Source organism: Chlorocebus sabaeus, chromosome 19, assembly GCF_047675955.1.
Source record: "Chlorocebus sabaeus isolate Y175 chromosome 19, mChlSab1.0.hap1, whole genome shotgun sequence".
Taxonomy (NCBI): Eukaryota; Metazoa; Chordata; class Mammalia; order Primates; family Cercopithecidae; genus Chlorocebus; species Chlorocebus sabaeus.
Genome location: NC_132922.1, coordinates 5,234,540 through 5,339,312, shown reverse-complemented (window position 1 = coordinate 5,339,312; position 104,773 = coordinate 5,234,540). Strand labels below are relative to the sequence as shown.

General features: G+C 53.0%; 1 protein-coding gene and 1 long non-coding RNA gene across 3 annotated transcripts; one reads left to right on the top strand and one right to left on the bottom strand.

Moving 5' to 3' along the window:
- The first annotated feature begins 670 nt into the window (after positions 1-670).
- FBLN1 (fibulin 1) lies at positions 671-98,074 on the top strand. Of its 2 annotated transcripts, XM_007976078.3 has the most exons (17): positions 671-846; positions 16,545-16,650; positions 23,591-23,726; positions 26,202-26,364; positions 29,615-29,674; positions 31,330-31,431; positions 32,010-32,147; positions 33,448-33,585; positions 39,475-39,618; positions 40,373-40,501; positions 41,614-41,739; positions 45,464-45,583; positions 47,003-47,134; positions 48,883-49,006; positions 72,202-72,344; positions 74,337-74,468; positions 97,229-98,074. In XM_007976078.3, exons 1-17 carry the CDS (start codon positions 768-770, stop codon positions 97,366-97,368), a joined length of 2,112 nt encoding a protein of 703 aa, XP_007974269.3. In that variant the 5' UTR covers positions 671-767; the 3' UTR covers positions 97,369-98,074. The 2 variants fall into 2 exon arrangements, with proteins under 2 accessions (XP_007974269.3, XP_007974270.3); XM_007976079.3 differs by lacking the exons at positions 72,202-72,344; positions 74,337-74,468; positions 97,229-98,074 and adding an exon at positions 61,364-61,814.
- Positions 98,075-101,312: 3,238 nt separating this feature from the next.
- Positions 101,313-104,157, bottom strand: LOC140709192 (uncharacterized). The gene is made up of 2 exons (XR_012089596.1): positions 102,634-104,157; positions 101,313-101,639 (listed from the first exon to the last, which is right to left on the bottom strand). It is a non-coding gene; the product is annotated as an uncharacterized lncRNA (long non-coding RNA).
- Positions 104,158-104,773: the final 616 nt, after the last annotated feature.

Genomic DNA, 104,773 nt, shown 5'->3' with positions numbered 1-104,773 from the left:
GACTAATTCATCCTCAGTTACCCCATCAGCCATGAATTCCACAAGAAGCAGCTCCCGCAGGCCCAGCGCCAAAGCTGCCTCCCCTGCAGCCTCGGTGACTTCCCAGGTCTCTCCCTCAGGCTCTGGTGTCCCAGCACACGTTGGGATTTTGGTTGTCTGTTGGCCTGGCCCAACTGTCCCTGTCTCTGAGGGCAGAGCCGGGTCCCACCCCGGGACACGCCTGGGGTCACCGACCTGCAGCCTCCGGGCCGAGGGTGCGGGCTTGGCAATAGGGCCCACCTCTGTCCCCCCAGCAGCCGGGTCTCCGACTTCAGGCCCAGGTCCCCGCTCCTACGCGCGGAGTCGGGAGGGGCTAACCTTTGATCCTGAGCCCGCCCCTCGAGAGGGGGTGGGGGGAGGAGGGGATCGGGTTTCACGGAGAGTTGGGGGATAGGGCTGGGGGCATCCGGCCCGAATGCTCCCCCTCTGTGCCCCCTCCGGGGAAGTCTGGGGTCCAGGCCCTCGCCCCCAGTCGTGGGCGCGCGCCCCTCGCAGCCGGGGTGCGGGGAGGGAGGGTCCCGGAGGGCCGCGGCAGGGGGCGCCCGGGAGGGAGGACCAGGCGACCCGCGGCCCCGCCTCCGCCGCGCCCTCCTCCCGGGCGGGATAATTGAACGGCGCGGCCCTGGCCCAGCGTTGGCTGCCGAGGCTCGGCCGGAGCGTGGAGCCCGCGCCGCTGCCCCAGGACCGCGCCCGCGCCTTTGTCCGCCGCCGCCCGCCACCCGCCGCCCATGGAGCGCGCCGCGCCGTCGCGCCGGGTCCCGCTTCCGCTGCTGCTGCTCGGCGGCCTCGCGCTGCTGGCGGCCGGAGGTAGGGGCGTCCCGGGTCCGCCGACCCCACTTAGGGTCCCCAGCCCCTCGGCCTCGCGCTTCCTGCGAGTTTCGGAACCACGGGGACTCGGAATCCGTGCGCTGCCCTGCGTGGCGCCCCCGGACAGTCACCGCCGAGGCCCCGGCGACAACCTCCCCTCCCCCACGGCCAGCTCCGGTCCTCATCTCCTCCCCGGCCTGGGGACTTGTTTCAAAACCGGATTCCCCCACCTCTCAAACACACGCTCCTACCCCAATCCTGGCAAATCCAGCCGGCTCCGGGGGCCCCACCCTGGGCCCTGGAGGTTCAGGGGCTCTGGCTGGGCTGGGGGCCGCTGGCTGGGGGTTACCGAGCCCAGGGCGCCTTGACTTGGCGCTGGAAGCGCCCTCGGGTATCTTTCCTCACCGCTTCCCGCCTCCACCCCCAGGTAGGGGCTGTTGTACCCAGCTTGCGGATGTGAAAATTGAGCCTGTTGGGTGGGAAGCAGTCATTTCCCCCGGAGACACTGGCAGTCCTGGGATAGGGGCGGGAGAGGAAGACACAAGAAAGCCGGGGAGCAGCCTGGAGGTTTTGGGGGCCATAGCTGGGAGGATCGAGGGGATGCGGACCTGGCACTTCCTCGCTGCCTCCCTTCTGGGACAGAGGACCCAAGGCAGTGGTTCTGCCGGGCTCGGTGCTCAGCGGGGACTGAGGACTGGTCACTTCCGCCAGTGGCAAGGGGGATGGAGTTTCCAATAGCAGATCTGATCGATGGCCCAGACCTTAGGCCCCAACCCTGGGACTGACAGTTCCAGGACAGTGCCCACCCAGCCTGCGCTTTTCTCCCTGCTAACCCTCAAGGCCTGGTCCCTGGGGGGACCACCACGAGGTGCTCTGATCAGAGCAGCTGCTGGGTGGCAGAGCCATGACCTGTGACCTCTCTGCTGACCCATGGCTTCTCAGGGCCACTAGCCAGGCCCGGCACTCCTGGCGTCTTTGTTTCTCCGGGGGCCCAGGTCCAGGGGAGTGCCCCAGACCACCCTCGGAATCCAAGTCTTAATCCCTGGTTTAGTTGAGTTCCTTTTAACTTCTGGTGACCACCTTTGTTAGTCAAAAGGTCACTTGTCCTGATTAATGCTCACCGGGGGATTCCAGGAAGGGGGTTGAAAGGGGCTGGAGGGGGAGGGGAGGCGGGGAGCTGAGCTCTACTGAGCTTTCTGGGCTGGCTCGCTGCAGCAGAGCCCCGTGGAGCTCTGATTGTTCAGGCGGTGCTGGGCACGGCCTGGGCACCTCCTGGGGTTGGAGATGGTGTGGGGAGGCGCAGAGCTCAGTGTTGGCACCAGGAGCCTTCTCAGCCCCTGGGGTCTCCCTGGTGGCTCCTTAGAAGAGATGGAGCTTGATGCAAGGGGAGCGTGGGAAGAGGGCATTCCAGCAAGCAGCAGGCGGCCGGGTGGCTGCCAGCTGGAGGGAAAAGCCAGAGGGGCCCTGGGTGGTGGGCGGGTGGGACATCCGAGACTCCTGTTAGAAAAGGAAGGAGGCTCAGAGACCCCTGATTGTATAGATGAGGAAGCTGAGGGCCTGAGAGAAGGCGTGGTAAAACTCTCCCCGGCCTGGGAGTCTCTGCATTCTCTCTCACGGTTCTTTTCTGTCTACGGTTTGTGAACAATTTCTCCCTGTGCGTGTGTGACTGAATGAACACCCCAGGACTTGCGGGCCGGAGTGGCTCACTGTGCCGCTGATCCTTTTCCACAGAGAAGTTTGTAAGTGGAAGGGTTTCAAAAAGCCTCCTAATTGCACAGTTCGATAAAAACAGCTGGATGTCCTGTGGGCCTTTTGTTTCTTTTGGGAAGAAGTCTCTTTGAGTTTTAGCAGGTTTAATCTGGTACGGTTTGGGAAGGGGCTTTGGAAGACTGCCTGGCCCCTGTCTGCAGCTGTGAGGCCCCCAGAGCCCTGTGTGTAAGGCCACAAGTGGCACCGCCCCTGCTCTCCGAGAGCTGTGGGGCTGCAGACGGTGAGCCTGTTAGCTGATCTGCAGAAACTCCTTTGGTGACGGCCACTTAAATGGAGAAGGGCGCTGATCTTTCTTGCCAAAGGGCCGAGAGGAGCCGCCTGTCTGTCCTGTGTCTGTCCGTCCCGTTGGGCTTTACTGAGAGCTGGGTGGGAGGGAGAGGAGAGGAGGAGGTGTTAGGAAAAGACTCTTGTGTTTTCTCCAAAGCTTTCTTGGCCTCTGGCTGTGGCTGGGCAGCATTTCCAACTGATTAAAAGAAAGTTGGGAGGGAGAACAAAGACCAGGGAGGACTTGGCTTGAAAACATGTGGTCTGTGCCGCCACTCCTGGAAATTTCCCAGTCAGGAGGTGGGGTTCAGGGCACCCAATGCGTGAAGATGAGACTCTGTGCCCTGGGGGTCAGACCTGGGGCCTCTCCTGCCACACCCACAGCTCTGGCTCACACCCTGCTCCTGGGCCCTGCTCCTGGCCCTGCTGAGGGACCCCAACTCAGGGCTGCATTTGCCACCCCTGCAGGTGTGTGGGGCAGGAGGAGGGGCACGCGGCTGACTCACGTTCAGGTGCTGGAGGGCTCCACAGGCCTTGTGAGACTAGAAATCGGTTTGCATCAGAAAAAGCCACCATATGCTTTGGTGGTTTTCTCATTTGTAAAATGAAGAGAACAAAAACCTACTTCTTAGGTTGCCTTGAGGATTAAGAGAGAGAACCTAGGATGGTGTCTACCATGGCAGCTATATTATTATTATTTTATTTTATTTTTGAGATGGAGTTTTGTTCTTGTCATCCAGTCTGGAGTACAATGGCATGATCTTGACTCACTGCAACCTCTGCCTCCCGGGTTCAAGCAATTCTCCTGCCTCAGCCTCCCCAGCAACTGGGATTACAGGCGCCCGCTGCCACGCGCAGCTAATTTTTGTATTTTTGGTAGAGGTGGGGTTTCACCATGTTGGCCAGACTGGTCTCGAACTCCTGACCTCTGGTGATCCACCTGCCTTGGCCTCCCAAAGTGCTGGGATTACTGGTATGAGCCACCGTGCTGGCCAGCAGCTCTATTATTAATGTTAGCCATTATTCCTGTTGTCCCCTTCCCTAGGAAGTGTTGGCACCAGGTGCTTTCGCAGCCCTTGGGGGCTCCCTGGAAGCTCCTTGGAGGAGATGGGGCTAGATATGAGGGGAGCATGGGAAGAGCACTGTTCTGCCAACACCCCAGAATCATTCTCCCCAAGATGCCTCTGAATGTTCTACTACTGCTGAATTTCCCAGCCAGGCGCTGAGAAGAAGGCCCCATGGGGCTACAGGACTGGCAGCTGTCAGTGCCAAACCCGTGTCAGGAAAGGTGGTGTTCTTAGCCGTTCAGTCATTCATTCACAAAGGGAAAGCTCAGTGCCAGACACTGCTCTATGTCTTGTGGCTGTGGCAGGAAAGGAGAGATACCTGGTCCCGCCCCGCGTCCCCCCCCGCCCACTGCCCATGCAACTCACATTCCCTAGGAGATCCAGAAAAATGAACTGAGCCCTACTGGCAGAGTCAGGGAAGACATCCTGGAGGAAGCGGCATGCAAACTGGGAACCTGAGGAGGAAAAGGCAGTGGCTAAGTCTGTGGGTGGGGCTGGGAGGATGGGGGAAAGGGTGTTCCTGGCAGGGGAAATGGCAGGGCCAAAGACCTGGAGGGAACAGAACACATGAGACTTCCAGGGAAACCCCCTCCTTCTACCCCCTTCCAGTTCCTTCCAGTTCCACCAGTTCCTTCCACCTCCTTCCAGTTCCTTCCAGCTCCTTCCAGTTCCACCCCCTCCTCACCACTGGGGGGACTGTGCTGTCTAGCGACTTCTCCAGCAGCTTCCCCGACCTGGTGAGACTTTAAAGCTGGGCTCTGAGCACTGGGCACCTGGGCAGGGCCGCTTTTCAGGTGAAGTTTATTAGAACAGTTCTAAGAAGGCAAGTAGTTATTTTGCCAGCATATTTTATACAACAAGATTTTCCTTTTGCAGAATAGCAAATCATAACAATTTGATGAATGAATCCTTTTGTAGGCCCCATATGGTTCCAGTTTCCTTGTAATGATCTCACATGTGGCCCCATAACTAAACAGGGTAGGAAGGGGGAACCATTGTGTCAGCTTCCCTGGGATCGGAGACCCCCTCAGGCTGGAGGGGAGCTCAGGGCTGGCTAAGTCATCTGCCGCAAGTCACCCAAGTCACCCAGCGAGGAGCAGGGCTGGGGCTGGGCCTAAAGCTGGGCTGTGCCCCACCTCCTTTAACCCCACAGTGGTCCTAACTAGAGGCTGGGGTGGGAGGGAGCGGGGCGCCCGTCGCCCTAGCTGCTTACAGGCTATTTGCGGATTACTACACTGTGCAGAGCCAACATTAGAAGGGGGTTAGGAAGCTGTGTGTTGGTCCCAATTCTGAAAGTGCCTGGAGAGAGCTCGATGACACCCACAAACTCTGCCTCTGTTTCCTTCACTATGAGATGTGAAGGTCCTCTGGGTAATTATTATAGGTGAAATGCTTTACATTTAGTAATGAATGTCATCTTCTCAGCAGCCCTACGAAATAGGTGATCCAGTGTTGTTTTGAACCTGTTTTTATTTTTTTATTATTATTTTTGAGATGGGGTCTCACTCTGCTGGCCAGGCTGGAGGGCAGTGGTGTGATCTCGGCTCACTGCAACCTCCACCTCCTGGATTCAAACCATTCTCCTGCCTCAGCCTCCTGAGTAGCTGGGATTACAGGCACGCGCCACCACACCTGGCTAATTTTTGTATTTTTAGTAGAGATGGAGTTTCACCATGTTGGCCAGACTGGTCTCGAACTCCTGACCTCAAGTGATCTACCCGCCTCGGCCTCCCAAAGGGTTGGGATTACAGGCGTGAGCCACCGCGCCTGGCCCTATTTTTCCTTTTGGTTCCCGTCACCCACTGAGTGAAAAGGTCCTGTGAGTTTTGCTACCTAGGTATGAAGCCTGGCTTCTTGTTCTGGCCTAGAACTCCTCTGTGGACCCACACAGTGCCATTCCTGAGAGCCACTGATACGTGTGGTGGGTTGAGGATGGAGACCCAACGCCTGTACACCCAGCGTGGTCTCCCCACAGCACGAGGACTCACCCCTTCATGCCCCATCCCTGCCCCAGTTCACCTGTGTTACTTAGCTATACCCTCACCCTAGCCCTGCAAAGGAGGTGCTGTCATTGTCCCCCTCATCAATGGGGGGACATGGAGGCCCAGAGAGTCCAGGTAGCAAGCTCGTGGGCGCATAGCTGCTAAGTGGCAGCACCAGGATTCGAGCTTGGGCAGCTTGGCCCTGATGCCATACCCCTCACCAGCACACTGGACAGCCTCATGTATCTTTTTTTTTTTTTTTTTTTTTCTCTGAGATGGAATCTCGCACTGTCATGGGCACGATCTCGGCTCACTGCAACCTCTGCCTCCCAGGTTCAAGCAATCCTCCTGCCTCAGCCTCCTGAGTAGCTGGGATTACAGGCGCCTGCCATCATGCCCGGCTAATTTTTTGTATTTTTAGTAGAGACGGGGTTTCAGTATGTTGGCCAGAGTGGTCCTGACCTCGTGATCTGCCCACCTCGGCCTCCCAAAGTGCTAGGATTACAGGCGTGAGCCACCGCGCCTGGCCAGCCTCACGCACCTTTAGAAGACTTGAATCTTTAAGTCTAGTTCAGGGGGAAGCCTATTTCCTTTGGAGTGTGATGGTGGGGTGTGTGTGAGCTTTCGAGTCACAGCTGGATCTGAAGCCTGCCTTTGCAGAGGCTGCATGGCCTCGGGCAACTCAGTGATTCTCTCTTTGCCCCCTTTCATAGAATAGCTAGGATCACGTGAGCTCATTTGTGCATTCATTCATTCACAGACGTTTATTGAATGACTGCTGAGGGCAGGCATGGGGGCAGGATGCAGAATGAGACTGTCCGGCTTAGCCTCGTGGCACTAAGTACAGAGTTAATTATTTGTGCCAAGTGCTGGGCAGCTCAGGGTACAAAGAGACCATGCAAGAAAGAAAACATATATGTCCCATGTGCATGCGTGTGTATGTGCATATGTGTGTGCATTGGCGGTAGTTAGGGAGGACTTCCTGGAGGAAGGGACCTTTGAGCTGGTGTGGCATGAACAAGCCGGCCTGAGGACAGCAAGTGTCCTGAGACCCTCCAGCCTGTGACGCTCCAGGTTCCAAATGCCAGGTGCGTAGGATACATGACAGGTGGCCAGAGCGGCGAGAGGAACACCAGGGGAGATGCGTCTTGGAAGCCCAGGAGGCCCTTGGAGCAGGGTGGGATGTTGCAGAAGGATGAGGATGCCCCTCTGTGCACTGGGCTGATGTGGGAAGTTGCTGCCTGGGCCAGAGCTGCCTGGAGGGAGCTGTGGGGAGAATGCTTCTCACTTTCCCAGAGAGGTGCCTTCTGCTCCTCCTCTCTTGCTGCCTCCTTCCGGCTGGTTCACCACCCAAGACCCCTGTCATCTCTGTGACAGATGCTGGGAACAGGCTCAGCAATGGACACAGGCAGGTCTTGTGTTGGGTATGGGGCCAGGAGCCCTAAGAGCAGGCTCCAGTTTGTCCTGCTTGCTCCTTCAGAGGCCCGGTGGTCTTGAAGAGGGCACACAAGTCTGTCCTCGTCCTGGGCCTATAAGGGGTGCAGGGACATAGGCCAATCTGGCTGGATCCCTGCTGGCTTCCCAGGCTTGGAGGGGCAAGGCGCAGGTGGGGGTTGGGAGTAGTCGCCCAGTCCTGTTTGGTTGGAACTTTCCATCGGAGTCTCTGTGATTGACATCTCATTGCATTTCAGGGTTTTCGGTGCCTTGGTTCTGGACACCACGGAGTCCACTCCAACTCTTTGCTGTAGCTTTAGACAACGCTATGGGGCAGATGGGGCGGGGGCATGGTCCTTTTGGGTGGTGAGTCCAGGAGGCACAGGGAACAAAGCCTCAAGCTCCCATTCACTTTTCAAAACTCCTGACGCCCTCAGCTGCCTCTGAGTGTTTGAGCTTGAGCAGAGGAAATCAAGGAAATCGAGGCTGGCTTCTCATCACATGCCCTTTCTTTATCCCCAGCTATTCACGGAGCTTTGCAACTTTAAAAATATCCTCGTTTGCCCGATGAGGATATTAAAATAAAAAAATAGACACCTAATCAACCACCATCTTGTATCATCACCACTTCATGGAGGTAGGGAACGTTTTGATGCCCTGGATTTTGGAAGGACGTGGTCTCACAATAAAAGACAGCATTGTAGATGGAATCGGGCAGGCTTTGTAGAGGTCCCTGGGTCCTGCTTTGATTTCACCCTATTTTGTTGCAACCCAGTGGAAATTTTGTCAGAGCAATGCCTGTACCCGGGGTGGGATTTGGGAAGCCTGCTCTTAACTGCAGGCCAAATCCTCCATTCAGTTTGTAAATGAAAAAACTGAGGCCCGGACTTGCTCCAGGTGGGAAAACTCTCAGCTGTGAGATCAGAAGCAGATTCCAGGCCTCTGGGTTCCCAGCCCCCAGTCTCCCCTCTGTGACAATCTGCATGGTCAGCAACCTGGGTATTAAGATCCTAGTGGCTCACGGGCTGCTGGGAATGGGATCAGACATTGCCCAAAGCTTCTGCGATGTTTACAGCTAGCAGGCTGACATTCTGGAAGCTTCCATCCAAGGAGTGGTACAGAATCTCTCCGAGCATCTGTATTCTTAGAAAGAGCACGTGGCCATATCCTTCCCAGGCGTCCAGGGCATGGTCCCTGCAGGCCATGTGACCTGTGTTTGTCTGCATGCCTTGGAACCTGGGGCATGCCACTGATCTATACCATAATCTGTATGGACGCTTAACTCACCTGGAAAAAATGTAGTTTTAGCAGCTGTCCCAGGCAACAAACGGTATCTGAGGCCTGTGAACTGAGCCATCTCCATCCAGTTACTCTGGCAGGCATGTCTCTTTCCTGAAGAGAGGTGGTGGACGTGGTGGCGTGTTGGCCGCTGGGCACCGTGTCAGCCTGGAGGAGCGTGTGGTTCCTTTGAAAAAGAATGTTCTCCCAACCCTGGTGCGATAGCTTTTCCCTTTGTTTAATTGTGAAGCTTCTGTTTTTTCTTGTGGTCAGTGCGCTGATGTAAGCACTTTTCCTGGATTGTCTCATCAGTCTTCCCCTATGCTTTTTTTCGCTCTTGTTGCCCAGGCTGGAGTGCAATGGCACGATCTCAGCTCACTGCAACCTCAGCCTCCTGAGTAGCTGGGATTACAGGCATACGTCACCACGCCTGGCTCATTTTGTATTTTTAGTAGAGACGGGGTTTCTCCGTGTTGGTCAGGCTGGTCTCAAACTCCCAACCTCAGGTGATCCTCCTCCTCTGGATCTGGAGGTTGCAGCTCGCTGCAACCTCTGCCTCCCGGGTTCAAGTGATTCTCCTGCCTCAGCCTCCCGAGTAGCTGGGATTATAGGTAGGAGCCACCACGCCTGGCCTTTTTTTTTTTTTTTTTGACAGTCTCACTCTCACCCAGTATGGAGTGCAGTGGTTCAATCTCGGCTCACTGCAACCTCTGCCTCCCGGGCTCAAGCAATTCTCTCGCCTCAGCCTCCTGAGTAGCTGGGATTTCAGTCGTCCGCCACTATGCCCAGCTACTTTTTGTATTTTTAGTGGAGACAGCGTTTCACCATGTTGGCCAGGCTGGTCTCGAACTCCTGGCATGAAGTGATGACTGCCCACTTCGGCCTCCCAAAGCGCTGGGATTACACGTGTGAGCCAGCGCTCCCGGCTTCTTCCCCCATTTTTACAGATGAAGGAAATGAGGCGCCCTGAGTCTTAGTAAGGGAGGAAGCCAGATTCAAGGCTGAGCAGTTTTAACCTGCAGTGTTGCCTTCCCTGGGAACGTTCGAGTTGAAGGTTAACAAGATTTTGAGAGAGTTTGCTCTTGGTTTATATCTAATATTATGCTTTGGATCTAACTCACGTGGTCAGAGGCAGGGTCAGATTGAGACTGGTTGACTGAGACTCCTAAGAAACAATAGGAAATGGTCTGGGAGAGAAGATTCCAGGTCCCCTGAGGCCCTGCTTCTCTCTTGAGCCCCCACATCCCAGCGTGGAGTTTCCAGCGAGTGCCTGTTCGGCTTGGGTGGGTGTCCAGTGTGGGACTGGTCAGAGGTAATTTTTGGATCTCAGACCTGCTCACAGCTGTCGGTGGTCGGGGATAGAAGAAGCAGGCGTGGCTTCATTTGGCCAACATTACCCTCCTGACTCTCAGTGTTCTGGGGCTGCTCGGATGCCCTAGGGTTTGTGTACAAATGGCCTTGACTTTACACCCTTCTGAAGGTGGGGGGCTGGCTGATTAGGCAGTTGGTTGGATGCTGTCGACCCCTGCAGAACTCTTGGTACCCATGAGGCGTGGAGTTGGCGTGGGGGATCTTTTAGCCCCAGTCCCCTTTTTACCCCCGCCCCAGCCTGGCTGAGGGTCCTGGGCAGGCACTGAGAAGGCACCACATGGGGTAGCACTTGATGAGCAGGTGGGTAGGAGAGTGAGGTGGGAGGTGCCTCCGTGGGCCTCAGATGGTCCCCAGCCTGTGTGATGGGGCAGTGAAGCTCAGGACACCCAGTGTTTGGATATCCACAGGTGACCCGATCCCCAGGTAAATGAGCAACTGGAAGTGCCTACAGGGATGCTGGAGGCACAGCCAGGGTGGGGCTGGACCTCAGGCCCTTCCCCACCCCCATCTCCCCACCCTCACAAGACACACCAGGTAGCTAAGATCCTTGTTTTTAGGTTTTTTGTTTGTTTTGAGACGGGGTCTCCCCCTGTCCCCCAGGCTGGAGTGCAGTGGTGCAATCATGGCCCACTGCAACCTTGAACTCCTGGGCTCAAGCCATCCTCCCACCTCCGCCTTCCAAAGTGCTGGGATCACAGGCCTGAGCCGCCATGCCTGGCCTTTTGTTGTTGTTGTTCTTTTAAAGTTGTTAAGTCATCTTTATTTTGGTTGCAAAGTTGCAATCTGTTTTTTACTGAACATTTTAAGTCTCATTTGAAGTTTCATAGCTTGCCATGTAAACCATTGCATACATGGTCAAACTGCTGTACAGAACATTCTGACATACAATCTATTAAATTAATTCACTTGACACTGTTCAGATTACTGCATGAAAACAACATTGATTGAAGAAGGCAAGTAAATCAATGGACAAAACATCTGATTGCTTTCATAATGCAGGATGTTACAAGATGGCCAACAAACACTAAATTATTTTGCTTAAGAAATGTACTTTTTATTGTGGTAAAATATGCGTCACATAGGATGTGCCATTTTAACCATTTCCTTTTTTTTTTTTTTTTTTTGAGACAGAGTCTCACTCTGTCGCCCAGCCTGGAGTGCAGTGGCATAATCCCTGCTCACTGCAACCTTTACCTCCCAGGTTCCAGTGATTCTCCTGTCTCTCAGCCTCCTGAGTAGCTGGGATTGCAAGCGCACCCCACCAAACCCGGCTAATTGTAGCTGGGATTACAGGCGTAAACCACCGCGCCCAGCCCATTTTAACCATTTCTAAGTGTACGGTCCAATGGTATTAAACACAGTCACATTATTGTACAGTCATCACCACCCTCCATCTCCAGAACTTTTCATATTCCCAAACTGTTAAATACTAACTCCCCATCCTCCCTCCCCTAGCCTTTGGCACCCATCCTTCTACTTCCTGTCTTTGACAAATTCCGTACAGATTTAACTCCTCTAGGGACCTCATAGGTACTCTTGTCCTGGGTCACCGTACCTGCCTTACTGGCCTTTCTTGATTTTCATAACCAGAGTAAAGCTTGTTTATTTTATTTTGTGACGGAGTCTTGCTCTGTTACCCAGGTTGGAGTGCAGTGGTGTGATCTTGGCTCACTGCAGCCTCTGCTTCCCAGGTTCAAGTGATTCTTCTGCCTCAACTTCCTAAGTAGCTGGGACTATAGGCGTGCACCACCATGCCTGGCTAATTTTTGTATTTTTAGTAGACACGGGATTTCACCATGTTGGTCAGGCTGGTCTCGAACTCCTGACCTCATGATCCACCCACCTCAACCTGTTGGGATTACAGGCGTGAGCCACCGCACCCGGCCAAGCTTGTTTATTTAAAAGGGGACAGAGACAACTTTTTTTGCTTTCTAATCAGAATGTGTCTTGGAAAGGATATGTCTGAGGGATGGGAGTGGGGTTGATTTTGTGCTTGAGGGAACCTGTTCCCACCGTGTCCCAAGGTAAGCTTGTAAAGAGGTCGGTGCCCTTGTTTTGGAACACAAGTTAATGACACACCTTTTCTTGTGTGGGCTACATACATCTTTAACCTGCTGCTGATAGTACTTTTGTTGGCATCTGGAGCCATGATGCCAGGCCCCTCTTCCTGAAGCTCAGTTTTCCTCAAATGGGTGGGAGGTAACCAGTGCTGAGCCCATCAGGGAAATCGAGGCATATCTCCAAGGCTAAGAAAGGCAGTTCTGTAGCCTCAGTCACTCCCCGACCCCCAGCTCATCCCTGGCTTTTGCCGAAATTCTAACAAGCCCCGTATTTTGTGTGGGTGGGCTCTGACCCCTAAGGATTTTCCTGGGGGTCACTGCCTCCATCCCCTGGGATGATGGAGGAGGAGGAGGCTTGTTTGTGGGGGCAGAGGATCCTGCCCCAGCAGCCTTTGCATGTCAAGAGTGGTCTTGCTGATCGGGCCCCTTCCCCTGGCTCTGTTTAACCGGTGCTTACTGAGCCGTGATGTTTGTGCTGGGCATGGGCAGGTGCGACATGGACAGTGAGAGGAGGAAGACACCATCCCTGGCCCCCAAAGGAGGTTTTAATTCAGGAGGAGCAAGAAAGAACGGTGTTGGAGGCTGCCAGGACTGAGCCTGATGCCAGAACCCAGGGCCCAGGACCCGTGGGTGACAGCAGTGGGCAGGAGGGCGTGGAGGCCTCCAGTGTCCACTGAGCCCTGTGAGGAGCTGGCCGCACGCTAGTTTGTGGTGGGTGCAGCACAGCCTGGGTGGGAACAGGGCCACCTTAACATTTATGTTCATGTCACTGGTGACTTGACGCTTTTCACCTTCCTCTGTTCTTAATTCCATGTGGATCCCAGGCAGGATGATAGCAGAATGAATGGAAGGGGTTGAGGGGTGAGAGCCGGTGAATGAGAGGGGCCTTGTCTGTAGGCCCATGTGGGTCAGGGCCTGGCAGTTGATTGGTGAGTGTTACAGTGAGGATGATCGTCCACTTCTCAGGCCCCCTCCCCATGCCTCTGCCTCGTCACCATCCAGCTTGGCCATGGTGTCTGCTCGGCTCTTCATGGATGGGGCTGTGCAGGAGCTCTCCCTTGGCTAATGATGAGGTGAGCTCAGCTCCCCTTGGGCACAGCCCCCAGACGGCTCTGCTTTGCAGAGTTCCAGCTCTGGGGCTGCTCAGAACATGGGAGCTAACTTCCGAGTTTCCGGAAGACCGAAGGACTTCACATTTGATTTTCATCGTCCTGCTGAGATTAAGGTTCACAGTGCCCAGGCTCCCAGCAGGAAGCATTTCCAAACCGTTTCTGCAGCTCTGGGTGCAGAATTCCCAGGGCCATGGGAGCCTGCCCTCCCGTGTGTTTTCCTTTCTCAGAGTCCGAAGGAGGCTGTGGGGCCGCAGCTCACCCGCGGGGGATTCCGCACACCAGCACCCGGCTGTGTCTTCCCCATTTCTTATGAGTAGCGATAAGTCAATCCCCTTCGATGGTTTAATCCTCCAGCCAGTTTACAGAGAGCTTTCTGTGTGCTTGGAACTTTATAAAGTGCATCCCTCTTCTCAGCAACCCTGGGAAGATAGTGCAAGCCCCGTTCTCCCACTGGGGAAGCTGTGGTTCAGAGAGACGATGCCGCCTGCCCAGGGTTAGAGAGCAAGAGAGTGCTGGAGCCAAAGGCTCCAAAGCTTACACTCTTTCCACTCAGCTCTGTGGCTGCCACGTGCTGGCATGGATGCTGGGGGTATACAAGGACAGGAGACAGAGCCTGCCCTCAACACATTTGTGGCTATGAGTGTAGGGCGGGCAGGCAGGCGGGCGGGCAGGCAGGCGGGCGGGCGGGCGGGCGGGCAGGCGGGCAGGCGGGCAGGCAGGCAGGCAGGCAGGCAGGCAGGCAGGGCGCCGGAGGATGGAGAGACATGTGCCAGGCACAGGCTGATGTGGGAGCAGAGGGGCACCTGAGCCATGCAGGGGGGGCAGGCCAGGAGAAGGTGACAGGGCATGGGAGGTGGGCTAGGACAGGAGACAGGCTGCAGAAGACACAAGGGTGAAACAGCAGGCGGGGGCTGAGTGGGCCTGGCCAGAGAAGGGGTGAAGGGAGTGTGGGGACAGACATGGGAACCGGGCTTGGCTGCAGAAGGGATGAAGGGAGTGGGGACAGATGGGAACTGGGCTTGGCTGCACAGGGGAAAGCAGCCTCGCTGTCAGGACACATGGCTGGATCACATCATGTTCATCCAGGAGTGTACCATGGCCTGTCTCATCTGTAACAGATAAGATCATTGGCTTAGTGAGTGCTTTTGCTTTTCTTAATGAATTAGAGCAAGAATGAATGAATGAATGAATGGGAACATTCAAGGTTATCTCCATGATAACGTGGCTGTCACTCCTGATGACTTTTACTTTGGTGCTGGGAGGCCCGCAACTCCAGACAATTTGACGTTATCTCTGGCTCCTGGTGAATCTCAGGTTCCATCGTTGAAGAGGGGACACCTGAGGTGGGGGATGGGCTGAGTGATCAGGCTGCTGGACACTGTTGGGCTTTGCTGTGGGACAGACCTTCACCCTTACCCACACCACTGCAGGGCTCTTCCTGCCAGCCTGGGGGAGCCGGGTGAAAGTAAGAAGGGTGGGTCTACCTTGCGCTGCAGAAAGCAGCTCTGAGTTTCCTGGAAGCCCTGGGGAAAAGGGAAAGCCCAGAAGTTGTCACTGGGGGACATGGTTTTAGGTGAGACCCCCTCCTCGTGGCCGTGTGGAATGGCCTGGCCGAGCTCCAGCTCATTTGTGCACTGACCCTATCCATTCTGGAATGTTTCTGGAAGTTTCTCCTCCTCCGCTGCTGAGATCGGGATGGAGCATCTGAAGGCCGCATAGTCTAGAAGTGCTTACAGTGGTGATGACCGATAGGGTGGTTTAGCAAGGTGCTGCCTCGCCCAGCAGACAGCAGCCTCCCTCTGGGCCACCCCGAGGGCCCGGCCTGGAAGAAGAATGCGCTCAGGCAGAGCACCTACAGTTGTATGTGCGGAAACGGAAATGCTGCCAAGCCCAGTGGGATTTACCCTCTAGGGTCTGGAAAGCCATTAGGAAGGAAAAGTGGTGCTTCTTAAAGCCCAGTTTTGTAAAGTCCTGCCGAGAGGTGACCTTCTGCCCAGCAGCTGAGGCTGTCGGTGCTAATGCTTTCTGGCATTTGAGTCCTTTAGACTGAGGGCCAAGTATGTGGGCACCTGGCACCCAGCTGCTCCTCCCTCGGGGCACAATGGGGTCGTCTCCCTTCCGTGAGCTGAGGGGCTGGGAGGGTGCCCACTGGGGCTGTAGCCTGGGCTGGGGCATGGGGCACAAGGGCCTGTGCACCCAGCTCATTTGGGCTGTGGTCTGGCTCTGAGGGTGTGGGCCGGCTGCTTGGTGCGTGACCCTTTCATCTGCCCTTTTTGTGAGTGGGAGATAAGATGGCCAGACTGCTGTTCCTCCTGAACCTGTGCTCTCTCCTTTGCCAGTCCTGTCCTCACCAGTCTTCTCACAGGTCCCTGCTTCTGTAGGAGAGGGGGTCTTGTGGTAGGTCAAGGGCAGAAACCATCACCAGCCTTGGTTTCCTCATCTGTAGCTTGAGGCTTATGTCCCGGCTCCTGCCCCTTTGCTCCCAAGATGAAAGGAGAAAACACAGATGTGGGTCACAGAAGCTGGTTTAGAATTGGTGGTTTTTAGGTTGGGTGCGGTGGCTCACGCCTGTAATCGCAGCACTTTGGGAGGCCAAGGCGGGCGGATCACCCAAGGTCAGGAGTTCGAGACCAGCCTGGCCAACATGGTGAAACCCCATCTCTACTAAAAATACAAAAAATTAGCCAGGTGTGGTGGTGGGCGCCTGTCATCCCAGCTACTCAGGAGACGGAGGCAGGAGAATCACTTGAACCTAGGAGGTGGAGGTTGCAGTGAGCCGAGATCGCGCCACTACCCTCCAGCCTGGGCGAGAGGCTCTTACTTGACTCAGCTCGTTGCATTTTGAGCCCCCTTCCTGTTTGCAGTCTCTCCTCTGCAAAGAGTGGTGTCGGCTGTTCCCTGACCTGCTGGGCTGGGCGGGCCGGCAGCGTGGCCCTGCCTCTGTCACCAGGGCTTTCTTGCCCGCTGGACTGTGAAGGCAGGGACCCGGCTAGACAGGGGCGGCATCGGCATCTCCAGCGTGTGACTGGAGCGGTCTGCACAGGGGCGGCATCGGCATCTCCAGCGTGTGACTGGAGCGGGGATCACGTGTGCTTGGGTCTCAGGGCTGAGCCGCAGCCCTGTCCAAGTTGGGTTCAGACAGGGGAGGATTCGGGCCTTTCTTCTAGGAAGGAGTGGGCTGTGGGCTCCCAGCTGGGACCTGGTGGGGTTTTCAGTACTGGTTTGCAGAGTGACTAAGGGATGTGCCCCAGCCTGATGCTGTAGTTAGAAGGACATGCATGTCCTGGCGGTGCACCTGGGAGGGGCCCTCCGCCCGTTGAGTGGTGAGCCACCTCTCAGCTTGTTCTCTTCCCTGCACAGTGGATGCGGATGTCCTCCTGGAGGCCTGCTGTGCAGATGGACACCGAATGGCCACTAATCAGAAGGACTGCTCGCTGCCATATGCCACGGAATCCAAAGAATGCAGGTACGTTTGCCAGTGGCCACTGTTTGACTGGAACAGTCTTCCTGTAGAGGAAAGTGGGGGAGGAAAGGATGGTGTGTGCCAGGCCTCTCGGGAGAGGTTGGACACCCAGGCCCGGATCCATCCAGGCTGGATGGATTTAAAAAAAGGGGGGACAGTTGTGGGGGAGCAGAGGAGATGATGTGACTAAAGAGCCTTGCGAACGGAAACACGGACCACCTACAGACCCCCAAAATGCCGGGTAGCTGGCACAGAGTGAAGTGTTTCACCAGCCGGTTTTTCACCTTCTGCACTAACCAACATCTGGATCGACTGTTTTTATTCTTCTCTCCCTACATGGACTCCAGCTCTCTGAAAATTCTGAGGCCATGTAAGCTTAGAATAAATGATGAGAGGCCGGGCACGGTGGCTCACGCCTGTAATCCCAGCACTTTGGGAGGCCGAGGTGGGTGGGTCACCTGAGGTCGGGAGTTCGAGACCAGCCTGGCCAACACGGTGAAACCCCGTCTCTACTAAAAATACAAAAAAAATTAGACAGGCATGGGTGGTGGGTGCCTGTAATCCCAGCTACTTGGAAGGCTGAGGCCAGAGAATCGCCTGGGAGGCGGAGGTTGCAGTGAGCTAAGATTGCTCCACTGCACTTCAGTCTAAGCAACAAGAGTGAAACTCTATTTCAAAAAAAAAAAAAGAATAAATGATGAGATTAGGTCATTGCTGGTCATCATCATAAAAATAATAGTGAAAACCCCAGCAAGCGTCTGGAGCACCTACTTTATGTGGAGCCTTTGATGTACATTATCTCATTGAACTTTGTTATGAACGCCATTTGACAGAGCAGGAGACCAGGCTTTCCCCAGGTGTTCAGCTGGTAAGCAATGATGGGAGGATCTAAACTCGGGGTGCGCGCCTGGGAGGCGAGGCTGTGGAAGCAGCCAGCATTTGCCACCCATTTGTTCTCTCTGCCTCAATTCCGAGTCTAAGCAGCCGTGATGCTGGGAGCCAGGGGCGCGGGGTGGAGAGCTGTCGCGGAAAGAATGTACGGGAACGGCTCGCCGGCCTCATCCCGGAGATTTGCGTTTGTGCCGGGGTGTGCATGGGCTGCTGCCTTCCAGCGCGATGAAGAACGTAGATCCTGATGAAGGAAATTCTTGAAAAGTCGAAAGCATTATAGAGCAAACAAAGGAAAATAGGAAACTCGCGTGGCTTGAATTGACTGGGAGACCATGCAGTCAGGATTTATGGGACATCTGATGAGTGGGAGCCGTGATCCTGGCGTGCAGCGGGTGCAGGAAATGCTGGAAGTGTCATAGGGGCCGCCGGCCTTTCTGCAGTGAGGCTGGGTGATGAGCACTGAGCATTCTGTGTACCGTCTGCACGGACAGCAGCCAGCCTGGCCCTGGGAAGGACAAGGGCTGGGGAGGTGGACCAACCTGGGTGGGTTTCTGGCTGGGTGACCTGAGCCAGCTCAAAGGCACCATGATACCTCCTTTTCGGGGTTGTTATAATGATCAGAGATCACCTGGGCGCGGTGGCTCACCCCTGTAATCCCATCTCTTTGGGAGACCGAAGCGGGTGGATCACCTGATGTCAGGAATTGCGCACTAGCCTGACCAACATGGTGAAACCCCGTCTCTACTAAAAATACAAAAATTAGCTGGGCGTGGTGGCGGGCACCTGTAATCCCAGCTACTCGGGATGGTGAGGCAGGAGAATCACTTGAACCCGGGAGGCGGAGGTTGCAGTGAGCTGAGACCATTCATTGTACTCCAGCCTGGGTGACAAGAGTGAGATTCCGTGCTCCCACCACCAAAAGAAAAAAATCAAGAGATCACCTATGAAACCAGCACCACAAAGCCAGACCGTGGCAGTGTATTGGTTTTCCAGGACTGCCAGAGCAGAGTACAAGAGGCAGAGCGGCTCAACCGCTGGCTCCTCGTAGTTCCGGAGGCCAGAAGCCTGAGACCGAGGCGTCGGCAGGGTGGGTTCCTTCTGAGGCCCCTCTCCTGGGCCTGTAGATGCCCTCTTCTCCCTGTGTCCTCACACGGCCTTCCCTCTGTGTGTGTCTGTGTCCTATGCACCGCTTCCTCGAAGGACACCGGTCCTATTGGATTAGAGCCTGCCCTAACGACCTCATTTAACTGTATCACCTATTTAAAGTCCCTGTCTCCAAATAGAGTCACATTCTGAGATACTGGGGGTTAGGACTTCACCAGATGGATTTGGGAAGACACAGTTTAGCCCATAATAGGGAGCCACTGTTACTAATACTTACTGAAATAAAAGAAAATGAGGCATCAGCCCGTGTAACCCTTCTATGTGCAGACAGAGAAACTGAGGCCACACATTCAGCAACTCTCTGGGCCTTGCTTGTGAATGGGGATTTTAGTTACTATCAAATGTATTCTGACTTTTACTCACCAATGTCTTTGATACATTTTGGAGTTATCTTTTTTCTTTTTTTTGTGAAACAGAGTCTCTCTCTGTCACCCAGGCTGGAGTACAGTATGTCGATCTTGGCTCACTGCAACCTCCGCCTCCTGGGTTCAAGCGATTCTCCTCGAGTATCTGAGATTACAGGCATGCACTACCACACCAGGCTAATTTTTGTATTTTTAGTAGAAACAGAGTTTCACCATGTTGGCCAGGCTGGTCTCAAACTCCTGACCTCAGGTGATCCTCCTGCCTCAGCCTCCTAAAGTGCTGGGATTATGGGCGTGAGCCACCGCACCCGGCCAATTTTGGGGTTATCTTTAATCTCCTTTGGGTCCCAGAGGACAAACACATTGCCTTCTTGTAAATTTTAAACATACATTAGATTTCCTGAAATGTAGGAAATGCCATCAGAATAGCTGAGAGGGCAGTCCTTCTCTCTTTAAGTGCAGGTGCAAGTCCAGACTCCTGGGTATCGTGAGTTTCCATATGACAGTGTCCCTGAAATGTGGCTTAATGCCTAGGACACCACTCAAAGGTCACCGGATGCAAGTGACTGGCCCGTTGACTCATCCAGTGGACACACAGACCAGGGGCCACATACCTGTCCTAGGCTGCCCCTCCAGTGAGCCACTGAGCCACCCTACTCTGCCTGTGTCACTGCCCTGTGGCCCCAGGTGCTGTCTGCTGCCCTCCAGCCCTTCCTGCGTGCTTCGGCTTTACCCTGTTCTCATTGGGTTCCAAACCTCACGCAGCCTGTGCCAATCAGAGGCCAAGCCTGGACTCCAGCTCACAGTGAGACGGAGCCCACGTAAGGGTTCAGCAGGCAGGCACTGATGTGGCTGTGGGGGTTCCCAGGTGAGCAGGACCCTGCCCCAGCCTCCCCAACCTGGGGGGGTCAGAGCTCCCATCTGGGTGAGGCAAGGGCTGTGGGTGTGGGGCATGGCCAGCAGTGCAGTGATGCTAATGAAGGGATTTTCTAATGTGTTTTGTACAGATTATCATTTTTAGTGAAGGCAGGGAAGGGATAGGGCAGATCAGGAATCAAATCTGATTTACAAGAATCCTCTTAATAGTGATATTTAAAAGATGCAAGAAACAGGGGTCACTGACACCTGGTTTGCCTGTTGTGTTAGCCAGTTCCTTTTTTTTTTTTTTTTGAGATGGAGTCTGGCCGTGTCGCCCAGGCTGGAGTGCAGTGGCGCAATCTCAGCTTCCTGCAACCTCCGCCTCCTGGGTTCAAGCGATCCTCCTGCCTCAGCCTCCCGAGTAGCTGGGATTACAGGCGCCCGCCACCACACCCGGCTGATTTTGGTATTTTTAGTAGAGACGGGGTTTCACCATGTTGGCCAGGCTGGTCTCGAACTCCTGGCCTCAAGTGATCTGATGCCTCGGCCTCCCAAAGTGCTGAGATTACAGGTGTGAGCCACTGCGCCCAGCCGAGTTCTCTTCTTTTGAAGTGGCGTCCTGTGAGGCTCACCAGCTGAAGTAAAATCAGTTTTTGTTCATTCGACAAAGCTGTATCGGCTCTTGATGCTCACGAAGAGGCAGGATGAAAGCCAGGGGCAGGGGAGCCCAGGCCAGCCCTCCTGGGCAAGAGTCGAGGGTGTGAGGCCCTGAGGGTCCGCGGCGCCCAAAGGAGGGGGTGTCAGCTCCCCGAGTGGGTGAGAGGCTCAGAGAGGACAGCGGGGAGAGGCCGACCTCTCTGCAGCCATGGGCTCTGGCCAAGCAGGGGTTAAGCAGCCTGCAGCTTCAACAAGGACACGTTTGGGGTGGTCAGAAGATGGCAGCTTTGATGTTTTCCCATCATGTGTCATCTTGACTCTAGGTCTCCACCAAGGCCCGACATTCCTTGGGATCGAGATCTAAATCCACCTAAAACCTTGGATTAGGTTAAACCCACATGCCCTTCAGCGTCTTTTGGAGGAATTTGAACACACCCAATGAAACCTAAAGCAGGTCCCAAGCTGACATTTTCCAGCCCAGCATTTCTCTAACCCCTTCTTTATCTTGCAAATCTCACTGAGGGCCTGCTAGGTGCCAGGCTCCGTTCTGGTGAGTGGGGATAAATCGGTGAATGAAATATGCAAAGTCCCCTGACCTCGTGTAGGTGGCATTCTACAGGGGATGCAGAGTGCAAAGGAAGTCATAAGTCAGTCTGATGGTTTGCAGGAAGGCAGGGTGTGCCGTGAGGGAAACAGGGAGGGATAGGGGTTTCTGCATGGTGGGTTTACAATTTTAGAGCTGTGGGGTTGGCCTCACTGTGCCAGGACCTGAATGGGACAAGGGAGTGGGCAGTATGGAAAGTGGGAAGAGCATCCCAGGCTGAGGGAACGGCCCAGAGGAGAGGGTGTGCAGGTGCTGGGCAGCACAGCAAGGGGATCAGGGTGGCTGGAGTGGAGCCAGCAAGAGCCAGTCCCAAGGAGAAAGCACCAGATACAAGGGTAACCAGGTGACTGAGGGGGCCGTGAGATAGAGGTCAGGGGGATTGGGGCTGAGCCTGAGGCAGCTGGACACCCTGAGGTGCCTGGGACACTTGATTGCTTCCACCTTTTGGATGTTGTAAATAATATTGCTGTGAGGCCGGGCGCAGTGGCTCATGCCTATAATCCCAGCACTTTGGGAGGCTGGGGCGGGCAGATCACTTGAGGTCAGGAGTTTGAGACCATCCTGGCCAACATGGCAATATCTCATCTCTATTAAAAATATAAAAAGTTAGCTGGGCATGGTGGTGGGCGCCTGTAATCCCAGCTACTCGTGAGGCTGAGGCAGGAGAATCACTAGAACCCAGTAAGCGGAGGTTGCAGTGAGCCCAGATCGCAACATTGCCCTCCAGCCTGGGCGACAAAGCAAGATTCCATCTCAAAAACAAAACAAAACAAAACACAACAACAAACTGCTGTGAACATGGGTGTGCAAGTATCGGTTTGAAACCCTGCTTCAGTTCTTTGGATATATACCCAGAAATGGAATTGCTGGGTCCTATGATTATTCTATTTTTAATTTTGTGAGGAACTGTGCCTCACGGCATCTGCCCCTTTTCCATTCCCACCAGCAACGCGCATGGGTTCCAATGTCTCCACATCCTCACCAACACTTGTGATTTTCTGGCCAGCCAATATTTTTTGAATGGATGTATGCATGTCTGGTGGCTCGCTCTGGCAGTTTCGTGAAATGCCTGTTATTTGCAAATCCACTGAAAGCGTGAGTGAAACGTGGGCTAGCTCAGCTTGGTAATTCCATCCTGGGGCCTAAAGGCAGTTTTGGAGATGCACGGGCAGCCGGGTGCAGACCTCCAGTTCCCCGGGGAAGGTTAGGGGAAGGTGTGCTGGCGGCTGCTATTTTTGTGCAGAGGTGACCTGGCTGGCAGTGCAGGGAAGCTGGGGAGGCCCCGACCCTCTCTCCTGGAGGCACGGGTTGGGTGACTCTCCCGTGACACACTCCTCTCCTGCTCATTGCCTTTGGAGCCCGCCCACACCAGCCCCTAGCTGTCACAGCCTCCTGGTTGTGTCAGAGAAGCTGATTTTGGCGGGTCGAGGACCTCTCCCCAGAGCCCCGGCACGGCTGGGAGGCGTGGGCTGTGCAGCTAGGTGCCATTGCAACCCCCATCCCTCCCTCTGGGGCCTTGGGCAGGCTACCCCACAGGACTCTCAGAAGCTGTTTGCTCTGAGCCTGGAAGATGCGACGAGCACTGAGAAGAGTTCGACCTGATAAAGGGATGGAAGGTCAGGCCCAGAGTCAGCCCCCCGCCGCTTTTTGGTTTTCAAATCAGCAGGAACATTATGCGGGTGAAGCCTAGTGCTCAGAGGAGTGACATGGCCGCTCTGGTGACAAAACTGGGCCTCCTGACTCTGACTCCAGACACCATGCTGCATTCTCTTTCTTTTTTTTTTAAAAAAAGAGGCCAGGCACGGTGGCTTACGCCTGTAATCCCAACACTTTGGGAGGCTGAAGTGGGTGAATCACCTGAGGTCAGGAGTTCCAGACCAGCCTGGCCAACATAGTGAAACCCCATCTCTACAAAAATACAAAAATTAGCCAGGTGTGGTGGCACATGCCTGTAGGCCCCGCTACTGGGGAGGCTGAGGCAGGAGAATCGCTTGAACCCGAGAGGCAGAGGCTGCAGTGAGCCGAGATCACACTACTACACTCCAGCCTGGGCGACAGAGCGAGACTCCATCTCAAAAAAAAAGTGAGAAAGAAAGTAAAAAACAGGGTCTTACCGTGTTACCCAGACTGGTCCCAAACTCCTGGGCTCAAATGGTCCTCCCACCTCATCCTGTCAATGCGCTGGCATTACAGGTGTGAACCACTGTGCCCGGCCAAGCCTTTCTAACTAAAATGCTAATTGAGCTCCTTCTGTGTGACACCGGGGCGCTGTGTGTTTCTCTCTCTGTGTCTGTGGGAGCAGGGAAGGGGAGGCCCAGAGGTGAGAGCACCCCCACCCCCAAGGACTTCGTACCCCGGGCCCCCTGCCCACAGAGCCTTGGCCCAGCCCACCCCTCCCCCACAGGATGGTGCAGGAGCAGTGCTGCCACAGCCAGCTGGAGGAGTTGCACTGTGCCACGGGCATCAGCCTGGCCAACGAGCAGGACCACTGTGCCGCGCCCCGTGGTGACAACGCTAGCCTGGAGGCCACGTTTGTGAAGGTGAGAGCCAAAGACCATGTGGGGTCGCTGCCCGTCCCCACTAGTCAGCAGACCCGGGCCCTCCCAGCTGAGCGACACTGTCCGTCAGCGCTCCCTGCCTCAGGCCACCTTTCTTCTTGAGCAGCTGGGTGTAGGGGCAGGAGGGAGGTGGAAAACCCCAGTATTTCTCCCCCTCCCCTGTAGCCGTAAACCCCGGAGGATACCTGGGCTGAGCCTCCCACGAGGTGGTGGGGGTGAAGTGATCTGGCCTTGCCCTGAGAACTGCCTGTCTCCAGGCTTTGGGCAGACGCGGAAGTCAAAGCAGGGCTCCTCTTGGGCTTTCAGAATCTTCTTCTCAGTTCGGGGTAGGCACCCTCACCTACCCAGGAGGCTCTCAGGCTTCTCTACCCACAGACTAGTCAGGGTCCAGAGGTAAAAATGGGCCCTCCCTAAGACCTCTGATAAGATCTGACCTCTATAACCACCCTAGAAGAGGAAACTGAGGTTCAGAGAGGCCCATCCTCCAAAATGGCCTCTCTGCAGTCCTGTCAGGGACCCAGATGGGATCCTACCCTGAAGGTAAGCTGTGAATAAATGGCAGAGTCCTCTTCCCTGAGTGCTCCTAGGACCCTACGTGCTAGCAGGTCACTCAGGACCGCTATGGCCATGGAAGGGCTGCGTCTTTGCAAGAGGTGGAAAGGTGCGTGATCGCATTCCCGGTCTGAACACTAGCAGTAAACCCGAGGTGTCCAGGCCATCCCTCCCTTACCACCCAGCCAGCAAGGAAAACAAACCCCGCCAGGAGGAACTTGGGCCTGGAGGAGCTCGGGTTTGGAAGCTGGGCTCCTGTTGGAGGCGCCAGATGACGAAAATACATTCCCTGGAAGAAGCTTCCTGTTCCTACTTAGGAAGGTGTTGGAATAATTTTAAGAAGCAAGAATCTGAATGAAGTCTGGATTCCAGGAGGGGGTATGGGAGCTCCTTTGTGGGGATTCTCCACATAGACGGGGCTGTGGAGGGCCTCTGTGTGGAGGAATTGGGGGTCCCAAGCCCCCTGCCCACCTTGGCCTGTGTGGGCTTTCACAGGGCAGGGCTCTGGCCCAGGAGGGAGCTGGGTGGGGTGAGGGTGGGAGTGCCTGGGAACCAGGACTTTGGACGTTTAATGACTGCCCCCACCCCCGGCACCCAATGCAGGGCTGGGCCTTGCGGATGCCGTCCGTCCGGCGCACTGCTGTGCCCATGTCCCCAGACTTGAGAGGTGTGTAAAAAGCACAGAACATTCTAGCAGCAGTGGGAACAGATCGCTTTGACAGATGAGCGATTTGTGTTTCCGGGAAGGATTACTCACACCCCAAAAGATGGATGAGGTAACTGATGCTCCCTACGCTTTCTGGCAGCAGAGGGCGTAGGATACGCAGCCTGGAAGACCCATCAACGCCACATAACTGAGGCAAACACCTCCCGGCTCTTGCTGGGGACTGTTTGGAAAGTTCTGTGCTCCTTCTTAGGATAACCACTTAGTAAAGACTGAAGCAGGGCTTTTCATGTGTCAGGGCAAATGTTGCTTCTGGGACTCAGGTGTGAGGTCACAGGGACTTGGAAGTAACTATGGGGACCTGGGTCCGGGTGGCAGACAGCCACCCTGTCCTTTGACCTTGCTTGATGACTCGTCTTGAAGTTCCTGTGCTTTCAAATGCACGGTGCAATTCCTGCTGCCTGAACCCCCCTAACTCAAAAACGGAAAGGCAAGATGCACGCGTGTCATTCTTCCGGGCATGGTAGAGAAACCTCAGACCATGCAAAGGGAACAGAACTTTGGAGCTTGTGCACGGTGCTATAAGAAGCTCCCTCCTAGCCGGGCGCGGTGGCTCAAGCCTGTAATCCCAGCACTTTGGGAGGCCGAGACGGGTGGATCACGAGGTCAGGAGATCGAGACCATCCTGGCGAACACGGTGAAACCCCGTCTCTACTAAAAAATACAAAAAACTAGCCGGGCGAGGTGGCGGGCGTCTGTAGTCCCAGCTACTCGGGAGGCTGAGGCAGGAGAATGACGTGAACCCGGGAGGCGGAGCTTGCAGTGAGCTGAGATCCGGCCACTGCACTCCAGCCCGGGTGACATAGTGAGACTCCGTCTCAAAAAAAAAAAAAAAAAGAAGCTCCCTCCTCCTGGAGGTGTGTGAGCAGAGCCAGGTGGTCGCTGGGCAGGGCAGGGATGTTGAGGTGTGCAATTGCGTGTTGGGGTGGGGAGGAGAGGTAGATGCCAGGCCCTTTAAGGTTCCTTTCAAAACTGGGGCCTAGATGGTTTGGGGTAGGGGGATGGACTTTCTTTGCTATTTGTTGCTGACATTTAGAAGTGGTATCTAAGCCAGACTTGGGTCATCACTCTCCTGGTTGTGTGGACAAGGGGCTCAGAGAGGCATCCCCTGAGGCCTCTCATGGGCCCCGCTGGGCTGTCTGTCCCGCTCCTCCATCCGGGATCTCCACCTGTGTTTGCAGAGGTGCTGCCATTGCTGTCTGCTGGGGAGGGCGGCCCAGGCCCAGGGCCAGAGCTGTGAGTACAACCTCATGGTCGGCTACCAGTGTGGACAGGTCTTCCGGGCGTGCTGTGTCAAGAGCCAGGAGACCGGAGACTTGGATGTCAGGAGCCTCCAAGAAACAGGTAATTTTCCCCCTTCCTTCCCTTGTGGGCAGTGTATTAAGGTTCTTCAGGATATGTATATAGAACGAGATTAGAGAGAGAGAGATTTTAAGGACTTGGCTCACGTGATCGTGGGGGCTGGCAAGTCCAAAATCTGCAGGGCAGGCCTGTAGGCTGGAGCCCCAGGGAAGGAGGGGCATTGCAGCTGGAGTTCAAAGGCAGTGTGCTGGCAGAATGCTGCCTTCCCCGGGGGAGGCCAGTCTGAAGGCCTTCTGTTGATTGGGTGAGGCCCACCCACGGTATGAAGATGATCTGCTTTTCTCAGCATCAACAGACTTACATATTAATCTCTTCTGTTTTTTAGAGACAGAGTCTTGCTCTGTCACCCAGGCTGGAGTGCAGTGCCGTGGTGTGATCTCGGCTCGCTGCAACTTCCACCTCCTGGGTTCAAGTGATTCTTGTGCCTCAGCCTCCCGAGTAGCTGGGATTAAAGGTGTGCACCACCACGCCTGGCTAATTTTTGCATTTTTAGTAGAGGCGGGGTTTCACCATGTTGGCCAAGTTGATCTGGAACTCCTGACCTCAGGTGATCCACCTGCCTTGGCCTCGCAAAGTGCTAGGATTACAGGTGTGAGCCATTGTGCTGGGCCAATATTAATCTCTAAAAAATAGCTTCACAGCAGTGTCCAGGCTAGTGTTTGACTAAACATATGGGGACCATACCCCAGCCAAATTGACACTTAAAATGAACCATTACAGGTAACATGTGCATCCGTGTCACCATTGCCTTAACCCAGCATGGACTGACTCCAGTTGTCAGAGCCATTCGTGTTTGTGACCTTATCTGAGAGCCGCCGTCCTGGAGTGACGCTGCGTGCCTGGAGTCTGGGATCAGACAAATCCGTGCTCCTATCCCGGTCCTAATGTGCATCTTGGTCCCCTTATCTGGGAAGTGGGGATAGTTGCAGTCCTACTTCATCAGATACTGGGAGGATGGAGTGTGAGATTAGGTATCAAGGGTTGAGTGCAGCACCTGGCCCCATAAGCGTCTGCCCTCACTATCTCCCCTTGTCCCTTCAGCTGCCCGGGGCAGCGTGGGTGGCTGGCCTTGCTCTCACTTTTTGGGTAAGGGTCTGATGTTCAAGATCACACGGCCAGCATGTGGACGAGGGAGACCCAGGCCTTCCACCTCCCGGCCAGTGCCTTCTCCATCTGGAGCTGATGACGAATGAACGAGCAGATGGGGGCCATCGCTGGCTAATAGCTGGCTATGCTCTGTCAAATCATAACACTCAGCAAAGGGGCATGTGACCCCAAGAGCAGCTGCAAGATCACTCTCAGCTGTGTGACCCCAGTTCTGTGTCCTCACCCTGCATTTCTGTGTGATTCAGTTACAGGGTTCAGGAGACTTCGTAGCTGTCCAGTAGTCTCTCATGCCATGGTTTCGTGCTGTAACAGAATTAACCTGTAAGAAGGCAGGACTCCGCCTGGGCCAAGCTTGCTGTGTGGTTTTCAGCCCATTCCCTCTTCTCTCTGAGTTTTCCCCCGACTCTCTTACGAAATAAAGAGGCGCAAGACGGGCACAGTGGCTCATGCCTATAATCCCAGCACTTTGGGAGGCCGAGACGGGCGAATCACCTGAGGTCAGGAGTTTGAGACCAGCCTAGCCAACATGGATAAACCCTGTCTCTACTAAAAATACAAAAATTAGCTGGGCGTGGTGGCGGGCACCTGTAATCCCTGCTACTTGGAAGGCTGAGGCAGGGAGAATCGCTTGAACCCAGGAGGCGGAGGTTGCAGTGAGCCAAGATGGCACCATTGCATTCCAGCCTGAGTGACAGAGCGAGACTCAGTCTCAAAAAAATAAATAAATAAATACAATAAAATAAATAAAGCAGTGGGGCGGTGCCTGAAGGGGTGAAAGGGAAGAACTCTCAGACCTGTAGTCTCTAAGTCAAGCTGATGGCTGTAGGATCCCAGGTAACGCAGGGAAGCTTTCACTTCTCGTTCTTAGCTTTTCAAGTCTAGGCTGTAGGGTCCCGGGTCACAGGGGACCCAGGTCACCTGGGACTTATCTTTCACTTCTTGTTCTTAGCTTTTCAAGTCCAGGGCCCCATGGATGCCACTGAGATAATTTCAGATGTCACAGTCATCAAGTGGGATTGGGGCCACATTCTGCCTCCTTCCTTTCCTTGGGTTTTGAAATCAGAGATGACATTTTCACTTTAAACAAACCCAAACTTTTCGTGCTAGAGGAGGATTTCTCCTGCATCTCGGGGGCGGATTTTTACTGATTTATGTCTGCAGCGTGAGCAATCTCTGGGCTTTTCTGCAGCTCCAGATGTTTGCTTTATCTCTCCGTCTTTTATCTGCTTCAGTCCTTGCCCCAGACTTTCCTCGCATGCTCCCTCCTCTGGGAGGGCTTCCTGTCTTCACAGCCGCACCTTCCTCCCACTGCTACCTGTGCCGTGGACCCACTGTTTGCTTCCTCGGGGCCATGCAGAAGGTCCCCAGACCGGTGCTGGCCTGCGACAAATAAGTACAGAAATGGAGAGTAACCCTTTACAAACACATAATAGCATTTGATAGAATCAGTCAGGAGACACAAGTTTTTACTGCGTGCATCGCTTTAGACTTGGAGGGCGTGTGTTGATTGTTATAGCAAGGCTGTGACTGCATTTGCTGAGCTGGTTGAGTAATTTGGACATGGCAACAGCACCCAGCGTGAAGTCAATGATTACAGGCCCTTGTGTCTGTGCTCTTTCTGTTATAATTGATCCCTTTTTTTGAAACGAGTCTCGCTCTTGTCGGCCAGGCTGGAATGCAATGGTGTGATCTTGACTTGCTGCAACCTCCAAGTCCTGGGTTCAAGCGATTCTTCTGCCTGAGCCTACTGAGTACCTGAGATTACAGGCACATGGCACCATACTCGGCTAATTTTTGTATTTTTAGTAGAGACAGGGTTTCACCGGGTTGGCCATGATGGTCTTGAACTCCTGACCTCAGGTGATCCGCCCGCCTTGGCCTCCCAAAGTGCTGGGATTACAGGTGTGAGCCACCACGCCTGGCCTATAATGGATCAGAGATCAATTATACATTTACAAGTGTAATTCTATCTTAAAGAGGATAGAGTTAATACTTAGCTGTTTATGTAAGATGTTCAGATGGGCATTACTGCCTGATAGTGACAAGAAGAGAGAATGTTGGGAGTTTCTTTTAAGATAAGATGGGTGCTTGGATAAATGTTTGACTTGGTCTTTTTCCCCCTTAGATAAGATCACTGAGGTGGAGGAGGAACAAGAGGACCCATACCTGAATGACCGCTGCCGAGGTGAGACTCCGGCGTCTCCCATGAGTTGGTATTTAAACAAACCCCAAGGGGCCGGCCAGGTGGCTCAGGCCTGTAATCCTAGTACTTTGGGAAGCCAAGGCAGGAGGAGGATCCCTTGAGCCCAGGAGGTTGAGGCTGCAGTGAGGTATGACTGTGCCTTTGCACTCCAGCCGGGGCGACAGAGCTGGACCTTGTCTCAAAACAAACCAACAAACCAAAACAAAGCCAAGGAGTCTCAGTGCTGATCTCACTGGAGATTGGAACCCAGGTTTTGCTTCGGTTTACCCTGCAAAGTGCCCACTTCCGCCCTGAGGAGTCCTGGACTCCCAGCTCCTCCTTCCCTTCCCCCTTCCAGATCTGGGGCCGGCTGGGGAGGGGAAGCGTGGGCTTACCGAGGAGGGGCCCTGGTGAGGGCTGGTGTGGAAAGCCTGCACATTACTGAGTCCCCAGGCCTTGCGAAGGTGACGGGGGCCTCCCCCAGGCTCTCAGGGGAGAAGAGGGGGCTAAGTGTTCCTTGCCTTTGTGCCCCTGGAGCCCCAGCCACGGTTCTGTCACCATTGGTGATATTCATTTGCCTCACAAGGAGATGTTTGCACATTTAAGTAAGGGCCTTGCAGGTTTGTTTTTCATATGATAAAAGTGTTTTTCTTTCATGGAACATTCCGGCATGTCTAGACCTGCAGATCTGCCCCACAAGCTCTTTCAGTAGTTCGCCCTGTGGTGAGGGTGTTAATTAGGAGCCAGTTTAATCCCCAAATGATGCAGTCAGTGCACAGTGATAGTCGGTCCAGGGGCCTGGTGGAGGGAGGAGGGGAGTGACCGAGAGCCCCAGCAAGCCTCAGGGCTGTGGGAGGAGCTTTCTGGGGAGGAGAGAGCTGGTCTGCAAAGAGGAGGCAGGATTAACTGGGAAAATAACCCCGAAAGGGTCCTCAGGGAGACCTGAAACCGTGTAAAGGGCACAGACCCACTGTAGCCGGACTCTGGGTGGCAGTGGTCCGGGGAAGGAGGTGGGGTTAGAGGGCCAGAGGGAGGGGCCCGAGAAGCAGGCAGACTGGCAGCAGTTAGAATTGGGTCTGGTAGAATCTTTCCCTGGTCGAGGCTTATCCTGATGAGATTTGCACTCTGAGCATCACTCTGGTTGCCCTGTAGGAAGAACAGGTTGCGGGGTGCTACTGGGCTCTGCAGGTAGGAGGCTGTGGCCACAGCCAACTGGGCAGCTGCAGGAGTTCAGGCCATGGTAGTTGGCTTGGAGCAGCGAGACAGCTCGAGAGTTCAGTGAGGAGCAGGTACATGAGGCCTAGTTGAGGCCTGACCTTCCACGTGGAGCCCAACACCCCCATGTCCATGGCCAGCGGTGAGCTCTTCTCTGCCTCGCCCCTTCCAGGTCCACCCCAGCCTACAAAGGGCACCCTGCACACCACCTGAGTTTTCCACATGGGGAGGTTGGGACCTGAAGCAGCAGCCCCTGAGGGGTGTCCAGAGCCAGATCCTGGGGGTCTCCTAGGAGAGCTGCAGGTGGCCTCCAGCCAGGTCAGCCTGCCTTCCTGGGTTCGTGTGCCCAGAAGGCGTTTTCTGTGACCCAGCCTGAACGGAGCTAGAAACCACACAGTGCCTGGGGTGCGTCCAGCCCTGGCTCACACATGCTGTCCTTCCAGGAGGTGGGCCCTGCAAGCAGCAGTGCCGAGACACGGGTGATGAGGTGGTCTGCTCCTGCTTCGTGGGCTACCAGCTGCTCTCTGATGGTGTCTCCTGTGAAGGTAAATGTCTCTGTCTCAGGTGCCAGCAGGACTGGCAGGTCACTGTGCTTGGGAGCCTGTGCTGGAGGGCTGAACAGAACCTGCCTTGTACAGCCCAGACCCCATTCAGGGGTGGAGAGCAGCCCAGGACTCGCTTTCTTGTACCCTGGAGTTTGCAGTGCAGAGGCCCCTGCCAAGACTTCCCTCCGAGGCAATATAAGCACCGGGGTTGGGAAAGAGGACGGATTTGGGGTCTAACCAGGTTCCGGGTCCAGGATCTGCTGAGTGGCCTTGGGCACATCCCTCAGTCTGTGAGATGGGGGAGATGGAGAAGATGCCGCCCCCACTTACGGGGTTCTTGAGGACCACATAACTCCAGTCTCAGAAAAAGCAGTAGATAAGAAGGTTAGCCTGGGAGAGAAATCACTGCTTTCGGCTCCATGCAGTCCACAGCCTAGATGTGCACATGGTGGGCCTCAGCTCAGCTTGCGAGGGTGCGGGGAAGCACTTCCACCGTGGCTTTGGCACCTTCCTCCTGAGGATGTGTCAGGATGGGTCGTTCTTGCTGGTCACCCCTGCACTGCCTCGGTCTCTCCTAGATGTCAATGAATGCATCACGGGCAGCCACAGCTGCCGGCTTGGAGAATCCTGCATCAACACAGTGGGCTCTTTCCGCTGCCAGCGGGACAGCAGCTGCGGGACTGGCTATGAGCTCACCGAGGACAATAGCTGCAAAGGTACAGCACGCGCTCCGAGTCCGCAAACCTGGTCTCCCAGGTGTAGATACGGTGCGGTGGGAAGGGCAGCTCTGGGGTCTGGGCTCCCGCAGTCCTGCGCCCTGTGTGGCTGCCTGGGGGACTGCCTGCTCATCTGCGGGAGGGAGGTGGTTATACCCACCAGGGTGTCTGGACGGGTGGGATGGAAAGTGAAAGTGCTTGCCAGTAATGTTCAGAACACTGAAAAAGTTGACAGTAGTGCACCAGTACCGGTTAGTTCTGCTATTAGGAAAAGATTTACGTTCTTACGGTGTGGAGTCAATGATGGCAGATTTGGGTTTCTAAAAAGGCTCAGTGCCTGATTATTTAAAATCAAGACCAGAGATGAATTTCAGGTTCTTACATGTACTTTCTAAAAAAAAAAAAAAAGAAAAAAGCAAAAAACAAAAACAAAAAAACCCCCACAACTGTTTTTGCACAACAGCTGCCTTCCATCTGAATCCAGGCTTCCTTGAAGTTCAAAGCGTATCCCCTTCCACTGCGTAAACACATGGCATTTCTGGCTGCCAGCCCTTCCCCGCCAAGCCTTAGGTGTTATTTGGCAGATGGGGAGGCTCTGATGAGGATCGCTTAGAACACAGTTTTTGCAGAGCGTTTCAAGCCTTTCAGAAGGACAAATCCACTTGTGTAAAAGTGTCACTCACTGTGTCATGAGAGTAACTTCAAAGCACACATCCCTTCTGACATCTGGGGGCCACAGAGCAAGTTCTGTCCTCCCCACCCCCGCACACCAGCTGGGTGGTTTGGACCCCAAGAGCCCAGTGGCCAAGCCAGCTGAGTATACACATGTGACCATTTGACAGCCATGAACTTCAAGGGAAGGGCAGCCCATCACATCCTGTGATGACCGTAACCCTTGTTAATATTTGGAATATTGTGAAGGCTTCAGAATGAATATGTTTATAGAGACTGTGTTTGTTGCCACTAAGATAATTGCCTTATGATCTAAACTAAACATACACTTAGCTTGAATGAATACTCATATATATATACCTGCCAGGAAAATGCCAGGGTGATTGATTATAACAGACAGTTTGCCTCATAAGAGCCTTGGGAAAGAAGTCAGCTTTTTAAGTCTTTAGCAACTGGAGCACGATTTGGCTCAGTGAAGTCCTTTTTGTGTATGATTTCTCTATTAGAATGTTTTGGGTTATAGTCTGAGTAATGAGCATTAGAAAAATCTTTCTTGTGATTTTAAAGTGTTGTAAGATGCTTCTGGCAGGACTCTTGCTAACAATCTCCTTTTTTTATGATGTACCAGATATTGACGAGTGTGAGAGTGGTATTCATAACTGCCTCCCCGATTTTATCTGTCAGAATACTCTGGGATCCTTCCGCTGCCGACCCAAGCTACAGTGCAAGAGTGGCTTTATACAAGATGCTCTAGGCAACTGTATTGGTAAGACGTGTGCTGCCAGGACTAGTGGGTTATTCCAGGAGGGGCCAGCGATCTAGCCTTGGGGCAGGCCTCTGGAATCTGAGGGGCCGCATGGTGTACGGAACGGGGGTTGGCAAACTTTTTGTGTAAAGGGCTAGACAGCAAATAGAGCAAATACGTTAGCCGTTGTAGGCCATATGGTCTCCATCATGATACTCAACTCTGCTGTTATAGTCTAAAGCAGCCAAGGGCCGCCTGTAAACAAATGGGTGTAGCTGTGTTCCAATAAAACTTTATTTACAAAAATAGGCAGCAGGCTGGGTTTGGCCCAAGGGCCACAGTTGGCTGATCTGGGTTTAGATGAAAGAGCTTGGGTTTTGGAGTTAGAGACATCTGGTTTTAAACGGAGTAACGCAAGAAAATGACTTCTTCTGAGCTTTAATTTTTTCCTCTATAAAATGGGAGTAATCATAGTATCTGGCTTATAGACTTGAGGCCAGGATTAGGCGAGTCCTTGCGGTACACAGGAAGCACTCAGCGAGTGGTGATTCCTTGCCACAGGCATTTAGCCTATTAAAAAATTGTTTTAAAAAATACTTGGCTGGGCACAGTGGGTCACACCTGTAATCCTAGCACTTTAGGAGGCCGAGGCAGGAGGATTGCTTGAGCCCAGGTGTTTGAGGCCAGCCTGGGCAATATAGTGAGACCCCATCTCTACAAAAGATTAGCTGGGTGTGGTGGCGCACGCCTGTAGTCCCAGCTACTTGAGAGGCTGAGCTGGGAGGATTCCTTGAGCAGGGAGGTCGAGGCTGCAGCGAGCTGTGATCGTGCTACTGCACTCCAGTCTGGGCAACAGAGCAAGACCCTGTCTCAAAAATAAAATAAAATATACAAATAAAAAATAGTCTGTGTTAGTATTTGAATTCATAGAGACAGAAAGTAGAATGGCAGGTGCCAGGGGCTGGGCAGTGAGTGTTTCACGGGTGCAGTTTCAGTTTGAGAAAAATGAAAAAGTTCTGGAGACGGACGGGGGAGATGGTGGCACAACAGTGTGAATGCACTGATGCCCCTGAACCGTCTACTTAAAATGGTTACGATGGCACGTAAAATTTGTAGTTCACATGTAGTTCATTTGGTAAACATGTAGTTTACCACAATAAGAAAAGCAACTCTGGCCGGGCGCGGTGGCTCACACTTGCAATCCCAGCACTTTGGGAGGCTGAGGTGGGCGGATCACCTGAGGTCAAGAGTTCGAGACCAGCCTGACCAACATAGTGAAACCCCGTCTCTACTAAAAATACAAAAATTAGCTGGGCGTAGTGGTGGGCGCCTGTAATCCCAGCTGCTTAGGAGGCTGAGGCAGGAGAATTGCTTGAACCTGGGAGGCAGAGGTTACAGTGAGCTGAGATCGTGCCACTGCACTCCAGCCTGGGTGACAGGGCGAGACTCCACCTCAAAAAAAAAAAAAAAAAAAAAAAGAAACTCTGCTGATATCAGAGAAATACTAATATGAAAAGAGAGACTATCATGTGAACTCAGTATTAATGTAGGAGGCCTGGGAAAGACCGCTTACGCTAGAGGAGCGGCATGGGGTGCGAGCGGGGAGCCGGCTGGCCTGGGTTTCTAGTCCTGGAAAGACGGGAGGTGAGTCTTGCTTTCCCCTGCCGTTGTCAGGTTAACTGCCTGGCTAGGCCACCGCGGTCAGCGCCTAAGTCCCGATCCACCGGCTTTCCCTCGGCCTCTGCTTGGCAGATGCTCCTGGGTCCTGCCTTTGAGGTCAGAGAGACTTTTTAGGAGAAAAGATGAGGAATCGCAGCTACAGATCACACTAGTCAGAACCTCTCCATCTGGGGTGGCCACATCACCTCTCCCCTGCCCTGAGCAAGGGAGTGTAAATTTCTATCTTACTTCTATTTCAACTTTTTCTTAGAGAAATCTGTATTGATCGTTTATTTGAAATAGTGGTTTGGAGAGAGAGCTCTTCCCCCACTGCATTTTTTGAACCACCGAGATATTTAAAGACAAGTGGATGTGGCTGGGCGCGGTGACTCATGCGTATAATCCCGGCACTTTGGGAGGCCAAGGTGGGTGGATCACTTGAGGTCAGGAGTTTGATACCAGCCTGACCAATACAGTGAAACCCCGTCTCTACTAAAAATATAAAAATTAGCCGGACGTGGTGGTGCACGCCTGTAATCCCAGCTACTCAGGAGGCTGAGGCAGGAGAATCGCTTGAAGCCAGGAGGTGGAGGTTGCAGTGAGCCAGGATCGCGCCACTGCATTCCAGCCTGGACAACAGAGCAAGACTCTATTTCACCAAAAAAAAAAAAAAAAAAAAAAGACAAGTGGAATAGTGAGCCCTTAGGACAGGGGCCGTATCTGAAACCCGCCCCAGCCTTCCACTGTTACAGCTTCCCTGTCATTCCCTGGGAGAGACTTCTGAGCTGGGGGGCTGTGGCTCGGCTGCCAGTTGGCCCCTTGCCAGTCCCCTGCCAGCAGGGAAGGATGGTTGTTTCTCAGTGCAGGGGGTGGTGAGTAGGGAAGCCATGGGCTCTCCAGAGCCAGCGGGGAGGATAGTCCTGCTCAGACTTGCAGCCTGCCCAAAGGGGGGTCCGGAGGAGGCTGGCGTGGACTGCAGACGGAAACCCTGACTCATGGCAAAATCAGCCCCGAGGCAGCGTTTGCAAGTCTCAACCTAGCCCTGACTTTCCTCTCTACAGGGTGCAGCACTGTGTAGGGGCTAAGGCTCGGGAGCTGTCCCCTCACTGTCCTTCCAGGACCGGCAAGCAGGCTGTGGGCTGAAGGCCAGCCTGGCAGCCCTGAGCTGTTCCTTGCCATCTCCCTGGGTCCTCAGTGACAGCATCAAAAGCCAAATGTTCATCTCCCTCAGGGTCCCCTCAGCGTGGGATGCCAGGATAGGGGTGGGGTTCCCCTTTTCATGTGCTCTCAATCTTTGCAGTCAAGCTCAGGATTCGTTGTTTTAAAAGATCTCTATTTATTTCAAAAATTATGTGCGTCTTGATGTACAAATCAGCAAACAAAACCTAAGTGTAGGAAGTAAACGCTCCTCCCCCGCGACCCTGCCTGCTTCTTGGCAGGCTCCGTGAGCCCTTCTGGGCTCTGCTCCCTGGACACTTTTTTTTTTTTTTTTTTTTTATGAAAATGGGACCGGACTGTTCTGTCACTTGCTTTTTTCCCCTCTTGACAGGGTACTTAGAAATCATTTCATGTCAACACCTTTATATTAAAAAAACGACTCTTAAAAAATGTTTCTCTTAAAAAACGACTGCATCAGCAGAAATATTTCTTTCTAACGAGAAAATATGTCAAGATAGAAGATAGTTTCAGGCCGTCTGGGAGAGGGCTGAAAAGGTTCTATGTCAGGTTCTGATCCCCCAGCACGCACCCTGGGTCCTCTGCTCCCACACCTCTGCCCGTGGTACCTGCTCCCCCACCCAGGAATAGCACGGTCCATGGTTGGAAGCGCCGATTCCCTTGTGTAGCCAGAATCCATCTTCCTGGAGCTCCGAGAACCATCCTGGGATCCCAAGAGCCCCTCTGAGCCTCCTGCCTGTAGCAGAAGAGCTCTTCCTGCAGAGCTAGCACAAGGGGTGGGTCAGGGTTCCAGGAAGCGGAGGTCTCTGTCCCTATCATACATGGAGAATTTTCTAGGACCTTAAGGTTGGGTCACCGAGGGCTTTGCGACCAGCATGGCTTTGTTGGGTTTTCTTTGCTCTTTTTCTTCGAATCCTCTCCTGCTGCTGCTGTCTTCCTTTCTCCTCCTCCTCCTCCTGTCCCTCCTCCCCTCCGCTCCTTCCCTACCCCTCCTCCTCTTCCTTCTTTTCTTCTTTGTTTTTTTTTTTTTCTTTTTTTCTTTTTTTTTTTTTGAGACAGTCTCACTCTGTCACCCAGACTGGAGTGCAGTAGCACAATTTTGGCTCACTGCCACCTCCTCTCTTCTGGGTTCAAGCGATTCTCCTGCCTCAGGCTTCCAAGTAGCTGGGATTACAGGCGCCCACCAACATGCCTGGCTGAGTTTTGTATTTTTAGTAGTGATGGGGTTTTGCCATGTTGGCCAGGTTGGTCTCGAGCTCTTGACCTCAGGTGATCCTCCCGCCTCGGCCTCCCAAAGTGCTGGGATTACAGGCATGAGCCACCATCCCCGACCTCTTCCTTTCTTCTTGAGTGGAGAGGAGGGAATGGGCCAGGGCTTCCCACATGTCCCGGCTGACCTGTGTCTGGGATGTCGGCAGGTCCTGGGGCAGGAAGGGGTTCCGCTGAATCTAGGAAGCACGGAGGGAAGCAAGTGAACAGGGACCTTGGCAGCTTGGGCTTTTCCCATGTGAATCCCTGAGAGGGAAAGATTCAGCGCCATGTTCCCAAACTCAACCGATGTTTTACATTGATTTTCTCTCTGTTTATTCATTCCCATTCATTCATTCATTCATTCATTCATTCATTCATTGATAGCCAGGTCTTACCCCTGTGGAGCACATGATGTTCTGAGGGACACTGTTGTTCTGGGGAACAGAGTTTGGGGAATGCAGTCTGAGTGAGGAGCCTGCAGCACCTGGGGGAAGGCAGCCACCACTCTGCTAAACGCTGCATTTATTCATGTTACAGGGCAGGGGCCACCCAGCTGTTTCTCTAGAGGGGCTAGATGGTAAATAACAACTTCAGTCTCTATGGCAACCACTCGACTCTGCCAGTTGCAGTGTAAAAGCAGCCCTGAGCAATGTGTAAGAGTGGGCCTGGCTGCCCGCTAAGAAAACTTTATTTACAAAAGTAGGTGTAAGCCGGATTTGAACCAAGGGCCATCATTTGCTGGCCACTGATTTAAGGGAGCTGGGAAGCAGGAGATCCTGGTTCTAGACCTGGGTCCCGGTTGGCTCCTGACTCCATCCATTCCGTCTCTGGACCTTGGTTTCCTGTTTATAAAGCGCAGGCAGTAATGATAGTGATACCAGCATTACCTCACTTGCAGGCTGGCTGTGGTTCTCGAGAGCAGTAATGGATATAAAAGCTTTTGTAAACTGTAAATTGCTGCACGGTCAGTGCGAAGACGGACTCATTTGACTGGGGAGGGTGGACTTGGCTGGCAGGAAGAGGGGTACAGCTGTCCTCCTTTCTGACTTATGCTCAAGGGTCTTCCACCATCACTCCCTCTCTTTGTCCCCTGGCCCCAGATGCTTTGTAAGTGTCTTAGCAAGGTTCTCCAAGGTGATGCTTAGACACTGAGGTCCTTTTCCACTCCCTCTCTCAGGAAGTGCGATCTGTGCATTCTTCCTCCGAATTTGAGCAGAAGGAGGGAATCCATGTGTAGCGTGGTCCTCCCGGACCATTCACGGGTTCACACTTGCTCACTGTATGTCATCAAAGATAAATGCCCTATGGTCCTCATGTCAGAGGTATGTCCATTTAAGAAAGGGGATTGCCGTGCAGTGAGCACAGAGCCATGGCACCTCCCGGGTGGGCCTGGGTCAGCATAGGCCCTGTGAAGCCCAATCATTGGAGGGGCCTAGAGCCTCGCTGGGAGCCAGAGTTGCTGGCACCACGTGGACGGTCACCTGTCTCCTTAACACCTTGTCCAGTGTGTGGAGTAGATGAATGCAGGAAAAGCCAGGCAGGCAGGTCCTGATTTGGCACAGCGAACGGTGGAGGTGCTGGAGATTTAGGGACAGGAAGAAGGGCCAGAGAGGTGGTATTTGAGGCAGTATGCAGTGATAAAATTTGGGAGCCAGTTGGGAGACGTGTGGTCCTGGGCTGTGTGGTCCAGGGTGAGGGGGTTGAGCCCCTCCATTTGTGGTTTTGCAAAGAGGTGGAAAGGGGAATTTCTTTGGAGATCCAATTTTTGGGTTCTGGGACACCCTCCAGGTTTAACCACGTGGTCTCTGTCTTTTCCCACTGTAGATATCAATGAGTGTTTGAGTATCAGTGCCCCGTGCCCTACCGGGCATACATGCATCAATACGGAGGGCTCCTACACGTGCCAGAAGAACGTGCCCAACTGTGGCCGTGGCTACCATCTCAACGAGGAGGGAACTCGCTGTGTTGGTTAGTATTAAGAAAACATATCTGAAATCCACTTTCCTGTCTGCTTCCAGCACACACCCTCCCTTCTCTGGAAGCAGAAAGTTGATCCCCAAAGCAAAGCCGTTTCTATCAGCCCATCCATCCCGTTGTCAATTCCCAAGCATGGGGCTTCATTGTCTTGCCTGGACTGGTGCAGTAGAACACCAACCCGTCTGCTGCCTCAGCCTTGTCCAGCTTGTCCTGAGCCCAAAGCTCTCTCACCCCGTCCTGTTTACAACTCCATCAGCTCCCCACTGGTGACAAAGGATGGATGCCTCTGCTTACTGTCCAGTCCCCTAGAGCTGGGCCAATTCCACAAACTTTGTAATTCAGGCAGTGTGGGTCTTGCCACTCGCCACACAAGCACTGTCCTTTCCTCTCTGTGTGGGTGTTTGCTCTTACATCATTCCCTCTGCCCACTTGCTCCTGCGTTCCTTTGGATCCAGGGCACCCAGCCTGCCTAGATCCTGCCAGGGAAGGAGCCTTCCTCCCATAATCCCCAGGACACTTCTTCAGTGTCTCTCTGGGTTCCTGGCCTGCCAGCCAGGTAGGGCTGCCTCTGGATCAGCTGTCTCCACAGTCTGGGACTCGGCACACATTAGGTGCTCTGTGGAGTTGTGTTGAAATGGAATGCCCGTTTCCATGTGCTCATTTCTTGCTTTCCTTTCTGATCATCTTGGGGGGAAAAAGACCCAAACTAAAGTTTTTCATCATGGCTTTCTTTCTCCTTTGCAAGACGTGGACGAGTGCGCACCACCTGCCGAGCCCTGTGGGCGGGGGCACCGCTGTGTGAACTCTCCCGGAAGTTTCCGCTGCGAGTGCAAGACGGGTTACTATTTCGACGGCATCAGCAGGATGTGTGTGGGTGCGTGGGGGGCCCGCAGGCCTTGGGGGAACCCGGCCACGTGGTACCAGGGACACATTCTGTGGCATCTCGAGCGGTGTGGTCTGATCCTCATCTCAGATAATCCCAAGTGCAGACAGACCCCAAGAGAAGACCCTGGGTCAGGAGACCCCATTCTAGCCTCAGCTGTGCTGCTGCCCAGCTGGGCGGCCAGTGGCACAGCCCCCCTGTGTGTGAGCTTGCTCCCCACCTGTAGAAAGGGGTTTTGCTCGACCTAGGACCTCCAAGTGCTGTTGAGCCAGGTCTACACATGCGGGCAGCGTCAGTGATTTCCTGAAGGTTCACCGCTGAGCTGCAGAGCCACAGGAGCTGGAGTGTGCCTTTAGCCCAGGGCAGTGAGGGGAAAAGTTGACCAGGAGTGGGGTCAGGTCCTATCCAGCCAGTGCCTGCTGTCACCAAACCTAGGTGCCCAGGGAAGCCTGGCAGCTGCCACCCCACTCCCCCAAAGCAAGCACTTTGCTAGATCCTGACAGACCCTCCTGTGGGCCCTGGAGAGGAGGACTGGCAGGAGGGCACAAGATCAGCTGTGCTGCTGCGGAAGGAGCACGAGGCTCGCCCGGCGAGCAGGCACACCACGGCGGCCCCGGCTCTCCCACTGACTTCCTGCGTGCTTGGGACAAGTCACTTTACATTCCTTGTGTGAGAAATGAGGCTGGAGGCTGGGCTTGGTGACTCGTGCCTGTAATCCCAGCACTTTGGGAGACTAAGGTGGGCGGATCACTTGAGGTCAGGAGTTTGAGACCAGCCTGGCCAACATGGTGAAACCCCGTCTCTATAAAAAATACAAAAATTAGCTGGGCGTGGTAGCCTGCACTTGTAATCCCAGCTACTTGGGAGGCTGAGGCAGGAGAATCACTTGAACTGGGAGGCGGAGGTTGCAGTGAGCCGAGATCGTGCCACTGCTCTCCAGCCTGGGAGACAGAGCGAGACTCTGTCTCAAAGATGAAGAAAAAGAAAGAAAGGAGGCTGGAGGAGGTGGAGGACAAAGGACATGAGCTGGCCTTGTTAGGGGGGTGGAATGTGGCGCCACTGTGTTGGACATTGCCCTGAGCTGACCCACCCCTCACTTTCAGATGTGAACGAGTGCCAGCGCTACCCCGGGCGCCTTTGTGGCCACAAGTGCGAGAACACGCTGGGCTCCTACGTCTGCAGCTGTTCCGTGGGCTTCCGGCTCTCTGTAGACGGCAGGTCGTGTGAAGGTGAGGCTGGGGCCCCGTCCACTCACTTCCGCCACGTCAGCTTCCTCCTGGGGAAGCCACCGTTTTCCTGCAGCCCCATTTGGAGCAGGTCTGCCTTGGTTTCCCCAGCACGTGTTAAGTGACATGTTAGCAGGGGAAGTGCCTGTAAAATATTGTTCATCAGAGGGGACTGCCCGCCTGCCAGCCCTATGTCCCTGATGACATCCGCCCTCCGAGGCCGTGTCAGGGTTCACAGGCTGCGGCAGAGGCCCTGTGGGATGTGGCTAGGATCGTGGGGCTTGGAGCATGAGACCCACCAGTCACAGGGCCTTGGTTATGCCCGACCTCTCCCTGCCTCCATGTCCTCACGGGGGAGAGGGGTTGATGTTTGAAAGAGCAGCGAAAACTGGACACTTGTTTTGCACAAAGACCGTGTGCGGATTTTAATCAGATGCTGCCTAGGGGAGAGAGGCCTCTGTGTCCATTGATCTCAAGTCACGCAAACAAAAGGAGGGAGGCTTTGTAAATGAGCCGTGAGAAGGAAGTACTGAGGTCCTTAGGGCATGGGTCACTGATTAGGGCACCTGCCTCAAACTTTTTTTTTCGAGATGGAGTCTTGTTCTATCACCCAGGCTGGAGTGCAGTGGCACGATCTCGGCTCACTGCGACCTCTGCCTCCCGGGTTCAAGCAATTCTCCTGCCTCAGCCTCCCGAGTAGCTGGGATTACAGGTGCCTGCCATCACACCTGGCTAATTTTTGTATTTTTAGTAGAGACGGGGTTTTACCATGTTGGCCAGGCTAGTCTCGAACTCCTGACCTCACGTAATCCACCTGCCTCAGCCTCTCAGAGTGCTGGGATTACAGGCATGGGCCACCGCACCCAGCCTGCCTCTAACTTTTTTTTTTTTTTTTTTGAGATGGAGTCTTGCTCTGTTGCGCAGGCCGGAGTGCAGTGATGCAATCTCGGCTCACTGCAAGCTCCACCCCCCGGGTTCACACCATTCTCCTGCCTCAGCCTCCCGTGTAGCTGGGACTACAGGTGCCCGCCACCATGCCCGGCTAATTTTTTTTTTTTTTTTGTACTTTTAGTAGAGACGGGGTTTCACCGTGTTAGCCAGGATGGTCTCGATCTCCTGACCTCGTGATCCGCCCGTCTCGGCCTCCCAAAGTGCTGGGATTACAGGCGTGAGCCACCGCGCCCGGCCTGCAAGTTTTTCTAAAGTAGATGCTTCTAAGGAAAATGGAGGTCAGCGCCTGTAGTCAGGTTTGGGCTGGAACCAAGAGAAAATTCTTTTGGCAGCATTGATTTTTCTCAGGCAGGCATGCCACGGGGGCTAGGTCTGCATCCTGGGCACGTGGTCTTAGGCCAGTGGCAGCCATGCTGAAGTTGGGTCAAGTCTCTTGGTATGTGGGGGTTGGACAAAGTTGTTCTTGCCAACAGTCTTGTGGTTCTCAGATAACACCTCCTGGGCTGATGGGAAGGTCACATGAACAGCATGTCAGCCCAAGGCCTGGCACATACTAGGTGCTTGGCAGATGTCGTGTCTTATGCAGGGATTAGGTTCTGAGCTGAGCAGACACTGAGAGCTTTGGACGGCCCTCGACAATTGTCCACATTGCCCATGACACCCTGTTGAGTGCGGTGCACTGACCCAGAGGACGGCTTCTGTAGCCTGACTCAAACGTGGCAGGTCCTAAAATTCTGCCATGAGAATTTTCCTTCCTGATGAGATGGTCACAGGGGTTAGATATGCCAGGCTGAGTTGTGGCGTGCATAAGTCTTCAATCGGAGGATGGACGGTGTGGAGGGGTCCTGGGATTAGTTCACAAGAACGTGTATGGACAAGGAACAAGATTCACGAGCTGAGTCTCTCAGGCTTGTGTTCAAACCTCACTTCTGCCATTTCTATGGCCTTGAAGAAGTAACTCAGTCTTTCTGGGCCTTGGTGTGCTCATCTGTGAAATGGGCATAGTAGGACCAACCCCATAGGGGGTTGTGAGGATGAAACGAGATTACGCATGTGAAGAGCTTATCACAGGGCTGAGCGCAGGATGAAGAGCTGGCAATGTGGAGGCTGCTGGCTTTATTATTATTTAGTAGCAGTAGTGGGATTCCTGGCTTGTGCTTCCTCTAGTCACTCGTAAATTACTGAAAAGTCGGCATTCATATCCACATTAGTGGACAATATTGTGGACACAGAACCAGGGCCTGGCCAGCCTTGCCACGTTACCTTACTAACCATGTGTTAAGCACCTGCCCCGGGTGTGTAGCGAGAACTCGGTCCTGCCCTGGGAAGTGTCTCTAGTGGGGGATGAGAGACCCCACTGGGCAGGTGGAGGCCAGGCCTGGTGTGTGGGAGCCACAGAGATGAAACACGGGCTGGAAGGCTATTGGACGTTCTCTGACAGCCACATAGTATAGATTTAAGGCTTTTCCAGCCACAGTCTCGGTTGCAACCGCTCAACTCTGCTGTGGTAGCAGAGAAGGGGCCAGAGGACCAGGGTAAAAGAATGAGTGTGGCAGGGCGCAGTGGCTCACACCTGTAATCCCAGCACTTTGGGAGGCCGACACAGGCAGATCACTTGAGGTCAGGAGTTCGAGACCAGCATGACCAACATCGTGAAACCCTGTGTCTACTAAAAATACAAAAATTAGCTGGGCATGGTGGCGCACGCCTGTAATCCGCAAGCTACTCAGGAGGCTGAGGCGGAAGAGTTGCGTGAATTCGTATCCACGTTAGTGGACAGTAGGCTCCCAGAGGCGGAGATTGCAGTGAGCTGAGATTGAACTACTGCACTCAAGCCTGGGCAACAGACAGAGACTCTGTCTCAAAATAATAATAATAATAATAATCTGGCTGTATTCTTTATTTTTTTATTATTATTATTTTGAGACGGAGTCTCTCTCTGTCACCCAGGCTGGAGTGCAGTGGTATGATCTTGGCTCACTGCAACTTCTGCCTCCTGGTTCAAGCAATTCTTCTGCCTCAGCCTCCCAAGAAGCTGTGACTACAGGCACGTACCACCATGCCCAGCTAATTCTTGTATTTTTAGTGGAGACGGGGTTTCACCATGCTGGCCAGGCTGGTCTTGAACCCCTGACCTTGTGATCCACCCACCTTGGCCTCCCAAAGTACTGGGATTACAGGCATGAGCCACCATGCCTGGCCTGGCTGTGTTCTAATAAAACTTTATTTATAAAAACAAGTGTTGGGACGAATTTGGCCCATGGACTGTGGTTCGCTGACCTCTGCTCTAGGTAAAGGGGACAGTTGAGCTGTAGTTCAGAGTTGCTGGGTGGCCCAGTGAGTTCTGTACATTGGAGTATGAGGAGTACTGGGGTATGGGCTGGATGGCCGAGGCGTTCCTTGAGTGCCGTCATCTGTGTAGGATGCCATCTTGGAGGTGAAGTGAGGAGCACAGGATCAGATTTCCATTTGAGGACTAGAATGGACTCTGGCAGCCAGGTGGGGGCTGGCTTCCAGGGGCTGAGGCTGGAGGCTATAGCTGCCGTCCTGACAGGAGAAGGTGTGGTCAAAGCAGGCAGGGGCAGGGAGGGAGGGTCTGGAGTCACCAGTGATGACACCTCTCCCTCGGCCACACACCCCAGGAACTCCGCCTCTCCGAGTGTGTTAACCTGAGGGAGGTGGAGAGGAGGTTTTCTGTTCACTGACCCTGAGGGCTGCTGTGGAGGCAGGGACATGTGATGTCACTCTGAGCAGTGACCCTCGCTTTGTATTTCAGACATCAATGAGTGCAGCAGCAGCCCGTGTAGCCAGGAGTGTGCCAACGTCTACGGCTCCTACCAGTGTTACTGCCGGCGGGGCTACCAGCTCAGTGATGTGGACGGAGTCACCTGTGAAGGTGCGGACGCCCCTGCTTGCTGAGGGGGAAAGCCACCCGTGGCCTTTGACATGACATCTGCCATGATACAGCAGCACGGCCTCTGACTTTCAAATCCACGGGAAGAGCCTGCTGGGATTTCTTCACCTGGCAAACCTTCCATGTCCACCCTTGGAGGCTAGTGACTGGTTTGCTGTTTTCCCTCCAACTGAGATTTTTTTTTTTTTTTTTTTTTTTGAGATGGGATATTGCTCTGTTGCCCAGGCTGGAGTGATATGGTGCAATCACTGCTCACTGCAGCCTCAGCTTCCCGGGTTCAAGTGATCCTCCCACCTCAGCCTCTCAAGTAGTTGGGACCATAGGCGTATACCACCACGCCTGGCTGATTTTTTTCATTTTTTAAAAATTAGAGACGGGGTCTTGCTGTGTTGCCCAGGCTAGTCTCGAACTCCTTGGCTCAAGTGATCCTCTTGCTTCAGCCTCCCAAATTGCTGGGATTACAGGCATGAGCCACCGTGCCTGGCCCCCAACTGAAATTCTAATATACTTTTCCCATCCTTAAGCATGAGGGTGGGAAGGCAGCAAACCACTCCTGACTTGTTGTTTAATAATGTGCATGGTGGTGATCGTGATGTGCACTGGGACCTTGGGCCGCACATCTCAGAGCTTGGTGGTGGTGCATGGCCGAGAGGTAAGGGAGGTCTCACGGACCACCTATATCCCTGACTCAGAGGTCTAACTCTTCGTCTGTAACATGGGGATTAACTCCAGCCTCACCAGATCATTGGAGGATTAAACCAGATGATAGCCATTACAGGCAATTAAGGGCAATTATGATGATTACCGTTTTCGTGTGTAAGGTGTGTGTATATTTTGTTTGCTTGTTTGTTTTTGAGACAGAGACAGCTCTGTCACTCAGGTTGGAGGGCAGTGGTACAAATACAGCTCACTGCAGCCTCCATCTCCTGGGATCAAACAATCCTCCCAGCTGTGCCTCCTTGAGTAGCTGGGCCCACAGGCATGCACCAGTATGCTTGGCTAATTTTTTTGATTTTTTGTAGAGATGGGGTCTCACTTTGTTGCCGAGGCTGGTCTCGAACTCCTGGGCTCAAGTAATCCTCCTGCCTTAGCCTCCCAAAGTGCTGGGATTCCAGGCATGAGCCACCGCGCCCAGCTGAGTTGTGTTCCTTATTGTTGAACTGCGGTCCATGTTTCCCCCTGCCCGCCACTTGCATACTTCACACCATGAACTTGCTGTGTGACCCTAGGCTAGTCCCATCGCCTCTCTGAGCGTGATGGTCTCTAAGGCTTCTTGTCTTCAGCTTGTCCCGTGCTGCTGCCCTCCCGGGCCCCAGTGCAGCCCCCAGGGTAATGTAGCGTGGCCAGCAGCCATGGCCAGGTGCCAGGACACTGAGGCTGAGGTGGGCTTTGCCGTTGCAGACATCGACGAGTGTGCCCTGCCCACCGGGGGCCACATCTGCTCCTACCGCTGCATCAACATCCCTGGGAGCTTCCAGTGCAGCTGCCCCGCGTCCGGCTACAGGCTGGCCCCCAACGGCCGCAACTGCCAAGGTGAGCAGGCGGCATGCCCTGGCGTCCCTCATGCTGTGCTTGGGGCTCTGCGGTGTGGTGGGACTGAGGCCGGGCTCGGGGGCTGTACTTCCCCAACCCAAGGGCCACAGCACAGATGCATTCAGGAAAAGGAGGCCCTCCCACCATCCAAGGGGTGTCCTGGGGTCCGTAGCACCTTGGTCTCCCACACCCAGGCCCCAGCATACTTGTCCTCTGGGTTGTCTGAGCCCCATGACGGCTGCATCCAGCAGGAACACTTGAGCCCTCCTACGTTCTCCTCAGCAGCCCCTAAAAGGCTGGAACAGAGTTCTTTAGGAAGATGCCCACCAGGGAGGAAGCAGTCCAGGCCAGGGGATGGCGTGGCCTGGTGTGGGATGGCCCAGGGACACTCATGACTGTGGGTCAGCTCCAGCATGGACTAAGTGATGGGGGCCAGTGGCATTGGTTCCGCATTCAGCCCCCATTTCTATGAACGCTCTCGAGGGCTGTGTGTGCCACACAAAGCCATCCGACGACCATCCATTCAGTCACTGACAGCGGGTGCCGAGTGGGTGTTTGTGAGCGTGTGATCCCCAGTGTACACGCTGGGCCCAGAAGCTGAGTCATGGAGGTGGGGCTGTCCAGCCAGTGCCTCGGGAGCCCCACACAGGGCTGTGGATCCTGGGGCTCCGGAAGCCTCCTGGGTCCCACAGATGTATGTAGCTTCTGGTCATGAGGAAGGTAACTTTGATGAAAGGCAGACAGGAGCTGCGGTGTTTCCTGGGAGGCCCCCTCTGCTTGCCCTGGGCCTGAGCCGGGTTGTGTCTGCATTTCTGATGGAGCAAATGACTTTTCTCCTGGCCAGGCTCCCTCACCGCAGCCTGGGGTCCCGCCCAGACTCAGCATAAACACATTCCTGAGCCGGGCCTTTGAGGCTGGGGAGTGTTGTCTTTGCCACCGATGCTCAGGCATTTGGCACCTCTTAATGGATGTCTCCCAGGGCTGGTGACAGCCTCTGAGCCCCGCTGTTTGGCTGCTCCAGAGTCTGTGGGAATTGGGCTGCTCACCCATCTCCAGGGGCCTCTCGGTGTGGTGCCCCAGGCCCCATCTCAGGAGTCCCAGTCCTGGTGGTTCTAGTCCACCCTGAACAGCCACCAACCCCAACATACAGGGCAAGACGTATGATCCCTCGAAGCCTGTTTTTCTCATTGTTGTGTGGAGCTAGCAGCTCCTGCCCTTTTCTCCTAAGAGGTTGAGTCACACCTCGGGTAAGGGTGCTGTGCCTTGGGAGCCGCAGAGAGGCCCTGGGTGGTTAGTGCATGGACTCTGGCACCAGCCCGCCTGGGTTCAAAGCTCGGCTCTGACATTTATAAAATATGTAACCTCAGGCCGGTCTCTAAAGCTCTGTGAGCTCCTCATAAAATGAGAATCATAATAGTATCTGCCTCATTGCGTTCTTAGGAGGATTCAGTGAGTTATCCTGCCTTGTGAGGCACTCCCAGGACCCGTCATGCAGTGTTTACTTTTACCATTGTCACACTCCCTCCATGGATTGCAAATGATAAGTTAACACTCTATAAATGTAAATATCCTATAAATGTAAGAACTGGCACAGGACACTGCTCTGAAGATCAGCCAGTGGAGGGCATGGATGGCCTGATCACCACCCCTAACCCTAGTTGATGGGAGGCCTGGGCTCCTCCGTGTCCAGATGGGGATGGCTCCTGCAGCCTCTGCCTTCATTGTGCTGCTGTGGGGGTCTCTTGCAGACATTGATGAGTGTGTGACTGGCATCCACAACTGCTCCATCAATGAGACCTGCTTCAACATCCAGGGCAGCTTCCGCTGCCTGGCCTTCGAGTGCCCTGAGAACTACCGTCGCTCCGCAGCCACGTAAGTCATCTGGACCATGCCATCGTCTGTCTGTGTTGGCCTTCCTGGTGACCCAGCTCCCGGGTGGATGGGTTATCAGGCTGTGACCTCAGTGTCCTCCCATGAGGGACGCAGGGCACTCACCTGATCCCTGGCCCTCAAGCCTCTAAATGCTAGTGACACTGGTCTCAGAAAGTCAAAGGAGTAACTGCAAACGAATCTGGGGTCTATAGTCATGCTTTCAGGCCAAGGCTGTGCACGGAACCAGGCAGAAACCACAGCCCTCTGTTTTCCTAGGGTGGAGCCTTGGGCAAGTTCTCTGGGCCTCGGTTTTCTCATCTGTAACATGCAGATGTCAGAACGTGCTCTGACTCAGATGCGTAGGTAACAGTGTCTCCATGTCAGCCCAAAGTCAGGGAGCTGATGTGACTTGTTGGACATTGTTGTTAGGTGCCTCCCTGAAAGCCAGAATTCGTCCAGCCTGGTGACTGTGTGGGAACAGCATCAAAGATTCCAGATCCTAAACGGGGGGCTGCGTGCCCCTATGTCTTTGTAAGCTCACTCACTCCTAGGCCATCACGGCGTCCACTTGAGACCACGGTTCCCACTTCCTATCTCCCTTACCCCTAATTGTATTCGTCAAGTCTCATTTAGTGCTACTGTCAGTTGCTTCAGGAAAAGCTCCACGCTGGGACAGATCTCAGGACTGTGGACTTGTGACCTCCCCCAGCACTCTTAGTGTGCAGTGCAGGCAGCCAGCAGTTTCCCAGGCCTTGGCCTCTTGACCTTCAGCCTGCCTTGGGCTCTTGGCCAGCTGCCCCCACCACCTGAGGGTCAGTGGTAGTGTTCACCGCCTGACCCGAGGGGCAGCTGCCCTGGCTCATGGCATAGCAAGGCTTCTGGGTCACCGAGCGGCCCTGTTGTCCCTGGCAGCCCTCCATATTCTTCCTGGCATTGGGATGGCCCGTTGGCTGGCCCGGCCGCTTCCCTGATCTGCTGTTTCCCAGCATGGGTTTCTGTCTGCTTGAAAACCCAACATCTTGTTTCCTTCCTGAGCTTGGGTTAGGAAAAAGCTGCCCCAGAACTGGGTTTGCGAGTCTGTAGCATCCTGAAGAGCTCATGGTTATGCAACAGCCTGGCAGGCAGTGACAGTGCTTCTCTGAGCCATTAAGAAAGTTCCATGGCACAGCTGGAGGCTGTGCAGCCGTCTGTCATTGTAAGTTCGCTCTCTCCCCAGCCTTTGTCAGTGCCTGGGCTTGAGGATTCCAGGAGGCTGGCTGTGGTTGTGACCTCGATTTCTAGCTTGCACACAGTCATGAAACCACCTTTTGACAAGGAGGAGGCTGCCCTGCACAGGGGCCCTGGCGCCTCCTAGCCCGAGGGTGGGCAGGTTGGCCATGTCTGCTAAGGTCAGGGCTGAAATCGGTGGAACCCAGCTCCACCCCTCATGTTTGCTGTGGAAGCCTCTGCCACCCTCAGTGCTGGAGAAAGTCATTTCTTCCTGGACCTACTGTGTGCGGGCACCTGGGTAGACAGTGAGCCCACAGAGGCCTTTGTCCCTGCACTGGCTCGGCCTTTGGAGCGTGTGCTAAGAGGGAGGAGGGGCCCCGACCTGGCTGGGCATGAGGGTGGGCAGGGGCTGTCTGGAGTGGGCCATGCCGGCATGAAGGTGGAAGGGGAATCGAATCAGGCAGAAGGGGCGGGAGTACGGACACGTGTGGTGAAATGGGGAGTTCAGCCTGAAACCTGGGCCCTGTGTGCTGTGCAGTAAGGGACTGACCTGCTGGGCGCCTGGCTTGTTCCAGCCTTTGGACTCCCGGGGTTGATAGCAAGGAGGGCCCACGGCCTCTCAGCACTGCTAACCCCTCAGACTGGAGTTTTGTATTTTACAGCCCCTTTTCCTGCTCATCAAAAACCTAAACTTCTTAAAGCGTTTTTTCATCTAAACTTCAGAAAGCAATTTTTAAAATCTAAAAGAGCCATATTGAGGAGGGATCTGTGGCCAGTGCTTCTGTGGTTAACAACTCAGCAAGAGTGCCTCACTCGGGAGCCTTGACAGACAGGACTGCAGAGTCCGCTTCTGCGGCTTTCTCTCTCTCTCCAGTCACACGGCTTCCATCTGGGGAACATCCTGGCGGCCAAGGGCTGGTAACTGGAGCATGACCCAGGAAGCTGGGCCGCAAACCACAGGGCTCGGCCTTGTGGACAGGACCAAGCTGTTACAGTCCTCCCCATACAATTCCCTCCTGCCCGCAGGAGGAAGTGTGCAAAGCTGTCCCACAGCCTTTGATGGGGCCGGGCACATCCTCTTTATCCCCTCAGTGGGGCTGGCCCCTGATGACCTGTGGTCTAGAAAGCTGGAGCAAAGCCAGGTGGCCTTGGTTGCCACTTCTTGGGAATGGGACGTGAGTGAACAGCTGTGGGCCTGAGGGTGTAACACGGTGACGGTGGCGGAGATAGAGCCGTCGATGGCCCCCCTGCCTTGACCAGTTCCTGGGGCTTGTCTCCTGGATGACGAGCATGTGAAAGTCACGAAAATTCCGGCAGGGATGTCCACAAGCACCTGGGGTGGCCAGAACTGCTGTGCCTCCCAGGAGAAGGAGGGGACCTAGAGGGCCTTTTCTCTCTGGTGTGTGGTGGCTTAGGATCATCTCCACAGAGCTTGGAGTGTTAGCGTCAAATATGTTGAACTGGCAAGTTGGAGCACATTGTTCTCTAACACATGACATGGCCCAGGATGCGTGGCCTGCTGAGGGGACATGTCTGGAAACCAGGGCCTGCATGGCAGGCGGGGACGGGACGGGCTCGCCTGTGCCCTGCTCTGTAATAGATTCAGTGATGACAGCCCGTCCCTGACCTCGACACACTGGCTAAAAGGGATTTTTAGGCCGTTCCCAGTCTGACAGGCAGTTTGCCAGATAATTATGTTTCTGGTATTTTATTAAGTTTGAGTAGAGCAAAGTAGGATCATTGAAGCCAGGACTTAACCAGGAAAATCAAGGACGTGTTTATTTTTGTGCATTAGTCATTTGCTAAGCACATAGCAGGTGCCCCAGGCCCTGTTCTTTGTCCAGAAGGAGCCAGCCCAGAAACCCCTAGTGTAGAGAAGGTTTTGGGGTGCTCTGAGGAATGACTGTGTGGGGTTGGAGGGGAGCCTCCAGGGAGAAGTGACCAGCTCGCTGTGTGTGATGACAGCGTGAGCTGTACCAGAACATCACGCACACCTCCCATTGCTTTCCTCCGGCATGCTGGGTGAACGCTTCCCTCTGGCAAAACAAAACCCCACCCCTGATTAGTACCGGCCCTGCTGAGAGACGCAGGGAAGCTGAAATCCCACCAGGGCGACTCTAGCGCCACCTGCTGACCAGCCCCATCCAGACTGGTCCCAAAGCTGCTGGTGTGTGTGCGTGTGCGTGTGTGTGTGTGTGTGTGCCTGTGCGTGTACACTGTGTGTGTAAAAGCTTTGAAGTAAGACAGGCTGACTTTGAAAGCCAAGCCTGCCCCTTACTACACACCATGGAGCCATGAGCAAGTTCTGTGTCCTCACTGGGCATCTGTCTTCCCGCCAGTAGAGCGGGAGGACGATGGGAGACAGTGGTGGGAGCGAGTGCGGTTCACCTGCAACCAGGAGCACAGTTCCTGGGTCCCATGCTCCTCCCCCAGTTGACGGACGCTTCGGTTGCAGCTCCTCAGAGGCCCCCATGGGGAAGAGCTCTCAGATCCTGGAGCACTCCTGTTTGGCCTGGACCTGGGCATCTCTGGGGCAGGCTGCCACCAGCAGCACCCGTGCCCACCTTCTTTCCTGCCTCTGCTTTGGGCCCCTCCCAGGCAGTGCCCCTGACTCCCAGGTCAGTCGTTTCTAAGAGCTTGGAATGGTCATTAGCCAAGTAAATGCAAGGCCTCCTGTCAGTCCCGACAAACCTGGAAAGAGGAGGTAAAAGGAGATAGTCTCAATAAATGCCTCAAGCAAGTCCAAGTAACCCAGCACGAGACACAGAAACTTAAAAAGCCAAAAGGGAGATGTGATGGAAAGCCAGGACGAGAGGATGCTCCTGACTGCAGAATCCAGACACAGCCCAGATGGCGGGACTTCCTGGAGCATCTGGGCCAGGTCCTCTGGGGCTCTGCACCTGGGCCCTGCGTCTTAAGGCAGCCACCTTCAGAGTGTGATGGGCCAGGAGTTCAGGACACAGGAGACGACCCCTGTCCCATCTTGTGACGAGAAATTAGAACTTGTTACTATCCTGTAGCAGGAAGATAATACCTATCTTCATCCTGTCACAGGAAGTTAGAAGCTGTAACAGGAAGTTGGAATCTGTGCTCATCCTATACAGGAAGTCAGGACCCATCCCCATCTCCACCGCAGGAAGTTAGAACCCATCCCCATCTCCACCCCAGGAGTTTGGGACCTGTCCCTGTCTCCATCGCAGGAGGTTGGGACCCGTCTCTGTCTCTACCGCAAGAAGTTCGGACCTGTATTATTTAGGGTTCTCTAGAGGGATGGAACTAATGGAATATACATATATATATGTATATGTATATATACACACATATATGTATATTCCATTATATATACATGTATACATATATACGTATATATATTATACATATATGTATATTCCATTATGTATATACACGTGTATATATATGTATTATATGTGCATTAGTGATTTGCTAAGCACATAGCAGGTGCCGCAGGCCCTGTTCTTTGTCCAGAAGGAACCAGCCCAGAAACTCCTAGTGTGTGTGTGTGTATATATAGTACATGTATATTCCATTATATATACAAAGGGGAGTTTATTAAGTACTAACTCACATGATCACAAGGTCCCACAATAGGCCATCTCCAGGCTGGGAGCAAGGAGAGCAGTCTGAGTCCCAAAAATGAAGAGAAATGAGTCCGATGTTTGAGGGCAGGAAGCATCCAGCATGGGAGAAAGATGTGGGCTCGGAGACTAGGCCAGTCTCTCTTTTCATGTTTTTCTGCCTGCTTATGCTGTAGTCGTGCTGGTAGCTGATTAGTCGGTGCCCACCCAGATTAAGGATGGATCTGCCTTTCCCAGCCCACTGACTCAAATGTGAATCTTTTTTGGCAACACCCTCACAGAAACACCTAGGATCAATACTTTGTATCCTTCAATCCAATCAAGTTGACACTCAGTATTAACCATCACAAGTCCACCCCTTGTCAACTTGAACCCATGCACATCTCCTGAGATCATATATAATCTTCAAATAAAGACAATAATAAGGTCATAATTATGCCTAACATAACACAACTCTCCTTCGTACAACCAGAAACTCACCAATCCCCAACCTAAATACTATTATATAAAGTTAACGATATTTAAATGCTGAGGTGAATTCAGTAAATCGTATGTCACTTGATAAAGGAGAAAGGAAATAAAATGAAGACATTTTTGTTAGTACAAGTGTATACATGCGCAAACATTTTTGTTTGTTTTTTGTTTGTTTGTTTGTTTATTGAGACAGAGTCTCCCTCTGTTGCCTAGGCTAAAGTGTGGTGGTGTGATTTTGTCTCACTACAACCTCCACCTTCCAAGTTCAAGTGATTCTCCTGCCTCAGCCTCCTGAGTAACTGAGATTACAGGTGTGTGCCACCACACCCAGCTAATTTTTCTATTTTAAGTAGAGATGAGGTTTCATCATGTTGGTCAGGCTGGTCTCGAGCTCCTGACCTGAAGTGATCCGCCCACCTCGGCCTCCCAAAGTGCTGGGATCACAGGCATGAGCCACAGCGCCTGGCCATGCTTTTAACAAAAGAAGGAGGAAATACTCATGACAATTACAGCCCTCGTTTCTGCAACTGGTCACATGGGTCTTAGCTGGTATTGATGACTACCTTCTTCTACTACCCATTCTGTATTCTCTTTGCCTTCAGCAAGCACCTTGGCATATCGTGGTTTTTTTCCTGGTGGAGTGACCCAGACCTTCATTCCTAAAGGGTCTGGGTCATTTGTAGTCCTGCCTGGATTGGGCTATTGTAGTTTCCCATTGACCTTAATCACAGGGCATGGTAATACTAAGAGATGCCCTAATGGATCTCCTGTGTTCCTTGCATACTCTAACTTATCTTCATTATGGAGTAGTAGACTGATTTCATCTTGATAGTCTGAGTCAGTCACCCCAGCCAACACTGCACCTCCCTTCTTAACCTGTTGAGTTAAAGGTAGGAGGAGCCCAAAGTGTCCAGGTGGCAATCTTAACTTCCAGTTTAATGGAATCTTTGTTGTGTCTCCTGGTGGCAGCTAAGACCTCTGAAACTAAGACCTCTAGGCCAGCAGAACGTAATGTTGCAGGAATAGGAAGAAAAAATTTTGCTAGTGGATCACTAGGGGTGATGGTGAGTGGTGCCACTTCCATTTCCACCCTTGGATTCCTGGACCCATGAATCCTGGCTATGGAAGAAACAGTGCCATATATTGGATGCTGATTCAGAGCATACATGGCCTTCTGGAGAACTTTGCCCCAGCCCTGCAAAGTACTGTCACCTAGTTGGCATTGTAATTGTGACTTCAAAAGGCCATTCCACCCTTCTATCAATCTGCTGTTTCAAGACAATGGGCAACATGGTAAAACCAGTGAATTCTATGAGCATGAGCCCACTGCCGTACCTCTTTAGCCGTAAAGTGAGTGCTTGCATTCCGTGAACCCACGGATGGTAGTCTTGGCAGAAGCATTGTGTGCAGGACAGGCAAACCCATATCCAGAGTAAGTATCTATTCCAGTGAGGACAAACCTCTGCCCTTTCCATGATGGAAGAGGTCCAATAAAATCAACCTGCCACCAGGTAGCTGGCTGATCACCTCGAGGAATGGTGCCATATCGAGGGCTCAGTGTTGGTCTCTGCTGCTGGCAGATTGGGCACTCAGCAGTGGCCATATCCAGGTCAGCCTTGGTGAGTGGAAGTCCATGTTGCGGAGCCCATGCATGACCTCCATCCCTGCCACCATGGCCACTTCGTTCATGGCCCACTGGGCAATGACAGGGGTGGCTGGGGGAAGAGGCTGAGTGGTGTCCACAGAACGAATCATCCTGTCCACTTGCTTATTAAAATCCTCCTCTGCTGAGCACTTTTAAGTGATATGATGAGCACTCTCATGTGATACAAATATCTTCACAGTTTTTGACTCAAAAGAGGTCTATCCACATACCTCTTCCCCAAATTTCATTGTCACCAATTTTCCAATCATGCTTCTTCCAAGTCTCTGACCATCCAGCCAAACCATTGGCCACAGCCCATGAATCAGTGTACAATCGCACATCTGGGCATTTCTCCTTCCATGCAAAGTGCACAACCAGGTGCATTGCTTGAATTTCTGCCCACTGGAAAGATTTCCCTTTGCCACTGTCCTTCAGGGATGTCCTGGAAAGGGGCTATAGTGCTGCAGCTGTCCACTTTTGAGTGGTGCAAGCATATCGTGCAGAACCATCATCTGTGAACCAGGCCCTAGTCTTCCCTTCCTCTGTCAGCTGATCATAGGGAACTCTGCATGAGGCCATCAGTGCAGGATGGGGGACAGAAGGCAAGTTGGCAGGAGTGGAGACCATGGGCATTTGAGCCACTTCTTCATGTAACTTAACTTGTGCCTTCAAGACCTGCTCAAGCCCGATCACATATATACCACTTCCATTTGATGATGGAATGCTGCTGTGCACAACCAACTTTATGGCTAGATGGGTAGAAAGCACCCAGTTCATGATGGGCAGTTCAGGTCACATGGTGACTTGATGACCCAGAGTCAAACATTCAGTTTCCACCAAGGCCCAGTAACAGGCCAAGAGCTGTCTCTCAAAAGGAGAGTAGTTATCTGCAGAAGATGGCAGGGCCTTGCTCTGAAAGCCTATCGACCTCCACTGTGATTCACCTATGGGGGCCTGCCAAAGGCTGCAGACAGCATCCTTATCTGCCACTGACACCTCAAGCAACATTGGATCTGCTGGATCACATGGCCCAAGTGGCAGAGCAGCTTGCACAGCAGCCTGGATCTGTTGCAGAGCTTTCTCCTGTTCTGGACCCCACTCAAAACTGGCAGCCTTTCAGGTCACTTGATAAATGGGCTGGAGTAATACTCAAATGAGGAATGTGTTGCCTCCAAAATCAAAATAGGCTCACTAGGCGTTGTGTCCCTTTCTTGGTTGTAGTGGGGGCCAAATGCAGCAACTTATCCTTCACCTTAGAAGGAATATCTCAACAGGCCCCAAACCACTGGACCCTTAGAAATTTTACTGAGGTAGAAGGTCCCTGAATTTTATTATCGGATTTATTTTTCATCCTCTGGCATGCCAATGTCTCATCAATAAGTCCGGTGTGTTTGCTACTTCTCACTCACTGGAACCGATCAGCATAATGCCACCAATTTTAATGGACCAGCGTGATATCTTGCAGAAGCGAAATGCAATCAGGGTCTCTCTGAATAAGATTATGACATGAATAAGATGATGACACAAAGCCGGAGAGTTGATATACCCCTGAGGTACGACAGTGAAGGCATATTGCTGGTCTTGCCAGCTGAAGACAAATTGCTTCTGGTGGGCCTTGGAACAGGAATGGAGAAAAATGCATTTGCCAAGTCAGTGGCTGCATACCAGGTACCAAGAGATGTGGTAATTTGCTCAAGCAAGGAAACCACATCTGGTATAGCAGCTGCAATTGGAGTCACCACTTGGTTAAGCTTAACGATAATCCACTGCCATTCACCAAGATCCATCTGTCTTCTGCACAGGCCAAATGGGAGAGTTGAATGGGGATGTGGTGGGAATCACAGCACCCGAGTCTTTCAAGTTTTTGATGGTGACACTAATCTCCTCAGTCCCTCCAGGGATGCGATATTGTTTGTGATTTACTGTTTTTCTAGGTAGAGGTAGCTCTCATGGCTTCCATTAGGCCTTTCCAACCATAAAAGCCCTCACCCTACCAGTCAGGGGGCCAGTGTGGGGGTTCTGCCAGCTGCTAAGTATGTCTGTGCCAATTTTGCATTCTGGCACTGGGGAAATGACCACAGGATGGGTCCGGGGACCCCCTGGACCCACTGTAAGTCAGACCTGAGCTAAAACTCCATTAATTACCTGACCTCCTTAAGCCCCTTTTTAACTGGAGGGTCACGATGACATTTTGAGTCCCCGGAATCAACGTCAGCTCAGAGACTGTCCAGTATTCCCCTAAATGTCTGATCATTTCCCTTTCCCCAGTGCACAGTTACTCTGGTAAAAGGCCGGAAGTCTCTTTGGGGAAAGATGGGAGAAAGATTCACTGCATAAATTGTCAGTAATGTAGTGGGGTCCTTCCTCAAGGGGACCCGGCCTCCCCTTCATTTAAGGGGTTCCGAGTCTGTAAACTGGTTCAAGTCTGGAAATTGATTGAGGGGCCATGATTCTCTGTTTTTATAATTCAAATTAGTCTTTTGTCCATGTGACCTAGAAGTTTTCTGCTTATACAAATCAAGTAGGAATGCAGTAGGCTTCCTATCAATTTCACTTCTAGGAACACTGATTAATTAGCCAATGCCAGAGCTCTACATGAGTCAGACTATTCCTATTGCCGCTTTGCCTCTGCTGTCCATTACAGTAGCTACACCCACCTTGCCTTTGACGGTTGAGTGCTACCACTTGGGCACTGCCACCTCAGGATCCAATTATTTCCATTGTATTTAAATTTTATAGTTGAGTGACTGCGGTTCCCACTGTTAGATCTGACATACTAAGAAAAGCAATTACAGGGCTCTTCAAAGATGCAGATGCTGCCTTCACAAATCTATTTTGAAAGGCATTGGTAAAGGATATATCTTCTGGACCCTCCCAGCTTGGATGAGTAGGTCTAAAGTGACTAATCCACTCCACCATCCCGATCTCCCTAAGCCTTTGGATCCCTTCCTCTACATTAAACCAAGGAAGACCAGGCATTTCCAGCTCGCTCACAGTGGGCCATCTCTTCATCCATATTTCAGCTAAACAAGCAAATAAACTGTTAGAACCTTTTTAAACTCCCTGAGTTGCAACATTAAATGCAGAGTCCCTGCTTAGTGGGCCTAAATCAGTAAATTCAGCCTGATCCAATGCTATGTTCCTTCCACCATTCTCCAACACCCTTACTATCCATTCTCATGCCCGTTCTCCAGATTTTTGTTTCTATAAACTTGAAAACTCAAGCAGTTCTTTTTGAGTGTAGCTCACTGCCTCATGGGTCACACTCTCAACCTCATCTCTAGGGACCTGCCAGGACTTTAGTCTAGCTATAGGTCTAGAGGCAAACGGCAGTGTTAGGGGTGGCTCCTGAGGAGAATCAACATTATCTTCCCTGGCAACTGCCTCACAGGAGGCCATCACTGTTGCCTCAGGCAGCGGGGTTTATCTCCTCAGACAAAGGTGGAAAGGCTGACAGGTAGGGGAGGGGATGTTGCCACTACTAGGGATGGGGAAGCTGTTAAGCTGTTTCTTCTGACAAAAAACATTCATCAGAGTCTACAAACTCAGTGTCCCTAGCTTCATCAGGCTCCTCCCACACGTCCCCATTCCAAGTTGCAGAGTTCCGCTGTTTTCCAATCAGTGCCCTCACTTTAACTGTAGACACCTGGCGAGGCTGTGCATGCATCTTTCATTGCAGATCAGCCACTCGCATGATAAGAGCTGGTGTCTGTTTTTCCACAATTTCAGCTCTTCCTCTACGGGAGATAAGACTCTCACTCAGGGCAATCTTAGCAGATTTGAAGCTCAGTATCTGCTTCTGAAGCCGGGAGATAGAATCCCTGAGTTCATCATTTTCCTTTATCACTTTTTCCACTGAACTTAGGAGCAAACAACCAGCTTCATTATGTTCCTTGGTTCTCCACATATGATCAAAGGTATTATGTATAGAATCACTAAACTTGCCTCTCATGAGTGATGAATCAGGAGTTTCAAATGCATTTATTTTGCGTAACTTTCTAAACAGTTCATGCCAAGGACTATCAGTGTTCTCCATACTATTAGAAGTAGAGTCCTTAGCATTTTTGGGTCTAATCGTTAACCAGCCAACTCCAGAAACCCCAAAACCAATGAAAGAACTCCATCTTTAATATTCTGTTCCTCTAGAACCACTCCTGGTACCCAAATCTGTAGTAGTTAGGGTTCTCTAGAGGGATGGAACTAATGGAATATGTATATATAAAGGGGACTTTATTAAGCATTAACTCACACGATCACAAGGTCCCACAATAGACCATCTGAAGGCTGAGGAGCAAGGAGAGCCAGTCCAAGTCCCAAAACTGAAGAACTTGGAGTCCAATGATCGAGGATGGGAAGCATCCAGCACGGGAGAAAGATGTAGGCTGGGAGGCTAGGCCAGTCTCTCTTTTCAGGTTTTTCTGCCTGCTTGTGCTGTAGCTGTACTGGTAGCTGATTAGTTGGTGCCCACCCAGATTGAGGGTGGGTCTGCCTTTCCCAGCCCACTGACTCAAATGTAACTGTCTTTTGGCAACACCTTCACAGACACACCCAGGATCAATACTTTGTATCCTTCAATTCAATCAAGTTGACACTCCGTATTAACCATCACAGGACCCGTCCCCAAGTCTCCACTGCAGGAAGTTAGGACCCACCCCTGTCTCCACCCAGAAAGTTAGGACCTGTCTCTGTTTCTATTACAGGAAGTTGGGATCTGTCCCCATTTCCAATCCAAGCCCTGAACTGGCCCTGTGGACCCAGATGGGGTACTGGCCTGGAACACAAGGGCTTGGTGACAGGAAACTGGGAGCCGACCTCACTGGCTGAGCATAGATATGGCTCCCTCACTCACTTTGTGACCTTGGGAAGTGGGAAGGCCACATTCTGTCTGAGCCTCAGTGTCTTCATGTGAAAAATATCACCGAAGCCACTGTCATGGTGTGGTGGCAGTGATCACACTAGAGAGTATGTGGTGAGGAATAGCTGAGCACTTGGTAAACGGCAGCAGCTCTGTTTGCTAGTGGCAGAGATAGTCATTTCACGGGTCACCTCCGAGACCCACCCAAGATCCCTGTGTACCCCTGGCCACTGCCTGGGTGAGGGCCTGGGAAGGGCAAAGGTGTGCCTATGGAGTGCCCGTGGGGTGGGGCTCTGCCAGTGAGGAGGGGACGCACCTCACTCCGGGCACAGCCCTTGGTCTCCCAGCCACCTAGTGCCCCAGACGGTGTTGGAAGAGGCTAGTGCCTGAATCAGCAGCCTGGAGGTCCACGGCGCCTCCCGCAGGTGAGTGAGGGGCGCCCTGCGTGTTGGCTGAATCAGCCAGAGGGGCGGCGGGAGGCCCCGCCTGCCAGCCCCGCATCCCTGCGCTCTGCCGTTTCTCCGCTTGCTGGACCGGCCCTAACCCTCTTCTTGTCTCTCTGCCCACTTTTCTTGCAGCCGCTGTGAGCGCTTGCCTTGCCATGAGAATCGGGAGTGCTCCAAGCTGCCTCTGAGAATAACCTACTACCACCTCTCTTTCCCCACCAACATCCAAGCGCCCGCGGTGGTTTTCCGCATGGGCCCCTCCAGTGCTGTCCCCGGGGACAGCATGCAGCTGGCCATCACCGGCGGCAATGAGGAGGGCTTTTTCACCACCCGGAAGGTGAGCCCCCACAGCGGGGTGGTGGCCCTCACCAAGCCTGTCCCCGAGCCCAGGGACTTGCTCCTGACCGTCAAGATGGATCTCTATCGCCACGGCACCGTCAGCTCCTTTGTGGCCAAGCTTTTCATCTTTGTGTCTGCAGAGCTCTGAGCACTCGCTTCGCGTCGCGGGGTCTCCCTCCTGTTGCTTTCCTAACCCTGCCCTCCGGGGCGTTAATAAAGTCTTAGCAAGCGTCCCACACAGTGAGCCTCGCGTGCCTTGGTTTTATTTGGCATGGTTGGGAGTCTGTGCCGCTTGTTACCTGGGGGTGAGCTGGGCACTGGCCGCCGCCTGGTACCCCCGAGGGGAGTGCTCCCCATTAGCGGGTGTGTACTCGGGGGTCTCTGTTCACAGAGCCCACTGTCTGTACTGACAGGGAGGCTGGGCCGGGCACATCATTTCACATGTGTTAACTCATCTTCATTTGTGTTGAACCCAAAGAATAAAGGTGGTGGTGGAGAAGGGCCCTCAGATTGCTGAGCACAGTCCCCTCTCATTTTACAGATGTGGAAACTGAGGCCCAGAGAGAAGGGGAAGGGTTAGCTAAGGTTGCTTGACCTGCTGTGGCCACGCCAGGTCGAGGAAGCGGGTCTGCTGGCCCCTGCCCGGTTCTCTGCTGTATCCCCGGAGGTGAGCGTTTCACTGAGACAAGAAAGCTCTCTCCTGAGATTCAAGCCTCCTGTTCTGTTTGTCTTGATCAGAAGCCCAAATCTGCAGTGCAGAAACACGGAATGCAGTTGTGGCTTCTAGGATGCAGCTCTTGCCTCAGTGAAGTTGTTTGCGCCCACTGAGAATGCTGGCCCTGTGCCGGGGGAGGCAAAGGACCACACAATACGTGTAGTGCTCACAGGACCCTCCAAAGGCCCTTACACCAGTCCTACCAGGCAAATGGCCATCCTCATGGAGACTCAGAGAGGGCAAGTGATTTGCCCAAGATTACACAGCTGGTATCCGAGCTCTGGTTTACTGACTCTGCAGATCTGGCTGTTGCATTCTGCCACGATACCTCCACTGAGGGCCTTAACCCCCTCCTCCCTCCGTCTCCTCCATCATGGTCCAGCCAAGCCAGCTACCTCCCCGCCTCTGCTGCTCCCAGCGTCCATTCACCTCCCCTACAGCTCATTCTTTGCTTTGCAGCTGGAATGATCTTTTAGCCTCTGCCTAAAACCGTTCCTGGTTTCCTTACCATTTGGGTTAAGGCCTCCGGATCCTTAAGATGTCTGAAGGCCGTGCCTAACTTAGTCCTTGCATGCAGTCTCCAGCCTGGTCTTCACTTGTTCTGCCCTTGCCCACTTCCCTTGAGCCGTGCTGCAAGCTCTGCTGCCTCGGGCTCCTGGCCCGTGCTTTGCACCCTTGGCCTGAATGTTGCTTAAGCTCATGTGCCTTCCTCAGAGAGGCCTTTGCTGCCACCCCTGGCTTCTGCTTTCTCTGTCCATCGTTCTCATGACCCCTTTCCTTCGTGGTGCTTGTGACAGGCTGCGGTTCCTGTTGACTTGCGTTTCACGTTTGTCTTCCCCACCTTCCAGAAGGCTCTGTGAAGGCAGGGACCAGGTCTGTCTCATTCAGTGCGGTGTTCCCAGCTCCTTGCAAAACATCTCACGTGCAGAAGGCGCTCTGTCAATGTCTGTCCAGGGAACAGATGACTCTGCCAGCCCTGGCTTATGTCACTAGCATTTCTGTGGCTGTGACACTGTGCTTATACCGTCTCCAGGCAGAAATCCAAGCGGGGAAGGCAGATACCCCAGTGGGGTCAATTAAAGAGGACCGCAGGGTTCTTCCATGGAAGCAGGGATTGGGGGATGCCCACCTTGATGCCTAGTGAGGAAGATGGACCTGGACAGACAGATAGCCCCATACCTTGTGCTGAGGCAGCTGTGATTGTGCCATGGGAGCACGAGCCCTTTTCCCCGTGGCCCTCGCCACTTTGTCTCCCGGCCCTCTCTCTGATCATGCCTGGTCTGCACCAGCCTCGAGTCTCCCATATTCTAGTACATTCTCCAAGATGCAGTCCAGGAGCCTCTCTGAAGGACCAGTCTGGTTACGATGGTCTGATCTTCCTTAGAACCTTCCATGGTTGTCTTTTCCTAGCAGATGAAGCATAGCCTCCTTGGAATGGCATTGGAGGCCTGGCCTGATCTGGCCTCTGCCCACCCTTTGAGCTGCACCTGCCCCGCTCCAGCTCATCCATGTGCTTGTGCCCTGGCCCCACGGAGGGGCTTGCGCTTCTCTGAATCTGCCTTCTTGTGGCTTCAGCATGTGCCATGCTGTCCTCTGCAGACTGCCATTCTCCTTGCAGACTCGGCTCAGAAGTGACCTCCTCAATGCAGTTAGCCTGAGCTCCCCTGGCCCTGGGCTCCTCCGTCAGAGCATTTACCCCATTGTGTTGTGGCTGTTTCTTAATGTCCCCTCTAGACGGGCTCTTTGAAGGCGGGGATTTTGTCTGGTTAATTTCTGTATTCTCTGCAACTTAGCAGTGTTTGGCCTGAAGAAGGAGCTCAGTAAACATTTGAATAAACATGTGGGTGGATGGATGGATGGACAGCCCGATGGATGGATGGATGGATGGATGGATGGATGGATGGATGGATGGATGGATGGGTGGGTGGGTGGATGGGTGGATGGATGGATGGATGGATGGATAGCATTTTTAAGGCTTAGTTCAAATATCTTCTCCTCGGCCGGGTGCGGTGGCTCACGCCTGTAATCCCAGCACTTTGGGAGGCCAAGGCGGGCAGATCACCTGAGGTCAGGAGTTTGAGACCAGCCTGGCCAACATGGAGAAACCCCGTCTCTACTAAAAATACAAAAATTAGCTGGGTATGGTGGCGAGTGCCTGTAATCCCAGCTACTCGGGAGGCTGAGGCAGGAGAGTCGCTTGAGCCCAGGAGGCAGAGATTGCAGTGAGCTGAGATTGGACTGTTGCACACCAGCCTGGGCAACAAGAGTGAGACTCTGTCTCAAAAATAAATAAATAAATAAAAATGATCTCCTCTGTTTAGCCAGCAAGCCACAGCAGGGGTTCTTGTCCTATTCAGTCATCCATTTGTCATGGGCCGGATCACTCAGGCCGGAAGGAACACCTTTGCCTTCATGTGCATGGGAATGTGAAGAGGTGAGGGAAACCTCTCAGGAGCTTTGGAGGCCACCCAGTGACTTTCCACAGCTTCCTGTGGCTCCTCCCTTCCAGAAGCTCCTTTGCAACATTCCCACTGAGGGACTCTCCTGTGTGTGTGGAACTCCCTGCCTCCTGAGGGGTCCTGTTGCATTTTGGGAGCCCACCGAGGTTTGTGTGTGTGCCTGAGCGCACCGTGGGAGTGACAGCTGAATGACCTGAGTGCTCACCCCGTCCCGCAGCTCCTTGGGGCTTCTTAGCCATGTTCCCAGCTCATGCTGCTGAGAGAGGACACTGTGCAGGAAAAGCAAAATAAGAGCAGGAGGTTGAATTTCCGTCTTGCCATTTGCTGGTTCTGTGACCCTGGATACATCGTCAGCCTTTCAGAGCCTCAAGGCCCACCTCATGGTTGATTTTGAAGATGGCCTGAAATAATCCAGCAGGCAGCGCCTGATACAGAGTAGGCACTCCGTAAGTGTGAATGTGGGCTTCTTCATTCATTGGAAGGCAACTGGGTGTTCGTGTGGCTCTTCATTGAAACGGGGATGAAGATTCAGAGGGTTTGGAGGAATCCAAGGTCATATGTGGAACTGACATCACTTTTGATTCCTAGACCTGTGCTTTCCTGGCTGTGTCACTAGTAAATCAAGCTCCCGAGGAGAAAAGACAGTATATAATAAGGGTGATTTTTATTGTAATGATAATAATAACAACTCCAACAGCTATAGTGCTGACCATGAGACAGGTGCTGTTCCAAGCACGTAATTCGTTTACTCCTCACAGCAGCCTAGGGAAGCAAGCACTGTTAATATCCCCATTCCACAGGGAGGACAGGGAGGCACAGAAAGGTGAAGGAACTTGCCCAAAGTTCCACAGCTGGTATCCAGTGGGGCTGGGATCCAAACGCAGGCATCCTGGGCTGGGATCTGTGCTCTGAACCCCTGTCCTGCACCGTAGCAAATGCTGGGGAGAGGCAGCATCCCTGGAATGAATGAGACTGTTGCTCTAGCCTCATCTCACGGAGCCCGCTCTGCCATTCCCAAACCCAGAACAGGATATCTTACTAGCTAGAGGAGGCAGTGTGGTAAGGAGGAAAGGGCTGTGAGGCTGCAATGAACTAAGATATGCAAAATGGGCCAGGCGCAGTGGCTCATGCCTGTAATCCCAGCACTTTGGGAGGCCAAGGCAGGCAGATCACTGAAGGTTGGGAGTTTGAGACCAGCCTGGTCAACATGATGAAACCCTGTCTTTACTAAAAATACAAAAATTGGCCAGGCATGGTGGCACACACCTGTAATCTCAGCTACTCAGGAGGCTGAGGCAGAAGAATTGCTTGAACCTGGGACACGGAGATTCCAGTAAGCCGAGATTGTGCCACCACACTCCAGCCTAGGCAATAGAATGAGACTTCGTCTCAAAAAAAAAGATATGCAAAACGTGTAGCATAGAGACTCTGGAAAGATGCTGATGCATTATTTCTGAAGTTCTCTGGATCCCAACCAAAAAACGCCCAGACAACTAGATAGGAAAATAAAACTCCATGGAAAATATTTACAACTAAACAAGGTCTACTGTTCAGGCCCACCTGCATGACTTTGGCATCTGTGCAGGAAAAAACAGTGGCAGAACCCCAAAATAATCAACAGGTATCCTCAGAAAGTGCACTAGGCGCTTTGAGGGAACAGCAGCTGAAACGGGGGGGCGTTTTGCTCACTCCAGGGGCCAGAGTGTGCACAGAGCCAGTGGGAGGGAGGGAGGGGCTGGCGCAGGCTCACTCTTGGAAGCTTTTGAATGTTTGCCACCACAGCTCCCCCTAAGGTCGAGGGAGAGACTGCTGGAAATGGAACAGAAATTGTGTAGGAAAGAGATCACTGTGGGAAGAGAAGGGCCAGGTAAATGTGGAAGAATGTCAGGAGGTGAGTTCTGCAAAGTCAGGAAGATAACTGTGAATGAAACTCTCTCCCAAATTCCAGGGAAACTAATTTCCTCTAAAGAGGATCAACCCAAAAGCATCAAGTTCAAATTCCATGGATGAGTTTCTATATCAAAGTACCATAGACTGGGTGGCTTAAAATAATAGAAATGTATCATTTTGTGGTTCTGGAGGCCAGAAGTCCAAAATCAAGATGTCAGCAGGGCTGCACTTCCTCTGAAACCACCCGGGGAATGCCTCTTCTGGTGAGGAATGCTCCTTCTGTAGGGGAGTGCTCCTTCTGTAGGGGGGTACTCCTTCTGTAGGGGGGTGCTCCTTCTGTAGGGGAGTGCTCCTTCTGTAGGGGGGTGCTCCTTCTGTAGAGGAGTGCTCCTTCTGTAGGGGGGTGCTCCTTCTGTAGGGGAGTGCTCCTTCTGTAGGGGGGTGCTCATTCTGTAGGGGAGTGCTCCTTCTGTAGGGGGGTACTCCTGTAGGGGGGTGCTCCTTCTGTAGGGGAATGCCTCTTTGCTGCTAGGCATTCTTGTGTAATTATTGTACTTTAAAGAAAAGGAGGAAGGCCAGGTGTGGTGGCTCAAGCCTGTAATCACAACACTTTAGGGGCCAAGGTGGGCAGCTCACAAGGTCAGGAGTTCGAGATCAGCTTGACCGACATGGTGAAAACCAGTATCTACTAAAAATACAAAAAATTAGCATGGTGGTGCACGTCTGTAATCTCAGCTGCTCAGGAGGCTGAGGCAAGAGAATTGCTCCTTCTGTAGGGGGATGCTACATCGCTGTAATCTCTGCCTTTGTCATCGCATGATCTTGTGTGTCTTTGTCATCACATAGCCCTCCTCGGTCATCTTGGATCAGGGGCCCACCCTACTCCAATGTGACCTCATCTTAACTAATGATATCTTCAATGACCATAGTTCCCAATAAGGTCACATTCTGAGGTACTGGGGATGGAACTTTGCCATCTTTCTTGGAAGGACATAATGCAAACCATGACACCCGTACAAAGTGTTAGGGGCTGAGTTGTGTCCCCCCCCCCAAATTCATATGTTGAATTCCTAATCCCTAATACGTCTAAAGTCCCTATCTCCAAATGTGGTCACGTTCAACAAGGTAATTAAGGTAAAAGTGAGATCATATGAATGGGCCCTAATCCAGTACAACAGGAGTTCTTATAAGAAGAGATTAGGGGCTGGATGTGGTGGCTCACACCTGTAATCTCAGCACTTTGGGAGGCCGAGCTGGGTGGATCACAAGGTCGAGAGTTCGAGAGCAGCCTGGCCCACATGGTGAAACCGCCTCTCTACTAAGAATACAAAAATTAGCTGAGCGTGGTGGCAGCTGCCTGTAATCCCAGCTACTCGGGAAGCTGAGGCAGCAGAATCGCTTGAACCTGGGAGGCAGAGGTTGCAGTGAACTGAGATCATGCCACTGCCCTCCAGCCTGGGTGACAGGGCAAGACTCTGTCTCAAAAAAAAAAAAAAAGAAGAAGAAGAAGAAGAAGAGATTAGAACACAGACATGCACAGAGGGAAGACCATGTGAGGAGGACACAGCAAGAAGTCAGACTTCTACAAACCAAGGAGAGAGGCCTCAGAAGGAACCAAACCTGCCAACACCTTGATCTTGGACTTTCAGCCTCCAGAACCATGAGACAATCCATTTCTGTTGGTTAAGGCACCCAGTCTGTTGTATAGCAAACAAATGCACAGCTATTATAAGCAAAAAAGAGAATAAGAGACAGAATGATATCCCTCTGGGTAATGAAAGTACACCAGAAAGACATGCCCAGACTAAATGAAAATTCTAATATTCTACCTTGAAAGAAACCAAAAGTGTTAAGAAAATAAACAAAACATAGAAGAAAAATGGGGCTGGGTGCAGTGGCTCACACCTGTAATCCCAGCACTTTGGGAGGCTGAGGCAGGTGGATCACCTGAGGTCAGGAGTTTGAGACCACCCTGGCCAACATGGTGAAACCCTGTCTCTACTAAAAATACAAAAATTAGTCAGGCATGGTTCGGCAGGTGCCTGTAATCTCAGCTACTCAGGAGGCTGAGGCAGGAGAATCACTTGAACCCGGGAGGCGGAGGTTGCAGTGGGCCAAGATTATGCCACTGTCCTCCGGCCTGGGTGACAGAGCAAGACTCTGTCTCAAAAAAAAAAGAAAAAAAAAAAAAAAGAAAGAAAAATCGAGTCAGAATTAGAAGAAAATTGAGAAATAAAGTAATAGACCAAAGGAACAAAAAGTTAAACATTTTAGGTGTAAATACTAAACTAGACGGAACACAAAAGTGAATAAACAGATAAATAGAAGTTGAAAAGTCCAAAATTTTTAAAAATCAAGGGAGAAATAACAAGAGATGAAAAGCTTGAAGAAAAAGTAACAAATATTCAAAATCTATAAAAAGATCTGACATTTAGATAATAGGACTCCCTGCAGAAGAAGCTGAATCCATGAGGGAAAGTACTGTAAATGATCTCAAAGAAATTTCCCATAAATTAAAAAAGAGATTTGAAATTCCACATTGAGAAAACATATAGCACACCTGAGAATATCAACAAGAACAACCAACACCAAGACACATTCTCGTGTAATTATTGTACTTTAAAGAAAAGGAGGAAGGCCAGGTGTGGTGGCTCAAGCCTGTAATCACAACACTTTAGGGGCCAAGGTGGGCAGATCACAAGGTCAGGAGTTTGAGACTAGCTTGACCAACATGGTGAAAACCAGTATCTACTAAAAATACAAAAAATTAGCATGGTGGTACACGTCTGTAATCTCAGCTGCTCAGGAGGCTGAGGCAGGAGAATTGCTTAAACCTGGGAGGCAGAGGTTGCAGGGAGCCGAGATCACGCCACTGCATTCCAACCTGGGCAACAAGAGTCTCAAAAAAAAAAAAAAAAAAAAAAGAAAGAAAGAAAAGGAGGGAAAAATAAACTATGAACATTTAAACAAAAACAGTAAGTGACTTACAAGGGAAAAAAATATATGTTCTCATTAGACTCTTTGACAGCAACACTTTATGCTAAAATAAAATAAATAACATATTAAGGACACTCAAGAAAAGGTAAGCCCAGAATTTTATACCTAGCAAAACTGACTTTCATGTACAAAGAGCACAAACTATTATGACCATGCAAGCATTAAACTTTCAGTTACTTCTAGAACTACAACTAAATGAGTGTTATAAGGAAAAGAGTATAGTATGAATTACTGGATAGTCCAGACAATGTAGACATAGCACATTTATTTTTAAACTCTGAGCTGAATAGGGAGAGTATATCAAAAGTTATTTTCAATAATTATGTTAGTCATGGTAGCTTTAGAATGGCTATCCTGAGGCTACTGTGGAGGTAATGTGGGATAATGATGGAATACTCTATGTCCTTGAGGACCAGGATTCTGATGTAGAAGAAAGAATATGCCTTTGTAATACAGAAGAGATTAATTAAAAACCATATGGTGCTTATTTTGAATTGGATATCAGTATGAACTCTTGGTGTATATTATTTTTTTAAATGTCCACTGAAGAGGCCTAGAAACAATGACCAACCCCCTAGCACTGAGCCTCCCTAGTATCCAAACTGTGGTCTTGATAAGCCATTTCTCACTAAAAACAAAAACAGGCCGGGCACTATGGCTCACGCCTATAATCCCAGCACTTTGGGATGTGGGCAGATCACAACGTCAGGAGCTCGAGACTAGCCTGACCAGCATGGTGAAACCCCATCTCTACTAAAAATACAAAAATTAGCTGGGCATGGTGGTGTGCGCCTGTAGTCCCAGCTACTCAGGAAGCTGAGGCAGGAGAATCGCCTGAACCTGGGAGGAGGGGGTTGCAGTAAGCGGAGATTGCACCACAGCACTCTAGCCTGGGCGACAGAGCGAGACTCCATCTCAAAAAAAAAAAATCACAATAGCACATGAAGGGAAGCATCTCTTTACAGGAGTATTCCAGCTAATAAATGGAAATGAAATGGTAGAACCGGACTATCAGCATTTTGCAATCCTTGATGAATCAGTGGGCATAAGCCTTGAGCGTCAGTAGATGCTGTCCTCACAGACAGGCAGCCAGTCACTGTGTGGCTGTCACTGAAGCCACACTACCACCTACCATCTTGCCAAAAGGGACTGAGCCTGCATGGAATCAGGACTCTGGATTCGGCTGCCAATGTCCAGGAAATCCAGTGGACAGAGGACCACGCTGAACTGCACCATGAGGATGCAATCACCAAAGTCCAGCCTGTAGGACGCAACAGCTCAAATTCTTCAGGTTCTTTAATAGATAAGTTGTATGGAAAATAAAGGAGGCTGGGCACGGTGGCTCATGCCTGTAATCCCAAAACTTTGGGAGGGCAAGGCGGGTGGGTCACCTGAAGTCAGGAGTTCAAGACCAGCCCGACCAACATGGTGAAACCCCATCTCTACTAAATACAAAAAATTAGCCAGGCATGATGGCACATGCCTGTAATCCCACTTACTTGGGAGGCTGAGGCAGGAGAATTGCTTGAACCCAGGAGGTGGAGGTTGCGGTGAGCCAAGATTGAGCCATTGTACTTCAGCCCGGGCAACAAGAGTAAAACTCCGTCATAAATAAATAAATAAATAAATAAATAAATAAATAAAGGAATGGAGAAGAAACCTTTAGATTAAAATGGACTTAAAAGGCAGAGCAAAAACTTATTGATGGAGAAGTCTGAATGACTATGTCTAGAGATGCACGCTTATGTGAGAAAACTATAAAGAAACCCAGGTAGGGGACTGCCGTGGGACTCAGGCTAGGGGTCACTTTTGGGAAGCAGGAGGAGTTGAGCTCTGTCTGGTAGTCGTGGGGCCTTTGGTGGTTGGCCAAGTTCTCTCTCTTGACCTGGGTGGTCATTATAAAGGCGTTTGCCTTATAATAACTTGTTAAACTATACTTTCGTTTTGTGTAATTTTGTATTCGCGTTTTATTTTATGATCAAGAGTTTTAAAAATCTATCTAGCACCGTAGCTGGAACCCAGACCTCTGAGAGACTTTAGCCTCTTCTGCCTCCCTGTCGCCTGGTGATGTGGAATCGACTTCCCTGTGCTGGGCACCGTGCTTGACGCTGTCTGCTCCTTCGTTTATTACCCTGCTACCCAGCCTCACTGTGGGCTCTGAGAAGGCGGGACCATGTGTCCCTTGTTCACTTTGCTGTCCCTAGCACCTGGCGCCTGGCACTCAAAACATATTTGTTGGGCAAGTGAACCTGTGACTCTATTTTGCAATTGTGGATATTGATGCTCAGTTCGTGCAGCTGACAAATTTCCGAGCTGTGCTTATCCGCCAGGGCCCACGGAAGCCAGAGGGTGTTCCTGGCATTTAGGTCCGGCTCCAGTTTGCAGGAAGGGCCATGAAGCCTCCCCACAGAGCAGCCAGGCTGCAGAGACCACTGTCGTTCTCTGACAGAGCTGTCTCTGGGACAGATGCCCCTGGGCTGGCCACCTGCCCCTCCTCCCTGGACCTCGGCCCCTGTAGGAGCTGCTGTCCCAGCTTCCCCGTCAGCCTCGTGTGCTGTGGTTCCCCTCAGGCTCCAACAAGAGAAGACAGACACGGTCCGCTGCATCAAGTCCTGCCGCCCCAACGATGTCACGTGCGTGTTCGACCCCGTGCACACCATCTCCCACACCGTCATCTCGCTGCCCACCTTCCGCGAGTTCACCCGCCCTGAAGGTGAGTGGAATGGGCTTGGGGGTCCCAGGGCCCCTTAGGGCCCCCCTCAGCTTCAGCTGAGGGCTTGGCCTACAGGAGCCATTCCTTGTAAGACATGGCCCGGGCTTTGAAATGCGGAACTTTCTTTGTGTCTGTGTATCGCCCCCCACTCCCCGCATCCACCGGCACAGCAGCATTTGGCCCCTTCTCAGCTCTCCGTTCAGGCGTCTTTGTCATGGGTCACAGTTGTTCTGCAGAGAGCCATGAAGCGCTGATTCTGTGACCAGCACTGGAGAATCAGGGAGGAACTCCGGGAGGAAGTGACGGCCAGGCTGGGTCCTGGGTGGAGGTATTCGAGTGAAAGGGGGAGAAGGGGAGAGGAGGGTGCCCAGTGGAGCAGGACGCGGCCGGAAGGGCCTGGAGGTGTGGGGGACAGTGTGGGCATTTGAGGAACTCAGCCAAGGTTTTCTGCTGGAGTGGTAGAGGCGTGGCAGGAGGTGGGCTGGAAGGATAAACAGGAGACTAAAATTGGAGTTGGGCCTTCAACCCCCAGGCTTGGGGGAACCATCGGAAGGTTGCAGTGGGCGAGGTTTGCATATGGAAACATCATCCTGTTGACCCAGGGCCAGGTGAACTGGAGGGGCCTGACTGGAAGCAGGAAGCTCAGGTGTAACCCAGTCAGTGCTCCCACACCCTGGCCTGGCTCTCTAGGAAGCTCCTGGCATGCAGTGTAGACATGTTGTGTAGCCTGCCATCACTGCACTATTTCTCTGGAGCTGGGCCGGGGCTGCGTGCTCCCAAGCCTGGCAGAGGGCTATGGATGGAGCACTGCCCTGTTCACCTCGCTTTTGGGCTGTGTTGCCCGTGTGCCTGGTCCCCAGCCATCCCCGCCCTCTAGGGAGTCCCCATCCCTGGCCTGCAGAGAAGCTTGCCATGATGAGTTCATTCAGCAGCCGTGGACGGAGCCCCTCTGTGTCAGGCTCTGGGGACATGGTGATAAGAAGGGGTCCTCCTACCCTCTCAGGGGAGGCATACAATGGAGCCAGCTGTGAGGACACCAGTGTTTACACAACACAACCATGCAGTGGGGGATGGGGGAGGAGAGGCTCCCCCAGCATGTGGTTGCCCAAGGAGCGGTCCCCAGTCCCAGCCCCCCAGGCTTACCCCTCCCAAAAAGGAACGGCACTGAATCGCCACAGGGTGGCACAGACTCAGGTCAGAGAAAATAACTAACTGGTATTTGCCTTTTGCAAAATGATGGGGTTTCACCAAACCACATACAAATCCTTCCCAAATCCCTGGTGGCTGGTTTTGTGGCCTCTTGGGCCAGCCCCAATCTGAGTGTTGGTTATCGCAGGGAGCTGAGTGCCGTTGGAACACCTGTTAGCATCTCGGGCCCAGGAAATCCAGACCCTGACCCTAAGTGCTGAGAGGACCTTTAGTGGATCCCCGCTGGCTTCCTTCCTCACCTTACAGGGTGAGGAAACTGAGGCCCACAGAGAGGACTCCCCCCAGACAGCCCAGAGCTGGGGCTGCCCTGCTTCACTGTCTGATCTGGGAGATGGACGCACCCCCTAGAGAGCCCAGGCCACCCTGAGCGGTGGCCCCCTGACCCGCAGCACTATAGATGGGAGAGGGGCCCACTCCTCTGGCCTTCCTGCTCTCTCCCTCTGTCCCCCCACTCGCTTCCCTCCTCTGGCCCCCACCTTCATGAATATTCACAGTGACTGATGACTTCTCACCAGCCCTGCCTCTGATTAGCTCTGCGCCCCCAAGGAAGATCCAAAATCTCTGTTTCCCCCTCGATAAAACAGGGATAGGCTATGATATAGGAAGGTCCAGACCCCCTCCACCCTCCCTGCACGGGGGATCTCTGGCTTCATTGATGTTGCCTCGTGAAAGGGCCCTGGGTTAGGTCTTCATTCCCGGAGGGCAAGTTCCTGGGGCCGAGTTACTGGGACTGGGGCTGGGGCCAGGCTGTGCTGAGCCCTCCTCCATGCTGTGCCTCTGCAGAGATCATCTTCCTCCGGGCCATCACGCCACCGCACCCTGCCAGCCAGGCTAACATCATCTTTGACATAACGGAAGGGAACCTGCGGGACTCCTTTGACATCATCAAGCGCTACATGGACGGCATGACCGTGGGTGAGTGGCCGGGAATATCAGCTCTATCCAGGCACCCCTCCCCGTCCACCCCCAAACCTCTCTGGCCCAGCCCAACTCCCATCTGAGTCCCCTCCCCAGATCCAAGCCCACGCAACCTTCAGGGCCCAGAGCCGAGGCCACTACAGCTCCCAATCGGTCTCAGCCGGAGGAACGGCCAGAGTGGGAGCTCCTGCCTGGGATCCGACCCTAGCTGTGCCACCCGCTCTCTAGGTGACCCCTCTGGGTCTCGGTCTCCCTGCCTGTAAAATGGATGGGTTCCAGAAAGCTCTGCTTCTCACAACCATGAATTTCAAATGATACCACCCAAGTAAAGCGCTTGTCCTGGGGCTGGCACAGTCCCGCGGTTGGTGGGAGCTAAGAGGATTGTCATTCTTGGGGTGCAATGGGAGGGATAGCAAAGTAGGAATCAGAGGACCTGAGCTCTGGTCTCTCAGCCTTGGAACTAGCCGGACTCGCCATGTGGTCTTGAGTAGTAGTCATCCCCTCCCCACGCATCAGTTGGTAAGAGGACCAAGGCCGCTCTGTGTGCACGGCCCATCGGAACGGGGAACTCACTGCTCTTTCTCCCTGGAGAATCCGGTGTTTGGGGAGCGGGAAGGGAGGCTGGGGCATGAGGGGACTGTGGAAGTCCTGTTGGTGGATGCAGGCTGGGGAAGTTGTTTACAGGCTGGGGCAGGGCCCTCCCTGGCTAGGAATGGGCTTTAATGACGACTTACTCATGCGAAAAAAAATCCAGGCCCACTCCACTCCGCACACTTGTTTCTGTCATTCACAGCCCCTCTCCTGAACCGTCACATTTGAAAAGATTTACAGTCATGGGAAATGAAAACGGTGGCATCTGCCATTTTGGACTTAGATTTATACGCTGAACACTTTCAAAGCAGCTGAGCAACGGACAGACAGTCCCTGCCCTCCCCTGGGCCTCAGTTTCCCCATTGTGAACTGGGAGGAGTGGGCTTCATAGTCCCTCAGGCGCTGGATTCCGGGAGGCCCTAACCAGAGCCGGCGACGGTGCAGTGCGCACTGCGCAGAGCGTTTGGGGGCGCGGCCTCCAGGTGGCGCTGTTGGACCTTGGAAGCTCAGCCCTTGCCGGCCAAACCCTGACGGTTGTTAAAACCGGCAGCTGGAGAAAGGGAATCGTTATTCCCCTCTTGCCAAAGAGCCATTTATAGCACCTTTACAAGCTTTTAAATGGGTTTGCATGTTGTAAACATGACTGAGTCACTGGGGGGGCTCCCCACGCCAGCCTCCTCCTGCGCTAACTGGCAGCAGGAATAATTAGTTAATTACAATTAATGGTGCATTAGCCCTTGCGTGATTCCAAGGGGAAGGCACATGGTTCAGTTATCGGCTGTTGTGAAACTTGCTGCTTGCCCTTGAGTCACTCCCCACTCTGGGCCTCAGTTTCCCCCATTGTGAAATGAGAGTTTAGATGAAGAGAGCCTTGAGGGCCCTCCAGGCCCCTGTGCAGGAGGGCAGGCAGGAGGAGGTTGGATCAGGGGTTTGTCCTGCCCTACTGGGTGGGTGGAATATGCACCCTGACACTGGCCCACAGCCACCCCCGGCCCAAAGGGGCCAGCCCTGTGCTTGATGCTGGGCCTGCAGGTGTGGCTGGGACATGGCCCAGCCCTCAGGTGATTTCCAGATCTTGGAACATGGGAGTTTAGAATCCTAGGACCTTCCAGTTCACTCCCTCATTCTTTCCGTTTCTGAACTCTTCCTGAGGCCCTGCCTGTGCCTGACCCTGGGCTGAGCCTTGCAGATACAGAGAGGGATAAATACCACATAACCCCTGTGGGCTTTGCATCTCAGCAGCAGGGAGAAGCCACCCCATATCAGATCATCAACATGTGATGCCAAAATAGGCATGCACAGAGAGAGACAGGCCTTGATGGCCTGTGGAGGCTCTCTCAGGGGAGGTCTCCTGGCAGGTTTTGCGTCTTTAGTTCCCACCTACATCCTTCCTGGGGTGATCCAGGCCAAGAGGATGGGCAGCTGCTGGGCCTGGAACCAGTGCCCACCAGTGCCTTTCTCTGGCTGCATCTGCTCCAGACAGAAACAACCTGGGAGTGTCTGTTTCTCAGCTTCCCATCCACTGGGGCAGAAAATCCTGGCATGTCAGAGCCTGGAGGCTCCTAGAGACCATTTCTTCCAACTCCTTCTTCTGTAGGAGGGGAAACCGAGGCCCGGAAGGGCGAGGGGGCTTCCAGTCTTCTCACAGTGAATCAGGGACACAGTAGGCAATGGAACAGAGTACCAGGGTGTGAGAGATGATCGCAGGCACTGTCCCTGCAGCGAGCTTCTGGGAACGGAATGTGGATGAGGCCACAAGTACCCAGCGGCTTCCCCTAGCACAGTTGGTCACGGGTGCCCTGGTCTTTGGAATTCCAGGCTGGGGCTGCGTGAGGGAGGGCCCCAGCCTGGCCCTTGGTATTGTCGTGCCTGTAGCCCTGTGTGCTGGGAGGCCCCTGCCTCTTCCGCGCCTTGATCTGTGTGCAGGATGCCCCACCTGGCTGGACTCCTGGAGTTGACCTGGTGCCCCTGTCATCTCAGGTGGAGGACCGAGACCAGGAGGGCAAGCCCTGCGTGTTGGGACGTAGGCTGCGTTGCTGGTTGGCTCCTGTCTCTGTCCCCACTGCGCTGATCTTATTTCTCCGTCTGGGATCTCTTCCCTGGGCTTCCATATCCCTACTTCCTTCTCCCTCCTCTTCTGCCCAAAATAACTTCCATACGTCCTGGGAGCTTCCTGGTCCCTAGGGGCAGCCATCCCGGCACATGGCTCCTGGCCTGTCCACCTGGCAATAGATGGTTCCGCCGTTGGACTCAAGCCCAGCCTAAAGCAGCCCTGGAAATGTGGGGTTGAAACCTCACCGGCTCCTTACCGTTGCTGGGCACCTTCACCCCCGCATTCCCCAGTCCTCACAGACACTGCCAGCGACGGGTCATGATTGTCTCCCTTGGGCAAAGGAGGGAGCTGAGTTAAATGACCGCCTGAGACTGTGCAACTGAAAAACCGCAGGGCCTGGGGTGTTTTCAGACTTGTTTTTAGCAGTGCAGTTCTGATTCCAAGCAGTGACTTAGACAGAAACTCCTGATGGTGGTGGAGAGGAGGAAAGCGGCTTCCAGGGCTGCTGCTCCTGAGGGGAGCGTGGGAGGCTCTTGAGCCTCCTGGGAAGCCCCGTGCAGCTCTGTGCTGCCTGCAGTGCACGGCAGGGAACGCCGCCTACTCACGGTGCTTGCTGAACACTTGTCTGCTCTAGGCCATGCCCTGTGTGGACACTGGGTACCGGATCAGGAGGGCTTCCTGGAGGAGGCGAGGACTGAGCTGAGCGTCCTTGCACGTGAGGGAGTGACACTTAGTGAGCACCTGTGATGACCAGGAGCCAGGGCTTCATCATGGCCAGGACCCTGTGACGTGGTGGGATTATCTCCTCTAACGGAGGAGAGAGCGAGGGCCAGAGAGGGCAAGAGACTTGCCCGAGGCCACTCAAAGCTGGGGCCAGAACGAGCCTGGAGCCCAGTCTTCCCCAAACACCGCACCCCACCCCCCCGCAAAGAGCAGGTGCCCAGGGTTGACTGGTGCTGTCATGGGCAAAGTTGCTGTGAGTTTGGATGTCCCAGAAAAACAATCAGTACACAGGCCCCCGGGACTCGCTGTATTCAGTCCTCCCAAAGTAACAGAAGAGGGAGAAATGCCCCGAGTCCACTAAGAACCTGCAAGGGCCGGGTCTTCCTCTAATGTAGCCTTGAAAGACCCGTTCTCAGCGGGGATCGAGGAGCCCGCAGCAGAGCCCACGCCGCTGTCTTTGTAAAGGCCCCTCGCATTCCTCTTTAACCGGCTGTCAAAAGAAAGATGAAGAATGCGCTTTCGCCCTGTGCAAAAATGCTCCATTAATGCCCCAGGGATTCTCAGGCCACTACAAAGCCTCCTTATCCGGCTCTGGATTCATTCTCAGCTCTGCAGGCTGTAATCCGGGGTGCTCTGGGAAGAGATCTTTCAGGTAATATCTCCTGAGTGATGACTAATGGGGGAGCCCTGGCTGCAGCAGGGACGTGCTGTGTATCATCAGTGTGCGGATGAGACAGAAAGGCAACTCGGGGCAACCCGGGATCACCAGACCCCTGGGCTGTGGCTGCTGTCTGAGCCTCAGACCTCCTCTCCAGCCTCCAGATCTCCACTTCCTTTGAACTCTCAGGCCAGCCACGTGAGTGTCTGGCTCACTCCACTTACCCTCAAGACCCAGCATGTGTGTGATCACTTCCAAGAGGCCTCCCCTGACTGCTCTAGGGTCATGGCTGTGTGATAGGAGGGCCTGGCCTGCAAAAACGCCCTCCCTCTTTCTCCAGGGCGGGAAATCTGTGCACTCTGAGGCTTGGTTGTGGCCACATTTCTGTTAACACCCTGCCAGTGCCAGGAGGAGCTAGAGGGCCTGCAGGTGAAGTCATTCTTTGGCCTATGGACGCATTTTGCATGTGGACCTCCTGACCCTTGGGCCTACCAGGTTGCAGGCAGCTACAGAGTTGTCTTTGTAGTTTTTTGCAGGCCAGCCCCTCCTGTCACATGGACATGACCATGGGGCAGTCAGGGGAGGCTTCCTGGAAGAGGTCACACACGTTCTGGGTCTTGAGGCCGAGGAGTGAGCCAGACAAGTGGGACACCCAAATTCACAGCCATGTCTGTGACTGGCCCATGAACAGAGCAACGAGAGGCAGGGAGCCGGGAAGGGAGGGTGCAGCATGCAGTTTGGGGCTACTGGAGCAGCCAGGGTACAGGGAGGGTCGAGGGGAGACTAAAAGGGGCTGCAGGGCCAGGCCTTGGTGGATGCTGTCCTGGGGGCCATGGGAGCCACGGGAGGTCTGTGCTGTCCCCTGGGAGGTTTGTGCTGCCCATGGAGCTTCCAGATCCTGCTGCTTTGTTTAACCCACCGGGCCTCCTGCAGCTTGAGGTTGCGGTTGAGGTTGTACCTGCTCAGCAGGTAAGAAGACTGAGGTCGGAGGAGCTAAGTCCCCAGGATCTCCCAGCCAGAAAGTGTTCGAGGATAGGGCTTAGACCTGAACTGTCCAGCTCCAGGACTCCGCATCCCCATAGCCTATGTTAAGCCCTGATTCTGGTCTATACCAGCTGGTATCTACACTGGCTGGCATCTGTCAGCAGTGGTTGAGTCTGAGTCCCAGCCATAGAGGATAAGTAGTGAAGCACCTCCTTTTACGCAGTCCCAGTGCTCCCGGCCATGGGGTCTTGGGTCTTCAGCCAGTCCTTGATGAGGAAAGACTTCCCTGTATGTCCAGACAGTCAAAAGATGAGGTTCAGATGTCACCATTCTGCGGAATGGCAGGGTCCTGGAGGGTTTCTCTCCGGCTGTTTACCTGCCGAAGGCCTACTTGTCCTTGGTCACACAGGCGACCCACCAGGCTGCTCCCTGGGACCCCCAGGCCTGCCTCCTTTCCAGGACCCCTCCCAGCCTCAGTGATTCCCCAGTGACAGCCACAGCTGCACGCCGTGCAGATAGATGCTGGGGTTGGCTGCAATTTAGGGAGGCTGTTTCTAGGCCGGGGCAGGAGCTTCACGGCTGGGAATGGGCTTTAATGACAACCTACACGTCTTAGAGGACATCCAGACCTACTGCACTCTGCACACTTGCTTCTGGGCAAGCCCTCTGGTGTGACTTAGTGCATGTGTGGCTGGGTGTGGAGTGTGTGTGTTTGTGGGTAGGTGGGTGCGTGTGAGTGGTGAGTGCGTTTGCACAGGGTTTGATCTCTGCGATGTTTTATACTCTCTGGCTTGCAGAAAGGACAGTCCTGTAGTATCAAGACCAGACCTTGTGTCCCCAGCCCAAGGCTGCCCTGGGCCCAGGGACAGTATTTGGAGACATTGCTGGCAGTTTTGCATTGGAATCACCGGGTGCCTCCCTGTACGTCCACCCATCGTGTGCCCAGAGGCCCTTCACAAGCACCATATGCTGTTAGATCCTTGAGCAGCCTTGGGGGACAGCCACCTGGGGCAGGCATCGCCATTTATATAAGAAAAAAGGAAGTGCTGGCCCAGGGTCCCACAGCCAGCGAGTTAGAGCTGCACTTCCCAAGCAGGTCCTTAAGTCAGCTCTGTGTCGTCCCCCCAGCCTCTCAGCCCCCCAGGCAGCTCTAAGGGCTCAGCTGCTGCAGGGTTCCTCAGAGAAGCTGAAGGGTTTGGGTCCTCAGCTCCTGGGAGCGGCAAGGCCGGCCAAGCGGCGTGGCAGCGATGAAGGCCACAAGATCGAAGGGTGGATGACCAGCTGCTCACCTTAGACATGGTCACCTATATTACATTTAGGAAGGAAATGCCCTCATTGGAGACTCTGCATCTCATTAATGGAATCAGATGAAACGATGTATGTGAAAGCTCCCAGCAGTGCCTGGCACACGGTGGGTGCACAGGATATAAATGCTGATGGAAACCTAAATGTTTTGTAAATATCAGTTCTTCCTAATTTGGCCTTGCTGTCTGTCTTGAGAGTGGCTGTACATTCTAGCCCTGATCAGGAAGGAAGCTGGGTTTTGGTGTGGCAGTCAGGTGAGACGCAGAGAAGACAGCGCAATCAACACAGGAAGTAACAGAAGCAGCTTGTTACTCTCAGGGCCTAGAGAGGTGAGGAGCACCCCTTGCAGGGCCAGTGGAAAGGGGAAGCGCCTGCAGCATGAGAAAGAGAGAATGAGAGAGAGAGACAGAGAGAGACCTGTGGGACCAAAGCCTTTACTGGGGTCCAGGGTGTTATCCGGGCAGGTTTCCCGTGAGGAATTCCAACTGAGGGGCTTGGAGCAGGCAGGAGATTCCTGAGGTCATGCGGTGGCGGGTGGGAGTCACTGCTGCATAGACCTGTACCGTCGGGGTAAGTGCGAGGGTCTTTGGGTTGTATCCAGCTGTCCCATAAGGCAGGGGCCCCCAGGAGGTGGTGGTGTAAGGCAGTCATCTGGGTCAGCCGCCTTGAGGAACTGGGAGGAGGTGGAGAACTGGAACCCGTAGCAAGGGTGACTGAACCCTGCTCTGGTGTGAGAGTTAAACGCATATTCAGAATGCATGCCGAGGCGACGCGGAATGAGAAGCCGGCACAACACCCAGGCTTTTCCATGAAAGTGAACTTGACAGCCGCTTTCCCACATTGTCTGTGCTGGGTCGTGGGAGCCTCTGAGTTTGGCCAGTGTGTCGGCAGCTCCTGCAGCACTCACACCCCCGCTTAAAGGGAACTACCACGGTTTATGTTTGGAAATCGCATTTTAAATTCCATCTGTGGGTGTATATGGATTATTACCCAATTTCAAGTTTACTGTTTGAAAAATAGCAATGGCTTGGGTGACCCCTTTTAGGCAAAGCGTGACTGAGTCGGTGTGGCCGCGGCAAACTGCTCTGGGCTTGCGGCTTTGTTCTCTGTTTCCGGCTTTGTGACTTTAGGCAAGTTTCATAACCTGTCTGAGCCTCAGCTTTCTTCTCAGGAAAATCGCCATGATAATATTTGCCTTGCAGGGTAATAAGGACTGATGTTTGTACCTATTTTAACATAAGAGTGGTCTAGTCTGGAGGATAAGTGAGCCGCTGGGAGGAAGCAGTTTGGAACTGGAGGACTGGTGGGAGCCCGGAGCCTCCTTAGGGGACAACAGGCCAGAGCAAGGATCATGGGGCAGGGCCAGGACCGTCCAGCCCAAAGTGGCTCCAACTGCCCAGGACCTATTTAATAGGCAGATCTCACGGCCTGGGCTGGTGAGGCCTCCCAAGTCCTATCATCCTTGAATTATCATATTCATTCAACAAGAACATCCTGGGGTACTGTTCCATGCCAGGCCCTGCACTGGGTACTGGAGAACAAATCTACATCCCAACTTCGCATCCTGCTTTTGAGAAGCTCCCCACCAGCATCCATAGCATCCTGCCAGAGTTCCCATAGCTGAAAGTGCTTGTGGTTTAGGGGTTGGTGTCATCCCTGTTCATGTCTCAGAGGGAGAGAGAAGTAGTATGTGGCACGGCTGCTATGTACAGTTGAATGTGTTGTACACTGCAAAACCTAGGGAGCACCATTCACCGGTGAGTCTATTTGCAGCGCACAACCTGCTCAACTGAATGCAGCAGCCCCAGTACAAGGGCTTGTGAATGAAGATATCTACCTAGCTGTACCTCTCCCCCTGGCCAGGCAAGGCCTCAGTCAAGGCTTGAGACCATCCAGTGTCCCAGCCAGCAGGGCCCAGATCACCTCGTTAGAATTATTACCTCTTAAGGGGTTAAATGTGCGCTGCTGACCGCATCCTGCAACCCATGTGGAGAGTTTGGCCCGGGATCAGTACACATTACAAATGAGATTCAGAAATTCCACCTAAAAACAACAGCGCAGCCATCCCTGCCTGACGATGAGTGATTGCCCTGTCCTGGCTTTCACGGCAAATCCCAGGGATTAGGCGCTTTCTCTTTTCTGGGAGGCACAGCCCTGTCACCCCGGGGGCCACACCCTGGCCGGCAGCCAAGTTCTTTCCCAGGGTGCTGGGCCCGGCCTCCTCCGGGCTGGGATCAGCTGCGGCCTGACTCCATCTTGAGCTGGGGGTGTCGCCAAGGGTTCCCGGAGGTGAAGGGCATGGGGAGGAGGGTCTCTCAGAGACTGGGAGATGGAAGGAGAACACACACCTTTTCTGCTCCCTATGTCATGACCCCATGGAGCAGAGGTGGGCTCTGGGGCATCAGGCCCGTGCCCTGCACGACTGTGCGTAGCCCCTCTGAAACAGCTGCTGTTATCCCTCCTTGAGGTTATCAACCCCCAATTCCCCAGATACCAAAACTCTCAGAAGTCACCCCCGTCACAAAGCTGGTGACCGTCCCCGCAGCAGCTCCTGGGCTCAGGTCAGACTCCTCAGAGGGCTTGGTTGTGTTGAACGGAGCACAGCCTCTGCTTTTGAGCCTACCTCAGTGAGACACACAGGGGGACCCAGGGACCAGTCCCGGAAACCTCCCTGCTGTGAGTGGCTCCCAGACGGCCTGGGCTGAACCTGCAGTGACACGGACAGCATTCATTCACAGCTCTAGGCCTTAGCCCCAGGAGACGCCCTGTCCACATGAGTGCCGCACTCCACACCCCTGATCGGTTTTCCAGCCCAGGACCTGGCTAGGAAGGGTTGGCGGGGTACAACCTGCCCAGCACCCCCTGCCATGGCCGCCCCCGCAGGAGGAGACAGCGTGTCGGGGAGAGGGGGCCATCTTGCCCTGCTGAACCCCCAGGGGTCAGCTACACCCCTCTCTACAGCCCTTTTTGGTGCAGCTCAGGTGAGACGATGCAGCCAAAGAGGTTGGGAGATGACACAGCTCCACATCTGCAGCGTCACCCTGGACAGGACCATCATGGCCCCAGCGGGAGGGTGGAAGGAAGCCAAACTTGAGACACCTGCCTTGCACAAAGGCAGTGGTGCTCATCAAGGTTTGGGCTGGAAGACTTAGCACCTGGCGGGCATCTGAGAATTTCCATCCCCTGTGCCTGGTTGGTCCCCACAGACACATGCCTGAGCCGTCAGGGGCGGGAAGACAGGGCCGCACGCTGGGCAGGTGAAAGGTGGTGGGGGATAAGCAGGTGTTTCGGAAGGAGTAGAGGAGGGCCTGGAGCAGGGCAAGGGTGGCATCCGCTCACCCTGCAGTCAGCCCAAGGGCCCAGGCAGGATGGTGTCCTAGTGATGCCTGATGGTGGGTGACATCAGGCCAACCACAGCATCGGGAGCCAGTGGGCAGGGCTGGGCCAGGCCATGTGGACAGGGTCTAGGGACAGTGCAGGGACAGAGGTCCCTATTCTGGGACCTTGATGTGCTGCTGCTCTTGTGAGCTTCTGGGGGGACTCCTGCGAGGCATGTGGGCTGCTTCTCAGACCTGCAGGTACCCCGCCTCCCAGATGTCATCACCAGGATGTGAGATTCATGAGCACATCACAGAGCCTGGCTAGACTATCTCCCTTCTCATAATCTGCGTGCGTATCACAGCAAAATGTGCCTGGCCACTGGTTCCTGGTGCTGGAAGGCATGGACCCACTCCCATACCCACAGCCTGTGTTGCTGTGACTGCTGTGTTCTAAGCCCCACTTTTCACATCCATCCCTGCTGCCTGGCCAGAGAGATGTCCTTAGCCCAGAGCTTCCCATCTCCCTCGCCTGCTCCTACCCTCCAGAATAAAAAGTGTGCAAGGTAAGAAATTTGTGCTTGTCTGCCAGTTCTGGTTACTGCTGCATCTCTTAGAGTGGGGCTTACCCCTGGGGGCTCAGCGCTCAGGGGTGCCTGGGCTCCAGGCTGGAGAGAAGCACCCGGATCCGCCCACTGGCCCTCTGGCTCTGCAGAGCCGCTTGCATCTTACTCCTTCCTCTTCCCTCCACTCTGCTTCAGCCACTCCAGCCCATGCCTCAGATCCCAAATATTCCATGGCCTCTCTCCTCTCCTGGACTATAGCCATGACATTCACTTCTTTCTCCTCTTGGTGAACTCCTATTCATCCCTCAAAGCCCATGTCAGCTGTCACCTCCTCTTGGATGCCCTCCACATGCAGAGTGTGCAGCTCCTTCTTTTGTGCTCCTGCAGCACCGGATGAACCCCTTTTGCAACTCTCCTCATATTCATTCTCCCAACAAGTAATGTGTGTATCCCTGGGGGCAGGCCTTGCTCTGAGGAATGCAGCAGTGACTAAGGCAGACATGAATGCCTACCTCATACACTTTTTATTCCAGAGGCTAGGAGCAGATGAGAAACAAGCATAATATATACACGGTCAGATGGTAGTGAGGGCTGCGCAGAGCAGGGGAAGGGGATGGGGAGGCGGGGTGCAGCATGGTGGTACAGCTTTAAATCTGGTGGTCAGTGACATTTGTCAAAGACTCAGGAGCTGAGGAAGTGGCCCATACAGAGATCTGGAGGAAGAGGGCTCCGGGCAGAGGGAATGGCAGAGCGCCAGAGTGGCCGTGCCTGGGGAACTCCTTCTAGAAAGTCTGCCATGCTTGTGCCAGGGGAGGGGTGTTGTAAACAGGGAAACACCAGCAGTTGTGGCACTGGGAGTTTTTCTGCTTGACTTTCGATTCCACCGAACAATTCCTGGACGGAAGCGCCTCCAGGGGTTCATTCATGCAAGGCTGCCCTCTGTTACCCTGTTTGTCCTTGTTTCTTACACACACAGAACAGATGCACCCATTGGGGTCACCCCAACCCAGCCCCCGGCAGGTGCCCATCACTGGCCGCAGGATCCCACACACCTGCTGGCTTCCAGAGTCACCAAGGGGTTAAAAGGAGCTGGGAGCAGCCTCTTAGTCTCCAGAGCCTCCCACGGGAATGATTTGTGACCCTCTTAGGCTGCTGGTCTGCACCTTCTGAAAAGCTTTTAATATCACTGGGCACATTCATAAATTATTCTTTTTTAAAAATGAAATGTTTTAGCCAAACAGCAGTAAAGGCATGTTGTGCAAAATTAGCAAAAAAAAAAAAAAAAAAAAAAGAAAACAAGAATGATGATGGTATGAATCTTTTCACAGCCTCTCCTGACTGTCTTTAAATCTGTGAAAGGACCTCAGTGCCTGCCATTACCCAGCCGGCACGGGGCAGGGTGGGGGTGGGGCGGATGTCAGGTGTTTCCAGGCGGACCCTGCTAGGAACGTTCCGTCTGTGGCCAAGGCTAGAACCCCAGCTATCACAGTCCTTCAATTAACAGCAAAGCCTGTGTGGCCCTTGTGGTGTGCCAGGCACCCTTCTGGGCATGTATGTGTGTATATATATATCTTGCTCCTCATAGCAACCCTGTAGATCATTATCCCCATTTTCCAGATGAGGAAACTGAGGCACACAGGAGCTTCCAGGCTCAGGTGACATGACTTAGGAATGTGCACATTGTGTTGGGACTCTGTGGGGTTCCTGCTGTCATGACTTTCCCCAGCAACCTCGGAGAGGGCAGAGTTCTACTCTGTGAGGCCTGAACCGGTCCTAAAATCTCAGCTGTCGCCTCTGCATCCTGACACCGTGGAGCATGGTCCATAGTGTAGGTACCGTCACTGTTCAGTCCATGGCAGTGCAGACAGTCATCTTTCTGAAGATTTGCGAGCCTCTGGGATGACAGCCTGGAAAAGGGACACTGGGGACATGGTCTTGCTCCAGCCTGGGGGGGCTCTGCGCCGTGGCCCTGCAGCAGGGGGCCCCTTTCTGCCCTGAATTGGCTCATTCATGGGGCCTCTCAGGAGAAAAGGAGAAGAAAGTGATGGTTCTCCGCCAACCTCACCTGTCCCCTCCTTGCTGAACTCCAGCAGTAGCTCCCATGGCTCCAGGAGAGAGAAGGGGCATGGCTGGCTTGCCCCTCTCCTCAGCCTCTCCCCTCGCCCTCCCTCCTTTACTCATCTGCTCAGGGAAACTGAGAGCACCAAGCGGCCTCGCGTCTCTCCCCGCAGAGCACCCTCCCACCACCTTTTCCTTGCTGGGCACCTTGTTCTTCAAAGTCAGTTCAAGGTTAACCCCTTGGGGAAGCTTCTGTGAGCACTAGTACCTGATTTGGGGTGCGTATTTCTCCGAAGCTCTCCCAAAGGAGCTTTGCTTACCTTTATCAGCCTCTGCGGCCCCAATCCCCTGTGCCTGCTCTCCCAGTGGCTGAGAGCCTGTGAAGAGCCAGACCAGGGCCGGGCGATGTTGGTAACCCCAGCACCCAACGCTGCAACCACCCACAGCAAGCGCTCCATGCTTGTCAGATAAATAGAGAAGAGAGGGCTCTGCTCTGACTTGCAGGTGTGGGGCTCAGGACCCCCTCTCTGCACTCAAGGGCTGCCCGCCAGGCCAGCCTCTCTTCCCCTCCCTCCCTCCAGACCTTCATTGTGTCTGTAGAAGGAGGCAGAGTAGCCTTCACTCCTGGAAGGCAGAGGGCAGGACCTGGCCCCTCTGGTGTGCACAGGTCTTTGAGTCAAGTTGGCAAGACTTGAACTCATCCTGCCCTTTGTGGCCCCCTCACCTTGGGGGATTTCGAGGGATTCAGTGTGGCTGGGGCAGTGTGCTGAGAGCTGGGCTGGACGGGGCCATGGGCCTCAGCAAGGTGCGTCTCACCTGCTGTGAGCCCGGGTGGGGGTAGGGTGGAGGGTGAGAAGAGCTCCCTGCAGAGCCACGGCGGGCCTCATGGTTGGATTTGCCTCCTGGCTCTGAGCACGGTGGGAAGGGGCATGGGAGGGGTAAAAAGGAAGGTGGTACACGTATTCAGGTAGATGCGATGAGGCCGGAACTAAGGCTGGGCGGGGTTGTGGGGAGAGAAGGGAGGAGAGTCTGGAGACCTTTGAGAATAGAATCCATTGGCCTCAGTGATGGTTTAACCTGAGGGATGGAAGCAAGGGGCCTGTCAAGGGCGACTCCAAGTTCCTGGCTTGGGGGTAGCTGCCTGGAGGGTGGGGGTAGGGGAGGAAGGGAAGTGGGTTTAGGGGAGGAGCGTGGGTCAGTGTTCGGTGTGCTTGGGTTTGAATTGTCCGTCTGGGAGAGGCGTCTGCAGAGATTGGAGTGGACTGACAAGTTTGGGTCTGGGGCCCAGGAGGACCCCACCCAGCAAGTAGGTGGATGGAGGCTGAGGTTGGCGCAGGAGACACACAGAGGGAGGGGAAATGCTTTCTTATCCCTCTTGTCTCAGTCCCATGTTCATTTCTCCTAAAAGGAGGTGCCTCAGACAGCAGATCCTTCCAGAACTCTCCCGGACCTTGTCTCCCTTTGGCAAGGCCACAGAGCTTGGTGGAAGGGGCAGTGGCCCAGGGCCTGGGCTCCAGTTCTGGTTTACTGCTTGCTGGCTGTGTGATTGTCAGCAACTCACGTAACCACACAGAGCCAGATTTTCTCCCCTGTGGGCCCCCGCCGCCTGCGTTTGCGATGAGGGGAGAGATAGTCGATGTGAGTGAGCTCTGTGATGACGAAGCACTGCAGAAATGTTAGCTCCCACGTCACAGGCGAAGGCTGAAGAGCTTTAGTCCAAAGCTGACATTTCCCTTCATATTTCTCCCTGAGGGGAAAGGTGCACCCTGGGAGCTGTCTCTTTCTTTCAGCTACCTGCAGCTGTCCCCTCCAAACTGTCTGATGTAGCTCACGGGAGACCTGCGGAAGGAGCACATTTATAACAATCAAGAAATATGGATGATGAGTTTTGCTGAGACACGTTGACTGACACTTGGTATTTTAAATATGCAGCCCAGACAGCTGTCCCCCTTGCTTCCCCGCTTTTACGGCGTTTCTCAGGCAAGCAGAGAAGACCAGGTTTCAACTGCACCACCAGCTCCTGATGCGATTCTCTCTAATTGCTTTCTGCTGTTTTTGCCGTGTGTTTACAACTCAGCTAAGGGCAGTACAGTCAGGAAGTGTCCTGCACGTCATTTTGCAGATAGGAGGAAGGAGATACAGTGGGATGGGAAGATCTGGGCTCTGAGGCCAGTCCCAGCCGGACGGAAACCTGTGGCCTGTTTGCTCCGTGATCTGGAAGGTGCTACCCGTAGAGCCTCATTTTTCTCCCCAGGAAAAGGAGGGCGACCGTGTCTCATCACTAACTGCGATGGGGGCTGAATGTGGCTGTGGGCACATAGGGTCTCTCTGTCTCCTCCCATGTCCCCTGCTGTGTGGCCTCTTTCCAGCCCATCCACACTCTAGTTGGTGGCTTTTGTGAGTGCTGACATTATTTCCACATGGTTTTTTTTGCTTTTTTTTTCTTTTTTGAGACAGAGTCTCACTCAGTCACCCAGGCTGGAGTGCAGTGGTGCGATCTTGGCTCACTGCAACTTCTACCTCCCGTGTTCAGGTGATTCTCCTGCCTCAGCCTCCCAAGTAGCTGGGATTATAGGCGCCCACCACCATGCCCAGCTACTTTTTGTATTTTTAGTAGAGACAGAGTTTTGCCATGTTGGCCAGGCTGGTCTCGAACTCCTGACCTCAGATGATCCACCCTCCTTGGCCTCCCAAAGTGCTGGGATGACAGGCGTGAGTCACCACGCCCGGCCCCAGGTGTTCTCAGTGTTTCCTCTTTGCCGTTGGTCTATGCTGCTCATCCTCGCCTGCAGGAACTGTGGAGCCTCTTGGGGTGAATTAGTGAGGCCTTGTGACTGTTTGCACCACGGTTGCCCATGGTGCTTGTGATGGGCAAGCCTGCTTGGGTCTCTTCTGAGCTCCTGGCCTCTCTGTTCCAGCACCTTGTCCACATAGCCCTACACTTCCCTTCCTTTCTGCTCATGGCTGGCCCCACATGGTGGCCACAGTTAATTTCCACTGGTATGAGATATTGTACCGTCTCTTGACTCATCATCTCATTTGCTAAAATGTTCTTTGACAGCGCTGTACACTCCGTTACACTTTGTCAGCTAGAATCACAAGCCTCATGTTGGAGGCTGCACTTTAGAAGGGAAGATGACTTGCACAAGGTCACACAGCTGGTCAGTGCAGAGCCACCTAGGAACTCAAGGCTGTAACTCTAGGTCTGTTTATAGACTGGTGTCTAGAGTCGGGGACATGGGACTCAGGCAGAGAGACACCGCCCCCCACCCCACCCTGCCACCACTGACTTTCATCATTTCAAACAATGGAGAGGCAATCAAGTGCAACGTCAAATAGCAGGAGCTGAAAGATGCCTTCCAGATGGGGCAGAGAATGTGGACCACAGAGCCCAAGAGGCAGCGAAGGTCTCCTCACTGGACCTAAGCATTTCGTGTTCAGGAGCCTGGATCCCCAGCACATCAGCTGTAACTTACAAAGCAGAGCCAAGACATGAAAGTGAAGTGCCTGAGGGGACCTACATTTTTCAACGGGGGAAAAAAAGCTGCTTAATTATATCTTTAAGAGGCACAGACACGCCAAGGGATACCAGCAGCGTCTGAGACCTGAAGCAGAAATGCCAGGGATGAGGATTTGGAAGATTAACACAATTGAACTCAGCACTGTGGCCTTTTTTTCTTTCTGGGGCTTCGGAAAGGTAGGAGGCAAACACCCCTGCAGGTAAGACAGACAAGCCAGGCGTGATGAAAATGCACCTCTTTGTCCTGCCTTTTACTGCTGGGGTGGTCCTTCCAACGAAACAGCTCTCGCCTGGAGCCTTCAGTGGCTCCCCTTTCCTTCAGGACAAAGTGTTGCCTTCGTTCCTAGATTGTGAGGCTTCAGGGACTGATCTTCCTTCTTCCTTCTCTCCTTCCTTCACTCTCTTTTCTTCTTCTTCTGACGTCATCTTACAATGTGATCGTGGCAGAAGGCCACGGGGTTGGTGGGGCAGAAATGAGCTGACGCTATCCCTGAACAGGCAGGCCGGCTGTGGGCATCCCCTGCAATAAGCAGATGCAGTGTTGTAGTGGAAAGAGACCAGGTGCCAGGTGACACAGGGGACCCAGAGAAGACTTCTAGGGAGACTTCTATGAAGCAGTCCAGCTGGTCCCAGTGACTGGCACATGAGACATGGCAAAGCTGAGTCTGTAGGATCAAATGGATAGATGGAACGGGGCCCCTGGTGGCAGCTCTCTCACGTTTGCGATGCTGCATATGGGCAGTGAGTGTTCCTTGCTACTTCTTCCTCCTTCCCTTGCCTCCTGTGATAGAGAAGTTGGTGGTGGTTCTGAAAGAACAGTGGTATAGAATTGGTGATGGGGAGGCAGCCAGGAGACGACCCAGTTACTTGGTTCTCTGAGACTGACAAAGTGAGGTCCTGGGGCAGTCCCGCACCACATGAGGCACATGGCTCAGCTTCATCTGCCTGCCTCTCCCCAAGATTGATACTGTTCCCAGAACCGGCCTGAACCTTCATATTTTTGCACTTTGCACATGTCCTTCCTGCTTTGTTGACTCCAATTTATTCCTCAAAACCCAATTTAAAGCTTCCTGTTTAAAGCTCTTCTATGCAAAGTAGTCTCTAATGGATGGATGGGTGGATCCATGGGTGGGTAGCCTTTAATGGATGGGTGGATGGATTCATGGGTGGGTGAGTGGGTGGATGGACAGATGGGTTGAGGGGTGGGTGAATGGATGGATGGTTGGATCCATGGGTAGGTGAGTGGACAGATTGGTGGATGGATGGATGGATGGATGGTTGGGTTGATGAGTGGGTGAATGGATAGATGGATGGGTAGATGGATGGGTGAGTGGATGGTTGGGTGGGTGGATGGATGGATGAATGGATGGATGGATGGGTGGATGGATGGATGGGTGAGTGGATGCTTGGGTTGATGGGTGGGTGAATGGATAGATGGATGAATGGATGGATGGATGGATAGATGGATGGTTAGATGGATGAATGGATAGATGGATGGATGGATGGATAGATGGATGGATAGATGGATGGGTGAGTGGATGGTTGGGTTGACGAGTGGGTGGATAGATGGATGGATGAGTGGGTGGATGGACAGATGGGTTGAGGGGTGGGTGAATGGATGGATGGTTGGATCCATGGGTAGGTGAGTGGATGGATTGGTGAGTGGGTGGGAAGATGGATGGATAGATGGATAGGTGAGTGGATGGATGGGTTGATGGGTGGTTAGGAAGCTATGTATAAAAGTGGTATCAGAAAGATTCTGCAGGCATTTATTTGGCATCTATTATGTGTCAGGCACTGAGGACCAGCTGAACTGTTTAAGTCCTCTTTCATGAAGTCCTCCCTGGCCACTGGCCTGGGTTCAGTCGAGGTGAGGGCAAGGAGGTGTAAGTCATGCTCGAACTAGCCTGGGGATGGAGGAAACCTGTTCCCCAAACCAAAGGCTAGGAAAATGTGGCTAGGCTGGAAGAGTGTGGGCAGGTCCACCGATAGGGCATGGCCTGGGAAAGGGGGTCCTGGGTTGAGTGGGGTTGTGCACAGACTGAGAGATGCAGTGTGGACTTCAGGTCAGAGGGGAGGGATAGAGAAGCGGATCTGGGAAGGGCAGGAAGGGGTGCACTTTCTTTGAGTGCCCGCTGTGTGCACCCGTACAGTCTGTTGTTTGACCCTCGCAGCATTCCTATTTGTTCTACCGTAATAACTTGTTAAATGCAAAGAACCTGAGAAAATCCAGGCCCTGAATCTGACCATCAGTGATTCAGCCTAGTGCCTCCCTTCCCCTGCGTGGCACCCTTTTCCCTAGCGCTTCCTTTCTTGTTTCACCACGCAGCTGTTTACAATCAGCTTGGAGCTCCGGTCTTCAGCCATTGTAGAGACTAAAACCTCATGAAGTACCCTGGTGCGATGTATTTAGGGACAACCATTTTCTATACGTTCAGGGCTTCCCTCTCATAAATCAGCCCAAGAGAAATGCTTAACACCTGCTGTGTGTTTCTAAGAATTCAGCCACGCTTTGACTGGGAGTCAGATCACTTTAAATATCGGAATGCTTTTTGATAGCCAGTCGTCATTTCTCAGTGGAGAGAAAAAGGATGACATCGAGTTTGATTTGTTTCTGATTTTGAAGGTTGCTAGATTTTTTTTTTTTTTTTTTTTTTTGAGACGGAGTCTCGTTCTGTTGCCCAGGCTGGAGTGCAATGGCATGATCTCAGCTCACTGCAAGCTCCACCTCCTGTATTCAAGTGATTCTCTTGCCTCAGCCTCCCGAGTAGCTGGGATTACAGGCATGTGCCACCACGCCCGGCTAATTTTTTTGTATTTTTAGTAGAGACGGGGTTTCTCTGTGTTAGCCAGGATGGTCTCAATCTCTTGACCTTGTGATCCGCCCGCCTTGGCCTCCCAAAGTGCTGGGATTACAGGCATGAACCACTACGCCTGGCCAAAGGTTGCTGTTTTTAATCCCTGTTCACAGAAGAGGAAATTGAGACTCAGGAAGGTCAAATAACCCATCTGGGGTCCTACCACGGAGCCAGGTCAGTTCGTATCCTGCAGGTCTCAAAGGGCCTCTTTAGAACGTCTGTGGCAGGTCCCCGTCCCACATGGAGCTCACTGCATGAGCACTTTCTTCTTTCTTTCCCTCTCCCAGACTGACCCCCGAGGACAGAGCTTCGGTTTCTCTACATCCTTATTTAGCCAGTGCCAGGCACGCATTGTGTGCACAGACCCTCTGTGCATCGGAACTGCTGATAATAACGATCCCACATGCAGCCAGGAAGCTGTATTTAAATATAGACATTTAAGATAAATGCATACATATATCAACATAATAATATGTATTATTACATATTTTATCATGTTTATATTTTATATATAAATTTTAGAGTAAATATAAACATATTTTATATGAATAAATATAGATATTATATATAATTATATTTACACATAGGTATATTTATATGTAAATATAATTATATATAAATAATTATATAAATTTATACATAAATTTGTAAAATACACTTTAAACTATTTAAAATACATTTATATAAATTTGACATACTTTATATTTTAAATAATGTATTAGTGTTTTATAATATATGTTTTATATGTATAATAGTTATATATCATATATGAAACTACATAATATACAGAAATATAATAATAGCAGAAACAGATCCCTTTTTTTTTGAGACAGGGTCTTGCTCTGTCACCCAGGCTAGAATGCAGTGGCACAATCTTGGCTCATTGCAACCTTGACCTTCCCGGGCTCAGACAATCCTGCCACCTCAGCCTCCTGAGTAGCTGGTACTACAAGCACATACCACCATGCTTGGCTAATTTTTGTATGTTTTGTAGAAACGGGGTTTTGCCACGTTGCCCAGGCTAGTCTCGAACTCATGGGCTCGTGATCTGCCTGCCTAAGCCTCCCAAAGTGCTGGGATTACAAGCGTGAGCCACCGCACCCAGCTGAAACAAAGACGTATCTGACTGTAGTTTGTGGCGGCGCCTGCCATTCCTCCCTACAGTGATTCACAGGCTCACCCAGCCTCTCACCCTTCTCCTTCAAGCCCCAAACCTCTGAATGCCAGGAAGGGTGGTAAGAACCATCTCTGCACCTAGTACCAGTAAAGTTGGCAGGTCACTGTGGTGGCGGGGGCGCCATTGGTGGCCTCAGGCCTGGGGAGAGAAAAATATGACATATGGGGGATCCACGAGGGTGTGTTTGGGTTCAGCCCCGTGAGCCCGCACTGACCCTGGTGGGCAGACTGAGCGCAGGGAGGGGCGGGCGGGAGCGACCCGGTCACCAGGGCCTGCTGGCAAGCCCAGGGTGGTGACAAGTCCGCGTCTTTTGCCGGGAGCTGAAGATGTTCATGGGCTTTCAAGCAGGACAAAGCTGCCGTGTCATCACCGCGTAGCAGGCAGAGCAAGGGTGCTGACAGCCTGCAGAAGCCTGCGCTTATCTCTCCATCGGAGCTAAAGCCCGTGTTTGCTTAGGGAACAGCCTGAAATTCCACCCCGACTGCTGGGCCTTTCACTTTTGAAACACAAGCCCAGAGAGCGAAAGAGGGAACGTTGCACTCAGATTCTCCTTCTGAGCGTGAACTTATGTTCCTGACCAGGAACCAGCCACTCGTACCGAAGGCCTTCCTGACCTCTCAGTTCTCCCCTGAACCTTTGCTGTGTCCTGGGCACCAAGAGCTGGAGATAGGCTGTCCCCGTGCACATTTCCTAAGTCTGCAGAGGAACTGTTCGCAGAATCCAGCCTGGAATCAGCCGTTTGTGGCAAACAGCTGGTAGCTATTTCTCAACGTGTGGTTGTGAAGCTGTAGGCTCCATAGGTGCTCTTCACAGAGCATCCAAGCAGGTGTCTCAGAGCCAGCTCACACCGGTTCACACCGCTCACACCAGCTCTGGACAGCTGCTTGCGCACATCTCTCCACGAGTCCACTTTCAGTGATGCCACGTGGTACCTGAAATTGGCCATAGAAATTGGCCTATGGTATGATCAGAGAACCAGTTGTTAGGTAGTCACCCCACATCCCCACCCTTCACACCACTTTCGACAAACCCTACTGTCAGAACATGTGGAACAGAAAAGGGGCCTTGGCGGTTCATTCACAAATGTCAGCACCCGTAGGTCTGCCTGTTTGGCCACAGACACTGGGAAGCAGCCTGCAGCCTTGGCTTGTGCAGCTTCCTCTGCAAAAGGGGTGTCTCCTCCAAGAAACCTGTCCTGACTCCCCAGCCCTCCCCACCTCCATTCTCACCCCCGCTGGACAGTGCAAACCCTTCATCAGAGAATGGCACGTACCTTTCATTCTAGATCTTCCAGCAGCTTTGAAGCCAGCATCCTATTGGTGATGTCTGGAACCCTGGGAACTGTCCCAGCGCCTTTTGAGCACATGTGTGCATGCGAAAAGGATCTGCTGAGCGCTCTGCTCTGGCGGGAAGGCCGCCCTGCACAGCTGGAGCTGATGCCTTGGCAGATGCTGGGCATCTGGATCGTGCCGTGCAGGAGCACAGGAGCATGGCACCATTGACTTGCCAGGGAACCTTGACCTCAAAAGGGCCTCAGCCTCTCCACAGTGCAGTGAGGACTGTCCCATACTCTCACCGTGTACAGAGTATGGGAGAGTCTCTGTGAGCCTGTGGGTGCCCTGCAGAGGGAGGGCAGTGCCAGCCAGGCCTGGCCAGGGGCCGTGGAGATGGCAGGCCCAGGCTGGGGAAGATTGTGGCACCCACTCTCTTGCTCCCCTGGAATCTGCAGAATGCCTGGGGTTGCTCCTCTTCCTCCCTGGTGTGGCTGAGCTTTGTCTGTGCCCTGTCCTTTGGCCATGGTATGTGCCTGGTCCCTACCCTGGTACAGGCAGAGCTCCCTGCGACCCCCAGCTGTTTCCCCAGAACTGATACCAGTCTCCCTCCACCACCCATCCTCCTTTTGACTGCCCTGGGGACTCCACTGCTGCTCCGATCCTCTGTTACTCCAGCCACTTCTTGCTTCCCTGTTATCACAAACACTGAACAGTGAGCTCAGGTGTCACCCTCCACAGAGGCATGCACAGCAGGGGGTCCAGAGGCATGTCCCATGGGGAACTGGGAATGCTCTGCTTGCAGAAGGATGCAGGGCCCACTGCAATCCTCAGATGTCCTAGGGGAGAGGATATACCTGCTTTGTTTCTTCTCAGGGGTCAGAACTGGGCACAGTGGGTTGGAAGGAGGGAGAAAGATTTCTGTCAGGCACCCACTCCATGCCAGGCCCTTTTCTAGGCTCCCTTAAAACCTGTCAGGTAAGCCGGGTGTGGTGGCTCATGTCTGTAATCCCAGCACTTTGGGAGGCCGAAGCGGGTGGATCACCTGAGGTCAGGAGTTTGAGACTAGCCTGACCAACATGGAGAAACCCTGTCTCTACTAAACCCTGTCTCTACTAAAAATACAAAATTAGCCAGGCATGGTGGTGCATGCCTGTAATCCCAGCTACTCGGGAGACTGAGGCAGGAGAAGGGCTTGAACTCAGGAGGTGGCAGTTGCGGTGAGCCGAGATTGCGCCACTGCGCTCCAGCCTGGGCAAGAAGAGTGAAACTCCATCTCAAAAACAAAACAAAACAAACAAACAAAAAAACACCTGTCAGGTAAATGGTGGTAGAGCAGAAAACCTGGGCTCAGAAGCTGGCATTGACCCCAGAGCCATCCAGTTTCCAAGCCCACACCCACAGCTTTCCTCCGGGTTGGGCAGTGCGTGATGGAAAGGCTGTCTTACCAAGTAGTGAGTTCACTTTCACCAGTCCCTGCAGGCGGGAGCAGAGCCTGAAGTGACCACTTGGAAGGGGATGTGATTCAGGGGACTCGAGCATCTGGCATAGAGTGGGACTCCACGGGGTCTAAGCCCCCTTCTAGCTCTGAAACTCCTTGAGGGAAACTATTTCCCAGATCTCTACATTACTGCAGTGCCTTCTAACTTCCGGCACACCTTCTGCTCTCTCCGCAGGTGTTGTGCGCCAGGTGCGGCCCATCGTGGGCCCATTTCATGCCATCCTGAAGCTGGAGATGAACTATGTGGTCGGGGGCGTGGTCTCCCACCGAAATGTTGTCAACGTCCACATCTTCGTCTCTGAGTACTGGTTCTGAGGGCTGGTCTGCAGCACAGCCACGGGTGCACCTCCAGGCCAAATCATTGCTGCCAGTGACTGTGGCCTGTGCTTGTTTGTACTCTCAGACTTGTTTAATGTTAGGTATTTGTTTGTAGCATTAGGCCAACATGTATTAAGCTGAGCCAGATGAGTAAGTCCATCTGATGTATTTTTGGTGTTTAAAAAATGAGTCCAATTGCTCAACTGTTTGGTTGAAAACCTTGCTCATTTTTTAATGCAAAGGCTAAGTGTCACCCCCTTTCTCTGCCTCTGGGCTGGGCCTTGCTAAGGGCCAAGGAAAGAAAGACATTTTTTAGGGGGCAGCCAGTCCAAATGCCAAAAGAAGACCAGTTCTTGCCCTGATTGTATGAAATTTGACATTTTGGTACCTTTTTTTTTTTTTTTTTTTTTTTTTTGGCCAATCAGATTTTCTGTGTTCTAAGGACATGGCTGCTGTAGAATAGCACAGAAGTGGACGATACGTTCTCCCCAGAAGCAGCATGACCGAATGCCGCGGGGAGCACTTGGAAGGGAAATTGCAGTTCTGTTGAAATAGAGGATAATCCCTTGCTAAAGACACAGCCTGTTAGGCTCGTGTGGGGCTCCAGTACGTTCACCAGGGGAATGGCTGGGATTTCTCGGCACTCTGCATCATCCATCTTTTCTTATAGGTGGGGAAATAAACAACTTTGTGATCCTCCTGATGGCCTGTGCATGACAGTCTTTCAAGAAGAGGGCTCTCTGCCAGCTCAGGAGTCTGCCACCAGCTAAGGGATTGGACATCTTCCCCCCTCCCGCCCCCCTGCCTCACGCTACCCAAGGATATCTCAATGCTCCTCCTGCCCCTCCAGGTTCTGGGGCGGGGCCCAGCTTCCTACACACATCGTTTTCAACGCCATGCCCACCCTCTGAGAAGTGCAGCTCAGGTTCGTTCCCTGCCCCATGTCCAGTGCTGCTAGGCAAGCCCAGGGCTCTGGCTTCTGTGTGACTTGCTTCCAGTAGCATCCTTTGTGGCATCCTGATCTTCTCTAGAAATCCCTGGGGGGAAGTAATGACCCTTCAGCAGCCGTGAGTCCCTGCCAGACACAGGCCGGGGCCAGGCATCTGGCATGAGGTGCTTCACTCATTCCTCCTGGTGGCCCAGTGAGGTGGGTATGATCACACACAATATTGAGATGGGCAAACTGGGCTCAGAGAGAGAGGAACTCGGTTGCCAAAATTCACACATTTGAGAGACAAAGAGGGAATTCAAATTCTGTCTGAATTTAAGCCCTCTCTAAACCCTGTGTCAGCAATAGATGTGGACAGACTGAATTTATTGGGAGACTGACACCCCAATTGGCATCAGTGGCGGGGCCAGGAGCTCCCAGTGCCCCAGGGCCCACTCCGACCTCCAGGGACTGAGCGTCCAGGCTCTGTTTCCACACGTGCCTCTCCTCCAAATCCTTCCCTGGGTTGCTCCAGTCCTCTTAGGTATGGATCCCCTTTGTGGCTCAGAACCTCTCCCATCCTATGCCTCATTTCGCAACCTGGACCCTAGCACTGGTGAGATCTCAGCCCCACACTCAAGCCAACACCACTCCAACTTTCGAGAACATGGTCTCCGCCACCTTTGGGAAGACCTCTCCAAGGTCACTTATTTGGGTCTGGTCCATCAAAGCCAAGCCTGGGCCAACCAGGTACAAGGCCTGCTGGAGCCTTGGCCGCTGCAGCTGGTGAGAAAGAAGAGGCCAGGTGTGGGGCTGGATGGTCCAAGGAGCCACATCTGGGGACAAGACCAGTGCAGGGAACATCCACGCAGCTCTTCGTGCCAGGGAATTAGGGAATTGGGGTCCTGGCACGGAAGTAGGGCTGGGAACTGACTGCAGGAATGGAAGGAAGCCTCAGGGCGAGGGGCAGGAAACAGAAAGGGACATGGTGTGGGGGGAGCGCTGCCGCCCACTTGCAGTCTTGGGGGCAAATCTGCCAGAGCCAGGCTGTTCTGGGCTCAGCAAAGTTGGTTTCTGGGAGCCTTCTTCAGTAGGGTGGGGTGCGAAGACCAAGGTGCAGGTTGCTTTGGAAAAAGAGTTTCCCATACTCCCAATAGGAATTAGGGCAGGCCAGGCACGGTGGCTCACACCTGTAAACCCAGCACTTTGGGAGGCCAAAGCGGGTGGATCACTTGAGGTCAGGAGTTCGAGACCAGCCTGGCCAACATGGTGAAACCCCCCTGTCTATTAAAAATACAAAAATTAGCTGGGCATGGTGGCGGGCGCCTGTAGTCCTAGCTATTCGAGAAGCTGAGGCAGGAGAATCACATGAACCCAGGAGATGGAGGTTGCATTGAGCTGAGATCCACTCCAGCCTCCGCACAGGAGTGAGACACTGTCTCAAAAAAAAAAAAAAAAGGGAGGGGGCAGCTGCCTTGAGGAGGGTGAATGCAGAGCCAAGCCCCCTGCTGCTGATTGGCTCTTGAATGAGCACATGATCCAAGCTGTCCAATCAGAGCCCTGCCTCAGTGTCCGTCTGCAGCGGAAGAGGGCAGGAGGGGCCCACAAGTGGGCGGTGAGGGCTCCAGGTTGAGGAGCCCAGGGGAAGAGAGGAAGTGACCCTATCTGATTCAGAATCAGGGAGGCAAAAGCAGACCTCTCTCGGCAGGGCTAGCAGGGCGAGTCCCTGCCATCATCCGAGCTTCAGTTTCTGCATCTGCAAAGTGGAGATTCCCAGATGGCGGTGAGAAGCGCGGGAGAGCACGAGTGCAAGTGGGTTTTGTGCATTGCAAAGTGCTGCATTCGTGTGTGAGGGCTTTTTGTCATTAACCGTTAAAAGCAGCAATGATGGTGATGACGATAACGGTTGTCACTGTCAATTGAGCCACATGAATGTGCTCTGGAAGCTTGGCATCTTTTCAATCCGGCATTTCCTTTTCTTAATCATCCTGGAGAGACTTGGTAGACAGTTGTGTGAATTACCCACCAGCCTAACTCTTCATATTTCATATCATGCTATGGGTTGGGCACCTGATGGACCCATAAGTATCTCATTATACTTGCAAAGTAATTACTCTCAGAGCCTAGTATCAGCGGCATTAAGGCACCAGCTAACAGGAGCTGGAGGTGCCTCTGAGTTCCTCCACAACAGTGATTCCTTCTTAACTGAGGGGAATTGCTAAAGGCAAAGCAGTTTATAAGCAGCATGAGACAGCAAACACACAGAGACACCAAGTTGAATCCTTCTTGCTGATCTGGTAGAAGAAACTTGGAAGGAAGATTCCAGAAGGTCTCCTAGAGTGGTATTCGACCAGAAAACTCCTGTTTTGTTTTTTTTTTTAATTCCCAAAGGAAATCTATTCTACTGTACAGAGGAAGTCTGTGGCATGTGTCAGAAGCGCCTGGGCCACCCAGGGTCCTAGTAGGACCCGTTTTAATATGCAGGTGGATGTTGAGTGGAGGGTGCCAGGACCCACCCAGCCAACACAGCCAACTAGAACTCGAGGAGGGAAGCCAGCTTTTCCAAAGTTCTCAAGTTTGTCCAGGTGAAAAAACACCTGGAAATCAAGTTATCTTTTCCCCTAATATTGTAAAATGGAAATTTTCAAATATACAGCTGAGTTGAAAGAATTTTACCATGACTACCAGGGCACCTTCCACCTAGATTCTGCCACTGACATTTTATGAGATTGAGTTGCATTTTGAAGAAATGACAGTATGATGAGATAATAACTACAAATAAGAAACTGCGTGCTTTGTAGGCTTGTATTCAAACCCAGCCACTTACTAGCTGTGTGGCCTTGGGCACATTGCTTAATGTCTCAGAGCCTTGGTTTTCTCTACAATGAAATGAAAATAAGGACACATACTTCACAGGAGTGATCGTTAGGATGAAAGGGGATGATTACGTAAAACAGTGCAAGAACTTCTACATAGGAGGTCCTCCATAAATAGTACTGTTATGACACACACACCCAAAAGGATAGTCTTTATTCAGTTAGATGCCACATTTTATTAAAGTCTTGTGCGGACAAGCAGTGAAACCTCAGAAGAATTTATAAAGAATAACTGGAGGCGCTTCCATGTGACTTGGCTCCATCCGGACAAGATGACTTCCAGGTGCCAGCAACAGTTCCCCATTTCCATTCATATTTCCCCACATCATTCATGCCAAAGAGATGGGTGCCAAGAGGCCATCTGTCTTCATTCTGGACATGGAATGAGACGGGAACTCACTCTCGAAGGACTTTTGAAGTCTCAGAGAAGAAACGGAGCCACCGTCGACCTTTTGAAATATGGCCTGTGAGAAGCACGGTGACAGTCACCATTACTCCCAATAATCACATTACTGTTTGTGGAAAAAAAGACCTACTAGGTGCCAGGAAGGCTTCGGTAATCATCCCCAACACACACATTCTCTCACACACACTCACAGGTGTGCACGTGTGCACACACATACCCCCCCCACACACACACATATACGCTTCCTCCTCAGCCCCTCTGCCATGCCCAGCTCAGGGTCATCTTCTCCCACGAGGTTGCCGGTCTCATCTCCTGAAATGACCCTGTCCTCCCATCACTGCAGAACTTACGGTGCCACCTGCTCTGGTTATCTCTGTGTAGTCTAGTATGTATCAGCAGTTCTCTGTGTGAATGTCTTTCCTCCCCCAAGATAGTGGATCTGTGACTATTACTTTAGTCTATCTATCTATCATCTATCTATCTATCTATCTATCTATCTATCTATCTATCTATCTATCTATTTATTTATATTTTGTGTAGAGACAGTGTCTCACTATGTTGTCCAGGCTAGTCCTAAACTCCTGGCCTCAAGCGATCCTCCCACCTCAGCCTCACAGGTGTGAGACACCATGCCCAGCCACCTGATCTGTGTGTTGTTTTGTTTTGTTTTTATATGGAGTCTTGCTCTGTCACCCAGGCCGGAGTGCAGTGGCTTAATCTTGGCTCACTGCAACCTCTTCCTCCTGGGTTCAAGCGATTCTTGTGCCTCAGCCTCCCAAGTAGCTGGGATTACAGGTGCGTACCGCCACACCCAGCTAATATTTTTTGTATTTTTTAGTAGAGACGGGATTTCGTCATGTTGGCCAGGCTGGTCTCTAACTCCCAACCTCAGGTGATCTACCCACCTCAGCCTCCCAAAGTGCTGGGATTACAGGTGTGAGCCACCGCGCCTGGCCTGATCTCAGTCTTTAAGGGAGCAGCAGCTCATCTGTGGCCACTGCTTCCCGGGGACTTGCCAGAAGGGAGGTGCAGGGCACAGGGAAATAACCCGCCTCTATCTGACGGCTTCGATGGTATCGAGCGTCCTCAGTGGCAGCGCACAGCACGGAAGCCGAGGTGTGGCTGTGTTCCATTTGGAGAATTCCACTGTGATCCATGGTGTCAGCTGCAGGTTCAAGGGTGTCACAATTTAATTATTAAACATCATGAGGCATTAGGAGGCTTGGGCACGCACTGATAAGTGATCCATTTCTAACACAGCTGGTTTATTACTGTTTGTGGCAGCTCCTGCACGAATTGGTGTCCATTAACTAAGCAATGGTATTATAATTACGCATTTAAATTATGTATGGGAAGGCTGTCAGTGGTAGAAGTCAGACTGCAGTGATTACTTTGAGTCGTCAGACCTCCTGGATGTAGTCTCTCTGCAGATAGCTGTAATCCTGCCTTGTTTTCCGCTCATTTTCTGCAGACATGTAGAATCCACTGCTAGGGTCCACTGAGCTTCTTCTGGGTGGTTTTTGATGCTGCAGGAGATAAACACACATGTCTTCCTGGCTGGACCCAGTTGATGCACTATCCTAAATTCCGTCCTTTGCCTGCCTTGATCTCCATAGCCTGCTTCTTCCTGGAAATTTTCTTCCGCTTCCTCTTCTTCCTCCTCCTCCTCCTCCTCCTCTTCCTCCTCCTCCTCCTCCTCCTTTTCTTCTTCTTCTTCTTCTTCTTCTTCTTCTTCTTCTTCTTCTTCTTCTTCTTCTTCTTCTTCTTCCTTCTTCCTTCTTCCTTCTTCCTTCTTCTTCTTCTTCTTCTTCTTCTTCTTCTTCTTCTTCTTCTTCTTCTTCCTTCTTCCTTCTTCCTTCTTCCTTCTTCCTTCTTCTTTTTCTTTTTTGAGATGGGATCTCGCTCTGTCGCCCAGGCTGGAGTGCAGTGGTGTGATCTCAGCTCACTGAAATCTCTGCCTCCTGTGGGTTCAAACGATTCTCTCTGCCTCAACCTCCCGTGTAGTTTGGATTGCAGGCACCCCCCACCATGCCTAGCTAATTTTTGTATTTTTAGTAGAGATGGGTTTTCGCCATGTTGGCCAGGCTGGTCTTGAACTCCTGACCTCAAGTGATCCACCCACCTTGGCCTCCCAAAGTGTTAGGGTTACAGGCGTGAGCCACCACGCCTGGCCAGAAATGTGCTTCTTTAGAGGAAAGCACCATTGATCTTACCTCCTTGATCTGGTTGGTAAGACCGTATACAAACTGGGCCCATTGGTCTCTGCTCCCTGATACTATCTGATACCATCTGGTCTCATTCCTTCCTGATACTAATTCCATCTTGTTCATTCATTGGTTCACTCATTCATTCACTCACTTTGCGCCCTCCCTGTGGTGAATCAGTTCCCCTCTGTCCTCCCCACTCTGTCCAGTCCTCCCCTAGGCTGCCAGGCTACTTTTCCCAAACTCCGATCTGATGGAGGCCCTTTTGGCCTCAGATCCTCCAAGGGCTGCCTTCAAGGGCTCCTGCACCAACCTCATGGTGTGGCTATGTGACATAATAAGAAACATATACTTCTATTTGGTCTCTTTCTGGGTTCCTTCTCCATGGGGACAGAAGCTCCTGTGCTCGGGGCCCTACCAGAGCTCGCCTTGTGTGCCTCTTCATCTGCCTGTTCATCAATAATGCCCTTTACAATAAACCTATACGTGCAACTAAAGTGTTTCCCTGAGTTCTGTGAGCCATTTTAGCCAATTGCCAAACCTGAGGAGGGGTTCTGGGGACCCCCGACGTGTAGCCAGGTCAGACGGAAGTGTGGGTAACCTGAGCACCCAATCCTTGCAACTGACATCTGAAGTAGGGACAGTCTTGCAGGACGGAGCCCATATCCTCTGGGGCCTATGCTAACTCTGGGTGGCCAGCGTCAGAATTGAACTGAAGTGTCGGACACCCAGATGGTGTCTGCAGAGAACTGGCCGGGCATGGTAGCTCACGCCTATAATCCCAGCACTTTGGGAAACCAAGGCGGAAGGATCACCTGAGGTCAGGGGTTCAAGATCAACCTGGCCAACATGGTGAAACCCTGTCTCTACTAAAAAAATGCAAAAATTAGCCAGGTGAGATGGTGGGTGCCTGTAATCCCAGCTACTCAGGAGGCTGAGGCAGGAGAATTGCTTGAACCTGAGAGGTGGAGTTTGCAGTGAGCCAAGA

Bases quoted from the DNA above. Each gene is read 5' to 3' on its own strand.
- FBLN1 (XM_007976078.3), top strand. From the start codon at position 768: ATGGAGCGCGCCGCGCCGTCGCGCCGGGTCCCGCTTCCGCTGCTGCTG. The intron at 16,651-23,590 runs GTACGTTTGCCA...CCTCCCCCACAG, and splicing joins ACGGAATCCAAAGAATGCAG to GATGGTGCAGGAGCAGTGCT. The intron at 47,135-48,882 runs GTGAGCAGGCGG...GGTCTCTTGCAG, and splicing joins CAACGGCCGCAACTGCCAAG to ACATTGATGAGTGTGTGACT.